The following is a 139347-nucleotide window of genomic DNA, read 5'->3' on the forward strand; positions in this document are numbered from 1 at the left end:
AAGGATTCCAGGATCTCTCTCTTTCCCTCTCTAAGAATCCTAGCATCACTTACTCTCGCTCTCAAAGAGCCTACCACCCCTCCCTCTCTGACAAAGTCGCCTAGCATCTATCTCTCTCTTTCTCTCAAAGGAGATTACCATCTCTCTCTTTCTCAGAGGAGCTAAGCATCTCTCTCTCTATGTCTCTCTCTCTCTGACCTGGGAGCATATATTCTCTCTCTCCCTCTCTCTCTCAAAGAATCCTCTGATCCCTCTCTCACTGTCTCTCTTTCTCTAAAAGGAACCCAGCATCTCTCTGTCTAACTCTCCTCTTTCTCTCAAAGGAGCCAAGCATATATCTTTCTCTCTCAAAGGAGCCTAGCATCTCTCTCTCTCTCTTTCGCTCAAAGGAGATTACATCTCTCTCTTTCTCAAAGGAGCTAAGCATATCACTCTATAGGTCTCTTTCTCACCTAGGAGCATATATTCTCTCTCTCCCTCTCTCTCTCTCAAAGGAGCCTCTGATCCCTCTCTCACTGTCTCTCTTTCTCTAAAAGGAACGCAGCATCTCTCTGCCTCTCTAGCCCTCCTCTTTCTCTCAAAGGTGCCTAGCATATCACTTTATCTCTCAAAGGAGCCTACAGTCTCTCTTTCAGAAAGGAGCCTCAGAGCTCTCTCTCTGTCTCTCTCAAAGGAGACAAGCATCTATCTCTCTCTCTCTCAAAGCAATCGAAGATCTCTCTCTTTCCCTGTCTCTCTCTAAGTAGTTTACAAACACTCTCTCTCTCTAAAAGGACACAAGCATCTCTCTCTCTCCCTCTCACTCTCTCTCTCTCTCTCTTTGTCTCTTTCTATCGCTTTCTCTCTCCCTCTCTCTCTCCAAGGAACATATATTCTCTCCCTCAATCTCTCTCTCTCTCAAAGAGCCTAGGATCCCTCTCTCTCTGTCTTTCTCTCCCTCAAAGGTGCCTAGCTTCTCCCTGTCTCTGTATCTCTCTCTTTCGCTCAAAGGAGCCTTGAATCTCTCTTTTACTGCCTCTCTCTGTCTCAAATGAGTCTAGAATCTCTCTCTATCTCTGTCTCTCTATCTCTTAATCTCTCTCAAAGAATCCTAGAATATCTCTTTCTCTCTCACTCAAAGGACTCTAGCATCTCTCTCTTTCTCTCTCTGAGATACCTAGCATCACTCACTCCCACTCTCAGAGGAGCCTACCATCCCGCTCTCTCTGACAAAGTAGCGTAGCATCTCCCTCTCTCTTTCTCTCAAAGAGATAAGCGTATCTCTCTTCCTCAAAAGAGCCAAGCATCTGTCTATGTCTCTCTCTCTCTCTCCCAGGAGCATATATACTCTCTCTCTCTCTCAAAGGAGCCTCGGATCCCTCTCTCTCTGTCTCTCTTTCTCTCAAAGGAGCCAAGAATCTCTCTGTCTCTCTCGCTCTACTCTTTCTCTTAAACGACCCTAGCATATCTCTTTCTCTCTCAAAGGAGCCTAGTATCTCCCTCTCTCACAAAGGAGCCTCACAGCTATCTCTCTCTCTCTCAAAGGAGACAAGCATTTCTGTCTCCCTCTCTATCTCTCCCTCTCTATCTCCAAGGAGCATATATTCTCTCCCTGACGCTCTCTCTCAAAGAGCCAAGGATCCCTCTCTCTCTCTGTCTGACTCTCTCTACCTCAAAGGAGCCTAGCATCTCCATGTCTCTGTATATCTCTCTTTCGCTCAAAGGAGCCTAGAATCTCTCTCTCTCCCTCCCTATCTCTGTCCTATTGAGCCTAGCATCTCTCTCTATCTCTGTCTCTCTCAGTCTCTTTCTCTCTCTCAAAGAATCCTAGAATATATCTCTCTGTCTCACTCAAAGGATTCTAGCATCTCACTCCCTCTCTCTCTTAAAATCCTAGCATTACTCTCTCTCTCAAAGAGCCTACCATCCCTCCCTCTCTGACAAAGTAGCCTAGCATCTATCTCTCTCTTTCTCTCAAAGGCGATTACCATCTCTCTCTTTCTCAAAGGAGATAAGCATCTGTCTCTCTCTCTCTCTCTCTCTCTCTCTCTCTTTCTCGCCTAGGAGCATATATTCTCTCTCTCCCTCTCTCTCTCTCAAAGGAGCTTCTGATCCCTCTCTCACTGTCTCTCTTTCTCTAAAAGGAACCCAGCATCTCTCTGTCTCTCTAGCTCTCCTCTTTCTCTGAAAGGAGCCTAGCATATCTCTTTCTCTCTCAAAGGAGCCTAGTATCTCTCCCTCTCAGAAAGGAGCAACAGAGTTCTCTCCCTCTGTCTCTCTCAGAGGAGACAAGCATCTATCTATCTCTCTCTCTCTCAAAGGAATCCAGCATCTCTCTCTTTCTCTGTCGCTCTCTAAGAAGCTTAGAAACTCTCTCTCTCACTCAAAGGAGCCCAGCATATCTCTGTCTATCTCTATTTCCCTCATAGGAGCCTAGAATCTTTATCTCTACATCTCTCTCTCTCAAAGGAGCCTCTCAGCTCTCTCTCTCTCCCTCTCTCTCTCTCTCTCTCTCTCTCTCTCCAAGGAGCATATCGTCTATATTTCTCTCTCTCTCTCAATCTAGCCTATGATCCCTCTCTCTCTGTCCTCTCTCTCTTACAGTTGAATAGCATACATCTCTCTTTGTATCTCTCCACTTTCTATCAAAGGATCCCAGTATCTTGCTCTCACTCGCTCTCTCCCTCTCTCTCTCTCTTTCTCTCTCTCAAAGGAGCATAGCATATATATCTCTCTCTCCAAGTATTCTAGCATCTCTCCCTTTTTCTCTCTCTCTGTCTAAGAAGTCTAGCATCTCTCTCTCTCAAAGGGGAATAGCAACTCTCTGTCTCTCTATCTCTGCACTTTCTCTGAAAGGAGCCTAGAATCTCTCTCTCTTTCTCAAAGGAGAATAGAATCCCTCTCGCTCGCTCGCTCTCTCGAAGGAGCCTTGCATGTATCTCTCTCACTGTCTTGTTCACAGGAGCCTAGCATCTCTCTCTCTCTTCTCTCCCTCAGTCTCTCTCAAAGGAGCCCAGCATATGTCTGTCTATGTATCTCTATTTCTCTCATAGGAGCCTAGAATCTTTATCTCTCCATCTCTCTCTCTCAAAAGAGCCTCGCTGCTCTCTCTCTCTCCCTCTCTTTCTCTCTCTCTCACTCTCTCTCCAAGGAGCATATCGTCTATATTTCTCTCTCTCTCTCTCTCTCAAACGAGCCTATGATCCCTCTCTCTCTGTCCTCTCTCTCTTAAAGTAGAATAGCATACATCTCTCTTTGTATCTCTCCACTTTCTATCAAAGGATCCCTGCATCTCTCTCTTACTCGCTCTCTCCCTCTCCCTCTCTCCCTCTCTCTCTCTCTCTCAAAGGAGCATAGCATTTCTCTCTCTCTCCAAATATTCTAGCATCTCTCTCTTTTTCTCTCTCTCTGTCTAAGAAGTCTAGCATCTCTCTCTCTCTCAAAGGGGAATAGCAACTCTCTGTCGCTTCATCTCTCCACTTTCTCACAAAGGAGCCTAGAATCCCACTCTCTTTCTCAAAGGATACTAGAATCACTCTCGCTCTCTCTCTCTCTCACAAAGGAGCCTTGCATGTATCTCTCTCACTCTCTCGTTCACGGGAGCCTAGCCTCTCTCTCTCTCTCTTTTCTCTCCCTCAGTCTCTCTCAAGGAGCCTAGCATATCTCTCTCTGTCTCTTCCTTTCTCTTTCTCTCAAAAAGCTTAGCAGATCTCTCTCTCTCTAAAACGTCCCAAGCATCTCTCTCTTTGTCGCTGTCTCTCTGTCTCTCTCTCTTTCTCTCTTTCTCTCTCTCTCTCCCTCAATCTCTCTCTAGAAGGAGCATATGTTCTCTCCCTCTCTATCTCTCTCTCTCAAAGAGCCTAGGATTGCTCTCTATCTCTGTCTGACTCTCTCTCCCTCAAAGGAGCCTAGCATCTCCATTTATCTGTATATCTCTCTTTCGCTCAAAGGAGCCTAGAATCTCTCTCTCTTCCTCCCTCTCTCTCTCTCTCTCATTTGAGCCTAGCATCTCCCTCTCTCTCGGTCTCTCTCAGACTCTCTCTGTCTCTGAAAGAATCCTAGAATATATCTCTCTGTCTCACTCAAAGGATTCCAGGATCTCTCTCTTTCCCTCTCTAAGAATCCTAGCATCACTTACTCTCGCTCTCAAAGAGCCTACCACCCCTCCCTCTCTGACAAAGTCGCCTAGCATCTATCTCTCTCTTTCTCTCAAAGGAGATTACCATCTCTCTCTTTCTCAGAGGAGCTAAGCATCTCTCTCTCTATGTCTCTCTCTCTCTGACCTGGGAGCATATATTCTCTCTCTCCCTCTCTCTCTCAAAGAATCCTCTGATCCCTCTCTCACTGTCTCTCTTTCTCTAAAAGGAACCCAGCATCTCTCTGTCTAACTCTCCTCTTTCTCTCAAAGGAGCCAAGCATATATCTTTCTCTCTCAAAGGAGCCTAGCATCTCTCTCTCTCTCTTTCGCTCAAAGGAGATTACATCTCTCTCTTTCTCAAAGGAGCTAAGCATATCACTCTATAGGTCTCTTTCTCACCTAGGAGCATATATTCTCTCTCTCCCTCTCTCTCTCTCAAAGGAGCCTCTGATCCCTCTCTCACTGTCTCTCTTTCTCTAAAAGGAACGCAGCATCTCTCTGCCTCTCTAGCCCTCCTCTTTCTCTCAAAGGTGCCTAGCATATCACTTTATCTCTCAAAGGAGCCTACAGTCTCTCTTTCAGAAAGGAGCCTCAGAGCTCTCTCTCTGTCTCTCTCAAAGGAGACAAGCATCTATCTCTCTCTCTCTCAAAGCAATCGAAGATCTCTCTCTTTCCCTGTCTCTCTCTAAGTAGTTTACAAACACTCTCTCTCTCTAAAAGGACACAAGCATCTCTCTCTCTCCCTCTCACTCTCTCTCTCTCTCTCTTTGTCTCTTTCTATCGCTTTCTCTCTCCCTCTCTCTCTCCAAGGAACATATATTCTCTCCCTCAATCTCTCTCTCTCTCAAAGAGCCTAGGATCCCTCTCTCTCTGTCTTTCTCTCCCTCAAAGGTGCCTAGCTTCTCCCTGTCTCTGTATCTCTCTCTTTCGCTCAAAGGAGCCTTGAATCTCTCTTTTACTGCCTCTCTCTGTCTCAAATGAGTCTAGAATCTCTCTCTATCTCTGTCTCTCTATCTCTTAATCTCTCTCAAAGAATCCTAGAATATCTCTTTCTCTCTCACTCAAAGGACTCTAGCATCTCTCTCTTTCTCTCTCTGAGATACCTAGCATCACTCACTCCCACTCTCAGAGGAGCCTACCATCCCGCTCTCTCTGACAAAGTAGCGTAGCATCTCCCTCTCTCTTTCTCTCAAAGAGATAAGCGTCTCTCTCTTCCTCAAAAGAGCCAAGCATCTGTCTATGTCTCTCTCTCTCTCTCCCAGGAGCATATATACTCTCTCTCTCTCTCAAAGGAGCCTCGGATCCCTCTCTCTCTGTCTCTCTTTCTCTCAAAGGAGCCAAGAATCTCTCTGTCTCTCTCGCTCTACTCTTTCTCTTAAACGACCCTAGCATATCTCTTTCTCTCTCAAAGGAGCCTAGTATCTCCCTCTCTCACAAAGGAGCCTCACAGCTATCTCTCTCTCTCTCAAAGGAGACAAGCATTTCTGTCTCCCTCTCTATCTCTCCCTCTCTATCTCCAAGGAGCATATATTCTCTCCCTGACGCTCTCTCTCAAAGAGCCAAGGATCCCTCTCTCTCTCTGTCTGACTCTCTCTACCTCAAAGGAGCCTAGCATCTCCATGTCTCTGTATATCTCTCTTTCGCTCAAAGGAGCCTAGAATCTCTCTCTCTCCCTCCCTATCTCTGTCCTATTGAGCCTAGCATCTCTCTCTATCTCTGTCTCTCTCAGTCTCTTTCTCTCTCTCAAAGAATCCTAGAATATATCTCTCTGTCTCACTCAAAGGATTCTAGCATCTCACACCCTCTCTCTCTTAAAATCCTAGCATTACTCTCTCTCTCAAAGAGCCTACCATCCCTCCCTCTCTGACAAAGTAGCCTAGCATCTATCTCTCTCTTTCTCTCAAAGGCGATTACCATCTCTCTCTTTCTCAAAGGAGATAAGCATCTGTCTCTCTCTCTCTCTCTCTCTCTCTCTCTCTCACCTAGGAGCATATATTCTCTCTCTCCCTCTCTCTCTCTCAAAGGAGCTTCTGATCCCTCTCTCACTGTCTCTCTTTCTCTAAAAGGAACCCAGCATCTCTCTGTCTCTCTAGCTCTCCTCTTTCTCTGAAAGGAGCCTAGCATATCTCTTTCTCTCTCAAAGGAGCCTAGTATCTCTCCCTCTCAGAAAGGAGCAACAGAGTTCTCTCCCTCTGTCTCTCTCAGAGGAGACAAGCATCTACCTATCTCTCTCTCTCTCAAAGGAATCCAGCATCTCTCTCTTTCTCTGTCGCTCTCTAAGAAGCTTAGAAACTCTCTCTCTCACTCAAAGGAGCCCAGCATATCTCTGTCTATCTCTATTTCCCTCATAGGAGCCTAGAATCTTTATCTCTACATCTCTCTCTCTCAAAGGAGCCTCTCAGCTCTCTCTCTCTCCCTCTCTCTCTCTCTCTCTCACTCTCTCTCCAAGGAGCATATCGTCTATATTTCTCTCTCTCTCTCAATCTAGCCTATGATCCCTCTCTCTCTGTCCTCTCGCTCTTACAGTTGAATAGCATACATCTCTCTTTGTATCTCTCCACTTTCTATCAAAGGATCCCAGTATCTTGCTCTCACTCGCTCTCTCCCTCTCTCTCTCTCTTTCTCTCTCTCAAAGGAGCATAGCATATATATCTCTCTCTCCAAGTATTCTAGCATCTCTCCCTTTTTCTCTCTCTCTGTCTAAGAAGTCTAGCATCTCTCTCTCTCAAAGGGGAATAGCAACTCTCTGTCTCTCTATCTCTGCACTTTCTCTGAAAGGAGCCTAGAATCTCTCTCTCTTTCTCAAAGGAGAATAGAATCCCTCTCGCTCGCTCGCTCTCTCGAAGGAGCCTTGCATGTATCTCTCTCACTGTCTTGTTCACAGGAGCCTAGCATCTCTCTCTCTCTTCTCTCCCTCAGTCTCTCTCAAAGGAGCCCAGCATATGTCTGTCTATGTATCTCTATTTCTCTCATAGGAGCCTAGAATCTTTATCTCTCCATCTCTCTCTCTCAAAAGAGCCTCGCTGCTCTCTCTCTCTCCCTCTCTTTCTCTCTCTCTCACTCTCTCTCCAAGGAGCATATCGTCTATATTTCTCTCTCTCTCTCTCTCTCAAACGAGCCTATGATCCCTCTCTCTCTGTCCTCTCTCTCTTAAAGTAGAATAGCATACATCTCTCTTTGTATCTCTCCACTTTCTATCAAAGGATCCCTGCATCTCTCTCTTACTCGCTCTCTCCCTCTCCCTCTCTCCCTCTCTCTCTCTCTCTCAAAGGAGCATAGCATTTCTCTCTCTCTCCAAATATTCTAGCATCTCTCTCTTTTTCTCTCTCTCTGTCTAAGAAGTCTAGCATCTCTCTCTCTCTCAAAGGGGAATAGCAACTCTCTGTCGCTTCATCTCTCCACTTTCTCACAAAGGAGCCTAGAATCCCACTCTCTTTCTCAAAGGATACTAGAATCACTCTCGCTCTCTCTCTCTCTCACAAAGGAGCCTTGCATGTATCTCTCTCACTCTCTCGTTCACGGGAGCCTAGCCTCTCTCTCTCTCTCTTTTCTCTCCCTCAGTCTCTCTCAAGGAGCCTAGCATATCTCTCTCTGTCTCTTCCTTTCTCTTTCTCTCAAAAAGCTTAGCAGATCTCTCTCTCTCTAAAACGTCCCAAGCATCTCTCTCTTTGTCGCTGTCTCTCTGTCTCTCTCTCTTTCTCTCTTTCTCTCTCTCTCTCCCTCAATCTCTCTCTAGAAGGAGCATATGTTCTCTCCCTCTCTATCTCTCTCTCTCAAAGAGCCTAGGATTGCTCTCTATCTCTGTCTGACTCTCTCTCCCTCAAAGGAGCCTAGCATCTCCATTTATCTGTATATCTCTCTTTCGCTCAAAGGAGCCTAGAATCTCTCTCTCTTCCTCCCTCTCTCTCTCTCTCTCATTTGAGCCTAGCATCTCCCTCTCTCTCGGTCTCTCTCAGACTCTCTCTGTCTCTGAAAGAATCCTAGAATATATCTCTCTGTCTCACTCAAAGGATTCCAGGATCTCTCTCTTTCCCTCTCTAAGAATCCTAGCATCACTTACTCTCGCTCTCAAAGAGCCTACCACCCCTCCCTCTCTGACAAAGTCGCCTAGCATCTATCTCTCTCTTTCTCTCAAAGGAGATTACCATCTCTCTCTTTCTCAGAGGAGCTAAGCATCTCTCTCTCTATGTCTCTCTCTCTCTGACCTGGGAGCATATATTCTCTCTCTCCCTCTCTCTCTCAAAGAATCCTCTGATCCCTCTCTCACTGTCTCTCTTTCTCTAAAAGGAACCCAGCATCTCTCTGTCTAACTCTCCTCTTTCTCTCAAAGGAGCCAAGCATATATCTTTCTCTCTCAAAGGAGCCTAGCATCTCTCTCTCTCTCTTTCGCTCAAAGGAGATTACATCTCTCTCTTTCTCAAAGGAGCTAAGCATATCACTCTATAGGTCTCTTTCTCACCTAGGAGCATATATTCTCTCTCTCCCTCTCTCTCTCTCAAAGGAGCCTCTGATCCCTCTCTCACTGTCTCTCTTTCTCTAAAAGGAACGCAGCATCTCTCTGCCTCTCTAGCCCTCCTCTTTCTCTCAAAGGTGCCTAGCATATCACTTTATCTCTCAAAGGAGCCTACAGTCTCTCTTTCAGAAAGGAGCCTCAGAGCTCTCTCTCTGTCTCTCTCAAAGGAGACAAGCATCTATCTCTCTCTCTCTCAAAGCAATCGAAGATCTCTCTCTTTCCCTGTCTCTCTCTAAGTAGTTTACAAACACTCTCTCTCTCTAAAAGGACACAAGCATCTCTCTCTCTCCCTCTCACTCTCTCTCTCTCTCTCTTTGTCTCTTTCTATCGCTTTCTCTCTCCCTCTCTCTCTCCAAGGAACATATATTCTCTCCCTCAATCTCTCTCTCTCTCAAAGAGCCTAGGATCCCTCTCTCTCTGTCTTTCTCTCCCTCAAAGGTGCCTAGCTTCTCCCTGTCTCTGTATCTCTCTCTTTCGCTCAAAGGAGCCTTGAATCTCTCTTTTACTGCCTCTCTCTGTCTCAAATGAGTCTAGAATCTCTCTCTATCTCTGTCTCTCTATCTCTTAATCTCTCTCAAAGAATCCTAGAATATCTCTTTCTCTCTCACTCAAAGGACTCTAGCATCTCTCTCTTTCTCTCTCTGAGATACCTAGCATCACTCACTCCCACTCTCAGAGGAGCCTACCATCCCGCTCTCTCTGACAAAGTAGCGTAGCATCTCCCTCTCTCTTTCTCTCAAAGAGATAAGCGTCTCTCTCTTCCTCAAAAGAGCCAAGCATCTGTCTATGTCTCTCTCTCTCTCTCCCAGGAGCATATATACTCTCTCTCTCTCTCAAAGGAGCCTCGGATCCCTCTCTCTCTGTCTCTCTTTCTCTCAAAGGAGCCAAGAATCTCTCTGTCTCTCTCGCTCTACTCTTTCTCTTAAACGACCCTAGCATATCTCTTTCTCTCTCAAAGGAGCCTAGTATCTCCCTCTCTCACAAAGGAGCCTCACAGCTATCTCTCTCTCTCTCAAAGGAGACAAGCATTTCTGTCTCCCTCTCTATCTCTCCCTCTCTATCTCCAAGGAGCATATATTCTCTCCCTGACGCTCTCTCTCAAAGAGCCAAGGATCCCTCTCTCTCTCTGTCTGACTCTCTCTACCTCAAAGGAGCCTAGCATCTCCATGTCTCTGTATATCTCTCTTTCGCTCAAAGGAGCCTAGAATCTCTCTCTCTCCCTCCCTATCTCTGTCCTATTGAGCCTAGCATCTCTCTCTATCTCTGTCTCTCTCAGTCTATTTCTCTCTCTCAAAGAATCCTAGAATATATCTCTCTGTCTCACTCAAAGGATTCTAGCATCTCACACCCTCTCTCTCTTAAAATCCTAGCATTACTCTCTCTCTCAAAGAGCCTACCATCCCTCCCTCTCTGACAAAGTAGCCTAGCATCTATCTCTCTCTTTCTCTCAAAGGCGATTACCATCTCTCTCTTTCTCAAAGGAGATAAGCATCTGTCTCTCTCTCTCTCTCTCTCTCTCTCTCTCTCTCACCTAGGAGCATATATTCTCTCTCTCCCTCTCTCTCTCTCAAAGGAGCTTCTGATCCCTCTCTCACTGTCTCTCTTTCTCTAAAAGGAACCCAGCATCTCTCTGTCTCTCTAGCTCTCCTCTTTCTCTGAAAGGAGCCTAGCATATCTCTTTCTCTCTCAAAGGAGCCTAGTATCTCTCCCTCTCAGAAAGGAGCAACAGAGTTCTCTCCCTCTGTCTCTCTCAGAGGAGACAAGCATCTACCTATCTCTCTCTCTCTCAAAGGAATCCAGCATCTCTCTCTTTCTCTGTCGCTCTCTAAGAAGCTTAGAAACTCTCTCTCTCACTCAAAGGAGCCCAGCATATCTCTGTCTATCTCTATTTCCCTCATAGGAGCCTAGAATCTTTATCTCTACATCTCTCTCTCTCAAAGGAGCCTCTCAGCTCTCTCTCTCTCCCTCTCTCTCTCTCTCTCTCACTCTCTCTCCAAGGAGCATATCGTCTATATTTCTCTCTCTCTCTCAATCTAGCCTATGATCCCTCTCTCTCTGTCCTCTCGCTCTTACAGTTGAATAGCATACATCTCTCTTTGTATCTCTCCACTTTCTATCAAAGGATCCCAGTATCTTGCTCTCACTCGCTCTCTCCCTCTCTCTCTCTCTTTCTCTCTCTCAAAGGAGCATAGCATATATATCTCTCTCTCCAAGTATTCTAGCATCTCTCCCTTTTTCTCTCTCTCTGTCTAAGAAGTCTAGCATCTCTCTCTCTCAAAGGGGAATAGCAACTCTCTGTCTCTCTATCTCTGCACTTTCTCTGAAAGGAGCCTAGAATCTCTCTCTCTTTCTCAAAGGAGAATAGAATCCCTCTCGCTCGCTCGCTCTCTCGAAGGAGCCTTGCATGTATCTCTCTCACTGTCTTGTTCACAGGAGCCTAGCATCTCTCTCTCTCTTCTCTCCCTCAGTCTCTCTCAAAGGAGCCCAGCATATGTCTGTCTATGTATCTCTATTTCTCTCATAGGAGCCTAGAATCTTTATCTCTCCATCTCTCTCTCTCAAAAGAGCCTCGCTGCTCTCTCTCTCTCCCTCTCTTTCTCTCTCTCTCACTCTCTCTCCAAGGAGCATATCGTCTATATTTCTCTCTCTCTCTCTCTCTCAAACGAGCCTATGATCCCTCTCTCTCTGTCCTCTCTCTCTTAAAGTAGAATAGCATACATCTCTCTTTGTATCTCTCCACTTTCTATCAAAGGATCCCTGCATCTCTCTCTTACTCGCTCTCTCCCTCTCCCTCTCTCCCTCTCTCTCTCTCTCTCAAAGGAGCATAGCATTTCTCTCTCTCTCCAAATATTCTAGCATCTCTCTCTTTTTCTCTCTCTCTGTCTAAGAAGTCTAGCATCTCTCTCTCTCTCAAAGGGGAATAGCAACTCTCTGTCGCTTCATCTCTCCACTTTCTCACAAAGGAGCCTAGAATCCCACTCTCTTTCTCAAAGGATACTAGAATCACTCTCGCTCTCTCTCTCTCTCACAAAGGAGCCTTGCATGTATCTCTCTCACTCTCTCGTTCACGGGAGCCTAGCCTCTCTCTCTCTCTCTTTTCTCTCCCTCAGTCTCTCTCAAGGAGCCTAGCATATCTCTCTCTGTCTCTTCCTTTCTCTTTCTCTCAAAAAGCTTAGCAGATCTCTCTCTCTCTAAAACGTCCCAAGCATCTCTCTCTTTGTCGCTGTCTCTCTGTCTCTCTCTCTTTCTCTCTTTCTCTCTCTCTCTCCCTCAATCTCTCTCTAGAAGGAGCATATGTTCTCTCCCTCTCTATCTCTCTCTCTCAAAGAGCCTAGGATTGCTCTCTATCTCTGTCTGACTCTCTCTCCCTCAAAGGAGCCTAGCATCTCCATTTATCTGTATATCTCTCTTTCGCTCAAAGGAGCCTAGAATCTCTCTCTCTTCCTCCCTCTCTCTCTCTCTCTCATTTGAGCCTAGCATCTCCCTCTCTCTCGGTCTCTCTCAGACTCTCTCTGTCTCTGAAAGAATCCTAGAATATATCTCTCTGTCTCACTCAAAGGATTCCAGGATCTCTCTCTTTCCCTCTCTAAGAATCCTAGCATCACTTACTCTCGCTCTCAAAGAGCCTACCACCCCTCCCTCTCTGACAAAGTCGCCTAGCATCTATCTCTCTCTTTCTCTCAAAGGAGATTACCATCTCTCTCTTTCTCAGAGGAGCTAAGCATCTCTCTCTCTATGTCTCTCTCTCTCTGACCTGGGAGCATATATTCTCTCTCTCCCTCTCTCTCTCAAAGAATCCTCTGATCCCTCTCTCACTGTCTCTCTTTCTCTAAAAGGAACCCAGCATCTCTCTGTCTAACTCTCCTCTTTCTCTCAAAGGAGCCAAGCATATATCTTTCTCTCTCAAAGGAGCCTAGCATCTCTCTCTCTCTCTTTCGCTCAAAGGAGATTACATCTCTCTCTTTCTCAAAGGAGCTAAGCATATCACTCTATAGGTCTCTTTCTCACCTAGGAGCATATATTCTCTCTCTCCCTCTCTCTCTCTCAAAGGAGCCTCTGATCCCTCTCTCACTGTCTCTCTTTCTCTAAAAGGAACGCAGCATCTCTCTGCCTCTCTAGCCCTCCTCTTTCTCTCAAAGGTGCCTAGCATATCACTTTATCTCTCAAAGGAGCCTACAGTCTCTCTTTCAGAAAGGAGCCTCAGAGCTCTCTCTCTGTCTCTCTCAAAGGAGACAAGCATCTATCTCTCTCTCTCTCAAAGCAATCGAAGATCTCTCTCTTTCCCTGTCTCTCTCTAAGTAGTTTACAAACACTCTCTCTCTCTAAAAGGACACAAGCATCTCTCTCTCTCCCTCTCACTCTCTCTCTCTCTCTCTTTGTCTCTTTCTATCGCTTTCTCTCTCCCTCTCTCTCTCCAAGGAACATATATTCTCTCCCTCAATCTCTCTCTCTCTCAAAGAGCCTAGGATCCCTCTCTCTCTGTCTTTCTCTCCCTCAAAGGTGCCTAGCTTCTCCCTGTCTCTGTATCTCTCTCTTTCGCTCAAAGGAGCCTTGAATCTCTCTTTTACTGCCTCTCTCTGTCTCAAATGAGTCTAGAATCTCTCTCTATCTCTGTCTCTCTATCTCTTAATCTCTCTCAAAGAATCCTAGAATATCTCTTTCTCTCTCACTCAAAGGACTCTAGCATCTCTCTCTTTCTCTCTCTGAGATACCTAGCATCACTCACTCCCACTCTCAGAGGAGCCTACCATCCCGCTCTCTCTGACAAAGTAGCGTAGCATCTCCCTCTCTCTTTCTCTCAAAGAGATAAGCGTCTCTCTCTTCCTCAAAAGAGCCAAGCATCTGTCTATGTCTCTCTCTCTCTCTCCCAGGAGCATATATACTCTCTCTCTCTCTCAAAGGAGCCTCGGATCCCTCTCTCTCTGTCTCTCTTTCTCTCAAAGGAGCCAAGAATCTCTCTGTCTCTCTCGCTCTACTCTTTCTCTTAAACGACCCTAGCATATCTCTTTCTCTCTCAAAGGAGCCTAGTATCTCCCTCTCTCACAAAGGAGCCTCACAGCTATCTCTCTCTCTCTCAAAGGAGACAAGCATTTCTGTCTCCCTCTCTATCTCTCCCTCTCTATCTCCAAGGAGCATATATTCTCTCCCTGACGCTCTCTCTCAAAGAGCCAAGGATCCCTCTCTCTCTCTGTCTGACTCTCTCTACCTCAAAGGAGCCTAGCATCTCCATGTCTCTGTATATCTCTCTTTCGCTCAAAGGAGCCTAGAATCTCTCTCTCTCCCTCCCTATCTCTGTCCTATTGAGCCTAGCATCTCTCTCTATCTCTGTCTCTCTCAGTCTCTTTCTCTCTCTCAAAGAATCCTAGAATATATCTCTCTGTCTCACTCAAAGGATTCTAGCATCTCACACCCTCTCTCTCTTAAAATCCTAGCATTACTCTCTCTCTCAAAGAGCCTACCATCCCTCCCTCTCTGACAAAGTAGCCTAGCATCTATCTCTCTCTTTCTCTCAAAGGCGATTACCATCTCTCTCTTTCTCAAAGGAGATAAGCATCTGTCTCTCTCTCTCTCTCTCTCTCTCTCTCTCTCTCACCTAGGAGCATATATTCTCTCTCTCCCTCTCTCTCTCTCAAAGGAGCTTCTGATCCCTCTCTCACTGTCTCTCTTTCTCTAAAAGGAACCCAGCATCTCTCTGTCTCTCTAGCTCTCCTCTTTCTCTGAAAGGAGCCTAGCATATCTCTTTCTCTCTCAAAGGAGCCTAGTATCTCTCCCTCTCAGAAAGGAGCAACAGAGTTCTCTCCCTCTGTCTCTCTCAGAGGAGACAAGCATCTACCTATCTCTCTCTCTCTCAAAGGAATCCAGCATCTCTCTCTTTCTCTGTCGCTCTCTAAGAAGCTTAGAAACTCTCTCTCTCACTCAAAGGAGCCCAGCATATCTCTGTCTATCTCTATTTCCCTCATAGGAGCCTAGAATCTTTATCTCTACATCTCTCTCTCTCAAAGGAGCCTCTCAGCTCTCTCTCTCTCCCTCTCTCTCTCTCTCTCTCACTCTCTCTCCAAGGAGCATATCGTCTATATTTCTCTCTCTCTCTCAATCTAGCCTATGATCCCTCTCTCTCTGTCCTCTCGCTCTTACAGTTGAATAGCATACATCTCTCTTTGTATCTCTCCACTTTCTATCAAAGGATCCCAGTATCTTGCTCTCACTCGCTCTCTCCCTCTCTCTCTCTCTTTCTCTCTCTCAAAGGAGCATAGCATATATATCTCTCTCTCCAAGTATTCTAGCATCTCTCCCTTTTTCTCTCTCTCTGTCTAAGAAGTCTAGCATCTCTCTCTCTCAAAGGGGAATAGCAACTCTCTGTCTCTCTATCTCTGCACTTTCTCTGAAAGGAGCCTAGAATCTCTCTCTCTTTCTCAAAGGAGAATAGAATCCCTCTCGCTCGCTCGCTCTCTCGAAGGAGCCTTGCATGTATCTCTCTCACTGTCTTGTTCACAGGAGCCTAGCATCTCTCTCTCTCTTCTCTCCCTCAGTCTCTCTCAAAGGAGCCCAGCATATGTCTGTCTATGTATCTCTATTTCTCTCATAGGAGCCTAGAATCTTTATCTCTCCATCTCTCTCTCTCAAAAGAGCCTCGCTGCTCTCTCTCTCTCCCTCTCTTTCTCTCTCTCTCACTCTCTCTCCAAGGAGCATATCGTCTATATTTCTCTCTCTCTCTCTCTCTCAAACGAGCCTATGATCCCTCTCTCTCTGTCCTCTCTCTCTTAAAGTAGAATAGCATACATCTCTCTTTGTATCTCTCCACTTTCTATCAAAGGATCCCTGCATCTCTCTCTTACTCGCTCTCTCCCTCTCCCTCTCTCCCTCTCTCTCTCTCTCTCAAAGGAGCATAGCATTTCTCTCTCTCTCCAAATATTCTAGCATCTCTCTCTTTTTCTCTCTCTCTGTCTAAGAAGTCTAGCATCTCTCTCTCTCTCAAAGGGGAATAGCAACTCTCTGTCGCTTCATCTCTCCACTTTCTCACAAAGGAGCCTAGAATCCCACTCTCTTTCTCAAAGGATACTAGAATCACTCTCGCTCTCTCTCTCTCTCACAAAGGAGCCTTGCATGTATCTCTCTCACTCTCTCGTTCACGGGAGCCTAGCCTCTCTCTCTCTCTCTTTTCTCTCCCTCAGTCTCTCTCAAGGAGCCTAGCATATCTCTCTCTGTCTCTTCCTTTCTCTTTCTCTCAAAAAGCTTAGCAGATCTCTCTCTCTCTAAAACGTCCCAAGCATCTCTCTCTTTGTCGCTGTCTCTCTGTCTCTCTCTCTTTCTCTCTTTCTCTCTCTCTCTCCCTCAATCTCTCTCTAGAAGGAGCATATGTTCTCTCCCTCTCTATCTCTCTCTCTCAAAGAGCCTAGGATTGCTCTCTATCTCTGTCTGACTCTCTCTCCCTCAAAGGAGCCTAGCATCTCCATTTATCTGTATATCTCTCTTTCGCTCAAAGGAGCCTAGAATCTCTCTCTCTTCCTCCCTCTCTCTCTCTCTCTCATTTGAGCCTAGCATCTCCCTCTCTCTCGGTCTCTCTCAGACTCTCTCTGTCTCTGAAAGAATCCTAGAATATATCTCTCTGTCTCACTCAAAGGATTCCAGGATCTCTCTCTTTCCCTCTCTAAGAATCCTAGCATCACTTACTCTCGCTCTCAAAGAGCCTACCACCCCTCCCTCTCTGACAAAGTCGCCTAGCATCTATCTCTCTCTTTCTCTCAAAGGAGATTACCATCTCTCTCTTTCTCAGAGGAGCTAAGCATCTCTCTCTCTATGTCTCTCTCTCTCTGACCTGGGAGCATATATTCTCTCTCTCCCTCTCTCTCTCAAAGAATCCTCTGATCCCTCTCTCACTGTCTCTCTTTCTCTAAAAGGAACCCAGCATCTCTCTGTCTAACTCTCCTCTTTCTCTCAAAGGAGCCAAGCATATATCTTTCTCTCTCAAAGGAGCCTAGCATCTCTCTCTCTCTCTTTCGCTCAAAGGAGATTACATCTCTCTCTTTCTCAAAGGAGCTAAGCATATCACTCTATAGGTCTCTTTCTCACCTAGGAGCATATATTCTCTCTCTCCCTCTCTCTCTCTCAAAGGAGCCTCTGATCCCTCTCTCACTGTCTCTCTTTCTCTAAAAGGAATGCAGCATCTCTCTGCCTCTCTAGCCCTCCTCTTTCTCTCAAAGGTGCCTAGCATATCACTTTATCTCTCAAAGGAGCCTACAGTCTCTCTTTCAGAAAGGAGCCTCAGAGCTCTCTCTCTGTCTCTCTCAAAGGAGACAAGCATCTATCTCTCTCTCTCTCAAAGCAATCGAAGATCTCTCTCTTTCCCTGTCTCTCTCTAAGTAGTTTACAAACACTCTCTCTCTCTAAAAGGACACAAGCATCTCTCTCTCTCCCTCTCACTCTCTCTCTCTCTCTCTTTGTCTCTTTCTATCGCTTTCTCTCTCCCTCTCTCTCTCCAAGGAACATATATTCTCTCCCTCAATCTCTCTCTCTCTCAAAGAGCCTAGGATCCCTCTCTCTCTGTCTTTCTCTCCCTCAAAGGTGCCTAGCTTCTCCCTGTCTCTGTATCTCTCTCTTTCGCTCAAAGGAGCCTTGAATCTCTCTTTTACTGCCTCTCTCTGTCTCAAATGAGTCTAGAATCTCTCTCTATCTCTGTCTCTCTATCTCTTAATCTCTCTCAAAGAATCCTAGAATATCTCTTTCTCTCTCACTCAAAGGACTCTAGCATCTCTCTCTTTCTCTCTCTGAGATACCTAGCATCACTCACTCCCACTCTCAGAGGAGCCTACCATCCCGCTCTCTCTGACAAAGTAGCGTAGCATCTCCCTCTCTCTTTCTCTCAAAGAGATAAGCGTATCTCTCTTCCTCAAAAGAGCCAAGCATCTGTCTATGTCTCTCTCTCTCTCTCCCAGGAGCATATATACTCTCTCTCTCTCTCAAAGGAGCCTCGGATCCCTCTCTCTCTGTCTCTCTTTCTCTCAAAGGAGCCAAGAATCTCTCTGTCTCTCTCGCTCTACTCTTTCTCTTAAACGACCCTAGCATATCTCTTTCTCTCTCAAAGGAGCCTAGTATCTCCCTCTCTCACAAAGGAGCCTCACAGCTATCTCTCTCTCTCTCAAAGGAGACAAGCATTTCTGTCTCCCTCTCTATCTCTCCCTCTCTATCTCCAAGGAGCATATATTCTCTCCCTGACGCTCTCTCTCAAAGAGCCAAGGATCCCTCTCTCTCTCTGTCTGACTCTCTCTACCTCAAAGGAGCCTAGCATCTCCATGTCTCTGTATATCTCTCTTTCGCTCAAAGGAGCCTAGAATCTCTCTCTCTCCCTCCCTATCTCTGTCCTATTGAGCCTAGCATCTCTCTCTATCTCTGTCTCTCTCAGTCTCTTTCTCTCTCTCAAAGAATCCTAGAATATATCTCTCTGTCTCACTCAAAGGATTCTAGCATCTCACTCCCTCTCTCTCTTAAAATCCTAGCATTACTCTCTCTCTCAAAGAGCCTACCATCCCTCCCTCTCTGACAAAGTAGCCTAGCATCTATCTCTCTCTTTCTCTCAAAGGCGATTACCATCTCTCTCTTTCTCAAAGGAGATAAGCATCTGTCTCTCTCTCTCTCTCTCTCTCTCTCTCTCTCTCACCTAGGAGCATATATTCTCTCTCTCCCTCTCTCTCTCTCAAAGGAGCTTCTGATCCCTCTCTCACTGTCTCTCTTTCTCTAAAAGGAACCCAGCATCTCTCTGTCTCTCTAGCTCTCCTCTTTCTCTGAAAGGAGCCTAGCATATCTCTTTCTCTCTCAAAGGAGCCTAGTATCTCTCCCTCTCAGAAAGGAGCAACAGAGTTCTCTCCCTCTGTCTCTCTCAGAGGAGACAAGCATCTATCTATCTCTCTCTCTCTCAAAGGAATCCAGCATCTCTCTCTTTCTCTGTCGCTCTCTAAGAAGCTTAGAAACTCTCTCTCTCACTCAAAGGAGCCCAGCATATCTCTGTCTATCTCTATTTCCCTCATAGGAGCCTAGAATCTTTATCTCTACATCTCTCTCTCTCAAAGGAGCCTCTCAGCTCTCTCTCTCTCCCTCTCTCTCTCTCTCTCTCTCTCTCCAAGGAGCATATCGTCTATATTTCTCTCTCTCTCTCAATCTAGCCTATGATCCCTCTCTCTCTGTCCTCTCTCTCTTACAGTTGAATAGCATACATCTCTCTTTGTATCTCTCCACTTTCTATCAAAGGATCCCAGTATCTTGCTCTCACTCGCTCTCTCCCTCTCTCTCTCTCTTTCTCTCTCTCAAAGGAGCATAGCATATATATCTCTCTCTCCAAGTATTCTAGCATCTCTCCCTTTTTCTCTCTCTCTGTCTAAGAAGTCTAGCATCTCTCTCTCTCAAAGGGGAATAGCAACTCTCTGTCTCTCTATCTCTGCACTTTCTCTGAAAGGAGCCTAGAATCTCTCTCTCTTTCTCAAAGGAGAATAGAATCCCTCTCGCTCGCTCGCTCTCTCGAAGGAGCCTTGCATGTATCTCTCTCACTGTCTTGTTCACAGGAGCCTAGCATCTCTCTCTCTCTTCTCTCCCTCAGTCTCTCTCAAAGGAGCCCAGCATATGTCTGTCTATGTATCTCTATTTCTCTCATAGGAGCCTAGAATCTTTATCTCTCCATCTCTCTCTCTCAAAAGAGCCTCGCTGCTCTCTCTCTCTCCCTCTCTTTCTCTCTCTCTCACTCTCTCTCCAAGGAGCATATCGTCTATATTTCTCTCTCTCTCTCTCTCTCAAACGAGCCTATGATCCCTCTCTCTCTGTCCTCTCTCTCTTAAAGTAGAATAGCATACATCTCTCTTTGTATCTCTCCACTTTCTATCAAAGGATCCCTGCATCTCTCTCTTACTCGCTCTCTCCCTCTCCCTCTCTCCCTCTCTCTCTCTCTCTCAAAGGAGCATAGCATTTCTCTCTCTCTCCAAATATTCTAGCATCTCTCTCTTTTTCTCTCTCTCTGTCTAAGAAGTCTAGCATCTCTCTCTCTCTCAAAGGGGAATAGCAACTCTCTGTCGCTTCATCTCTCCACTTTCTCACAAAGGAGCCTAGAATCCCACTCTCTTTCTCAAAGGATACTAGAATCACTCTCGCTCTCTCTCTCTCTCACAAAGGAGCCTTGCATGTATCTCTCTCACTCTCTCGTTCACGGGAGCCTAGCCTCTCTCTCTCTCTCTTTTCTCTCCCTCAGTCTCTCTCAAGGAGCCTAGCATATCTCTCTCTGTCTCTTCCTTTCTCTTTCTCTCAAAAAGCTTAGCAGATCTCTCTCTCTCTAAAACGTCCCAAGCATCTCTCTCTTTGTCGCTGTCTCTCTGTCTCTCTCTCTTTCTCTCTTTCTCTCTCTCTCTCCCTCAATCTCTCTCTAGAAGGAGCATATGTTCTCTCCCTCTCTATCTCTCTCTCTCAAAGAGCCTAGGATTGCTCTCTATCTCTGTCTGACTCTCTCTCCCTCAAAGGAGCCTAGCATCTCCATTTATCTGTATATCTCTCTTTCGCTCAAAGGAGCCTAGAATCTCTCTCTCTTCCTCCCTCTCTCTCTCTCTCTCATTTGAGCCTAGCATCTCCCTCTCTCTCGGTCTCTCTCAGACTCTCTCTGTCTCTGAAAGAATCCTAGAATATATCTCTCTGTCTCACTCAAAGGATTCCAGGATCTCTCTCTTTCCCTCTCTAAGAATCCTAGCATCACTTACTCTCGCTCTCAAAGAGCCTACCACCCCTCCCTCTCTGACAAAGTCGCCTAGCATCTATCTCTCTCTTTCTCTCAAAGGAGATTACCATCTCTCTCTTTCTCAGAGGAGCTAAGCATCTCTCTCTCTATGTCTCTCTCTCTCTGACCTGGGAGCATATATTCTCTCTCTCCCTCTCTCTCTCAAAGAATCCTCTGATCCCTCTCTCACTGTCTCTCTTTCTCTAAAAGGAACCCAGCATCTCTCTGTCTAACTCTCCTCTTTCTCTCAAAGGAGCCAAGCATATATCTTTCTCTCTCAAAGGAGCCTAGCATCTCTCTCTCTCTCTTTCGCTCAAAGGAGATTACATCTCTCTCTTTCTCAAAGGAGCTAAGCATATCACTCTATAGGTCTCTTTCTCACCTAGGAGCATATATTCTCTCTCTCCCTCTCTCTCTCTCAAAGGAGCCTCTGATCCCTCTCTCACTGTCTCTCTTTCTCTAAAAGGAACGCAGCATCTCTCTGCCTCTCTAGCCCTCCTCTTTCTCTCAAAGGTGCCTAGCATATCACTTTATCTCTCAAAGGAGCCTACAGTCTCTCTTTCAGAAAGGAGCCTCAGAGCTCTCTCTCTGTCTCTCTCAAAGGAGACAAGCATCTATCTCTCTCTCTCTCAAAGCAATCGAAGATCTCTCTCTTTCCCTGTCTCTCTCTAAGTAGTTTACAAACACTCTCTCTCTCTAAAAGGACACAAGCATCTCTCTCTCTCCCTCTCACTCTCTCTCTCTCTCTCTTTGTCTCTTTCTATCGCTTTCTCTCTCCCTCTCTCTCTCCAAGGAACATATATTCTCTCCCTCAATCTCTCTCTCTCTCAAAGAGCCTAGGATCCCTCTCTCTCTGTCTTTCTCTCCCTCAAAGGTGCCTAGCTTCTCCCTGTCTCTGTATCTCTCTCTTTCGCTCAAAGGAGCCTTGAATCTCTCTTTTACTGCCTCTCTCTGTCTCAAATGAGTCTAGAATCTCTCTCTATCTCTGTCTCTCTATCTCTTAATCTCTCTCAAAGAATCCTAGAATATCTCTTTCTCTCTCACTCAAAGGACTCTAGCATCTCTCTCTTTCTCTCTCTGAGATACCTAGCATCACTCACTCCCACTCTCAGAGGAGCCTACCATCCCGCTCTCTCTGACAAAGTAGCGTAGCATCTCCCTCTCTCTTTCTCTCAAAGAGATAAGCGTCTCTCTCTTCCTCAAAAGAGCCAAGCATCTGTCTATGTCTCTCTCTCTCTCTCCCAGGAGCATATATACTCTCTCTCTCTCTCAAAGGAGCCTCGGATCCCTCTCTCTGTCTCTCTTTCTCTCAAAGGAGCCAAGAATCTCTCTGTCTCTCTCGCTCTACTCTTTCTCTTAAACGACCCTAGCATATCTCTTTCTCTCTCAAAGGAGCCTAGTATCTCCCTCTCTCACAAAGGAGCCTCACAGCTATCTCTCTCTCTCTCAAAGGAGACAAGCATTTCTGTCTCCCTCTCTATCTCTCCCTCTCTATCTCCAAGGAGCATATATTCTCTCCCTGACGCTCTCTCTCAAAGAGCCAAGGATCCCTCTCTCTCTCTGTCTGACTCTCTCTACCTCAAAGGAGCCTAGCATCTCCATGTCTCTGTATATCTCTCTTTCGCTCAAAGGAGCCTAGAATCTCTCTCTCTCCCTCCCTATCTCTGTCCTATTGAGCCTAGCATCTCTCTCTATCTCTGTCTCTCTCAGTCTCTTTCTCTCTCTCAAAGAATCCTAGAATATATCTCTCTGTCTCACTCAAAGGATTCTAGCATCTCACTCCCTCTCTCTCTTAAAATCCTAGCATTACTCTCTCTCTCAAAGAGCCTACCATCCCTCCCTCTCTGACAAAGTAGCCTAGCATCTATCTCTCTCTTTCTCTCAAAGGCGATTACCATCTCTCTCTTTCTCAAAGGAGATAAGCATCTGTCTCTCTCTCTCTCTCTCTCTCTCTCTCTCTCACCTAGGAGCATATATTCTCTCTCTCCCTCTCTCTCTCTCAAAGGAGCTTCTGATCCCTCTCTCACTGTCTCTCTTTCTCTAAAAGGAACCCAGCATCTCTCTGTCTCTCTAGCTCTCCTCTTTCTCTGAAAGGAGCCTAGCATATCTCTTTCTCTCTCAAAGGAGCCTAGTATCTCTCCCTCTCAGAAAGGAGCAACAGAGTTCTCTCCCTCTGTCTCTCTCAGAGGAGACAAGCATCTATCTATCTCTCTCTCTCTCAAAGGAATCCAGCATCTCTCTCTTTCTCTGTCGCTCTCTAAGAAGCTTAGAAACTCTCTCTCTCACTCAAAGGAGCCCAGCATATCTCTGTCTATCTCTATTTCCCTCATAGGAGCCTAGAATCTTTATCTCTACATCTCTCTCTCTCAAAGGAGCCTCTCAGCTCTCTCTCTCTCCCTCTCTCTCTCTCTCTCTCTCTCTCTCCAAGGAGCATATCGTCTATATTTCTCTCTCTCTCTCAATCTAGCCTATGATCCCTCTCTCTCTGTCCTCTCTCTCTTACAGTTGAATAGCATACATCTCTCTTTGTATCTCTCCACTTTCTATCAAAGGATCCCAGTATCTTGCTCTCACTCGCTCTCTCCCTCTCTCTCTCTCTTTCTCTCTCTCAAAGGAGCATAGCATATATATCTCTCTCTCCAAGTATTCTAGCATCTCTCCCTTTTTCTCTCTCTCTGTCTAAGAAGTCTAGCATCTCTCTCTCTCAAAGGGGAATAGCAACTCTCTGTCTCTCTATCTCTGCACTTTCTCTGAAAGGAGCCTAGAATCTCTCTCTCTTTCTCAAAGGAGAATAGAATCCCTCTCGCTCGCTCGCTCTCTCGAAGGAGCCTTGCATGTATCTCTCTCACTGTCTTGTTCACAGGAGCCTAGCATCTCTCTCTCTCTTCTCTCCCTCAGTCTCTCTCAAAGGAGCCCAGCATATGTCTGTCTATGTATCTCTATTTCTCTCATAGGAGCCTAGAATCTTTATCTCTCCATCTCTCTCTCTCAAAAGAGCCTCGCTGCTCTCTCTCTCTCCCTCTCTTTCTCTCTCTCTCACTCTCTCTCCAAGGAGCATATCGTCTATATTTCTCTCTCTCTCTCTCTCTCAAACGAGCCTATGATCCCTCTCTCTCTGTCCTCTCTCTCTTAAAGTAGAATAGCATACATCTCTCTTTGTATCTCTCCACTTTCTATCAAAGGATCCCTGCATCTCTCTCTTACTCGCTCTCTCCCTCTCCCTCTCTCCCTCTCTCTCTCTCTCTCAAAGGAGCATAGCATTTCTCTCTCTCTCCAAATATTCTAGCATCTCTCTCTTTTTCTCTCTCTCTGTCTAAGAAGTCTAGCATCTCTCTCTCTCTCAAAGGGGAATAGCAACTCTCTGTCGCTTCATCTCTCCACTTTCTCACAAAGGAGCCTAGAATCCCACTCTCTTTCTCAAAGGATACTAGAATCACTCTCGCTCTCTCTCTCTCTCACAAAGGAGCCTTGCATGTATCTCTCTCACTCTCTCGTTCACGGGAGCCTAGCCTCTCTCTCTCTCTCTTTTCTCTCCCTCAGTCTCTCTCAAGGAGCCTAGCATATCTCTCTCTGTCTCTTCCTTTCTCTTTCTCTCAAAAAGCTTAGCAGATCTCTCTCTCTCTAAAACGTCCCAAGCATCTCTCTCTTTGTCGCTGTCTCTCTGTCTCTCTCTCTTTCTCTCTTTCTCTCTCTCTCTCCCTCAATCTCTCTCTAGAAGGAGCATATGTTCTCTCCCTCTCTATCTCTCTCTCTCAAAGAGCCTAGGATTGCTCTCTATCTCTGTCTGACTCTCTCTCCCTCAAAGGAGCCTAGCATCTCCATTTATCTGTATATCTCTCTTTCGCTCAAAGGAGCCTAGAATCTCTCTCTCTTCCTCCCTCTCTCTCTCTCTCTCATTTGAGCCTAGCATCTCCCTCTCTCTCGGTCTCTCTCAGACTCTCTCTGTCTCTGAAAGAATCCTAGAATATATCTCTCTGTCTCACTCAAAGGATTCCAGGATCTCTCTCTTTCCCTCTCTAAGAATCCTAGCATCACTTACTCTCGCTCTCAAAGAGCCTACCACCCCTCCCTCTCTGACAAAGTCGCCTAGCATCTATCTCTCTCTTTCTCTCAAAGGAGATTACCATCTCTCTCTTTCTCAGAGGAGCTAAGCATCTCTCTCTCTATGTCTCTCTCTCTCTGACCTGGGAGCATATATTCTCTCTCTCCCTCTCTCTCTCAAAGAATCCTCTGATCCCTCTCTCACTGTCTCTCTTTCTCTAAAAGGAACCCAGCATCTCTCTGTCTAACTCTCCTCTTTCTCTCAAAGGAGCCAAGCATATATCTTTCTCTCTCAAAGGAGCCTAGCATCTCTCTCTCTCTCTTTCGCTCAAAGGAGATTACATCTCTCTCTTTCTCAAAGGAGCTAAGCATATCACTCTATAGGTCTCTTTCTCACCTAGGAGCATATATTCTCTCTCTCCCTCTCTCTCTCTCAAAGGAGCCTCTGATCCCTCTCTCACTGTCTCTCTTTCTCTAAAAGGAACGCAGCATCTCTCTGCCTCTCTAGCCCTCCTCTTTCTCTCAAAGGTGCCTAGCATATCACTTTATCTCTCAAAGGAGCCTACAGTCTCTCTTTCAGAAAGGAGCCTCAGAGCTCTCTCTCTGTCTCTCTCAAAGGAGACAAGCATCTATCTCTCTCTCTCTCAAAGCAATCGAAGATCTCTCTCTTTCCCTGTCTCTCTCTAAGTAGTTTACAAACACTCTCTCTCTCTAAAAGGACACAAGCATCTCTCTCTCTCCCTCTCACTCTCTCTCTCTCTCTCTTTGTCTCTTTCTATCGCTTTCTCTCTCCCTCTCTCTCTCCAAGGAACATATATTCTCTCCCTCAATCTCTCTCTCTCTCAAAGAGCCTAGGATCCCTCTCTCTCTGTCTTTCTCTCCCTCAAAGGTGCCTAGCTTCTCCCTGTCTCTGTATCTCTCTCTTTCGCTCAAAGGAGCCTTGAATCTCTCTTTTACTGCCTCTCTCTGTCTCAAATGAGTCTAGAATCTCTCTCTATCTCTGTCTCTCTATCTCTTAATCTCTCTCAAAGAATCCTAGAATATCTCTTTCTCTCTCACTCAAAGGACTCTAGCATCTCTCTCTTTCTCTCTCTGAGATACCTAGCATCACTCACTCCCACTCTCAGAGGAGCCTACCATCCCGCTCTCTCTGACAAAGTAGCGTAGCATCTCCCTCTCTCTTTCTCTCAAAGAGATAAGCGTCTCTCTCTTCCTCAAAAGAGCCAAGCATCTGTCTATGTCTCTCTCTCTCTCTCCCAGGAGCATATATACTCTCTCTCTCTCTCAAAGGAGCCTCGGATCCCTCTCTCTCTGTCTCTCTTTCTCTCAAAGGAGCCAAGAATCTCTCTGTCTCTCTCGCTCTACTCTTTCTCTTAAACGACCCTAGCATATCTCTTTCTCTCTCAAAGGAGCCTAGTATCTCCCTCTCTCACAAAGGAGCCTCACAGCTATCTCTCTCTCTCTCAAAGGAGACAAGCATTTCTGTCTCCCTCTCTATCTCTCCCTCTCTATCTCCAAGGAGCATATATTCTCTCCCTGACGCTCTCTCTCAAAGAGCCAAGGATCCCTCTCTCTCTCTGTCTGACTCTCTCTACCTCAAAGGAGCCTAGCATCTCCATGTCTCTGTATATCTCTCTTTCGCTCAAAGGAGCCTAGAATCTCTCTCTCTCCCTCCCTATCTCTGTCCTATTGAGCCTAGCATCTCTCTCTATCTCTGTCTCTCTCAGTCTCTTTCTCTCTCTCAAAGAATCCTAGAATATATCTCTCTGTCTCACTCAAAGGATTCTAGCATCTCACACCCTCTCTCTCTTAAAATCCTAGCATTACTCTCTCTCTCAAAGAGCCTACCATCCCTCCCTCTCTGACAAAGTAGCCTAGCATCTATCTCTCTCTTTCTCTCAAAGGCGATTACCATCTCTCTCTTTCTCAAAGGAGATAAGCATCTGTCTCTCTCTCTCTCTCTCTCTCTCTCTCTCTCACCTAGGAGCATATATTCTCTCTCTCCCTCTCTCTCTCTCAAAGGAGCTTCTGATCCCTCTCTCACTGTCTCTCTTTCTCTAAAAGGAACCCAGCATCTCTCTGTCTCTCTAGCTCTCCTCTTTCTCTGAAAGGAGCCTAGCATATCTCTTTCTCTCTCAAAGGAGCCTAGTATCTCTCCCTCTCAGAAAGGAGCAACAGAGTTCTCTCCCTCTGTCTCTCTCAGAGGAGACAAGCATCTACCTATCTCTCTCTCTCTCAAAGGAATCCAGCATCTCTCTCTTTCTCTGTCGCTCTCTAAGAAGCTTAGAAACTCTCTCTCTCACTCAAAGGAGCCCAGCATATCTCTGTCTATCTCTATTTCCCTCATAGGAGCCTAGAATCTTTATCTCTACATCTCTCTCTCTCAAAGGAGCCTCTCAGCTCTCTCTCTCTCCCTCTCTCTCTCTCTCTCTCACTCTCTCTCCAAGGAGCATATCGTCTATATTTCTCTCTCTCTCTCAATCTAGCCTATGATCCCTCTCTCTCTGTCCTCTCGCTCTTACAGTTGAATAGCATACATCTCTCTTTGTATCTCTCCACTTTCTATCAAAGGATCCCAGTATCTTGCTCTCACTCGCTCTCTCCCTCTCTCTCTCTCTTTCTCTCTCTCAAAGGAGCATAGCATATATATCTCTCTCTCCAAGTATTCTAGCATCTCTCCCTTTTTCTCTCTCTCTGTCTAAGAAGTCTAGCATCTCTCTCTCTCAAAGGGGAATAGCAACTCTCTGTCTCTCTATCTCTGCACTTTCTCTGAAAGGAGCCTAGAATCTCTCTCTCTTTCTCAAAGGAGAATAGAATCCCTCTCGCTCGCTCGCTCTCTCGAAGGAGCCTTGCATGTATCTCTCTCACTGTCTTGTTCACAGGAGCCTAGCATCTCTCTCTCTCTTCTCTCCCTCAGTCTCTCTCAAAGGAGCCCAGCATATGTCTGTCTATGTATCTCTATTTCTCTCATAGGAGCCTAGAATCTTTATCTCTCCATCTCTCTCTCTCAAAAGAGCCTCGCTGCTCTCTCTCTCTCCCTCTCTTTCTCTCTCTCTCACTCTCTCTCCAAGGAGCATATCGTCTATATTTCTCTCTCTCTCTCTCTCTCAAACGAGCCTATGATCCCTCTCTCTCTGTCCTCTCTCTCTTAAAGTAGAATAGCATACATCTCTCTTTGTATCTCTCCACTTTCTATCAAAGGATCCCTGCATCTCTCTCTTACTCGCTCTCTCCCTCTCCCTCTCTCCCTCTCTCTCTCTCTCTCAAAGGAGCATAGCATTTCTCTCTCTCTCCAAATATTCTAGCATCTCTCTCTTTTTCTCTCTCTCTGTCTAAGAAGTCTAGCATCTCTCTCTCTCTCAAAGGGGAATAGCAACTCTCTGTCGCTTCATCTCTCCACTTTCTCACAAAGGAGCCTAGAATCCCACTCTCTTTCTCAAAGGATACTAGAATCACTCTCGCTCTCTCTCTCTCTCACAAAGGAGCCTTGCATGTATCTCTCTCACTCTCTCGTTCACGGGAGCCTAGCCTCTCTCTCTCTCTCTTTTCTCTCCCTCAGTCTCTCTCAAGGAGCCTAGCATATCTCTCTCTGTCTCTTCCTTTCTCTTTCTCTCAAAAAGCTTAGCAGATCTCTCTCTCTCTAAAACGTCCCAAGCATCTCTCTCTTTGTCGCTGTCTCTCTGTCTCTCTCTCTTTCTCTCTTTCTCTCTCTCTCTCCCTCAATCTCTCTCTAGAAGGAGCATATGTTCTCTCCCTCTCTATCTCTCTCTCTCAAAGAGCCTAGGATTGCTCTCTATCTCTGTCTGACTCTCTCTCCCTCAAAGGAGCCTAGCATCTCCATTTATCTGTATATCTCTCTTTCGCTCAAAGGAGCCTAGAATCTCTCTCTCTTCCTCCCTCTCTCTCTCTCTCTCATTTGAGCCTAGCATCTCCCTCTCTCTCGGTCTCTCTCAGACTCTCTCTGTCTCTGAAAGAATCCTAGAATATATCTCTCTGTCTCACTCAAAGGATTCCAGGATCTCTCTCTTTCCCTCTCTAAGAATCCTAGCATCACTTACTCTCGCTCTCAAAGAGCCTACCACCCCTCCCTCTCTGACAAAGTCGCCTAGCATCTATCTCTCTCTTTCTCTCAAAGGAGATTACCATCTCTCTCTTTCTCAGAGGAGCTAAGCATCTCTCTCTCTATGTCTCTCTCTCTCTGACCTGGGAGCATATATTCTCTCTCTCCCTCTCTCTCTCAAAGAATCCTCTGATCCCTCTCTCACTGTCTCTCTTTCTCTAAAAGGAACCCAGCATCTCTCTGTCTAACTCTCCTCTTTCTCTCAAAGGAGCCAAGCATATATCTTTCTCTCTCAAAGGAGCCTAGCATCTCTCTCTCTCTCTTTCGCTCAAAGGAGATTACATCTCTCTCTTTCTCAAAGGAGCTAAGCATATCACTCTATAGGTCTCTTTCTCACCTAGGAGCATATATTCTCTCTCTCCCTCTCTCTCTCTCAAAGGAGCCTCTGATCCCTCTCTCACTGTCTCTCTTTCTCTAAAAGGAACGCAGCATCTCTCTGCCTCTCTAGCCCTCCTCTTTCTCTCAAAGGTGCCTAGCATATCACTTTATCTCTCAAAGGAGCCTACAGTCTCTCTTTCAGAAAGGAGCCTCAGAGCTCTCTCTCTGTCTCTCTCAAAGGAGACAAGCATCTATCTCTCTCTCTCTCAAAGCAATCGAAGATCTCTCTCTTTCCCTGTCTCTCTCTAAGTAGTTTACAAACACTCTCTCTCTCTAAAAGGACACAAGCATCTCTCTCTCTCCCTCTCACTCTCTCTCTCTCTCTCTTTGTCTCTTTCTATCGCTTTCTCTCTCCCTCTCTCTCTCCAAGGAACATATATTCTCTCCCTCAATCTCTCTCTCTCTCAAAGAGCCTAGGATCCCTCTCTCTCTGTCTTTCTCTCCCTCAAAGGTGCCTAGCTTCTCCCTGTCTCTGTATCTCTCTCTTTCGCTCAAAGGAGCCTTGAATCTCTCTTTTACTGCCTCTCTCTGTCTCAAATGAGTCTAGAATCTCTCTCTATCTCTGTCTCTCTATCTCTTAATCTCTCTCAAAGAATCCTAGAATATCTCTTTCTCTCTCACTCAAAGGACTCTAGCATCTCTCTCTTTCTCTCTCTGAGATACCTAGCATCACTCACTCCCACTCTCAGAGGAGCCTACCATCCCGCTCTCTCTGACAAAGTAGCGTAGCATCTCCCTCTCTCTTTCTCTCAAAGAGATAAGCGTATCTCTCTTCCTCAAAAGAGCCAAGCATCTGTCTATGTCTCTCTCTCTCTCTCCCAGGAGCATATATAATCTCTCTCTCTCTCAAAGGAGCCTCGGATCCCTCTCTCTCTGTCTCTCTTTCTCTCAAAGGAGCCAAGAATCTCTCTGTCTCTCTCGCTCTACTCTTTCTCTTAAACGACCCTAGCATATCTCTTTCTCTCTCAAAGGAGCCTAGTATCTCCCTCTCTCACAAAGGAGCCTCACAGCTATCTCTCTCTCTCTCAAAGGAGACAAGCATTTCTGTCTCCCTCTCTATCTCTCCCTCTCTATCTCCAAGGAGCATATATTCTCTCCCTGACGCTCTCTCTCAAAGAGCCAAGGATCCCTCTCTCTCTCTGTCTGACTCTCTCTACCTCAAAGGAGCCTAGCATCTCCATGTCTCTGTATATCTCTCTTTCGCTCAAAGGAGCCTAGAATCTCTCTCTCTCCCTCCCTATCTCTGTCCTATTGAGCCTAGCATCTCTCTCTATCTCTGTCTCTCTCAGTCTCTTTCTCTCTCTCAAAGAATCCTAGAATATATCTCTCTGTCTCACTCAAAGGATTCTAGCATCTCACTCCCTCTCTCTCTTAAAATCCTAGCATTACTCTCTCTCTCAAAGAGCCTACCATCCCTCCCTCTCTGACAAAGTAGCCTAGCATCTATCTCTCTCTTTCTCTCAAAGGCGATTACCATCTCTCTCTTTCTCAAAGGAGATAAGCATCTGTCTCTCTCTCTCTCTCTCTCTCTCTCTCTCACCTAGGAGCATATATTCTCTCTCTCCCTCTCTCTCTCTCAAAGGAGCTTCTGATCCCTCTCTCACTGTCTCTCTTTCTCTAAAAGGAACCCAGCATCTCTCTGTCTCTCTAGCTCTCCTCTTTCTCTGAAAGGAGCCTAGCATATCTCTTTCTTTCTCAAAGGAGCCTAGTATCTCTCCCTCTCAGAAAGGAGCAACAGAGTTCTCTCCCTCTGTCTCTCTCAGAGGAGACAAGCATCTATCTATCTCTCTCTCTCTCAAAGGAATCCAGCATCTCTCTCTTTCTCTGTCGCTCTCTAAGAAGCTTAGAAACTCTCTCTCTCACTCAAAGGAGCCCAGCATATCTCTGTCTATCTCTATTTCCCTCATAGGAGCCTAGAATCTTTATCTCTACATCTCTCTCTCTCAAAGGAGCCTCTCAGCTCTCTCTCTCTCCCTCTCTCTCTCTCTCTCTCTCTCTCCAAGGAGCATATCGTCTATATTTCTCTCTCTCTCTCAATCTAGCCTATGATCCCTCTCTCTCTGTCCTCTCTCTCTTACAGTTGAATAGCATACATCTCTCTTTGTATCTCTCCACTTTCTATCAAAGGATCCCAGTATCTTGCTCTCACTCGCTCTCTCCCTCTCTCTCTCTCTTTCTCTCTCTCAAAGGAGCATAGCATATATATCTCTCTCTCCAAGTATTCTAGCATCTCTCCCTTTTTCTCTCTCTCTGTCTAAGAAGTCTAGCATCTCTCTCTCTCAAAGGGGAATAGCAACTCTCTGTCTCTCTATCTCTGCACTTTCTCTGAAAGGAGCCTAGAATCTCTCTCTCTTTCTCAAAGGAGAATAGAATCCCTCTCGCTCGCTCGCTCTCTCGAAGGAGCCTTGCATGTATCTCTCTCACTGTCTTGTTCACAGGAGCCTAGCATCTCTCTCTCTCTTCTCTCCCTCAGTCTCTCTCAAAGGAGCCCAGCATATGTCTGTCTATGTATCTCTATTTCTCTCATAGGAGCCTAGAATCTTTATCTCTCCATCTCTCTCTCTCAAAAGAGCCTCGCTGCTCTCTCTCTCTCCCTCTCTTTCTCTCTCTCTCACTCTCTCTCCAAGGAGCATATCGTCTATATTTCTCTCTCTCTCTCTCTCTCAAACGAGCCTATGATCCCTCTCTCTCTGTCCTCTCTCTCTTAAAGTAGAATAGCATACATCTCTCTTTGTATCTCTCCACTTTCTATCAAAGGATCCCTGCATCTCTCTCTTACTCGCTCTCTCCCTCTCCCTCTCTCCCTCTCTCTCTCTCTCTCAAAGGAGCATAGCATTTCTCTCTCTCTCCAAATATTCTAGCATCTCTCTCTTTTTCTCTCTCTCTGTCTAAGAAGTCTAGCATCTCTCTCTCTCTCAAAGGGGAATAGCAACTCTCTGTCGCTTCATCTCTCCACTTTCTCACAAAGGAGCCTAGAATCCCACTCTCTTTCTCAAAGGATACTAGAATCACTCTCGCTCTCTCTCTCTCTCACAAAGGAGCCTTGCATGTATCTCTCTCACTCTCTCGTTCACGGGAGCCTAGCCTCTCTCTCTCTCTCTTTTCTCTCCCTCAGTCTCTCTCAAGGAGCCTAGCATATCTCTCTCTGTCTCTTCCTTTCTCTTTCTCTCAAAAAGCTTAGCAGATCTCTCTCTCTCTAAAACGTCCCAAGCATCTCTCTCTTTGTCGCTGTCTCTCTGTCTCTCTCTCTTTCTCTCTTTCTCTCTCTCTCTCCCTCAATCTCTCTCTAGAAGGAGCATATGTTCTCTCCCTCTCTATCTCTCTCTCTCAAAGAGCCTAGGATTGCTCTCTATCTCTGTCTGACTCTCTCTCCCTCAAAGGAGCCTAGCATCTCCATTTATCTGTATATCTCTCTTTCGCTCAAAGGAGCCTAGAATCTCTCTCTCTTCCTCCCTCTCTCTCTCTCTCTCATTTGAGCCTAGCATCTCCCTCTCTCTCGGTCTCTCTCAGACTCTCTCTGTCTCTGAAAGAATCCTAGAATATATCTCTCTGTCTCACTCAAAGGATTCCAGGATCTCTCTCTTTCCCTCTCTAAGAATCCTAGCATCACTTACTCTCGCTCTCAAAGAGCCTACCACCCCTCCCTCTCTGACAAAGTCGCCTAGCATCTATCTCTCTCTTTCTCTCAAAGGAGATTACCATCTCTCTCTTTCTCAGAGGAGCTAAGCATCTCTCTCTCTATGTCTCTCTCTCTCTGACCTGGGAGCATATATTCTCTCTCTCCCTCTCTCTCTCAAAGAATCCTCTGATCCCTCTCTCACTGTCTCTCTTTCTCTAAAAGGAACCCAGCATCTCTCTGTCTAACTCTCCTCTTTCTCTCAAAGGAGCCAAGCATATATCTTTCTCTCTCAAAGGAGCCTAGCATCTCTCTCTCTCTCTTTCGCTCAAAGGAGATTACATCTCTCTCTTTCTCAAAGGAGCTAAGCATATCACTCTATAGGTCTCTTTCTCACCTAGGAGCATATATTCTCTCTCTCCCTCTCTCTCTCTCAAAGGAGCCTCTGATCCCTCTCTCACTGTCTCTCTTTCTCTAAAAGGAACGCAGCATCTCTCTGCCTCTCTAGCCCTCCTCTTTCTCTCAAAGGTGCCTAGCATATCACTTTATCTCTCAAAGGAGCCTACAGTCTCTCTTTCAGAAAGGAGCCTCAGAGCTCTCTCTCTGTCTCTCTCAAAGGAGACAAGCATCTATCTCTCTCTCTCTCAAAGCAATCGAAGATCTCTCTCTTTCCCTGTCTCTCTCTAAGTAGTTTACAAACACTCTCTCTCTCTAAAAGGACACAAGCATCTCTCTCTCTCCCTCTCACTCTCTCTCTCTCTCTCTTTGTCTCTTTCTATCGCTTTCTCTCTCCCTCTCTCTCTCCAAGGAACATATATTCTCTCCCTCAATCTCTCTCTCTCTCAAAGAGCCTAGGATCCCTCTCTCTCTGTCTTTCTCTCCCTCAAAGGTGCCTAGCTTCTCCCTGTCTCTGTATCTCTCTCTTTCGCTCAAAGGAGCCTTGAATCTCTCTTTTACTGCCTCTCTCTGTCTCAAATGAGTCTAGAATCTCTCTCTATCTCTGTCTCTCTATCTCTTAATCTCTCTCAAAGAATCCTAGAATATCTCTTTCTCTCTCACTCAAAGGACTCTAGCATCTCTCTCTTTCTCTCTCTGAGATACCTAGCATCACTCACTCCCACTCTCAGAGGAGCCTACCATCCCGCTCTCTCTGACAAAGTAGCGTAGCATCTCCCTCTCTCTTTCTCTCAAAGAGATAAGCGTCTCTCTCTTCCTCAAAAGAGCCAAGCATCTGTCTATGTCTCTCTCTCTCTCTCCCAGGAGCATATATACTCTCTCTCTCTCTCAAAGGAGCCTCGGATCCCTCTCTCTGTCTCTCTTTCTCTCAAAGGAGCCAAGAATCTCTCTGTCTCTCTCGCTCTACTCTTTCTCTTAAACGACCCTAGCATATCTCTTTCTCTCTCAAAGGAGCCTAGTATCTCCCTCTCTCACAAAGGAGCCTCACAGCTATCTCTCTCTCTCTCAAAGGAGACAAGCATTTCTGTCTCCCTCTCTATCTCTCCCTCTCTATCTCCAAGGAGCATATATTCTCTCCCTGACGCTCTCTCTCAAAGAGCCAAGGATCCCTCTCTCTCTCTGTCTGACTCTCTCTACCTCAAAGGAGCCTAGCATCTCCATGTCTCTGTATATCTCTCTTTCGCTCAAAGGAGCCTAGAATCTCTCTCTCTCCCTCCCTATCTCTGTCCTATTGAGCCTAGCATCTCTCTCTATCTCTGTCTCTCTCAGTCTCTTTCTCTCTCTCAAAGAATCCTAGAATATATCTCTCTGTCTCACTCAAAGGATTCTAGCATCTCACTCCCTCTCTCTCTTAAAATCCTAGCATTACTCTCTCTCTCAAAGAGCCTACCATCCCTCCCTCTCTGACAAAGTAGCCTAGCATCTATCTCTCTCTTTCTCTCAAAGGCGATTACCATCTCTCTCTTTCTCAAAGGAGATAAGCATCTGTCTCTCTCTCTCTCTCTCTCTCTCTCTCTCACCTAGGAGCATATATTCTCTCTCTCCCTCTCTCTCTCTCAAAGGAGCTTCTGATCCCTCTCTCACTGTCTCTCTTTCTCTAAAAGGAACCCAGCATCTCTCTGTCTCTCTAGCTCTCCTCTTTCTCTGAAAGGAGCCTAGCATATCTCTTTCTCTCTCAAAGGAGCCTAGTATCTCTCCCTCTCAGAAAGGAGCAACAGAGTTCTCTCCCTCTGTCTCTCTCAGAGGAGACAAGCATCTATCTATCTCTCTCTCTCTCAAAGGAATCCAGCATCTCTCTCTTTCTCTGTCGCTCTCTAAGAAGCTTAGAAACTCTCTCTCTCACTCAAAGGAGCCCAGCATATCTCTGTCTATCTCTATTTCCCTCATAGGAGCCTAGAATCTTTATCTCTACATCTCTCTCTCTCAAAGGAGCCTCTCAGCTCTCTCTCTCTCCCTCTCTCTCTCTCTCTCTCTCTCTCTCCAAGGAGCATATCGTCTATATTTCTCTCTCTCTCTCAATCTAGCCTATGATCCCTCTCTCTCTGTCCTCTCTCTCTTACAGTTGAATAGCATACATCTCTCTTTGTATCTCTCCACTTTCTATCAAAGGATCCCAGTATCTTGCTCTCACTCGCTCTCTCCCTCTCTCTCTCTCTTTCTCTCTCTCAAAGGAGCATAGCATATATATCTCTCTCTCCAAGTATTCTAGCATCTCTCCCTTTTTCTCTCTCTCTGTCTAAGAAGTCTAGCATCTCTCTCTCTCAAAGGGGAATAGCAACTCTCTGTCTCTCTATCTCTGCACTTTCTCTGAAAGGAGCCTAGAATCTCTCTCTCTTTCTCAAAGGAGAATAGAATCCCTCTCGCTCGCTCGCTCTCTCGAAGGAGCCTTGCATGTATCTCTCTCACTGTCTTGTTCACAGGAGCCTAGCATCTCTCTCTCTCTTCTCTCCCTCAGTCTCTCTCAAAGGAGCCCAGCATATGTCTGTCTATGTATCTCTATTTCTCTCATAGGAGCCTAGAATCTTTATCTCTCCATCTCTCTCTCTCAAAAGAGCCTCGCTGCTCTCTCTCTCTCCCTCTCTTTCTCTCTCTCTCACTCTCTCTCCAAGGAGCATATCGTCTATATTTCTCTCTCTCTCTCTCTCTCAAACGAGCCTATGATCCCTCTCTCTCTGTCCTCTCTCTCTTAAAGTAGAATAGCATACATCTCTCTTTGTATCTCTCCACTTTCTATCAAAGGATCCCTGCATCTCTCTCTTACTCGCTCTCTCCCTCTCCCTCTCTCCCTCTCTCTCTCTCTCTCAAAGGAGCATAGCATTTCTCTCTCTCTCCAAATATTCTAGCATCTCTCTCTTTTTCTCTCTCTCTGTCTAAGAAGTCTAGCATCTCTCTCTCTCTCAAAGGGGAATAGCAACTCTCTGTCGCTTCATCTCTCCACTTTCTCACAAAGGAGCCTAGAATCCCACTCTCTTTCTCAAAGGATACTAGAATCACTCTCGCTCTCTCTCTCTCTCACAAAGGAGCCTTGCATGTATCTCTCTCACTCTCTCGTTCACGGGAGCCTAGCCTCTCTCTCTCTCTCTTTTCTCTCCCTCAGTCTCTCTCAAGGAGCCTAGCATATCTCTCTCTGTCTCTTCCTTTCTCTTTCTCTCAAAAAGCTTAGCAGATCTCTCTCTCTCTAAAACGTCCCAAGCATCTCTCTCTTTGTCGCTGTCTCTCTGTCTCTCTCTCTTTCTCTCTTTCTCTCTCTCTCTCCCTCAATCTCTCTCTAGAAGGAGCATATGTTCTCTCCCTCTCTATCTCTCTCTCTCAAAGAGCCTAGGATTGCTCTCTATCTCTGTCTGACTCTCTCTCCCTCAAAGGAGCCTAGCATCTCCATTTATCTGTATATCTCTCTTTCGCTCAAAGGAGCCTAGAATCTCTCTCTCTTCCTCCCTCTCTCTCTCTCTCTCATTTGAGCCTAGCATCTCCCTCTCTCTCGGTCTCTCTCAGACTCTCTCTGTCTCTGAAAGAATCCTAGAATATATCTCTCTGTCTCACTCAAAGGATTCCAGGATCTCTCTCTTTCCCTCTCTAAGAATCCTAGCATCACTTACTCTCGCTCTCAAAGAGCCTACCACCCCTCCCTCTCTGACAAAGTCGCCTAGCATCTATCTCTCTCTTTCTCTCAAAGGAGATTACCATCTCTCTCTTTCTCAGAGGAGCTAAGCATCTCTCTCTCTATGTCTCTCTCTCTCTGACCTGGGAGCATATATTCTCTCTCTCCCTCTCTCTCTCAAAGAATCCTCTGATCCCTCTCTCACTGTCTCTCTTTCTCTAAAAGGAACCCAGCATCTCTCTGTCTAACTCTCCTCTTTCTCTCAAAGGAGCCAAGCATATATCTTTCTCTCTCAAAGGAGCCTAGCATCTCTCTCTCTCTCTTTCGCTCAAAGGAGATTACATCTCTCTCTTTCTCAAAGGAGCTAAGCATATCACTCTATAGGTCTCTTTCTCACCTAGGAGCATATATTCTCTCTCTCCCTCTCTCTCTCTCAAAGGAGCCTCTGATCCCTCTCTCACTGTCTCTCTTTCTCTAAAAGGAACGCAGCATCTCTCTGCCTCTCTAGCCCTCCTCTTTCTCTCAAAGGTGCCTAGCATATCACTTTATCTCTCAAAGGAGCCTACAGTCTCTCTTTCAGAAAGGAGCCTCAGAGCTCTCTCTCTGTCTCTCTCAAAGGAGACAAGCATCTATCTCTCTCTCTCTCAAAGCAATCGAAGATCTCTCTCTTTCCCTGTCTCTCTCTAAGTAGTTTACAAACACTCTCTCTCTCTAAAAGGACACAAGCATCTCTCTCTCTCCCTCTCACTCTCTCTCTCTCTCTCTTTGTCTCTTTCTATCGCTTTCTCTCTCCCTCTCTCTCTCCAAGGAACATATATTCTCTCCCTCAATCTCTCTCTCTCTCAAAGAGCCTAGGATCCCTCTCTCTCTGTCTTTCTCTCCCTCAAAGGTGCCTAGCTTCTCCCTGTCTCTGTATCTCTCTCTTTCGCTCAAAGGAGCCTTGAATCTCTCTTTTACTGCCTCTCTCTGTCTCAAATGAGTCTAGAATCTCTCTCTATCTCTGTCTCTCTATCTCTTAATCTCTCTCAAAGAATCCTAGAATATCTCTTTCTCTCTCACTCAAAGGACTCTAGCATCTCTCTCTTTCTCTCTCTGAGATACCTAGCATCACTCACTCCCACTCTCAGAGGAGCCTACCATCCCGCTCTCTCTGACAAAGTAGCGTAGCATCTCCCTCTCTCTTTCTCTCAAAGAGATAAGCGTCTCTCTCTTCCTCAAAAGAGCCAAGCATCTGTCTATGTCTCTCTCTCTCTCTCCCAGGAGCATATATACTCTCTCTCTCTCTCAAAGGAGCCTCGGATCCCTCTCTCTCTGTCTCTCTTTCTCTCAAAGGAGCCAAGAATCTCTCTGTCTCTCTCGCTCTACTCTTTCTCTTAAACGACCCTAGCATATCTCTTTCTCTCTCAAAGGAGCCTAGTATCTCCCTCTCTCACAAAGGAGCCTCACAGCTATCTCTCTCTCTCTCAAAGGAGACAAGCATTTCTGTCTCCCTCTCTATCTCTCCCTCTCTATCTCCAAGGAGCATATATTCTCTCCCTGACGCTCTCTCTCAAAGAGCCAAGGATCCCTCTCTCTCTCTGTCTGACTCTCTCTACCTCAAAGGAGCCTAGCATCTCCATGTCTCTGTATATCTCTCTTTCGCTCAAAGGAGCCTAGAATCTCTCTCTCTCCCTCCCTATCTCTGTCCTATTGAGCCTAGCATCTCTCTCTATCTCTGTCTCTCTCAGTCTCTTTCTCTCTCTCAAAGAATCCTAGAATATATCTCTCTGTCTCACTCAAAGGATTCTAGCATCTCACACCCTCTCTCTCTTAAAATCCTAGCATTACTCTCTCTCTCAAAGAGCCTACCATCCCTCCCTCTCTGACAAAGTAGCCTAGCATCTATCTCTCTCTTTCTCTCAAAGGCGATTACCATCTCTCTCTTTCTCAAAGGAGATAAGCATCTGTCTCTCTCTCTCTCTCTCTCTCTCTCTCTCTCACCTAGGAGCATATATTCTCTCTCTCCCTCTCTCTCTCTCAAAGGAGCTTCTGATCCCTCTCTCACTGTCTCTCTTTCTCTAAAAGGAACCCAGCATCTCTCTGTCTCTCTAGCTCTCCTCTTTCTCTGAAAGGAGCCTAGCATATCTCTTTCTCTCTCAAAGGAGCCTAGTATCTCTCCCTCTCAGAAAGGAGCAACAGAGTTCTCTCCCTCTGTCTCTCTCAGAGGAGACAAGCATCTACCTATCTCTCTCTCTCTCAAAGGAATCCAGCATCTCTCTCTTTCTCTGTCGCTCTCTAAGAAGCTTAGAAACTCTCTCTCTCACTCAAAGGAGCCCAGCATATCTCTGTCTATCTCTATTTCCCTCATAGGAGCCTAGAATCTTTATCTCTACATCTCTCTCTCTCAAAGGAGCCTCTCAGCTCTCTCTCTCTCCCTCTCTCTCTCTCTCTCTCACTCTCTCTCCAAGGAGCATATCGTCTATATTTCTCTCTCTCTCTCAATCTAGCCTATGATCCCTCTCTCTCTGTCCTCTCGCTCTTACAGTTGAATAGCATACATCTCTCTTTGTATCTCTCCACTTTCTATCAAAGGATCCCAGTATCTTGCTCTCACTCGCTCTCTCCCTCTCTCTCTCTCTTTCTCTCTCTCAAAGGAGCATAGCATATATATCTCTCTCTCCAAGTATTCTAGCATCTCTCCCTTTTTCTCTCTCTCTGTCTAAGAAGTCTAGCATCTCTCTCTCTCAAAGGGGAATAGCAACTCTCTGTCTCTCTATCTCTGCACTTTCTCTGAAAGGAGCCTAGAATCTCTCTCTCTTTCTCAAAGGAGAATAGAATCCCTCTCGCTCGCTCGCTCTCTCGAAGGAGCCTTGCATGTATCTCTCTCACTGTCTTGTTCACAGGAGCCTAGCATCTCTCTCTCTCTTCTCTCCCTCAGTCTCTCTCAAAGGAGCCCAGCATATGTCTGTCTATGTATCTCTATTTCTCTCATAGGAGCCTAGAATCATTATCTCTCCATCTCTCTCTCTCAAAAGAGCCTCGCTGCTCTCTCTCTCTCCCTCTCTTTCTCTCTCTCTCACTCTCTCTCCAAGGAGCATATCGTCTATATTTCTCTCTCTCTCTCTCTCTCAAACGAGCCTATGATCCCTCTCTCTCTGTCCTCTCTCTCTTAAAGTAGAATAGCATACATCTCTCTTTGTATCTCTCCACTTTCTATCAAAGGATCCCTGCATCTCTCTCTTACTCGCTCTCTCCCTCTCCCTCTCTCCCTCTCTCTCTCTCTCTCAAAGGAGCATAGCATTTCTCTCTCTCTCCAAATATTCTAGCATCTCTCTCTTTTTCTCTCTCTCTGTCTAAGAAGTCTAGCATCTCTCTCTCTCTCAAAGGGGAATAGCAACTCTCTGTCGCTTCATCTCTCCACTTTCTCACAAAGGAGCCTAGAATCCCACTCTCTTTCTCAAAGGATACTAGAATCACTCTCGCTCTCTCTCTCTCTCACAAAGGAGCCTTGCATGTATCTCTCTCACTCTCTCGTTCACGGGAGCCTAGCCTCTCTCTCTCTCTCTTTTCTCTCCCTCAGTCTCTCTCAAGGAGCCTAGCATATCTCTCTCTGTCTCTTCCTTTCTCTTTCTCTCAAAAAGCTTAGCAGATCTCTCTCTCTCTAAAACGTCCCAAGCATCTCTCTCTTTGTCGCTGTCTCTCTGTCTCTCTCTCTTTCTCTCTTTCTCTCTCTCTCTCCCTCAATCTCTCTCTAGAAGGAGCATATGTTCTCTCCCTCTCTATCTCTCTCTCTCAAAGAGCCTAGGATTGCTCTCTATCTCTGTCTGACTCTCTCTCCCTCAAAGGAGCCTAGCATCTCCATTTATCTGTATATCTCTCTTTCGCTCAAAGGAGCCTAGAATCTCTCTCTCTTCCTCCCTCTCTCTCTTTCTCATTTGAGCCTAGCATCTCCCTCTCTCTCGGTCTCTCTCAGACTCTCTCTGTCTCTGAAAGAATCCTAGAATATATCTCTCTGTCTCACTCAAAGGATTCCAGGATCTCTCTCTTTCCCTCTCTAAGAATCCTAGCATCACTTACTCTCGCTCTCAAAGAGCCTACCACCCCTCCCTCTCTGACAAAGTCGCCTAGCATCTATCTCTCTCTTTCTCTCAAAGGAGATTACCATCTCTCTCTTTCTCAGAGGAGCTAAGCATCTCTCTCTCTATGTCTCTCTCTCTCTGACCTGGGAGCATATATTCTCTCTCTCCCTCTCTCTCTCAAAGAATCCTCTGATCCCTCTCTCACTGTCTCTCTTTCTCTAAAAGGAACCCAGCATCTCTCTGTCTAACTCTCCTCTTTCTCTCAAAGGAGCCAAGCATATATCTTTCTCTCTCAAAGGAGCCTAGCATCTCTCTCTCTCTCTTTCGCTCAAAGGAGATTACATCTCTCTCTTTCTCAAAGGAGCTAAGCATATCACTCTATAGGTCTCTTTCTCACCTAGGAGCATATATTCTCTCTCTCCCTCTCTCTCTCTCAAAGGAGCCTCTGATCCCTCTCTCACTGTCTCTCTTTCTCTAAAAGGAACGCAGCATCTCTCTGCCTCTCTAGCTCTCCTCTTTCCCTCAAAGGTGCCTAGCATATCACTTTATCTCTCAAAGGAGCCTACAGTCTCTCTTTCAGAAAGGAGCCTCAGAGCTCTCTCTCTGTCTCTCTCAAAGGAGACAAGCATCTATTTCTCTCTCTCTCAAAGCAATCGAAGATCTCTCTCTTTCCCTGTCTCTCTCTAAGTAGTTTACAAACACTCTCTCTCTCTAAAAGGACACAAGCATCTCTCTCTCTCCCTCTCACTCTCTCTCTCTCTCTCTTTGTCTCTTTCTATCGCTTTCTCTCTCCCTCCCTCTCTCCAAGGAACATATATTCTCTCGCTCAATCTCTCTCTCTCTCAAAGAGCCTAGGATCCCTCTCTCTCTGTCTTTCTCTCCCTCAAAGGTGCCTAGCTTCTCCCTGTCTCTGTATCTCTCTCTTTCGCTCAAAGGAGCCTTGAATCTCTCTTTTACTGCCTCTCTCTGTCTCAAATGAGTCTAGAATCTCTCTCTATCTCTGTCTCTCTATCTCTTAATCTCTCTCAAAGAATCCTAGAATATCTCTTTCTCTCTCACTCAAAGGACTCTAGCATCTCTCTCTTTCTCTCTCTGAGATACCTAGCATCACTCACTCCCACTCTCAGAGGAGCCTACCATCCCGCTCTCTCTGACAAAGTAGCGTAGCATCTCCCTCTCTCTTTCTCTCAAAGAGATAAGCGTCTCTCTCTTCCTCAAAAGAGCCAAGCATCTGTCTATGTCTCTCTCTCTCTCTCCCAGGAGCATATATACTCTCTCTCTCTCTCAAAGGAGCCTCGGATCCCTCTCTCTCTGTCTCTCTTTCTCTCAAAGGAGCCAAGAATCTCTCTGTCTCTCTCGCTCTACTCTTTCTCTTAAACGACCCTAGCATATCTCTTTCTCTCTCAAAGGAGCCTAGTATCTCCCTCTCTCACAAAGGAGCCTCACAGCTATCTCTCTCTCTCTCAAAGGAGACAAGCATTTCTGTCTCCCTCTCTATCTCTCCCTCTCTATCTCCAAGGAGCATATATTCTCTCCCTGACGCTCTCTCTCAAAGAGCCAAGGATCCCTCTCTCTCTCTGTCTGACTCTCTCTACCTCAAAGGAGCCTAGCATCTCCATGTCTCTGTATATCTCTCTTTCGCTCAAAGGAGCCTAGAATCTCTCTCCCTCCCTCCCTATCTCTGTCCTATTGAGCCTAGCATCTCTCTCTATCTCTGTCTCTCTCAGTCTCTTTCTCTCTCTCAAAGAATCCTAGAATATATCTCTCTGTCTCACTCAAAGGATTCTAGCATCTCACTCCCTCTCTCTCTTAAAATCCTAGCATTACTCTCTCTCTCAAAGAGCCTACCATCCCTCCCTCTCTGACAAAGTAGCCTAGCATCTATCTCTCTCTTTCTCTCAAAGGCGATTACCATCTCTCTCTTTCTCAAAGGAGATAAGCATCTGTCTCTCTCTCTCTCTCTCTCTCTCTCTCACCTAGGAGCATATATTCTCTCTCTCCCTCTCTCTCTCTCAAAGGAGCTTCTGATCCCTCTCTCACTGTCTCTCTTTCTCTAAAAGGAACCCAGCATCTCTCTGTCTCTCTAGCTCTCCTCTTTCTCTGAAAGGAGCCTAGCATATCTCTTTCTCTCTCAAAGGAGCCTAGTATCTCTCCCTCTCAGAAAGGAGCAACAGAGTTCTCTCCCTCTGTCTCTCTCAGAGGAGACAAGCATCTACCTATCTCTCTCTCTCTCAAAGGAATCCAGCATCTCTCTCTTTCTCTGTCGCTCTCTAAGAAGCTTAGAAACTCTCTCTCTCACTCAAAGGAGCCCAGCATATCTCTGTCTATCTCTATTTCCCTCATAGGAGCCTAGAATCTTTATCTCTACATCTCTCTCTCTCAAAGGAGCCTCTCAGCTCTCTCTCTCTCCCTCTCTCTCTCTCTCTCTCTCTCTCTCCAAGGAGCATATCGTCTATATTTCTCTCTCTCTCTCAATCTAGCCTATGATCCCTCTCTCTCTGTCCTCTCTCTCTTACAGTTGAATAGCATACATCTCTCTTTGTATCTCTCCACTTTCTATCAAAGGATCCCAGTATCTTGCTCTCACTCGCTCTCTCCCTCTCTCTCTCTCTTTCTCTCTCTCAAAGGAGCATAGCATATATATCTCTCTCTCCAAGTATTCTAGCATCTCTCCCTTTTTCTCTCTCTCTGTCTAAGAAGTCTAGCATCTCTCTCTCTCAAAGGGGAATAGCAACTCTCTGTCTCTCTATATCTGCACTTTCTCTGAAAGGAGCCTAGAATCTCTCTCTCTTTCTCAAAGGAGAATAGAATCCCTCTCGCTCGCTCGCTCTCTCGAAGGAGCCTTGCATGTATCTCTCTCACTGTCTTGTTCACAGGAGCCTAGCATCTCTCTCTCTCTTCTCTCCCTCAGTCTCTCTCAAAGGAGCCCAGCATATGTCTGTCTATGTATCTCTATTTCTCTCATAGGAGCCTAGAATCTTTATCTCTCCATCTCTCTCTCTCAAAAGAGCCTCGCTGCTCTCTCTCTCTCCCTCTCTTTCTCTCTCTCTCACTCTCTCTCCAAGGAGCATATCGTCTATATTTCTCTCTCTCTCTCTCTCTCAAACGAGCCTATGATCCCTCTCTCTCTGTCCTCTCTCTCTTAAAGTAGAATAGCATACATCTCTCTTTGTATCTCTCCACTTTCTATCAAAGGATCCCTGCATCTCTCTCTTACTCGCTCTCTCCCTCTCCCTCTCTCCCTCTCTCTCTCTCTCTCAAAGGAGCATAGCATTTCTCTCTCTCTCCAAATATTCTAGCATCTCTCTCTTTTTCTCTCTCTCTGTCTAAGAAGTCTAGCATCTCTCTCTCTCTCAAAGGGGAATAGCAACTCTCTGTCGCTTCATCTCTCCACTTTCTCACAAAGGAGCCTAGAATCCCACTCTCTTTCTCAAAGGATACTAGAATCACTCTCGCTCTCTCTCTCTCTCACAAAGGAGCCTTGCATGTATCTCTCTCACTCTCTCGTTCACGGGAGCCTAGCCTCTCTCTCTCTCTCTTTTCTCTCCCTCAGTCTCTCTCAAGGAGCCTAGCATATCTCTCTCTGTCTCTTCCTTTCTCTTTCTCTCAAAAAGCTTAGCAGATCTCTCTCTCTCTAAAACGTCCCAAGCATCTCTCTCTTTGTCGCTGTCTCTCTGTCTCTCTCTCTTTCTCTCTTTCTCTCTCTCTCTCCCTCAATCTCTCTCTAGAAGGAGCATATGTTCTCTCCCTCTCTATCTCTCTCTCTCAAAGAGCCTAGGATTGCTCTCTATCTCTGTCTGACTCTCTCTCCCTCAAAGGAGCCTAGCATCTCCATTTATCTGTATATCTCTCTTTCGCTCAAAGGAGCCTAGAATCTCTCTCTCTTCCTCCCTCTCTCTCTTTCTCATTTGAGCCTAGCATCTCCCTCTCTCTCGGTCTCTCTCAGACTCTCTCTGTCTCTGAAAGAATCCTAGAATATATCTCTCTGTCTCACTCAAAGGATTCCAGGATCTCTCTCTTTCCCTCTCTAAGAATCCTAGCATCACTTACTCTCGCTCTCAAAGAGCCTACCACCCCTCCCTCTCTGACAAAGTCGCCTAGCATCTATCTCTCTCTTTCTCTCAAAGGAGATTACCATCTCTCTCTTTCTCAGAGGAGCTAAGCATCTCTCTCTCTATGTCTCTCTCTCTCTGACCTGGGAGCATATATTCTCTCTCTCCCTCTCTCTCTCAAAGAATCCTCTGATCCCTCTCTCACTGTCTCTCTTTCTCTAAAAGGAACCCAGCATCTCTCTGTCTAACTCTCCTCTTTCTCTCAAAGGAGCCAAGCATATATCTTTCTCTCTCAAAGGAGCCTAGCATCTCTCTCTCTCTCTTTCGCTCAAAGGAGATTACATCTCTCTCTTTCTCAAAGGAGCTAAGCATATCACTCTATAGGTCTCTTTCTCACCTAGGAGCATATATTCTCTCTCTCCCTCTCTCTCTCTCAAAGGAGCCTCTGATCCCTCTCTCACTGTCTCTCTTTCTCTAAAAGGAACGCAGCATCTCTCTGCCTCTCTAGCTCTCCTCTTTCTCTCAAAGGTGCCTAGCATATCACTTTATCTCTCAAAGGAGCCTACAGTCTCTCTTTCAGAAAGGAGCCTCAGAGCTCTCTCTCTGTCTCTCTCAAAGGAGACAAGCATCTATCTCTCTCTCTCTCAAAGCAATCGAAGATCTCTCTCTTTCCCTGTCTCTCTCTAAGTAGTTTACAAACACTCTCTCTCTCTAAAAGGACACAAGCATCTCTCTCTCTCCCTCTCACTCTCTCTCTCTCTCTCTTTGTCTCTTTCTATCGCTTTCTCTCTCCCTCTCTCTCTCCAAGGAACATATATTCTCTCCCTCAATCTCTCTCTCTCTCAAAGAGCCTAGGATCCCTCTCTCTCTGTCTTTCTCTCCCTCAAAGGTGCCTAGCTTCTCCCTGTCTCTGTATCTCTCTCTTTCGCTCAAAGGAGCCTTGAATCTCTCTTTTACTGCCTCTCTCTGTCTCAAATGAGTCTAGAATCTCTCTCTATCTCTGTCTCTCTATCTCTTAATCTCTCTCAAAGAATCCTAGAATATCTCTTTCTCTCTCACTCAAAGGACTCTAGCATCTCTCTCTTTCTCTCTCTGAGATACCTAGCATCACTCACTCCCACTCTCAGAGGAGCCTACCATCCCGCTCTCTCTGACAAAGTAGCGTAGCATCTCCCTCTCTCTTTCTCTCAAAGAGATAAGCGTCTCTCTCTTCCTCAAAAGAGCCAAGCATCTGTCTATGTCTCCCTCTCTCTCTCCCAGGAGCATATATACTCTCTCTCTCTCTCAAAGGAGCCTCGGATCCCTCTCTCTCTGTCTCTCTTTCTCTCAAAGGAGCCAAGAATCTCTCTGTCTCTCTCGCTCTACTCTTTCTCTTAAACGACCCTAGCATATCTCTTTCTCTCTCAAAGGAGCCTAGTATCTCCCTCTCTCACAAAGGAGCCTCACAGCTATCTCTCTCTCTCTCAAAGGAGACAAGCATTTCTGTCTCCCTCTCTATCTCTCCCTCTCTATCTCCAAGGAGCATATATTCTCTCCCTGACGCTCTCTCTCAAAGAGCCAAGGATCCCTCTCTCTCTCTGTCTGACTCTCTCTACCTCAAAGGAGCCTAGCATCTCCATGTCTCTGTATATCTCTCTTTCGCTCAAAGGAGCCTAGAATCTCTCTCTCTCCCTCCCTATCTCTGTCCTATTGAGCCTAGCATCTCTCTCTATCTCTGTCTCTCTCAGTCTCTTTCTCTCTCTCAAAGAATCCTAGAATATATCTCTCTGTCTCACTCAAAGGATTCTAGCATCTCACTCCCTCTCTCTCTTAAAATCCTAGCATTACTCTCTCTCTCAAAGAGCCTACCATCCCTCCCTCTCTGACAAAGTAGCCTAGCATCTATCTCTCTCTTTCTCTCAAAGGCGATTACCATCTCTCTCTTTCTCAAAGGAGATAAGCATCTGTCTCTCTCTCTCTCTCTCTCTCTCTCTCTCTCACCTAGGAGCATATATTCTCTCTCTCCCTCTCTCTCTCTCAAAGGAGCTTCTGATCCCTCTCTCACTGTCTCTCTTTCTCTAAAAGGAACCCAGCATCTCTCTGTCTCTCTAGCTCTCCTCTTTCTCTGAAAGGAGCCTAGCATATCTCTTTCTCTCTCAAAGGAGCCTAGTATCTCTCCCTCTCAGAAAGGAGCAACAGAGTTCTCTCCCTCTGTCTCTCTCAGAGGAGACAAGCATCTATCTATCTCTCTCTCTCTCAAAGGAATCTAGCATCTCTCTCTTTCTCTGTCGCTCTCTAAGAAGCTTAGAAACTCTCTCTCTCACTCAAAGGAGCCCAGCATATCTCTGTCTATCTCTATTTCCCTCATAGGAGCCTAGAATCTTTATCTCTACATCTCTCTCTCTCAAAGGAGCCTCTCAGCTCTCTCTCTCTCCCTCTCTCTCTCTCTCACTCTCTCTCCAAGGAGCATATCGTCTATATTTCTCTCTCTCTCTCAATCTAGCCTATGATCCCTCTCTCTCTGTCCTCTCTCTCTTACAGTTGAATAGCATACATCTCTCTTTGTATCTCTCCACTTTCTATCAAAGGATCCCAGTATCTTGCTCTCACTCGCTCTCTCCCTCTCTCTCTCTCTCTTTCTCTCTCTCAAAGGAGCATAGCATATATATCTCTCTCTCCAAGTATTCTAGCATCTCTCCCTTTTTCTCTCTCTCTGTCTAAGAAGTCTAGCATCTCTCTCTCTCAAAGGGGAATAGCAACTCTCTGTCTCTCTATCTCTGCACTTTCTCTGAAAGGAGCCTAGAATCTCTCTCTCTTTCTCAAAGGAGAATAGAATCCCTCTCGCTCGCTCGCTCTCTCGAAGGAGCCTTGCATGTATCTCTCTCACTGTCTTGTTCACAGGAGCCTAGCATCTCTCTCTCTCTTCTCTCCCTCAGTCTCTCTCAAAGGAGCCCAGCATATGTCTGTCTATGTATCTCTATTTCTCTCATAGGAGCCTAGAATCTTTATCTCTCCATCTCTCTCTCTCAAAAGAGCCTCGCTGCTCTCTCTCTCTCCCTCTCTTTCTCTCTCTCTCACTCTCTCTCCAAGGAGCATATCGTCTATATTTCTCTCTCTCTCTCTCTCTCAAACGAGCCTATGATCCCTCTCTCTCTGTCCTCTCTCTCTTAAAGTAGAATAGCATACATCTCTCTTTGTATCTCTCCACTTTCTATCAAAGGATCCCAGCATCTCTCTCTTACTCGCTCTCTCCCTCTCCCTCTCTCCCTCTCTCTCTCTCTCTCAATGGAGCATAGCATTTCTCTCTCTCTCCAAATATTCTAGCATCTCTCTCTTTTTCTCTCTCTCTGTCTAAGAAGTCTAGCATCTCTCTCTCTCTCAAAGGGGAATAGCAACTCTCTGTCGCTTCATCTCTCCACTTTCTCACAAAGGAGCCTAGAATCCCACTCTCTTTCTCAAAGGATACTAGAATCACTCTCGCTCTCTCTCTCTCTCACAAAGGAGCCTTGCATGTATCTCTCTCACTCTCTCGTTCACGGGAGCCTAGCCTCTCTCTCTCTCTCTTTTCTCTCCCTCAGTCTCTCTCAAGGAGCCTAGCATATCTCTCTCTGTCTCTTCCTTTCTCTTTCTCTCAAAAAGCTTAGCAGATCTCTCTCTCTCTAAAACGTCCCAAGCATCTCTCTCTTTGTCGCTGTCTCTCTGTCTCTCTCTCTTTCTCTCTTTCTCTCTCTCTCTCCCTCAATCTCTCTCTAGAAGGATCATATGTTCTCTCCCTCTCTATCTCTCTCTCTCAAAGAGCCTAGGATTGCTCTCTATCTCTGTCTGACTCTCTCTCCCTCAAAGGAGCCTAGCATCTCCATTTATCTGTATATCTCTCTTTCGCTCAAAGGAGCCTAGAATCTCTCTCTCTTCCTCCCTCTCTCTCTCTCTCATTTGAGCCTAGCATCTCCCTCTCTCTCGGTCTCTCTCAGACTCTCTCTGTCTCTGAAAGAATCCTAGAATATATCTCTCTGTCTCACTCAAAGGATTCCAGGATCTCTCTCTTTCCCTCTCTAAGAATCCTAGCATCACTTACTCTCGCTCTCAAAGAGCCTACCACCCCTCCCTCTCTGACAAAGTCGCCTAGCATCTATCTCTCTCTTTCTCTCAAAGGAGATTACCATCTCTCTCTTTCTCAGAGGAGCTAAGCATCTCTCTCTCTATGTCTCTCTCTCTCTGACCTGGGAGCATATATTCTCTCTCTCCCTCTCTCTCTCAAAGAATCCTCTGATCCCTCTCTCACTGTCTCTCTTTCTCTAAAAGGAACCCAGCATCTCTCTGTCTAACTCTCCTCTTTCTCTCAAAGGAGCCAAGCATATATCTTTCTCTCTCAAAGGAGCCTAGCATCTCTCTCTCTCTCTTTCGCTCAAAGGAGATTACATCTCTCTCTTTCTCAAAGGAGCTAAGCATATCACTCTATAGGTCTCTTTCTCACCTAGGAGCATATATTCTCTCTCTCCCTCTCTCTCTCTCAAAGGAGCCTCTGATCCCTCTCTCACTGTCTCTCTTTCTCTAAAAGGAACGCAGCATCTCTCTGCCTCTCTAGCTCTCCTCTTTCTCTCAAAGGTGCCTAGCATATCACTTTATCTCTCAAAGGAGCCTACAGTCTCTCTTTCAGAAAGGAGCCTCAGAGCTCTCTCTCTGTCTCTCTCAAAGGAGACAAGCATCTATCTCTCTCTCTCTCAAAGCAATCGAAGATCTCTCTCTTTCCCTGTCTCTCTCTAAGTAGTTTACAAACACTCTCTCTCTCTAAAAGGACACAAGCATCTCTCTCTCTCCCTCTCACTCTCTCTCTCTCTCTCTTTGTCTCTTTCTATCGCTTTCTCTCTCCCTCTCTCTCTCCAAGGAACATATATTCTCTCCCTCAATCTCTCTCTCTCTCAAAGAGCCTAGGATCCCTCTCTCTCTGTCTTTCTCTCCCTCAAAGGTGCCTAGCTTCTCCCTGTCTCTGTATCTCTCTCTTTCGCTCAAAGGAGCCTTGAATCTCTCTTTTACTGCCTCTCTCTGTCTCAAATGAGTCTAGAATCTCTCTCTATCTCTGTCTCTCTATCTCTTAATCTCTCTCAAAGAATCCTAGAATATCTCTTTCTCTCTCACTCAAAGGACTCTAGCATCTCTCTCTTTCTCTCTCTGAGATACCTAGCATCACTCACTCCCACTCTCAGAGGAGCCTACCATCCCGCTCTCTCTGACAAAGCAGCGTAGCATCTCCCTCTCTCTTTCTCTCAAAGAGATAAGCGTCTCTCTCTTCCTCAAAAGAGCCAAGCATCTGTCTATGTCTCTCTCTCTCTCTCCCAGGAGCATATATACTCTCTCTCTCTCTCAAAGGAGCCTCGGATCCCTCTCTCTCTGTCTCTCTTTCTCTCAAAGGAGCCAAGAATCTCTCTGTCTCTCTCGCTCTACTCTTTCTCTTAAACGACCCTAGCATATCTCTTTCTCTCTCAAAGGAGCCTAGTATCTCCCTCTCTCACAAAGGAGCCTCACAGCTATCTCTCTCTCTCTCAAAGGAGACAAGCATTTCTGTCTCCCTCTCTATCTCTCCCTCTCTATCTCCAAGGAGCATATATTCTCTCCCTGACGCTCTCTCTCAAAGAGCCAAGGATCCCTCTCTCTCTCTGTCTGACTCTCTCTACCTCAAAGGAGCCTAGCATCTCCATGTCTCTGTATATCTCTCTTTCGCTCAAAGGAGCCTAGAATCTCTCTCCCTCCCTCCCTATCTCTGTCCTATTGAGCCTAGCATCTCTCTCTATCTCTGTCTCTCTCAGTCTCTTTCTCTCTCTCAAAGAATCCTAGAATATATCTCTCTGTCTCACTCAAAGGATTCTAGCATCTCACTCCCTCTCTCTCTTAAAATCCTAGCATTACTCTCTCTCTCAAAGAGCCTACCATCCCTCCCTCTCTGACAAAGTAGCCTAGCATCTATCTCTCTCTTTCTCAAAGGAGATAAGCATCTGTCTCTCTCTCTCTCTCTCTCTCTCTCTCTCACCTAGGAGCATATATTCTCTCTCTCCCTCTCTCTCTCTCAAAGGAGCTTCTGATCCCTCTCTCACTGTCTCTCTTTCTCTAAAAGGAACCCAGCATCTCTCTGTCTCTCTAGCTCTCCTCTTTCTCTGAAAGGAGCCTAGCATATCTCTTTCTCTCTCAAAGGAGCCTAGTATCTCTCCCTCTCAGAAAGGAGCAACAGAGTTCTCTCCCTCTGTCTCTCTCAGAGGATACAAGCATCTACCTATCTCTCTCTCTCTCAAAGGAATCCAGCATCTCTCTCTTTCTCTGTCGCTCTCTAAGAAGCTTAGAAACTCTCTCTCTCACTCAAAGGAGCCCAGCATATCTCTGTCTATCTCTATTTCCCTCATAGGAGCCTAGAATCTTTATCTCTACATCTCTCTCTCTCAAAGGAGCCTCTCAGCTCTCTCTCTCTCCCTCTCTCTCTCTCTCTCTCTCTCTCTCTCTCTCCAAGGAGCATATCGTCTATATTTCTCTCTCTCTCTCAATCTAGCCTATGATCCCTCTCTCTCTGTCCTCTCTCTCTTACAGTTGAATAGCATACATCTCTCTTTGTATCTCTCCACTTTCTATCAAAGGATCCCAGTATCTTGCTCTCACTCGCTCTCTCCCTCTCTCTCTCTCTTTCTCTCTCTCAAAGGAGCATAGCATATATATCTCTCTCTCCAAGTATTCTAGCATCTCTCCCTTTTTCTCTCTCTCTGTCTAAGAAGTCTAGCATCTCTCTCTCTCAAAGGGGAATAGCAACTCTCTGTCTCTCTATCTCTGCACTTTCTCTGAAAGGAGCCTAGAATCTCTCTCTCTTTCTCAAAGGAGAATAGAATCCCTCTCGCTCGCTCGCTCTCTCGAAGGAGCCTTGCATGTATCTCTCTCACTGTCTTGTTCACAGGAGCCTAGCATCTCTCTCTCTCTTCTCTCCCTCAGTCTCTCTCAAAGGAGCCCAGCATATGTCTGTCTATGTATCTCTATTTCTCTCATAGGAGCCTAGAATCTTTATCTCTCCATCTCTCTCTCTCAAAAGAGCCTCGCTGCTCTCTCTCTCTCCCTCTCTTTCTCTCTCTCTCACTCTCTCTCCAAGGAGCATATCGTCTATATTTCTCTCTCTCTCTCTCTCTCTCAAACGAGCCTATGATCCCTCTCTCTCTGTCCTCTCTCTCTTAAAGTAGAATAGCATACATCTCTCTTTGTATCTCTCCACTTTCTATCAAAGGATCCCTGCATCTCTCTCTTACTCGCTCTCTCCCTCTCCCTCTCTCCCTCTCTCTCTCTCTCTCAAAGGAGCATAGCATTTCTCTCTCTCTCCAAATATTCTAGCATCTCTCTCTTTTTCTCTCTCTCTGTCTAAGAAGTCTAGCATCTCTCTCTCTCTCAAAGGGGAATAGCAACTCTCTGTCGCTTCATCTCTCCACTTTCTCACAAAGGAGCCTAGAATCCCACTCTCTTTCTCAAAGGATACTAGAATCACTCTCGCTCTCTCTCTCTCTCACAAAGGAGCCTTGCATGTATCTCTCTCACTCTCTCGTTCACGGGAGCCTAGCCTCTCTCTCTCTCTCTTTTCTCTCCCTCAGTCTCTCTCAAGGAGCCTAGCATATCTCTCTCTGTCTCTTCCTTTCTCTTTCTCTCAAAAAGCTTAGCAGATCTCTCTCTCTCTCTAAAACGTCCCAAGCATCTCTCTCTTTGTCGCTGTCTCTCTGTCTCTCTCTCTTTCTCTCTTTCTCTCTCTCTCTCCCTCAATCTCTCTCTAGAAGGAGCATATGTTCTCTCCCTCTCTATCTCTCTCTCTCAAAGAGCCTAGGATTGCTCTCTATCTCTGTCTGACTCTCTCTCCCTCAAAGGAGCCTAGCATCTCCATTTATCTGTATATCTCTCTTTCGCTCAAAGGAGCCTAGAATCTCTCTCTCTTCCTCCCTCTCTCTCTCTCTCATTTGAGCCTAGCATCTCCCTCTCTCTCGGTCTCTCTCAGACTCTCTCTGTCTCTGAAAGAATCCTAGAATATATCTCTCTGTCTCACTCAAAGGATTCCAGGATCTCTCTCTTTCCCTCTCTAAGAATCCTAGCATCACTTACTCTCGCTCTCAAAGAGCCTACCACCCCTCCCTCTCTGACAAAGTCGCCTAGCATCTATCTCTCTCTTTCTCTCAAAGGAGATTACCATCTCTCTCTTTCTCAGAGGAGCTAAGCATCTCTCTCTCTATGTCTCTCTCTCTCTGACCTGGGAGCATATATTCTCTCTCTCCCTCTCTCTCTCAAAGAATCCTCTGATCCCTCTCTCACTGTCTCTCTTTCTCTAAAAGGAACCCAGCATCTCTCTGTCTAACTCTCCTCTTTCTCTCAAAGGAGCCAAGCATATATCTTTCTCTCTCAAAGGAGCCTAGCATCTCTCTCTCTCTCTTTCGCTCAAAGGAGATTACATCTCTCTCTTTCTCAAAGGAGCTAAGCATATCACTCTATAGGTCTCTTTCTCACCTAGGAGCATATATTCTCTCTCTCCCTCTCTCTCTCTCAAAGGAGCCTCTGATCCCTCTCTCACTGTCTCTCTTTCTCTAAAAGGAACGCAGCATCTCTCTGCCTCTCTAGCTCTCCTCTTTCTCTCAAAGGTGCCTAGCATATCACTTTATCTCTCAAAGGAGCCTACAGTCTCTCTTTCAGAAAGGAGCCTCAGAGCTCTCTCTCTGTCTCTCTCAAAGGAGACAAGCATCTATCTCTCTCTCTCTCAAAGCAATCGAAGATCTCTCTCTTTCCCTGTCTCTCTCTAAGTAGTTTACAAACACTCTCTCTCTCTAAAAGGACACAAGCATCTCTCTCTCTCCCTCTCACTCTCTCTCTCTCTCTCTTTGTCTCTTTCTATCGCTTTCTCTCTCCCTCTCTCTCTCCAAGGAACATATATTCTCTCCCTCAATCTCTCTCTCTCTCAAAGAGCCTAGGATCCCTCTCTCTCTGTCTTTCTCTCCCTCAAAGGTGCCTAGCTTCTCCCTGTCTCTGTATCTCTCTCTTTCGCTCAAAGGAGCCTTGAATCTCTCTTTTACTGCCTCTCTCTGTCTCAAATGAGTCTAGAATCTCTCTCTATCTCTGTCTCTCTATCTCTTAATCTCTCTCAAAGAATCCTAGAATATCTCTTTCTCTCTCACTCAAAGGACTCTAGCATCTCTCTCTTTCTCTCTCTGAGATACCTAGCATCACTCACTCCCACTCTCAGAGGAGCCTACCATCCCGCTCTCTCTGGCAAAGTAGCGTAGCATCTCCCTCTCTCTTTCTCTCAAAGAGATAAGCGTCTCTCTCTTCCTCAAAAGAGCCAAGCATCTGTCTATGTCTCTCTCTCTCTCTCCCAGGAGCATATATACTCTCTCTCTCTCTCAAAGGAGCCTCGGATCCCTCTCTCACTGTCTCTCTTTCTCTAAAAGGAACCCAGCATCTCTCTGTCTCTCTAGCTCTCCTCTTTCTCTGAAAGGAGCCTAGCATATCTCTTTCTCTCTCAAAGGAGCCTAGTATCTCTCCCTCTCAGAATGGAGCAACAGAGTTCTCTCCCTCTGTCTCTCTCAGAGGAGACAAGCATCTATCTATCTCTCTCTCTCTCAAAGGAATCTAGCATCTCTCTCTTTCTCTGTCGCTCTCTAAGAAGCTTAGAAACTCTCTCTCTCACTCAAAGGAGCCCAGCATATCTCTGTCTATCTCTATTTCCCTCATAGGAGCCTAGAATCTTTATCTCTACATCTCTCTCTCTCAAAGGAGCCTCTCAGCTCTCTCTCTCTCCCTCTCTCTCTCTCTCACTCTCTCTCCAAGGAGCATATCGTCTATATTTCTCTCTCTCTCTCAATCTAGCCTATGATCCCTCTCTCTCTGTCCTCTCTCTCTTACAGTTGAATAGCATACATCTCTCTTTGTATCTCTCCACTTTCTATCAAAGGATCCCAGTATCTTGCTCTCACTCGCTCTCTCCCTCTCTCTCTCTCTCTTTCTCTCTCTCAAAGGAGCATAGCATATATATCTCTCTCTCCAAGTATTCTAGCATCTCTCCCTTTTTCTCTCTCTCTGTCTAAGAAGTCTAGCATCTCTCTCTCTCAAAGGGGAATAGCAACTCTCTGTCTCTCTATCTCTGCACTTTCTCTGAAAGGAGCCTAGAATCTCTCTCTCTTTCTCAAAGGAGAATAGAATCCCTCTCGCTCGCTCGCTCTCTCGAAGGAGCCTTGCATGTATCTCTCTCACTGTCTTGTTCACAGGAGCCTAGCATCTCTCTCTCTCTTCTCTCCCTCAGTCTCTCTCAAAGGAGCCCAGCATATGTCTGTCTATGTATCTCTATTTCTCTCATAGGAGCCTAGAATCTTTATCTCTCCATCTCTCTCTCTCAAAAGAGCCTCGCTGCTCTCTCTCTCTCCCTCTCTTTCTCTCTCTCTCACTCTCTCTCCAAGGAGCATATCGTCTATATTTCTCTCTCTCTCTCTCTCTCAAACGAGCCTATGATCCCTCTCTCTCTGTCCTCTCTCTCTTAAAGTAGAATAGCATACATCTCTCTTTGTATCTCTCCACTTTCTATCAAAGGATCCCAGCATCTCTCTCTTACTCGCTCTCTCCCTCTCCCTCTCTCCCTCTCTCTCTCTCTCTCAAAGGAGCATAGCATTTCTCTCTCTCTCCAAATATTCTAGCATCTCTCTCTTTTTCTCTCTCTCTGTCTAAGAAGTCTAGCATCTCTCTCTCTCTCAAAGGGGAATAGCAACTCTCTGTCGCTTCATCTCTCCACTTTCTCACAAAGGAGCCTAGAATCCCACTCTCTTTCTCAAAGGATACTAGAATCACTCTCGCTCTCTCTCTCTCTCACAAAGGAGCCTTGCATGTATCTCTCTCACTCTCTCGTTCACGGGAGCCTAGCCTCTCTCTCTCTCTCTTTTCTCTCCCTCAGTCTCTCTCAAGGAGCCTAGCATATCTCTCTCTGTCTCTTCCTTTCTCTTTCTCTCAAAAAGCTTAGCAGATCTCTCTCTCTCTAAAACGTCCCAAGCATCTCTCTCTTTGTCGCTGTCTCTCTGTCTCTCTCTCTTTCTCTCTTTCTCTCTCTCTCTCCCTCAATCTCTCTCTAGAAGGATCATATGTTCTCTCCCTCTCTATCTCTCTCTCTCAAAGAGCCTAGGATTGCTCTCTATCTCTGTCTGACTCTCTCTCCCTCAAAGGAGCCTAGCATCTCCATTTATCTGTATATCTCTCTTTCGCTCAAAGGAGCCTAGAATCTCTCTCTCTTCCTCCCTCTCTCTCTCTCTCATTTGAGCCTAGCATCTCCCTCTCTCTCGGTCTCTCTCAGACTCTCTCTGTCTCTGAAAGAATCCTAGAATATATCTCTCTGTCTCACTCAAAGGATTCCAGGATCTCTCTCTTTCCCTCTCTAAGAATCCTAGCATCACTTACTCTCGCTCTCAAAGAGCCTACCACCCCTCCCTCTCTGACAAAGTCGCCTAGCATCTATCTCTCTCTTTCTCTCAAAGGAGATTACCATCTCTCTCTTTCTCAGAGGAGCTAAGCATCTCTCTCTCTATGTCTCTCTCTCTCTGACCTGGGAGCATATATTCTCTCTCTCCCTCTCTCTCTCAAAGAATCCTCTGATCCCTCTCTCACTGTCTCTCTTTCTCTAAAAGGAACCCAGCATCTCTCTGTCTAACTCTCCTCTTTCTCTCAAAGGAGCCAAGCATATATCTTTCTCTCTCAAAGGAGCCTAGCATCTCTCTCTCTCTCTTTCGCTCAAAGGAGATTACATCTCTCTCTTTCTCAAAGGAGCTAAGCATATCACTCTATAGGTCTCTTTCTCACCTAGGAGCATATATTCTCTCTCTCCCTCTCTCTCTCTCAAAGGAGCCTCTGATCCCTCTCTCACTGTCTCTCTTTCTCTAAAAGGAACGCAGCATCTCTCTGCCTCTCTAGCTCTCCTCTTTCTCTCAAAGGTGCCTAGCATATCACTTTATCTCTCAAAGGAGCCTACAGTCTCTCTTTCAGAAAGGAGCCTCAGAGCTCTCTCTCTGTCTCTCTCAAAGGAGACAAGCATCTATCTCTCTCTCTCTCAAAGCAATCGAAGATCTCTCTCTTTCCCTGTCTCTCTCTAAGTAGTTTACAAACACTCTCTCTCTCTAAAAGGACACAAGCATCTCTCTCTCTCCCTCTCACTCTCTCTCTCTCTCTCTTTGTCTCTTTCTATCGCTTTCTCTCTCCCTCTCTCTCTCCAAGGAACATATATTCTCTCCCTCAATCTCTCTCTCTCTCAAAGAGCCTAGGATCCCTCTCTCTCTGTCTTTCTCTCCCTCAAAGGTGCCTAGCTTCTCCCTGTCTCTGTATCTCTCTCTTTCGCTCAAAGGAGCCTTGAATCTCTCTTTTACTGCCTCTCTCTGTCTCAAATGAGTCTAGAATCTCTCTCTATCTCTGTCTCTCTATCTCTTAATCTCTCTCAAAGAATCCTAGAATATCTCTTTCTCTCTCACTCAAAGGACTCTAGCATCTCTCTCTTTCTCTCTCTGAGATACCTAGCATCACTCACTCCCACTCTCAGAGGAGCCTACCATCCCGCTCTCTCTGACAAAGCAGCGTAGCATCTCCCTCTCTCTTTCTCTCAAAGAGATAAGCGTCTCTCTCTTCCTCAAAAGAGCCAAGCATCTGTCTATGTCTCTCTCTCTCTCTCCCAGGAGCATATATACTCTCTCTCTCTCTCAAAGGAGCCTCGGATCCCTCTCTCTCTGTCTCTCTTTCTCTCAAAGGAGCCAAGAATCTCTCTGTCTCTCTCGCTCTACTCTTTCTCTTAAACGACCCTAGCATATCTCTTTCTCTCTCAAAGGAGCCTAGTATCTCCCTCTCTCACAAAGGAGCCTCACAGCTATCTCTCTCTCTCTCAAAGGAGACAAGCATTTCTGTCTCCCTCTCTATCTCTCCCTCTCTATCTCCAAGGAGCATATATTCTCTCCCTGACGCTCTCTCTCAAAGAGCCAAGGATCCCTCTCTCTCTCTGTCTGACTCTCTCTACCTCAAAGGAGCCTAGCATCTCCATGTCTCTGTATATCTCTCTTTCGCTCAAAGGAGCCTAGAATCTCTCTCCCTCCCTCCCTATCTCTGTCCTATTGAGCCTAGCATCTCTCTCTATCTCTGTCTCTCTCAGTCTCTTTCTCTCTCTCAAAGAATCCTAGAATATATCTCTCTGTCTCACTCAAAGGATTCTAGCATCTCACTCCCTCTCTCTCTTAAAATCCTAGCATTACTCTCTCTCTCAAAGAGCCTACCATCCCTCCCTCTCTGACAAAGTAGCCTAGCATCTATCTCTCTCTTTCTCAAAGGAGATAAGCATCTGTCTCTCTCTCTCTCTCTCTCTCTCTCTCACCTAGGAGCATATATTCTCTCTCTCCCTCTCTCTCTCTCAAAGGAGCTTCTGATCCCTCTCTCACTGTCTCTCTTTCTCTAAAAGGAACCCAGCATCTCTCTGTCTCTCTAGCTCTCCTCTTTCTCTGAAAGGAGCCTAGCATATCTCTTTCTCTCTCAAAGGAGCCTAGTATCTCTCCCTCTCAGAAAGGAGCAACAGAGTTCTCTCCCTCTGTCTCTCTCAGAGGAGACAAGCATCTACCTATCTCTCTCTCTCTCAAAGGAATCCAGCATCTCTCTCTTTCTCTGTCGCTCTCTAAGAAGCTTAGAAACTCTCTCTCTCACTCAAAGGAGCCCAGCATATCTCTGTCTATCTCTATTTCCCTCATAGGAGCCTAGAATCTTTATCTCTACATCTCTCTCTCTCAAAGGAGCCTCTCAGCTCTCTCTCTCTCCCTCTCTCTCTCTCTCTCTCTCTCTCTCTCTCTCTCTCCAAGGAGCATATCGTCTATATTTCTCTCTCTCTCTCAATCTAGCCTATGATCCCTCTCTCTCTGTCCTCTCTCTCTTACAGTTGAATAGCATACATCTCTCTTTGTATCTCTCCACTTTCTATCAAAGGATCCCAGTATCTTGCTCTCACTCGCTCTCTCCCTCTCTCTCTCTCTTTCTCTCTCTCAAAGGAGCATAGCATATATATCTCTCTCTCCAAGTATTCTAGCATCTCTCCCTTTTTCTCTCTCTCTGTCTAAGAAGTCTAGCATCTCTCTCTCTCAAAGGGGAATAGCAACTCTCTGTCTCTCTATCTCTGCACTTTCTCTGAAAGGAGCCTAGAATCTCTCTCTCTTTCTCAAAGGAGAATAGAATCCCTCTCGCTCGCTCGCTCTCTCGAAGGAGCCTTGCATGTATCTCTCTCACTGTCTTGTTCACAGGAGCCTAGCATCTCTCTCTCTCTTCTCTCCCTCAGTCTCTCTCAAAGGAGCCCAGCATATGTCTGTCTATGTATCTCTATTTCTCTCATAGGAGCCTAGAATCTTTATCTCTCCATCTCTCTCTCTCAAAAGAGCCTCGCTGCTCTCTCTCTCTCCCTCTCTTTCTCTCTCTCTCACTCTCTCTCCAAGGAGCATATCGTCTATATTTCTCTCTCTCTCTCTCTCTCTCAAACGAGCCTATGATCCCTCTCTCTCTGTCCTCTCTCTCTTAAAGTAGAATAGCATACATCTCTCTTTGTATCTCTCCACTTTCTATCAAAGGATCCCTGCATCTCTCTCTTACTCGCTCTCTCCCTCTCCCTCTCTCCCTCTCTCTCTCTCTCTCAAAGGAGCATAGCATTTCTCTCTCTCTCCAAATATTCTAGCATCTCTCTCTTTTTCTCTCTCTCTGTCTAAGAAGTCTAGCATCTCTCTCTCTCTCAAAGGGGAATAGCAACTCTCTGTCGCTTCATCTCTCCACTTTCTCACAAAGGAGCCTAGAATCCCACTCTCTTTCTCAAAGGATACTAGAATCACTCTCGCTCTCTCTCTCTCTCACAAAGGAGCCTTGCATGTATCTCTCTCACTCTCTCGTTCACGGGAGCCTAGCCTCTCTCTCTCTCTCTTTTCTCTCCCTCAGTCTCTCTCAAGGAGCCTAGCATATCTCTCTCTGTCTCTTCCTTTCTCTTTCTCTCAAAAAGCTTAGCAGATCTCTCTCTCTCTAAAACGTCCCAAGCATCTCTCTCTTTGTCGCTGTCTCTCTGTCTCTCTCTCTTTCTCTCTTTCTCTCTCTCTCTCCCTCAATCTCTCCCTAGAAGGAGCATATGTTCTCTCCCTCTCTATCTCTCTCTCTCAAAGAGCCTAGGATTGCTCTCTATCTCTGTCTGACTCTCTCTCCCTCAAAGGAGCCTAGCATCTCCATTTATCTGTATATCTCTCTTTCGCTCAAAGGAGCCTAGAATCTCTCTCTCTTCCTCCCTCTCTCTCTCTCTCATTTGAGCCTAGCATCTCCCTCTCTCTCGGTCTCTCTCAGACTCTCTCTGTCTCTGAAAGAATCCTAGAATATATCTCTCTGTCTCACTCAAAGGATTCCAGGATCTCTCTCTTTCCCTCTCTAAGAATCCTAGCATCACTTACTCTCGCTCTCAAAGAGCCTACCACCCCTCCCTCTCTGACAAAGTCGCCTAGCATCTATCTCTCTCTTTCTCTCAAAGGAGATTACCATCTCTCTCTTTCTCAGAGGAGCTAAGCATCTCTCTCTCTATGTCTCTCTCTCTCTGACCTGGGAGCATATATTCTCTCTCTCCCTCTCTCTCTCAAAGAATCCTCTGATCCCTCTCTCACTGTCTCTCTTTCTCTAAAAGGAACCCAGCATCTCTCTGTCTAACTCTCCTCTTTCTCTCAAAGGAGCCAAGCATATATCTTTCTCTCTCAAAGGAGCCTAGCATCTCTCTCTCTCTCTTTCGCTCAAAGGAGATTACATCTCTCTCTTTCTCAAAGGAGCTAAGCATATCACTCTATAGGTCTCTTTCTCACCTAGGAGCATATATTCTCTCTCTCCCTCTCTCTCTCTCAAAGGAGCCTCTGATCCCTCTCTCACTGTCTCTCTTTCTCTAAAAGGAACGCAGCATCTCTCTGCCTCTCTAGCTCTCCTCTTTCTCTCAAAGGTGCCTAGCATATCACTTTATCTCTCAAAGGAGCCTACAGTCTCTCTTTCAGAAAGGAGCCTCAGAGCTCTCTCTCTGTCTCTCTCAAAGGAGACAAGCATCTATCTCTCTCTCTCTCAAAGCAATCGAAGATCTCTCTCTTTCCCTGTCTCTCTCTAAGTAGTTTACAAACACTCTCTCTCTCTAAAAGGACACAAGCATCTCTCTCTCTCCCTCTCACTCTCTCTCTCTCTCTCTTTGTCTCTTTCTATCGCTTTCTCTCTCCCTCTCTCTCTCCAAGGAACATATATTCTCTCCCTCAATCTCTCTCTCTCTCAAAGAGCCTAGGATCCCTCTCTCTCTGTCTTTCTCTCCCTCAAAGGTGCCTAGCTTCTCCCTGTCTCTGTATCTCTCTCTTTCGCTCAAAGGAGCCTTGAATCTCTCTTTTACTGCCTCTCTCTGTCTCAAATGAGTCTAGAATCTCTCTCTATCTCTGTCTCTCTATCTCTTAATCTCTCTCAAAGAATCCTAGAATATCTCTTTCTCTCTCACTCAAAGGACTCTAGCATCTCTCTCTTTCTCTCTCTGAGATACCTAGCATCACTCACTCCCACTCTCAGAGGAGCCTACCATCCCGCTCTCTCTGACAAAGCAGCGTAGCATCTCCCTCTCTCTTTCTCTCAAAGAGATAAGCGTCTCTCTCTTCCTCAAAAGAGCCAAGCATCTGTCTATGTCTCTCTCTCTCTCTCCCAGGAGCATATATACTCTCTCTCTCTCTCAAAGGAGCCTCGGATCCCTCTCTCTCTGTCTCTCTTTCTCTCAAAGGAGCGAAGAATCTCTCTGTCTCTCTCGCTCTACTCTTTCTCTTAAACGACCCTAGCATATCTCTTTCTCTCTCAAAGGAGCCTAGTATCTCCCTCTCTCACAAAGGAGCCTCACAGCTATCTCTCTCTCTCTCAAAGGAGACAAGCATTTCTGTCTCCCTCTCTATCTCTCCCTCTCTATCTCCAAGGAGCATATATTCTCTCCCTGACGCTCTCTCTCAAAGAGCCAAGGATCCCTCTCTCTCTCTGTCTGACTCTCTCTACCTCAAAGGAGCCTAGCATCTCCATGTCTCTGTATATCTCTCTTTCGCTCAAAGGAGCCTAGAATCTCTCTCCCTCCCTCCCTATCTCTGTCCTATTGAGCCTAGCATCTCTCTCTATCTCTGTCTCTCTCAGTCTCTTTCTCTCTCTCAAAGAATCCTAGAATATATCTCTCTGTCTCACTCAAAGGATTCTAGCATCTCACTCCCTCTCTCTCTTAAAATCCTAGCATTACTCTCTCTCTCAAAGAGCCTACCATCCCTCCCTCTCTGACAAAGTAGCCTAGCATCTATCTCTCTCTTTCTCAAAGGAGATAAGCATCTGTCTCTCTCTCTCTCTCTCTCTCTCTCACCTAGGAGCATATATTCTCTCTCTCCCTCTCTCTCTCTCAAAGGAGCTTCTGATCCCTCTCTCACTGTCTCTCTTTCTCTAAAAGGAACCCAGCATCTCTCTGTCTCTCTAGCTCTCCTCTTTCTCTGAAAGGAGCCTAGCATATCTCTTTCTCTCTCAAAGGAGCCTAGTATCTCTCCCTCTCAGAAAGGAGCAACAGAGTTCTCTCCCTCTGTCTCTCTCAGAGGAGACAAGCATCTACCTATCTCTCTCTCTCTCAAAGGAATCCAGCATCTCTCTCTTTCTCTGTCGCTCTCTAAGAAGCTTAGAAACTCTCTCTCTCACTCAAAGGAGCCCAGCATATCTCTGTCTATCTCTATTTCCCTCATAGGAGCCTAGAATCTTTATCTCTACATCTCTCTCTCTCAAAGGAGCCTCTCAGCTCTCTCTCTCTCCCTCTCTCTCTCTCTCTCTCTCTCTCTCTCTCTCTCTCCAAGGAGCATATCGTCTATATTTCTCTCTCTCTCTCAATCTAGCCTATGATCCCTCTCTCTCTGTCCTCTCTCTCTTACAGTTGAATAGCATACATCTCTCTTTGTATCTCTCCACTTTCTATCAAAGGATCCCAGTATCTTGCTCTCACTCGCTCTCTCCCTCTCTCTCTCTCTTTCTCTCTCTCAAAGGAGCATAGCATATATATCTCTCTCTCCAAGTATTCTAGCATCTCTCCCTTTTTCTCTCTCTCTGTCTAAGAAGTCTAGCATCTCTCTCTCTCAAAGGGGAATAGCAACTCTCTGTCTCTCTATCTCTGCACTTTCTCTGAAAGGAGCCTAGAATCTCTCTCTCTTTCTCAAAGGAGAATAGAATCCCTCTCGCTCGCTCGCTCTCTCGAAGGAGCCTTGCATGTATCTCTCTCACTGTCTTGTTCACAGGAGCCTAGCATCTCTCTCTCTCTTCTCTCCCTCAGTCTCTCTCAAAGGAGCCCAGCATATGTCTGTCTATGTATCTCTATTTCTCTCATAGGAGCCTAGAATCTTTATCTCTCCATCTCTCTCTCTCAAAAGAGCCTCGCTGCTCTCTCTCTCTCCCTCTCTTTCTCTCTCTCTCACTCTCTCTCCAAGGAGCATATCGTCTATATTTCTCTCTCTCTCTCTCTCTCTCAAACGAGCCTATGATCCCTCTCTCTCTGTCCTCTCTCTCTTAAAGTAGAATAGCATACATCTCTCTTTGTATCTCTCCACTTTCTATCAAAGGATCCCTGCATCTCTCTCTTACTCGCTCTCTCCCTCTCCCTCTCTCCCTCTCTCTCTCTCTCTCAAAGGAGCATAGCATTTCTCTCTCTCTCCAAATATTCTAGCATCTCTCTCTTTTTCTCTCTCTCTGTCTAAGAAGTCTAGCATCTCTCTCTCTCTCAAAGGGGAATAGCAACTCTCTGTCGCTTCATCTCTCCACTTTCTCACAAAGGAGCCTAGAATCCCACTCTCTTTCTCAAAGGATACTAGAATCACTCTCGCTCTCTCTCTCTCTCACAAAGGAGCCTTGCATGTATCTCTCTCACTCTCTCGTTCACGGGAGCCTAGCCTCTCTCTCTCTCTCTTTTCTCTCCCTCAGTCTCTCTCAAGGAGCCTAGCATATCTCTCTCTGTCTCTTCCTTTCTCTTTCTCTCAAAAAGCTTAGCAGATCTCTCTCTCTCTCTAAAACGTCCCAAGCATCTCTCTCTTTGTCGCTGTCTCTCTGTCTCTCTCTCTTTCTCTCTTTCTCTCTCTCTCTCCCTCAATCTCTCTCTAGAAGGAGCATATGTTCTCTCCCTCTCTATCTCTCTCTCTCAAAGAGCCTAGGATTGCTCTCTATCTCTGTCTGACTCTCTCTCCCTCAAAGGAGCCTAGCATCTCCATTTATCTGTATATCTCTCTTTCGCTCAAAGGAGCCTAGAATCTCTCTCTCTTCCTCCCTCTCTCTCTCTCTCATTTGAGCCTAGCATCTCCCTCTCTCTCGGTCTCTCTCAGACTCTCTCTGTCTCTGAAAGAATCCTAGAATATATCTCTCTGTCTCACTCAAAGGATTCCAGGATCTCTCTCTTTCCCTCTCTAAGAATCCTAGCATCACTTACTCTCGCTCTCAAAGAGCCTACCACCCCTCCCTCTCTGACAAAGTCGCCTAGCATCTATCTCTCTCTTTCTCTCAAAGGAGATTACCATCTCTCTCTTTCTCAGAGGAGCTAAGCATCTCTCTCTCTATGTCTCTCTCTCTCTGACCTGGGAGCATATATTCTCTCTCTCCCTCTCTCTCTCAAAGAATCCTCTGATCCCTCTCTCACTGTCTCTCTTTCTCTAAAAGGAACCCAGCATCTCTCTGTCTAACTCTCCTCTTTCTCTCAAAGGAGCCAAGCATATATCTTTCTCTCTCAAAGGAGCCTAGCATCTCTCTCTCTCTCTTTCGCTCAAAGGAGATTACATCTCTCTCTTTCTCAAAGGAGCTAAGCATATCACTCTATAGGTCTCTTTCTCACCTAGGAGCATATATTCTCTCTCTCCCTCTCTCTCTCTCAAAGGAGCCTCTGATCCCTCTCTCACTGTCTCTCTTTCTCTAAAAGGAACGCAGCATCTCTCTGCCTCTCTAGCTCTCCTCTTTCTCTCAAAGGTGCCTAGCATATCACTTTATCTCTCAAAGGAGCCTACAGTCTCTCTTTCAGAAAGGAGCCTCAGAGCTCTCTCTCTGTCTCTCTCAAAGGAGACAAGCATCTATCTCTCTCTCTCTCAAAGCAATCGAAGATCTCTCTCTTTCCCTGTCTCTCTCTAAGTAGTTTACAAACACTCTCTCTCTCTAAAAGGACACAAGCATCTCTCTCTCTCCCTCTCACTCTCTCTCTCTCTCTCTTTGTCTCTTTCTATCGCTTTCTCTCTCCCTCTCTCTCTCCAAGGAACATATATTCTCTCCCTCAATCTCTCTCTCTCTCAAAGAGCCTAGGATCCCTCTCTCTCTGTCTTTCTCTCCCTCAAAGGTGCCTAGCTTCTCCCTGTCTCTGTATCTCTCTCTTTCGCTCAAAGGAGCCTTGAATCTCTCTTTTACTGCCTCTCTCTGTCTCAAATGAGTCTAGAATCTCTCTCTATCTCTGTCTCTCTATCTCTTAATCTCTCTCAAAGAATCCTAGAATATCTCTTTCTCTCTCACTCAAAGGACTCTAGCATCTCTCTCTTTCTCTCTCTGAGATACCTAGCATCACTCACTCCCACTCTCAGAGGAGCCTACCATCCCGCTCTCTCTGGCAAAGTAGCGTAGCATCTCCCTCTCTCTTTCTCTCAAAGAGATAAGCGTCTCTCTCTTCCTCAAAAGAGCCAAGCATCTGTCTATGTCTCTCTCTCTCTCTCCCAGGAGCATATATACTCTCTCTCTCTCTCAAAGGAGCCTCGGATCCCTCTCTCTCTGTCTCTCTTTCTCTCAAAGGAGCCAAGAATCTCTCTGTCTCTCTCGCTCTACTCTTTCTCTTAAACGACCCTAGCATATCTCTTTCTCTCTCAAAGGAGCCTAGTATCTCCCTCTCTCACAAAGGAGCCTCACAGCTATCTCTCTCTCTCTCAAAGGAGACAAGCATTTCTGTCTCCCTCTCTATCTCTCCCTCTCTATCTCCAAGGAGCATATATTCTCTCCCTGACGCTCTCTCTCAAAGAGCCAAGGATCCCTCTCTCTCTCTGTCTGACTCTCTCTACCTCAAAGGAGCCTAGCATCTCCATGTCTCTGTATATCTCTCTTTCGCTCAAAGGAGCCTAGAATCTCTCTCTCTCCCTCCCTATCTCTGTCCTATTGAGCCTAGCATCTCTCTCTATCTCTGTCTCTCTCAGTCTCTTTCTCTCTCTCAAAGAATCCTAGAATATATCTCTCTGTCTCACTCAAAGGATTCTAGCATCTCACTCCCTCTCTCTCTTAAAATCCTAGCATTACTCTCTCTCTCAAAGAGCCTACCATCCCTCCCTCTCTGACAAAGTAGCCTAGCATCTATCTCTCTCTTTCTCTCAAAGGCGATTACCATCTCTCTCTTTCTCAAAGGAGATAAGCATCTGTCTCTCTCTCTCTCTCTCTCTCTCTCTCTCTCACCTAGGAGCATATATTCTCTCTCTCCCTCTCTCTCTCTCAAAGGAGCTTCTGATCCCTCTCTCACTGTCTCTCTTTCTCTAAAAGGAACCCAGCATCTCTCTGTCTCTCTAGCTCTCCTCTTTCTCTGAAAGGAGCCTAGCATATCTCTTTCTCTCTCAAAGGAGCCTAGTATCTCTCCCTCTCAGAAAGGAGCAACAGAGTTCTCTCCCTCTGTCTCTCTCAGAGGAGACAAGCATCTATCTATCTCTCTCTCTCTCAAAGGAATCTAGCATCTCTCTCTTTCTCTGTCGCTCTCTAAGAAGCTTAGAAACTCTCTCTCTCACTCAAAGGAGCCCAGCATATCTCTGTCTATCTCTATTTCCCTCATAGGAGCCTAGAATCTTTATCTCTACATCTCTCTCTCTCAAAGGAGCCTCTCAGCTCTCTCTCTCTCCCTCTCTCTCTCTCTCACTCTCTCTCCAAGGAGCATATCGTCTATATTTCTCTCTCTCTCTCAATCTAGCCTATGATCCCTCTCTCTCTGTCCTCTCTCTCTTACAGTTGAATAGCATACATCTCTCTTTGTATCTCTCCACTTTCTATCAAAGGATCCCAGTATCTTGCTCTCACTCGCTCTCTCCCTCTCTCTCTCTCTCTTTCTCTCTCTCAAAGGAGCATAGCATATATATCTCTCTCTCCAAGTATTCTAGCATCTCTCCCTTTTTCTCTCTCTCTGTCTAAGAAGTCTAGCATCTCTCTCTCTCAAAGGGGAATAGCAACTCTCTGTCTCTCTATCTCTGCACTTTCTCTGAAAGGAGCCTAGAATCTCTCTCTCTTTCTCAAAGGAGAATAGAATCCCTCTCGCTCGCTCGCTCTCTCGAAGGAGCCTTGCATGTATCTCTCTCACTGTCTTGTTCACAGGAGCCTAGCATCTCTCTCTCTCTTCTCTCCCTCAGTCTCTCTCAAAGGAGCCCAGCATATGTCTGTCTATGTATCTCTATTTCTCTCATAGGAGCCTAGAATCTTTATCTCTCCATCTCTCTCTCTCAAAAGAGCCTCGCTGCTCTCTCTCTCTCCCTCTCTTTCTCTCTCTCTCACTCTCTCTCCAAGGAGCATATCGTCTATATTTCTCTCTCTCTCTCTCTCTCAAACGAGCCTATGATCCCTCTCTCTCTGTCCTCTCTCTCTTAAAGTAGAATAGCATACATCTCTCTTTGTATCTCTCCACTTTCTATCAAAGGATCCCTGCATCTCTCTCTTACTCGCTCTCTCCCTCTCCCTCTCTCCCTCTCTCTCTCTCTCTCAAAGGAGCATAGCATTTCTCTCTCTCTCCAAATATTCTAGCATCTCTCTCTTTTTCTCTCTCTCTGTCTAAGAAGTCTAGCATCTCTCTCTCTCTCAAAGGGGAATAGCAACTCTCTGTCGCTTCATCTCTCCACTTTCTCACAAAGGAGCCTAGAATCCCACTCTCTTTCTCAAAGGATACTAGAATCACTCTCGCTCTCTCTCTCTCTCACAAAGGAGCCTTGCATGTATCTCTCTCACTCTCTCGTTCACGGGAGCCTAGCCTCTCTCTCTCTCTCTTTTCTCTCCCTCAGTCTCTCTCAAGGAGCCTAGCATATCTCTCTCTGTCTCTTCCTTTCTCTTTCTCTCAAAAAGCTTAGCAGATCTCTCTCTCTCTAAAACGTCCCAAGCATCTCTCTCTTTGTCGCTGTCTCTCTGTCTCTCTCTCTTTCTCTCTTTCTCTCTCTCTCTCCCTCAATCTCTCTCTAGAAGGAGCATATGTTCTCTCCCTCTCTATCTCTCTCTCTCAAAGAGCCTAGGATTGCTCTCTATCTCTGTCTGACTCTCTCTCCCTCAAAGGAGCCTAGCATCTCCATTTATCTGTATATCTCTCTTTCGCTCAAAGGAGCCTAGAATCTCTCTCTCTTCCTCCCTCTCTCTCTCTCTCATTTGAGCCTAGCATCTCCCTCTCTCTCGGTCTCTCTCAGACTCTCTCTGTCTCTGAAAGAATCCTAGAATATATCTCTCTGTCTCACTCAAAGGATTCCAGGATCTCTCTCTTTCCCTCTCTAAGAATCCTAGCATCACTTACTCTCGCTCTCAAAGAGCCTACCACCCCTCCCTCTCTGACAAAGTCGCCTAGCATCTATCTCTCTCTTTCTCTCAAAGGAGATTACCATCTCTCTCTTTCTCAGAGGAGCTAAGCATCTCTCTCTCTATGTCTCTCTCTCTCTGACCTGGGAGCATATATTCTCTCTCTCCCTCTCTCTCTCAAAGAATCCTCTGATCCCTCTCTCACTGTCTCTCTTTCTCTAAAAGGAACCCAGCATCTCTCTGTCTAACTCTCCTCTTTCTCTCAAAGGAGCCAAGCATATATCTTTCTCTCTCAAAGGAGCCTAGCATCTCTCTCTCTCTCTTTCGCTCAAAGGAGATTACATCTCTCTCTTTCTCAAAGGAGCTAAGCATATCACTCTATAGGTCTCTTTCTCACCTAGGAGCATATATTCTCTCTCTCCCTCTCTCTCTCTCAAAGGAGCCTCTGATCCCTCTCTCACTGTCTCTCTTTCTCTAAAAGGAACGCAGCATCTCTCTGCCTCTCTAGCTCTCCTCTTTCTCTCAAAGGTGCCTAGCATATCACTTTATCTCTCAAAGGAGCCTACAGTCTCTCTTTCAGAAAGGAGCCTCAGAGCTCTCTCTCTGTCTCTCTCAAAGGAGACAAGCATCTATCTCTCTCTCTCTCAAAGCAATCGAAGATCTCTCTCTTTCCCTGTCTCTCTCTAAGTAGTTTACAAACACTCTCTCTCTCTAAAAGGACACAAGCATCTCTCTCTCTCCCTCTCACTCTCTCTCTCTCTCTCTTTGTCTCTTTCTATCGCTTTCTCTCTCCCTCTCTCTCTCCAAGGAACATATATTCTCTCCCTCAATCTCTCTCTCTCTCAAAGAGCCTAGGATCCCTCTCTCTCTGTCTTTCTCTCCCTCAAAGGTGCCTAGCTTCTCCCTGTCTCTGTATCTCTCTCTTTCGCTCAAAGGAGCCTTGAATCTCTCTTTTACTGCCTCTCTCTGTCTCAAATGAGTCTAGAATCTCTCTCTATCTCTGTCTCTCTATCTCTTAATCTCTCTCAAAGAATCCTAGAATATCTCTTTCTCTCTCACTCAAAGGACTCTAGCATCTCTCTCTTTCTCTCTCTGAGATACCTAGCATCACTCACTCCCACTCTCAGAGGAGCCTACCATCCCGCTCTCTCTGACAAAGCAGCGTAGCATCTCCCTCTCTCTTTCTCTCAAAGAGATAAGCGTCTCTCTCTTCCTCAAAAGAGCCAAGCATCTGTCTATGTCTCTCTCTCTCTCTCCCAGGAGCATATATACTCTCTCTCTCTCTCAAAGGAGCCTCGGATCCCTCTCTCTCTGTCTCTCTTTCTCTCAAAGGAGCCAAGAATCTCTCTGTCTCTCTCGCTCTACTCTTTCTCTTAAACGACCCTAGCATATCTCTTTCTCTCTCAAAGGAGCCTAGTATCTCCCTCTCTCACAAAGGAGCCTCACAGCTATCTCTCTCTCTCTCAAAGGAGACAAGCATTTCTGTCTCCCTCTCTATCTCTCCCTCTCTATCTCCAAGGAGCATATATTCTCTCCCTGACGCTCTCTCTCAAAGAGCCAAGGATCCCTCTCTCTCTCTGTCTGACTCTCTCTACCTCAAAGGAGCCTAGCATCTCCATGTCTCTGTATATCTCTCTTTCGCTCAAAGGAGCCTAGAATCTCTCTCCCTCCCTCCCTATCTCTGTCCTATTGAGCCTAGCATCTCTCTCTATCTCTGTCTCTCTCAGTCTCTTTCTCTCTCTCAAAGAATCCTAGAATATATCTCTCTGTCTCACTCAAAGGATTCTAGCATCTCACTCCCTCTCTCTCTTAAAATCCTAGCATCACTTACTCTCGCTCTCAAAGAGCCTACCACCCCTCCCTCTCTGACAAAGTCGCCTAGCATCTATCTCTCTCTTTCTCTCAAAGGAGATTACCATCTCTCTCTTTCTCAGAGGAGCTAAGCATCTCTCTCTCTATGTCTCTCTCTCTCTGACCTGGGAGCATATATTCTCTCTCTCCCTCTCTCTCTCAAAGAATCCTCTGATCCCTCTCTCACTGTCTCTCTTTCTCTAAAAGGAACCCAGCATCTCTCTGTCTAACTCTCCTCTTTCTCTCAAAGGAGCCAAGCATATATCTTTCTCTCTCAAAGGAGCCTAGCATCTCTCTCTCTCTCTTTCGCTCAAAGGAGATTACATCTCTCTCTTTCTCAAAGGAGCTAAGCATATCACTCTATAGGTCTCTTTCTCACCTAGGAGCATATATTCTCTCTCTCCCTCTCTCTCTCTCAAAGGAGCCTCTGATCCCTCTCTCACTGTCTCTCTTTCTCTAAAAGGAACGCAGCATCTCTCTGCCTCTCTAGCTCTCCTCTTTCTCTCAAAGGTGCCTAGCATATCACTTTATCTCTCAAAGGAGCCTACAGTCTCTCTTTCAGAAAGGAGCCTCAGAGCTCTCTCTCTGTCTCTCTCAAAGGAGACAAGCATCTATCTCTCTCTCTCTCAAAGCAATCGAAGATCTCTCTCTTTCCCTGTCTCTCTCTAAGTAGTTTACAAACACTCTCTCTCTCTAAAAGGACACAAGCATCTCTCTCTCTCCCTCTCACTCTCTCTCTCTCTCTCTTTGTCTCTTTCTATCGCTTTCTCTCTCCCTCTCTCTCTCCAAGGAACATATATTCTCTCCCTCAATCTCTCTCTCTCTCAAAGAGCCTAGGATCCCTCTCTCTCTGTCTTTCTCTCCCTCAAAGGTGCCTAGCTTCTCCCTGTCTCTGTATCTCTCTCTTTCGCTCAAAGGAGCCTTGAATCTCTCTTTTACTGCCTCTCTCTGTCTCAAATGAGTCTAGAATCTCTCTCTATCTCTGTCTCTCTATCTCTTAATCTCTCTCAAAGAATCCTAGAATATCTCTTTCTCTCTCACTCAAAGGACTCTAGCATCTCTCTCTTTCTCTCTCTGAGATACCTAGCATCACTCACTCCCACTCTCAGAGGAGCCTACCATCCCGCTCTCTCTGGCAAAGTAGCGTAGCATCTCCCTCTCTCTTTCTCTCAAAGAGATAAGCGTCTCTCTCTTCCTCAAAAGAGCCAAGCATCTGTCTATGTCTCTCTCTCTCTCTCCCAGGAGCATATATACTCTCTCTCTCTCTCAAAGGAGCCTCGGATCCCTCTCTCTCTGTCTCTCTTTCTCTCAAAGGAGCCAAGAATCTCTCTGTCTCTCTCGCTCTACTCTTTCTCTTAAACGACCCTAGCATATCTCTTTCTCTCTCAAAGGAGCCTAGTATCTCCCTCTCTCACAAAGGAGCCTCACAGCTATCTCTCTCTCTCTCAAAGGAGACAAGCATTTCTGTCTCCCTCTCTATCTCTCCCTCTCTATCTCCAAGGAGCATATATTCTCTCCCTGACGCTCTCTCTCAAAGAGCCAAGGATCCCTCTCTCTCTCTGTCTGACTCTCTCTACCTCAAAGGAGCCTAGCATCTCCATGTCTCTGTATATCTCTCTTTCGCTCAAAGGAGCCTATAATCTCTCTCCCTCCCTCCCTATCTCTGTCCTATTGAGCCTAGCATCTCTCTCTATCTCTGTCTCTCTCAGTCTCTTTCTCTCTCTCAAAGAATCCTAGAATATATCTCTCTGTCTCACTCAAAGGATTCTAGCATCTCACTCCCTCTCTCTCTTAAAATCCTAGCATTACTCTCTCTCTCAAAGAGCCTACCATCCCTCCCTCTCTGACAAAGTAGCCTAGCATCTATCTCTCTCTTTCTCTCAAAGGCGATTACCATCTCTCTCTTTCTCAAAGGAGATAAGTATCTGTCTCTCTCTCTCTCTCTCTCTCTCTCTCTCTCACCTAGGAGCATATATTCTCTCTCTCCCTCTCTCTCTCTCAAAGGAGCTTCTGATCCCTCTCTCACTGTCTCTCTTTCTCTAAAAGGAACCCAGCATCTCTCTGTCTCTCTAGCTCTCCTCTTTCTCTGAAAGGAGCCTAGCATATCTCTTTCTCTCTCAAAGGAGCCTAGTATCTCTCCCTCTCAGAAAGGAGCAACAGAGTTCTCTCCCTCTGTCTCTCTCAGAGGAGACAAGCATCTATCTATCTCTCTCTCTCTCAAAGGAATCTAGCATCTCTCTCTTTCTCTGTCGCTCTCTAAGAAGCTTAGAAACTTTCTCTCTCACTCAAAGGAGCCCAGCATATCTCTGTCTATCTCTATTTCCCTCATAGGAGCCTAGAATCTTTATCTCTACATCTCTCTCTCTCAAAGGAGCCTCTCAGCTCTCTCTCTCTCCCTCTCTCTCTCTCTCTCTCTCTCTCTCTCTCTCCAAGGAGCATATCGTCTATATTTCTCTCTCTCTCTCAATCTAGCCTATGATCCCTCTCTCTCTGTCCTCTCTCTCTTACAGTTGAATAGCATACATCTCTCTTTGTATCTCTCCACTTTCTATCAAAGGATCCCAGTATCTTGCTCTCACTCGCTCTCTCCCTCTCTCTCTCTCTTTCTCTCTCTCAAAGGAGCATAGCATATATATCTCTCTCTCCAAGTATTCTAGCATCTCTCCCTTTTTCTCTCTCTCTGTCTAAGAAGTCTAGCATCTCTCTCTCTCAAAGGGGAATAGCAACTCTCTGTCTCTCTATCTCTGCACTTTCTCTGAAAGGAGCCTAGAATCTCTCTCTCTTTCTCAAAGGAGAATAGAATCCCTCTCGCTCGCTCGCTCTCTCGAAGGATCCTTGCATGTATCTCTCTCACTGTCTTGTTCACAGGAGCCTAGCATCTCTCTCTCTCTTCTCTCCCTCAGTCTCTCTCAAAGGAGCCCAGCATATGTCTGTCTATGTATCTCTATTTCTCTCATAGGAGCCTAGAATCTTTATCTCTCCATCTCTCTCTCTCAAAAGAGCCTCGCTGCTCTCTCTCTCTCCCTCTCTTTCTCTCTCTCTCACTCTCTCTCCAAGGAGCATATCGTCTATATTTCTCTCTCTCTCTCTCTCTCAAACGAGCCTATGATCCCTCTCTCTCTGTCCTCTCTCTCTTAAAGTAGAATAGCATACATCTCTCTTTGTATCTCTCCACTTTCTATCAAAGGATCCCTGCATCTCTCTCTTACTCGCTCTCTCCCTCTCCCTCTCTCCCTCTCTCTCTCTCTCTCAAAGGAGCATAGCATTTCTCTCTCTCTCCAAATATTCTAGCATCTCTCTCTTTTTCTCTCTCTCTGTCTAAGAAGTCTAGCATCTCTCTCTCTCTCAAAGGGGAATAGCAACTCTCTGTCGCTTCATCTCTCCACTTTCTCACAAAGGAGCCTAGAATCCCACTCTCTTTCTCAAAGGATACTAGAATCACTCTCGCTCTCTCTCTCTCTCACAAAGGAGCCTTGCATGTATCTCTCTCACTCTCTCGTTCACGGGAGCCTAGCCTCTCTCTCTCTCTCTTTTCTCTCCCTCAGTCTCTCTCAAGGAGCCTAGCATATCTCTCTCTGTCTCTTCCTTTCTCTTTCTCTCAAAAAGCTTAGCAGATCTCTCTCTCTCTAAAACGTCCCAAGCATCTCTCTCTTTGTCGCTGTCTCTCTGTCTCTCTCTCTTTCTCTCTTTCTCTCTCTCTCTCCCTCAATCTCTCTCTAGAAGGAGCATATGTTCTCTCCCTCTCTATCTCTCTCTCTCAAAGAGCCTAGGATTGCTCTCTATCTCTGTCTGACTCTCTCTCCCTCAAAGGAGCCTAGCATCTCCATTTATCTGTATATCTCTCTTTCGCTCAAAGGAGCCTAGAATCTCTCTCTCTTCCTCCCTCTCTCTCTCTCTCATTTGAGCCTAGCATCTCCCTCTCTCTCGGTCTCTCTCAGACTCTCTCTGTCTCTGAAAGAATCCTAGAATATATCTCTCTGTCTCACTCAAAGGATTCCAGGATCTCTCTCTTTCCCTCTCTAAGAATCCTAGCATCACTTACTCTCGCTCTCAAAGAGCGTACCACCCCTCCCTCTCTGACAAAGTCGCCTAGCATCTATCTCTCTCTTTCTCTCAAAGGAGATTACCATCTCTCTCTTTCTCAAAGGAGCTAAGCATATCACTCTATAGGTCTCTTTCTCACCTAGGAGCATATATTCTCTCTCTCCCTCTCTCTCTCTCAAAGGAGCCTCTGATTCCTCTCTCACTGTCTCTCTTTCTCTAAAAGGAACGCAGCATCTCTCTGCCTCTCTAGCTCTCCTCTTTCTCTCAAATGTGCCTAGCATATCACTTTATCTCTCAAAGGAGCCTACAGTCTCTCTTTCAGAAAGGAGCCTCAGAGCTCTCTCTCTGTCTCTCTCAAAGGAGACAAGCATCTATCTCTCTCTCTCTCAAAGCAATCGAAGATCTCTCTCTTTCCCTGTCTCTCTCTAAGTAGTTTACAAACACTCTCTCTCTCTAAAAGGACACAAGCATCTCTCTCTCTCCCTCTCACTCTCTCTCTCTCTCTCTTTGTCTCTTTCTATCGCTTTCTCTCTCCCTCTCTCTCTCCAAGGAACATATATTCTCTCCCTCAATCTCTCTCTCTCTCAAAGAGCCTAGGATCCCTCTCTCTCTGTCTTTCTCTCCCTCAAAGGTGCCTAGCTTCTCCCTGTCTCTGTATCTCTCTCTTTCGCTCAAAGGAGCCTTGAATCTCTCTTTTACTGCCTCTCTCTGTCTCAAATGAGTCTAGAATCTCTCTCTATCTCTGTCTCTCTATCTCTTAATCTCTCTCAAAGAATCCTAGAATATCTCTTTCTCTCTCACTCAAAGGACTCTAGCATCTCTCTCTTTCTCTCTCTGAGATACCTAGCATCACTCACTCCCACTCTCAGAGGAGCCTACCATCCCGCTCTCTCTGACAAAGTAGCGTAGCATCTCCCTCTCTCTTTCTCTCAAAGAGATAAGCGTCTCTCTCTTCCTCAAAAGAGCCAAGCATCTGTCTATGTCTCTCTCTCTCTCTCCCAGGAGCATATATACTCTCTCTCTCTCTCAAAGGAGCCTCGGATCCCTCTCTCTCTGTCTCTCTTTCTCTCAAAGGAGCCAAGAATCTCTCTGTCTCTCTCGCTCTACTCTTTCTCTTAAACGACCCTAGCATATCTCTTTCTCTCTCAAAGGAGCCTAGTATCTCCCTCTCTCACAAAGGAGCCTCACAGCTATCTCTCTCTCTCTCAAAGGAGACAAGCATTTCTGTCTCCCTCTCTATCTCTCCCTCTCTATCTCCAAGGAGCATATATTCTCTCCCTGACGCTCTCTCTCAAAGAGCCAAGGATCCCTCTCTCTCTCTGTCTGACTCTCTCTACCTCAAAGGAGCCTAGCATCTCCATGTCTCTGTATATCTCTCTTTCGCTCAAAGGAGCCTAGAATCTCTCTCTCTCCCTCCCTATCTCTGTCCTATTGAGCCTAGCATCTCTCTCTATCTCTGTCTCTCTCAGTCTCTTTCTCTCTCTCAAAGAATCCTAGAATATATCTCTCTGTCTCACTCAAAGGATTCTAGCATCTCACTCCCTCTCTCTCTTAAAATCCTAGCATTACTCTCTCTCTCAAAGAGCCTACCATCCCTCCCTCTCTGACAAAGTAGCCTAGCATCTATCTCTCTCTTTCTCTCAAAGGCGATTACCATCTCTCTCTTTCTCAAAGGAGATAAGCATCTGTCTCTCTCTCTCTCTCTCTCTCTCTCTCTCACCTAGGAGCATATATTCTCTCTCTCCCTCTCTCTCTCTCAAAGGAGCTTCTGATCCCTCTCTCACTGTCTCTCTTTCTCTAAAAGGAACCCAGCATCTCTCTGTCTCTCTAGCTCTCCTCTTTCTCTGAAAGGAGCCTAGCATATCTCTTTCTCTCTCAAAGGAGCCTAGTATCTCTCCCTCTCAGAAAGGAGCAACAGAGTTCTCTCCCTCTGTCTCTCTCAGAGGAGACAAGCATCTATCTATCTCTCTCTCTCTCAAAGGAATCTAGCATCTCTCTCTTTCTCTGTCGCTCTCTAAGTAGCTTAGAAACTCTCTCTCTCACTCAAAGGAGCCCAGCATATCTCTGTCTATCTCTATTTCCCTCATAGGAGCCTAGAATCTTTATCTCTACATCTCTCTCTCTCAAAGGAGCCTCTCAGCTCTCTCTCTCTCCCTCTCTCTCTCTCTCACTCTCTCTCCAAGGAGCATATCGTCTATATTTCTCTCTCTCTCTCAATCTAGCCTATGATCCCTCTCTCTCTGTCCTCTCTCTCTTACAGTTGAATAGCATACATCTCTCTTTGTATCTCTCCACTTTCTATCAAAGGATCCCAGTATCTTGCTCTCACTCGCTCTCTCCCTCTCTCTCTCTCTTTCTCTCTCTCAAAGGAGCATAGCATATATATCTCTCTCTCCAAGTATTCTAGCATCTCTCCCTTTTTCTCTCTCTCTGTCTAAGAAGTCTAGCATCTCTCTCTCTCAAAGGGGAATAGCAACTCTCTGTCTCTCTATCTCTGCACTTTCTCTGAAAGGAGCCTAGAATCTCTCTCTCTTTCTCAAAGGAGAATAGAATCCCTCTCGCTCGCTCGCTCTCTCGAAGGATCCTTGCATGTATCTCTCTCATTGTCTTGTTCACAGGAGCCTAGCATCTCTCTCTCTCTTCTCTCCCTCAGTCTCTCTCAAAGGAGCCCAGCATATGTCTGTCTATGTATCTCTATTTCTCTCATAGGAGCCTAGAGTCTTTATCTCTCCATCTCTCTCTCTCAAAAGAGCCTCGCTGCTCTCTCTCTCTCCCTCTCTTTCTCTCTCTCTCACTCTCTCTCCAAGGAGCATATCGTCTATATTTCTCTCTCTCTCTCTCTCTCAAACGAGCCTATGTTCCCTCTCTCTCTGTCCTCTCTCTCTTAAAGTAGAATAGCATACATCTCTCTTTGTATCTCTCCACTTTCTATCAAAGGATCCCTGCATCTCTCTCTTACTCGCTCTCTCCCTCTCCCTCTCTCCCTCTCTCTCTCTCTCTCAAAGGAGCATAGCATTTCTCTCTCTCTCCAAATATTCTAGCATCTCTCTCTTTTTCTCTCTCTCTGTCTAAGAAGTCTAGCATCTCTCTCTCTCTCAAAGGGGAATAGCAACTCTCTGTCGCTTCATCTCTCCACTTTCTCACAAAGGAGCCTAGAATCCCACTCTCTTTCTCAAAGGATACTAGAATCACTCTCGCTCTCTCTCTCTCTCACAAAGGAGCCTTGCATGTATCTCTCTCACTCTCTCGTTCACGGGAGCCTAGCCTCTCTCTCTCTCTCTTTTCTCTCCCTCAGTCTCTCTCAAGGAGCCTAGCATATCTCTCTCTGTCTCTTCCTTTCTCTTTCTCTCAAAAAGCTTAGCAGATCTCTCTCTCTCTAAAACGTCCCAAGCATCTCTCTCTTTGTCGCTGTCTCTCTGTCTCTCTCTCTTTCTCTCTTTCTCTCTCTCTCTCCCTCAATCTCTCTCTAGAAGGAGCATATGTTCTCTCCCTCTCTATCTCTCTCTCTCAAAGAGCCTAGGATTGCTCTCTATCTCTGTCTGACTCTCTCTCCCTCAAAGGAGCCTAGCATCTCCATTTATCTGTATATCTCTCTTTCGCTCAAAGGAGCCTAGAATCTCTCTCTCTTCCTCCCTCTCTCTCTCTCTCATTTGAGCCTAGCATCTCCCTCTCTCTCGGTCTCTCTCAGACTCTCTCTGTCTCTGAAAGAATCCTAGAATATATCTCTCTGTCTCACTCAAAGGATTCCAGGATCTCTCTCTTTCCCTCTCTAAGAATCCTAGCATCACTTACTCTCGCTCTCAAAGAGCCTACCACCCCTCCCTCTCTGACAAAGTCGCCTAGCATCTATCTCTCTCTTTCTCTCAAAGGAGATTACCATCTCTCTCTTTCTCAGAGGAGCTAAGCATCTCTCTCTCTATGTCTCTCTCTCTCTGACCTGGGAGCATATATTCTCTCTCTCCCTCTCTCTCTCAAAGAATCCTCTGATCCCTCTCTCACTGTCTCTCTTTCTCTAAAAGGAACCCAGCATCTCTCTGTCTAACTCTCCTCTTTCTCTCAAAGGAGCCAAGCATATATCTTTCTCTCTCAAAGGAGCCTAGCATCTCTCTCTCTCTCTTTCGCTCAAAGGAGATTACATCTCTCTCTTTCTCAAAGGAGCTAAGCATATCACTCTATAGGTCTCTTTCTCACCTAGGAGCATATATTCTCTCTCTCCCTCTCTCTCTCTCAAAGGAGCCTCTGATCCCTCTCTCACTGTCTCTCTTTCTCTAAAAGGAACGCAGCATCTCTCTGCCTCTCTAGCTCTCCTCTTTCTCTCAAAGGTGACTAGCATATCACTTTATCTCTCAAAGGAGCCTACAGTCTCTCTTTCAGAAAGGAGCCTCAGAGCTCTCTCTCTGTCTCTCTCAAAGGAGACAAGCATCTATCTCTCTCTCAAAGCAATCGAAGATCTCTCTCTTTCCCTGTCTCTCTCTAAGTAGTTTACAAACACTCTCTCTCTCTAAAAGGACACAAGCATCTCTCTCTCTCCCTCTCACTCTCTCTCTCTCTCTCTTTGTCTCTTTCTATCGCTTTCTCTCTCCCTCTCTCTCTCCAAGGAACATATATTCTCTCCCTCAATCTCTCTCTCTCTCAAAGAGCCTAGGATCCCTCTCTCTCTGTCTTTCTCTCCCTCAAAGGTGCCTAGCTTCTCCCTGTCTCTGTATCTCTCTCTTTCGCTCAAAGGAGCCTTGAATCTCTCTTTTACTGCCTCTCTCTGTCTCAAATGAGTCTAGAATCTCTCTCTATCTCTGTCTCTCTATCTCTTAATCTCTCTCAAAGAATCCTAGAATATCTCTTTCTCTCTCACTCAAAGGACTCTAGCATCTCTCTCTTTCTCTCTCTGAGATACCTAGCATCACTCACTCCCACTCTCAGAGGAGCCTACCATCCCGCTCTCTCTGACAAAGTAGCGTAGCATCTCCCTCTCTCTTTCTCTCAAAGAGATAAGCGTCTCTCTCTTCCTCAAAAGAGCCAAGCATCTGTCTATGTCTCTCTCTCTCTCTCCCAGGAGCATATATACTCTCTCTCTCTCTCAAAGGAGCCTCGGATCCCTCTCTCTCTGTCTCTCTTTCTCTCAAAGGAGCCAAGAATCTCTCTGTCTCTCTCGCTCTACTCTTTCTCTTAAACGACCCTAGCATATCTCTTTCTCTCTCAAAGGAGCCTAGTATCTCCCTCTCTCACAAAGGAGCCTCACAGCTATCTCTCTCTCTCTCAAAGGAGACAAGCATTTCTGTCTCCCTCTCTATCTCTCCCTCTCTATCTCCAAGGAGCATATATTCTCTCCCTGACGCTCTCTCTCAAAGAGCCAAGGATCCCTCTCTCTCTCTGTCTGACTCTCTCTACCTCAAAGGAGCCTAGCATCTCCATGTCTCTGTATATCTCTCTTTCGCTCAAAGGAGCCTAGAATCTCTCTCCCTCCCTCCCTATCTCTGTCCTATTGAGCCTAGCATCTCTCTCTATCTCTGTCTCTCTCAGTCTCTTTCTCTCTCTCAAAGAATCCTAGAATATATCTCTCTGTCTCACTCAAAGGATTCTAGCATCTCACTCCCTCTCTCTCTTAAAATCCTAGCATTACTCTCTCTCTCAAAGAGCCTACCATCCCTCCCTCTCTGACAAAGTAGCCTAGCATCTATCTCTCTCTTTCTCTCAAAGGCGATTACCATCTCTCTCTTTCTCAAAGGAGATAAGCATCTGTCTCTCTCTCTCACTCTCTCTCTCTCACCTAGGAGCATATATTCTCTCTCTCCCTCTCTCTCTCTCAAAGGAGCTTCTGATCCCTCTCTCACTGTCTCTCTTTCTCTAAAAGGAACCCAGCATCTCTCTGTCTCTCTAGCTCTCCTCTTTCTCTGAAAGGAGCCTAGCATATCTCTTTCTCTCTCAAAGGAGCCTAGTATCTCTCCCTCTCAGAAAGGAGCAACAGAGTTCTCTCCCTCTGTCTCTCTCAGAGGAGACAAGCATCTACCTATCTCTCTCTCTCTCAAAGGAATCCAGCATCTCTCTCTTTCTCTGTCGCTCTCTAAGAAGCTTAGAAACTCTCTCTCTCACTCAAAGGAGCCCAGCATATCTCTGTCTATCTCTATTTCCCTCATAGGAGATTAGAATCTTTATCTCTACATCTCTCTCTCTCAAAGGAGCCTCTCAGCTCTCTCTCTCTCCCTCTCTCTCTCTCTCTCTCTCTCTCCAAGGAGCATATCGTCTATATTTCTCTCTCTCTCTCAATCTAGCCTATGATCCCTCTCTCTCTGTCCTCTCTCTCTTACAGTTGAATAGCATACATCTCTCTTTGTATCTCTCCACTTTCTATCAAAGGATCCCAGTATCTTGCTCTCACTCGCTCTCTCCCTCTCTCTCTCTCTTTCTCTCTCTCAAAGGAGCATAGCATATATATCTCTCTCTCCAAGTATTCTAGCATCTCTCCCTTTTTCTCTCTCTCTGTCTAAGAAGTCTAGCATCTCTCTCTCTCAAAGGGGAATAGCAACTCTCTGTCTCTCTATCTCTGCACTTTCTCTGAAAGGAGCCTAGAATCTCTCTCTCTTTCTCAAAGGAGAATAGAATCCCTCTCGCTCGCTCGCTCTCTCGAAGGAGCCTTGCATGTATCTCTCTCACTGTCTTGTTCACAGGAGCCTAGCATCTCTCTCTCTCTTCTCTCCCTCAGTCTCTCTCAAAGGAGCCCAGCATATGTCTGTCTATGTATCTCTATTTCTCTCATAGGAGCCTAGAATCTTTATCTCTCCATCTCTCTCTCTCAAAAGAGCCTCGCTGCTCTCTCTCTCTCCCTCTCTTTCTCTCTCTCTCACTCTCTCTCCAAGGAGCATATCGTCTATATTTCTCTCTCTCTCTCTCTCAAACGAGCCTATGATCCCTCTCTCTCTGTCCTCTCTCTCTTAAAGTAGAATAGCATACATCTCTCTTTGTATCTCTCCACTTTCTATCAAAGGATCCCTGCATCTCTCTCTTACTCGCTCTCTCCCTCTCCCTCTCTCCCTCTCTCTCTCTCTCTCAAAGGAGCATAGCATTTCTCTCTCTCTCCAAATATTCTAGCATCTCTCTCTTTTTCTCTCTCTCTGTCTAAGAAGTCTAGCATCTCTCTCTCTCTCAAAGGGGAATAGCAACTCTCTGTCGCTTCATCTCTCCACTTTCTCACAAAGGAGCCTAGAATCCCACTCTCTTTCTCAAAGGATACTAGAATCACTCTCGCTCTCTCTCTCTCTCACAAAGGAGCCTTGCATGTATCTCTCTCACTCTCTCGTTCACGGGAGCCTAGCCTCTCTCTCTCTCTCTTTTCTCTCCCTCAGTCTCTCTCAAGGAGCCTAGCATATCTCTCTCTGTCTCTTCCTTTCTCTTTCTCTCAAAAAGCTTAGCAGATCTCTCTCTCTCTAAAACGTCCCAAGCATCTCTCTCTTTGTCGCTGTCTCTCTGTCTCTCTCTCTTTCTCTCTTTCTCTCTCTCTCTCCCTCAATCTCTCTCTAGAAGGAGCATATGTTCTCTCCCTCTCTATCTCTCTCTCTCAAAGAGCCTAGGATTGCTCTCTATCTCTGTCTGACTCTCTCTCCCTCAAAGGAGCCTAGCATCTCCATTTATCTGTATATCTCTCTTTCGCTCAAAGGAGCCTAGAATCTCTCTCTCTTCCTCCCTCTCTCTCTCTCTCTCATTTGAGCCTAGCATCTCCCTCTCTCTCGGTCTCTCTCAGACTCTCTCTGTCTCTGAAAGAATCCTAGAATATATCTCTCTGTCTCACTCAAAGGATTCCAGGATCTCTCTCTTTCCCTCTCTAAGAATCCTAGCATCACTTACTCTCGCTCTCAAAGAGCCTACCACCCCTCCCTCTCTGACAAAGTCGCCTAGCATCTATCTCTCTCTTTCTCTCAAAGGAGATTACCATCTCTCTCTTTCTCAGAGGAGCTAAGCATCTCTCTCTCTATGTCTCTCTCTCTCTGACCTGGGAGCATATATTCTCTCTCTCCCTCTCTCTCTCAAAGAATCCTCTGATCCCTCTCTCACTGTCTCTCTTTCTCTAAAAGGAACCCAGCATCTCTCTGTCTAACTCTCCTCTTTCTCTCAAAGGAGCCAAGCATATATCTTTCTCTCTCAAAGGAGCCTAGCATCTCTCTCTCTCTCTTTCGCTCAAAGGAGATTACATCTCTCTCTTTCTCAAAGGAGCTAAGCATATCACTCTATAGGTCTCTTTCTCACCTAGGAGCATATATTCTCTCTCTCCCTCTCTCTCTCTCAAAGGAGCCTCTGATCCCTCTCTCACTGTCTCTCTTTCTCTAAAAGGAACGCAGCATCTCTCTGCCTCTCTAGCTCTCCTCTTTCTCTCAAAGGTGACTAGCATATCACTTTATCTCTCAAAGGAGCCTACAGTCTCTCTTTCAGAAAGGAGCCTCAGAGCTCTCTCTCTGTCTCTCTCAAAGGAGACAAGCATCTATCTCTCTCTCAAAGCAATCGAAGATCTCTCTCTTTCCCTGTCTCTCTCTAAGTAGTTTACAAACACTCTCTCTCTCTAAAAGGACACAAGCATCTCTCTCTCTCCCTCTCACTCTCTCTCTCTCTCTCTTTGTCTCTTTCTATCGCTTTCTCTCTCCCTCTCTCTCTCCAAGGAACATATATTCTCTCCCTCAATCTCTCTCTCTCTCAAAGAGCCTAGGATCCCTCTCTCTCTGTCTTTCTCTCCCTCAAAGGTGCCTAGCTTCTCCCTGTCTCTGTATCTCTCTCTTTCGCTCAAAGGAGCCTTGAATCTCTCTTTTACTGCCTCTCTCTGTCTCAAATGAGTCTAGAATCTCTCTCTATCTCTGTCTCTCTATCTCTTAATCTCTCTCAAAGAATCCTAGAATATCTCTTTCTCTCTCACTCAAAGGACTCTAGCATCTCTCTCTTTCTCTCTCTGAGATACCTAGCATCACTCACTCCCACTCTCAGAGGAGCCTACCATCCCGCTCTCTCTGACAAAGTAGCGTAGCATCTCCCTCTCTCTTTCTCTCAAAGAGATAAGCGTCTCTCTCTTCCTCAAAAGAGCCAAGCATCTGTCTATGTCTCTCTCTCTCTCTCCCAGGAGCATATATACTCTCTCTCTCTCTCAAAGGAGCCTCGGATCCCTCTCTCTCTGTCTCTCTTTCTCTCAAAGGAGCCAAGAATCTCTCTGTCTCTCTCGCTCTACTCTTTCTCTTAAACGACCCTAGCATATCTCTTTCTCTCTCAAAGGAGCCTAGTATCTCCCTCTCTCACAAAGGAGCCTCACAGCTATCTCTCTCTCTCTCAAAGGAGACAAGCATTTCTGTCTCCCTCTCTATCTCTCCCTCTCTATCTCCAAGGAGCATATATTCTCTCCCTGACGCTCTCTCTCAAAGAGCCAAGGATCCCTCTCTCTCTCTGTCTGACTCTCTCTACCTCAAAGGAGCCTAGCATCTCCATGTCTCTGTATATCTCTCTTTCGCTCAAAGGAGCCTAGAATCTCTCTCCCTCCCTCCCTATCTCTGTCCTATTGAGCCTAGCATCTCTCTCTATCTCTGTCTCTCTCAGTCTCTTTCTCTCTCTCAAAGAATCCTAGAATATATCTCTCTGTCTCACTCAAAGGATTCTAGCATCTCACTCCCTCTCTCTCTTAAAATCCTAGCATTACTCTCTCTCTCAAAGAGCCTACCATCCCTCCCTCTCTGACAAAGTAGCCTAGCATCTATCTCTCTCTTTCTCTCAAAGGCGATTACCATCTCTCTCTTTCTCAAAGGAGATAAGCATCTGTCTCTCTCTCTCACTCTCTCTCTCTCACCTAGGAGCATATATTCTCTCTCTCCCTCTCTCTCTCTCAAAGGAGCTTCTGATCCCTCTCTCACTGTCTCTCTTTCTCTAAAAGGAACCCAGCATCTCTCTGTCTCTCTAGCTCTCCTCTTTCTCTGAAAGGAGCCTAGCATATCTCTTTCTCTCTCAAAGGAGCCTAGTATCTCTCCCTCTCAGAAAGGAGCAACAGAGTTCTCTCCCTCTGTCTCTCTCAGAGGAGACAAGCATCTACCTATCTCTCTCTCTCTCAAAGGAATCCAGCATCTCTCTCTTTCTCTGTCGCTCTCTAAGAAGCTTAGAAACTCTCTCTCTCACTCAAAGGAGCCCAGCATATCTCTGTCTATCTCTATTTCCCTCATAGGAGATTAGAATCTTTATCTCTACATCTCTCTCTCTCAAAGGAGCCTCTCAGCTCTCTCTCTCTCCCTCTCTCTCTCTCTCTCTCTCTCTCCAAGGAGCATATCGTCTATATTTCTCTCTCTCTCTCAATCTAGCCTATGATCCCTCTCTCTCTGTCCTCTCTCTCTTACAGTTGAATAGCATACATCTCTCTTTGTATCTCTCCACTTTCTATCAAAGGATCCCAGTATCTTGCTCTCACTCGCTCTCTCCCTCTCTCTCTCTCTTTCTCTCTCTCAAAGGAGCATAGCATATATATCTCTCTCTCCAAGTATTCTAGCATCTCTCCCTTTTTCTCTCTCTCTGTCTAAGAAGTCTAGCATCTCTCTCTCTCAAAGGGGAATAGCAACTCTCTGTCTCTCTATCTCTGCACTTTCTCTGAAAGGAGCCTAGAATCTCTCTCTCTTTCTCAAAGGAGAATAGAATCCCTCTCGCTCGCTCGCTCTCTCGAAGGAGCCTTGCATGTATCTCTCTCACTGTCTTGTTCACAGGAGCCTAGCATCTCTCTCTCTCTTCTCTCCCTCAGTCTCTCTCAAAGGAGCCCAGCATATGTCTGTCTATGTATCTCTATTTCTCTCATAGGAGCCTAGAATCTTTATCTCTCCATCTCTCTCTCTCAAAAGAGCCTCGCTGCTCTCTCTCTCTCCCTCTCTTTCTCTCTCTCTCACTCTCTCTCCAAGGAGCATATCGTCTATATTTCTCTCTCTCTCTCTCTCAAACGAGCCTATGATCCCTCTCTCTCTGTCCTCTCTCTCTTAAAGTAGAATAGCATACATCTCTCTTTGTATCTCTCCACTTTCTATCAAAGGATCCCTGCATCTCTCTCTTACTCGCTCTCTCCCTCTCCCTCTCTCCCTCTCTCTCTCTCTCTCAAAGGAGCATAGCATTTCTCTCTCTCTCCAAATATTCTAGCATCTCTCTCTTTTTCTCTCTCTCTGTCTAAGAAGTCTAGCATCTCTCTCTCTCTCAAAGGGGAATAGCAACTCTCTGTCGCTTCATCTCTCCACTTTCTCACAAAGGAGCCTAGAATCCCACTCTCTTTCTCAAAGGATACTAGAATCACTCTCGCTCTCTCTCTCTCTCACAAAGGAGCCTTGCATGTATCTCTCTCACTCTCTCGTTCACGGGAGCCTAGCCTCTCTCTCTCTCTCTTTTCTCTCCCTCAGTCTCTCTCAAGGAGCCTAGCATATCTCTCTCTGTCTCTTCCTTTCTCTTTCTCTCAAAAAGCTTAGCAGATCTCTCTCTCTCTAAAACGTCCCAAGCATCTCTCTCTTTGTCGCTGTCTCTCTGTCTCTCTCTCTTTCTCTCTTTCTCTCTCTCTCTCCCTCAATCTCTCTCTAGAAGGAGCATATGTTCTCTCCCTCTCTATCTCTCTCTCTCAAAGAGCCTAGGATTGCTCTCTATCTCTGTCTGACTCTCTCTCCCTCAAAGGAGCCTAGCATCTCCATTTATCTGTATATCTCTCTTTCGCTCAAAGGAGCCTAGAATCTCTCTCTCTTCCTCCCTCTCTCTCTCTCTCTCATTTGAGCCTAGCATCTCCCTCTCTCTCGGTCTCTCTCAGACTCTCTCTGTCTCTGAAAGAATCCTAGAATATATCTCTCTGTCTCACTCAAAGGATTCCAGGATCTCTCTCTTTCCCTCTCTAAGAATCCTAGCATCACTTACTCTCGCTCTCAAAGAGCCTACCACCCCTCCCTCTCTGACAAAGTCGCCTAGCATCTATCTCTCTCTTTCTCTCAAAGGAGATTACCATCTCTCTCTTTCTCAGAGGAGCTAAGCATCTCTCTCTCTATGTCTCTCTCTCTCTGACCTGGGAGCATATATTCTCTCTCTCCCTCTCTCTCTCAAAGAATCCTCTGATCCCTCTCTCACTGTCTCTCTTTCTCTAAAAGGAACCCAGCATCTCTCTGTCTAACTCTCCTCTTTCTCTCAAAGGAGCCAAGCATATATCTTTCTCTCTCAAAGGAGCCTAGCATCTCTCTCTCTCTCTTTCGCTCAAAGGAGATTACATCTCTCTCTTTCTCAAAGGAGCTAAGCATATCACTCTATAGGTCTCTTTCTCACCTAGGAGCATATATTCTCTCTCTCCCTCTCTCTCTCTCAAAGGAGCCTCTGATCCCTCTCTCACTGTCTCTCTTTCTCTAAAAGGAACGCAGCATCTCTCTGCCTCTCTAGCTCTCCTCTTTCTCTCAAAGGTGCCTAGCATATCACTTTATCTCTCAAAGGAGCCTACAGTCTCTCTTTCAGAAAGGAGCCTCAGAGCTCTCTCTCTGTCTCTCTCAAAGGAGACAAGCATCTATCTCTCTCTCAAAGCAATCGAAGATCTCTCTCTTTCCCTGTCTCTCTCTAAGTAGTTTACAAACACTCTCTCTCTCTAAAAGGACACAAGCATCTCTCTCTCTCCCTCTCACTCTCTCTCTCTCTCTCTTTGTCTCTTTCTATCGCTTTCTCTCTCCCTCTCTCTCTCCAAGGAACATATATTCTCTCCCTCAATCTCTCTCTCTCTCAAAGAGCCTAGGATCCCTCTCTCTCTGTCTTTCTCTCCCTCAAAGGTGCCTAGCTTCTCCCTGTCTCTGTATCTCTCTCTTTCGCTCAAAGGAGCCTTGAATCTCTCTTTTACTGCCTCTCTCTGTCTCAAATGAGTCTAGAATCTCTCTCTATCTCTGTCTCTCTATCTCTTAATCTCTCTCAAAGAATCCTAGAATATCTCTTTCTCTCTCACTCAAAGGACTCTAGCATCTCTCTCTTTCTCTCTCTGAGATACCTAGCATCACTCACTCCCACTCTCAGAGGAGCCTACCATCCCGCTCTCTCTGACAAAGTAGCGTAGCATCTCCCTCTCTCTTTCTCTCAAAGAGATAAGCGTCTCTCTCTTCCTCAAAAGAGCCAAGCATCTGTCTATGTCTCTCTCTCTCTCTCCCAGGAGCATATATACTCTCTCTCTCTCTCAAAGGAGCCTCGGATCCCTCTCTCTCTGTCTCTCTTTCTCTCAAAGGAGCCAAGAATCTCTCTGTCTCTCTCGCTCTACTCTTTCTCTTAAACGACCCTAGCATATCTCTTTCTCTCTCAAAGGAGCCTAGTATCTCCCTCTCTCACAAAGGAGCCTCACAGCTATCTCTCTCTCTCTCAAAGGAGACAAGCATTTCTGTCTCCCTCTCTATCTCTCCCTCTCTATCTCCAAGGAGCATATATTCTCTCCCTGACGCTCTCTCTCAAAGAGCCAAGGATCCCTCTCTCTCTCTGTCTGACTCTCTCTACCTCAAAGGAGCCTAGCATCTCCATGTCTCTGTATATCTCTCTTTCGCTCAAAGGAGCCTAGAATCTCTCTCCCTCCCTCCCTATCTCTGTCCTATTGAGCCTAGCATCTCTCTCTATCTCTGTCTCTCTCAGTCTCTTTCTCTCTCTCAAAGAATCCTAGAATATATCTCTCTGTCTCACTCAAAGGATTCTAGCATCTCACTCCCTCTCTCTCTTAAAATCCTAGCATTACTCTCTCTCTCAAAGAGCCTACCATCCCTCCCTCTCTGACAAAGTAGCCTAGCATCTATCTCTCTCTTTCTCTCAAAGGCGATTACCATCTCTCTCTTTCTCAAAGGAGATAAGCATCTGTCTCTCTCTCTCACTCTCTCTCTCTCACCTAGGAGCATATATTCTCTCTCTCCCTCTCTCTCTCTCAAAGGAGCTTCTGATCCCTCTCTCACTGTCTCTCTTTCTCTAAAAGGAACCCAGCATCTCTCTGTCTCTCTAGCTCTCCTCTTTCTCTGAAAGGAGCCTAGCATATCTCTTTCTCTCTCAAAGGAGCCTAGTATCTCTCCCTCTCAGAAAGGAGCAACAGAGTTCTCTCCCTCTGTCTCTCTCAGAGGAGACAAGCATCTACCTATCTCTCTCTCTCTCAAAGGAATCCAGCATCTCTCTCTTTCTCTGTCGCTCTCTAAGAAGCTTAGAAACTCTCTCTCTCACTCAAAGGAGCCCAGCATATCTCTGTCTATCTCTATTTCCCTCATAGGAGATTAGAATCTTTATCTCTACATCTCTCTCTCTCAAAGGAGCCTCTCAGCTCTCTCTCTCTCCCTCTCTCTCTCTCTCTCTCTCTCTCCAAGGAGCATATCGTCTATATTTCTCTCTCTCTCTCAATCTAGCCTATGATCCCTCTCTCTCTGTCCTCTCTCTCTTACAGTTGAATAGCATACATCTCTCTTTGTATCTCTCCACTTTCTATCAAAGGATCCCAGTATCTTGCTCTCACTCGCTCTCTCCCTCTCTCTCTCTCTTTCTCTCTCTCAAAGGAGCATAGCATATATATCTCTCTCTCCAAGTATTCTAGCATCTCTCCCTTTTTCTCTCTCTCTGTCTAAGAAGTCTAGCATCTCTCTCTCTCAAAGGGGAATAGCAACTCTCTGTCTCTCTATCTCTGCACTTTCTCTGAAAGGAGCCTAGAATCTCTCTCTCTTTCTCAAAGGAGAATAGAATCCCTCTCGCTCGCTCGCTCTCTCGAAGGAGCCTTGCATGTATCTCTCTCACTGTCTTGTTCACAGGAGCCTAGCATCTCTCTCTCTCTTCTCTCCCTCAGTCTCTCTCAAAGGAGCCCAGCATATGTCTGTCTATGTATCTCTATTTCTCTCATAGGAGCCTAGAATCTTTATCTCTCCATCTCTCTCTCTCAAAAGAGCCTCGCTGCTCTCTCTCTCTCCCTCTCTTTCTCTCTCTCTCACTCTCTCTCCAAGGAGCATATCGTCTATATTTCTCTCTCTCTCTCTCTCAAACGAGCCTATGATCCCTCTCTCTCTGTCCTCTCTCTCTTAAAGTAGAATAGCATACATCTCTCTTTGTATCTCTCCACTTTCTATCAAAGGATCCCTGCATCTCTCTCTTACTCGCTCTCTCCCTCTCCCTCTCTCCCTCTCTCTCTCTCTCTCAAAGGAGCATAGCATTTCTCTCTCTCTCCAAATATTCTAGCATCTCTCTCTTTTTCTCTCTCTCTGTCTAAGAAGTCTAGCATCTCTCTCTCTCTCAAAGGGGAATAGCAACTCTCTGTCGCTTCATCTCTCCACTTTCTCACAAAGGAGCCTAGAATCCCACTCTCTTTCTCAAAGGATACTAGAATCACTCTCGCTCTCTCTCTCTCTCACAAAGGAGCCTTGCATGTATCTCTCTCACTCTCTCGTTCACGGGAGCCTAGCCTCTCTCTCTCTCTCTTTTCTCTCCCTCAGTCTCTCTCAAGGAGCCTAGCATATCTCTCTCTGTCTCTTCCTTTCTCTTTCTCTCAAAAAGCTTAGCAGATCTCTCTCTCTCTAAAACGTCCCAAGCATCTCTCTCTTTGTCGCTGTCTCTCTGTCTCTCTCTCTTTCTCTCTTTCTCTCTCTCTCTCCCTCAATCTCTCTCTAGAAGGAGCATATGTTCTCTCCCTCTCTATCTCTCTCTCTCAAAGAGCCTAGGATTGCTCTCTATCTCTGTCTGACTCTCTCTCCCTCAAAGGAGCCTAGCATCTCCATTTATCTGTATATCTCTCTTTCGCTCAAAGGAGCCTAGAATCTCTCTCTCTTCCTCCCTCTCTCTCTCTCTCTCATTTGAGCCTAGCATCTCCCTCTCTCTCGGTCTCTCTCAGACTCTCTCTGTCTCTGAAAGAATCCTAGAATATATCTCTCTGTCTCACTCAAAGGATTCCAGGATCTCTCTCTTTCCCTCTCTAAGAATCCTAGCATCACTTACTCTCGCTCTCAAAGAGCCTACCACCCCTCCCTCTCTGACAAAGTCGCCTAGCATCTATCTCTCTCTTTCTCTCAAAGGAGATTACCATCTCTCTCTTTCTCAGAGGAGCTAAGCATCTCTCTCTCTATGTCTCTCTCTCTCTGACCTGGGAGCATATATTCTCTCTCTCCCTCTCTCTCTCAAAGAATCCTCTGATCCCTCTCTCACTGTCTCTCTTTCTCTAAAAGGAACCCAGCATCTCTCTGTCTAACTCTCCTCTTTCTCTCAAAGGAGCCAAGCATATATCTTTCTCTCTCAAAGGAGCCTAGCATCTCTCTCTCTCTCTTTCGCTCAAAGGAGATTACATCTCTCTCTTTCTCAAAGGAGCTAAGCATATCACTCTATAGGTCTCTTTCTCACCTAGGAGCATATATTCTCTCTCTCCCTCTCTCTCTCTCAAAGGAGCCTCTGATCCCTCTCTCACTGTCTCTCTTTCTCTAAAAGGAACGCAGCATCTCTCTGCCTCTCTAGCTCTCCTCTTTCTCTCAAAGGTGACTAGCATATCACTTTATCTCTCAAAGGAGCCTACAGTCTCTCTTTCAGAAAGGAGCCTCAGAGCTCTCTCTCTGTCTCTCTCAAAGGAGACAAGCATCTATCTCTCTCTCAAAGCAATCGAAGATCTCTCTCTTTCCCTGTCTCTCTCTAAGTAGTTTACAAACACTCTCTCTCTCTAAAAGGACACAAGCATCTCTCTCTCTCCCTCTCACTCTCTCTCTCTCTCTCTTTGTCTCTTTCTATCGCTTTCTCTCTCCCTCTCTCTCTCCAAGGAACATATATTCTCTCCCTCAATCTCTCTCTCTCTCAAAGAGCCTAGGATCCCTCTCTCTCTGTCTTTCTCTCCCTCAAAGGTGCCTAGCTTCTCCCTGTCTCTGTATCTCTCTCTTTCGCTCAAAGGAGCCTTGAATCTCTCTTTTACTGCCTCTCTCTGTCTCAAATGAGTCTAGAATCTCTCTCTATCTCTGTCTCTCTATCTCTTAATCTCTCTCAAAGAATCCTAGAATATCTCTTTCTCTCTCACTCAAAGGACTCTAGCATCTCTCTCTTTCTCTCTCTGAGATACCTAGCATCACTCACTCCCACTCTCAGAGGAGCCTACCATCCCGCTCTCTCTGACAAAGTAGCGTAGCATCTCCCTCTCTCTTTCTCTCAAAGAGATAAGCGTCTCTCTCTTCCTCAAAAGAGCCAAGCATCTGTCTATGTCTCTCTCTCTCTCTCCCAGGAGCATATATACTCTCTCTCTCTCTCAAAGGAGCCTCGGATCCCTCTCTCTCTGTCTCTCTTTCTCTCAAAGGAGCCAAGAATCTCTCTGTCTCTCTCGCTCTACTCTTTCTCTTAAACGACCCTAGCATATCTCTTTCTCTCTCAAAGGAGCCTAGTATCTCCCTCTCTCACAAAGGAGCCTCACAGCTATCTCTCTCTCTCTCAAAGGAGACAAGCATTTCTGTCTCCCTCTCTATCTCTCCCTCTCTATCTCCAAGGAGCATATATTCTCTCCCTGACGCTCTCTCTCAAAGAGCCAAGGATCCCTCTCTCTCTCTGTCTGACTCTCTCTACCTCAAAGGAGCCTAGCATCTCCATGTCTCTGTATATCTCTCTTTCGCTCAAAGGAGCCTAGAATCTCTCTCCCTCCCTCCCTATCTCTGTCCTATTGAGCCTAGCATCTCTCTCTATCTCTGTCTCTCTCAGTCTCTTTCTCTCTCTCAAAGAATCCTAGAATATATCTCTCTGTCTCACTCAAAGGATTCTAGCATCTCACTCCCTCTCTCTCTTAAAATCCTAGCATTACTCTCTCTCTCAAAGAGCCTACCATCCCTCCCTCTCTGACAAAGTAGCCTAGCATCTATCTCTCTCTTTCTCTCAAAGGCGATTACCATCTCTCTCTTTCTCAAAGGAGATAAGCATCTGTCTCTCTCTCTCACTCTCTCTCTCTCACCTAGGAGCATATATTCTCTCTCTCCCTCTCTCTCTCTCAAAGGAGCTTCTGATCCCTCTCTCACTGTCTCTCTTTCTCTAAAAGGAACCCAGCATCTCTCTGTCTCTCTAGCTCTCCTCTTTCTCTGAAAGGAGCCTAGCATATCTCTTTCTCTCTCAAAGGAGCCTAGTATCTCTCCCTCTCAGAAAGGAGCAACAGAGTTCTCTCCCTCTGTCTCTCTCAGAGGAGACAAGCATCTACCTATCTCTCTCTCTCTCAAAGGAATCCAGCATCTCTCTCTTTCTCTGTCGCTCTCTAAGAAGCTTAGAAACTCTCTCTCTCACTCAAAGGAGCCCAGCATATCTCTGTCTATCTCTATTTCCCTCATAGGAGATTAGAATCTTTATCTCTACATCTCTCTCTCTCAAAGGAGCCTCTCAGCTCTCTCTCTCTCCCTCTCTCTCTCTCTCTCTCTCTCTCCAAGGAGCATATCGTCTATATTTCTCTCTCTCTCTCAATCTAGCCTATGATCCCTCTCTCTCTGTCCTCTCTCTCTTACAGTTGAATAGCATACATCTCTCTTTGTATCTCTCCACTTTCTATCAAAGGATCCCAGTATCTTGCTCTCACTCGCTCTCTCCCTCTCTCTCTCTCTTTCTCTCTCTCAAAGGAGCATAGCATATATATCTCTCTCTCCAAGTATTCTAGCATCTCTCCCTTTTTCTCTCTCTCTGTCTAAGAAGTCTAGCATCTCTCTCTCTCAAAGGGGAATAGCAACTCTCTGTCTCTCTATCTCTGCACTTTCTCTGAAAGGAGCCTAGAATCTCTCTCTCTTTCTCAAAGGAGAATAGAATCCCTCTCGCTCGCTCGCTCTCTCGAAGGAGCCTTGCATGTATCTCTCTCACTGTCTTGTTCACAGGAGCCTAGCATCTCTCTCTCTCTTCTCTCCCTCAGTCTCTCTCAAAGGAGCCCAGCATATGTCTGTCTATGTATCTCTATTTCTCTCATAGGAGCCTAGAATCTTTATCTCTCCATCTCTCTCTCTCAAAAGAGCCTCGCTGCTCTCTCTCTCTCCCTCTCTTTCTCTCTCTCTCACTCTCTCTCCAAGGAGCATATCGTCTATATTTCTCTCTCTCTCTCTCTCAAACGAGCCTATGATCCCTCTCTCTCTGTCCTCTCTCTCTTAAAGTAGAATAGCATACATCTCTCTTTGTATCTCTCCACTTTCTATCAAAGGATCCCTGCATCTCTCTCTTACTCGCTCTCTCCCTCTCCCTCTCTCCCTCTCTCTCTCTCTCTCAAAGGAGCATAGCATTTCTCTCTCTCTCCAAATATTCTAGCATCTCTCTCTTTTTCTCTCTCTCTGTCTAAGAAGTCTAGCATCTCTCTCTCTCTCAAAGGGGAATAGCAACTCTCTGTCGCTTCATCTCTCCACTTTCTCACAAAGGAGCCTAGAATCCCACTCTCTTTCTCAAAGGATACTAGAATCACTCTCGCTCTCTCTCTCTCTCACAAAGGAGCCTTGCATGTATCTCTCTCACTCTCTCGTTCACGGGAGCCTAGCCTCTCTCTCTCTCTCTTTTCTCTCCCTCAGTCTCTCTCAAGGAGCCTAGCATATCTCTCTCTGTCTCTTCCTTTCTCTTTCTCTCAAAAAGCTTAGCAGATCTCTCTCTCTCTAAAACGTCCCAAGCATCTCTCTCTTTGTCGCTGTCTCTCTGTCTCTCTCTCTTTCTCTCTTTCTCTCTCTCTCTCCCTCAATCTCTCTCTAGAAGGAGCATATGTTCTCTCCCTCTCTATCTCTCTCTCTCAAAGAGCCTAGGATTGCTCTCTATCTCTGTCTGACTCTCTCTCCCTCAAAGGAGCCTAGCATCTCCATTTATCTGTATATCTCTCTTTCGCTCAAAGGAGCCTAGAATCTCTCTCTCTTCCTCCCTCTCTCTCTCTCTCTCATTTGAGCCTAGCATCTCCCTCTCTCTCGGTCTCTCTCAGACTCTCTCTGTCTCTGAAAGAATCCTAGAATATATCTCTCTGTCTCACTCAAAGGATTCCAGGATCTCTCTCTTTCCCTCTCTAAGAATCCTAGCATCACTTACTCTCGCTCTCAAAGAGCCTACCACCCCTCCCTCTCTGACAAAGTCGCCTAGCATCTATCTCTCTCTTTCTCTCAAAGGAGATTACCATCTCTCTCTTTCTCAGAGGAGCTAAGCATCTCTCTCTCTATGTCTCTCTCTCTCTGACCTGGGAGCATATATTCTCTCTCTCCCTCTCTCTCTCAAAGAATCCTCTGATCCCTCTCTCACTGTCTCTCTTTCTCTAAAAGGAACCCAGCATCTCTCTGTCTAACTCTCCTCTTTCTCTCAAAGGAGCCAAGCATATATCTTTCTCTCTCAAAGGAGCCTAGCATCTCTCTCTCTCTCTTTCGCTCAAAGGAGATTACATCTCTCTCTTTCTCAAAGGAGCTAAGCATATCACTCTATAGGTCTCTTTCTCACCTAGGAGCATATATTCTCTCTCTCCCTCTCTCTCTCTCAAAGGAGCCTCTGATCCCTCTCTCACTGTCTCTCTTTCTCTAAAAGGAACGCAGCATCTCTCTGCCTCTCTAGCTCTCCTCTTTCTCTCAAAGGTGCCTAGCATATCACTTTATCTCTCAAAGGAGCCTACAGTCTCTCTTTCAGAAAGGAGCCTCAGAGCTCTCTCTCTGTCTCTCTCAAAGGAGACAAGCATCTATCTCTCTCTCTCTCAAAGCAATCGAAGATCTCTCTCTTTCCCTGTCTCTCTCTAAGTAGTTTACAAACACTCTCTCTCTCTAAAAGGACACAAGCATCTCTCTCTCTCCCTCTCACTCTCTCTCTCTCTCTCTTTGTCTCTTTCTATCGCTTTCTCTCTCCCTCTCTCTCTCCAAGGAACATATATTCTCTCCCTCAATCTCTCTCTCTCTCAAAGAGCCTAGGATCCCTCTCTCTCTGTCTTTCTCTCCCTCAAAGGTGCCTAGCTTCTCCCTGTCTCTGTATCTCTCTCTTTCGCTCAAAGGAGCCTTGAATCTCTCTTTTACTGCCTCTCTCTGTCTCAAATGAGTCTAGAATCTCTCTCTATCTCTGTCTCTCTATCTCTTAATCTCTCTCAAAGAATCCTAGAATATCTCTTTCGCTCTCACTCAAAGGACTCTAGCATCTCTCTCTTTCTCTCTCTGAGATACCTAGCATCACTCACTCCCACTCTCAGAGGAGCCTACCATCCCGCTCTCTCTGACAAAGTAGCGTAGCATCTCCCTCTCTCTTTCTCTCAAAGAGATAAGCGTCTCTCTCTTCCTCAAAAGAGCCAAGCATCTGTCTATGTCTCTCTCTCTCTCTCCCAGGAGCATATATACTCTCTCTCTCTCTCAAAGGAGCCTCGGATCCCTCTCTCTCTGTCTCTCTTTCTCTCAAAGGAGCCAAGAATCTCTCTGTCTCTCTCGCTCTACTCTTTCTCTTAAACGACCCTAGCATATCTCTTTCTCTCTCAAAGGAGCCTAGTATCTCCCTCTCTCACAAAGGAGCCTCACAGCTATCTCTCTCTCTCTCAAAGGAGACAAGCATTTCTGTCTCCCTCTCTATCTCTCCCTCTCTATCTCCAAGGAGCATATATTCTCTCCCTGACGCTCTCTCTCAAAGAGCCAAGGATCCCTCTCTCTCTCTGTCTGACTCTCTCTACCTCAAAGGAGCCTAGCATCTCCATGTCTCTGTATATCTCTCTTTCGCTCAAAGGAGCCTAGAATCTCTCTCCCTCCCTCCCTATCTCTGTCCTATTGAGCCTAGCATCTCTCTCTATCTCTGTCTCTCTCAGTCTCTTTCTCTCTCTCAAAGAATCCTAGAATATATCTCTCTGTCTCACTCAAAGGATTCTAGCATCTCACTCCCTCTCTCTCTTAAAATCCTAGCATCACTTACTCTCGCTCTCAAAGAGCCTACCACCCCTCCCTCTCTGACAAAGTCGCCTAGCATCTATCTCTCTCTTTCTCTCAAAGGAGATTACCATCTCTCTCTTTCTCAGAGGAGCTAAGCATCTCTCTCTCTATGTCTCTCTCTCTCTGACCTGGGAGCATATATTCTCTCTCTCCCTCTCTCTCTCAAAGAATCCTCTGATCCCTCTCTCACTGTCTCTCTTTCTCTAAAAGGAACCCAGCATCTCTCTGTCTAACTCTCCTCTTTCTCTCAAAGGAGCCAAGCATATATCTTTCTCTCTCAAAGGAGCCTAGCATCTCTCTCTCTCTCTTTCGCTCAAAGGAGATTACATCTCTCTCTTTCTCAAAGGAGCTAAGCATATCACTCTATAGGTCTCTTTCTCACCTAGGAGCATATATTCTCTCTCTCCCTCTCTCTCTCTCAAAGGAGCCTCTGATCCCTCTCTCACTGTCTCTCTTTCTCTAAAAGGAACGCAGCATCTCTCTGCCTCTCTAGCTCTCCTCTTTCTCTCAAAGGTGCCTAGCATATCACTTTATCTCTCAAAGGAGCCTACAGTCTCTCTTTCAGAAAGGAGCCTCAGAGCTCTCTCTCTGTCTCTCTCAAAGGAGACAAGCATCTATCTCTCTCTCTCTCAAAGCAATCGAAGATCTCTCTCTTTCCCTGTCTCTCTCTAAGTAGTTTACAAACACTCTCTCTCTCTAAAAGGACACAAGCATCTCTCTCTCTCCCTCTCACTCTCTCTCTCTCTCTCTTTGTCTCTTTCTATCGCTTTCTCTCTCCCTCTCTCTCTCCAAGGAACATATATTCTCTCCCTCAATCTCTCTCTCTCTCAAAGAGCCTAGGATCCCTCTCTCTCTGTCTTTCTCTCCCTCAAAGGTGCCTAGCTTCTCCCTGTCTCTGTATCTCTCTCTTTCGCTCAAAGGAGCCTTGAATCTCTCTTTTACTGCCTCTCTCTGTCTCAAATGAGTCTAGAATCTCTCTCTATCTCTGTCTCTCTATCTCTTAATCTCTCTCAAAGAATCCTAGAATATCTCTTTCTCTCTCACTCAAAGGACTCTAGCATCTCTCTCTTTCTCTCTCTGAGATACCTAGCATCACTCACTCCCACTCTCAGAGGAGCCTACCATCCCGCTCTCTCTGACAAAGTAGCGTAGCATCTCCCTCTCTCTTTCTCTCAAAGAGATAAGCGTCTCTCTCTTCCTCAAAAGAGCCAAGCATCTGTCTATGTCTCTCTCTCTCTCTCCCAGGAGCATATATACTCTCTCTCTCTCTCAAAGGAGCCTCGGATCCCTCTCTCTCTGTCTCTCTTTCTCTCAAAGGAGCCAAGAATCTCTCTGTCTCTCTCGCTCTACTCTTTCTCTTAAACGACCCTAGCATATCTCTTTCTCTCTCAAAGGAGCCTAGTATCTCCCTCTCTCACAAAGGAGCCTCACAGCTATCTCTCTCTCTCTCAAAGGAGACAAGCATTTCTGTCTCCCTCTCTATCTCTCCCTCTCTATCTCCAAGGAGCATATATTCTCTCCCTGACGCTCTCTCTCAAAGAGCCAAGGATCCCTCTCTCTCTCTGTCTGACTCTCTCAACCTCAAAGGAGCCTAGCATCTCCATGTCTCTGTATATCTCTCTTTCGCTCAAAGGAGCCTATAATCTCTCTCCCTCCCTCCCTATCTCTGTCCTATTGAGCCTAGCATCTCTCTCTATCTCTGTCTCTCTCAGTCTCTTTCTCTCTCTCAAAGAATCCTAGAATATATCTCTCTGTCTCACTCAAAGGATTCTAGCATCTCACTCCCTCTCTCTCTTAAAATCCTAGCATTACTCTCTCTCTCAAAGAGCCTACCATCCCTCCCTCTCTGACAAAGTAGCCTAGCATCTATCTCTCTCTTTCTCTCAAAGGCGATTACCATCTCTCTCTTTCTCAAAGGAGATAAGTATCTGTCTCTCTCTCTCTCTCTCTCTCTCTCTCTCTCTCTCACCTAGGAGCATATATTCTCTCTCTCCCTCTCTCTCTCTCAAAGGAGCTTCTGATCCCTCTCTCACTGTCTCTCTTTCTCTAAAAGGAACCCAGCATCTCTCTGTCTCTCTAGCTCTCCTCTTTCTCTGAAAGGAGCCTAGCATATCTCTTTCTCTCTCAAAGGAGCCTAGTATCTCTCCCTCTCAGAAAGGAGCAACAGAGTTCTCTCCCTCTGTCTCTCTCAGAGGAGACAAGCATCTATCTATCTCTCTCTCTCTCAAAGGAATCTAGCATCTCTCTCTTTCTCTGTCGCTCTCTAAGAAGCTTAGAAACTTTCTCTCTCACTCAAAGGAGCCCAGCATATCTCTGTCTATCTCTATTTCCCTCATAGGAGCCTAGAATCTTTATCTCTACATCTCTCTCTCTCAAAGGAGCCTCTCAGCTCTCTCTCTCTCCCTCTCTCTCTCTCTCACTCTCTCTCCAAGGAGCATATCGTCTATATTTCTCTCTCTCTCTCAATCTAGCCTATGATCCCTCTCTCTCTGTCCTCTCTCTCTTACAGTTGAATAGCATACATCTCTCTTTGTATCTCTCCACTTTCTATCAAAGGATCCCAGTATCTTGCTCTCACTCGCTCTCTCCCTCTCTCTCTCTCTTTCTCTCTCTGAAAGGAGCATAGCATATATATCTCTCTCTCCAAGTATTCTAGCATCTCTCCCTTTTTCTCTCTCTCTGTCTAAGAAGTCTAGCATCTCTCTCTCTCAAAGGGGAATAGCAACTCTCTGTCTCTCTATCTCTGCACTTTCTCTGAAAGGAGCCTAGAATCTCTCTCTCTTTCTCAAAGGAGAATAGAATCCCTCTCGCTCGCTCGCTCTCTCGAAGGAGCCTTGCATGTATCTCTCTCACTGTCTTGTTCACAGGAGCCTAGCATCTCTCTCTCTCTTCTCTCCCTCAGTCTCTCTCAAAGGAGCCCAGCATATGTCTGTCTATGTATCTCTATTTCTCTCATAGGAGCCTAGAATCTTTATCTCTCCATCTCTCTCTCTCAAAAGAGCCTCGCTGCTCTCTCTCTCTCCCTCTCTTTCTCTCTCTCTCACTCTCTCTCCAAGGAGCATATCGTCTATATTTCTCTCTCTCTCTCTCTCTCAAACGAGCCTATGATCCCTCTCTCTCTGTCCTCTCTCTCTTAAAGTAGAATAGCATACATCTCTCTTTGTATCTCTCCACTTTCTATCAAAGGATCCCTGCATCTCTCTCTTACTCGCTCTCTTCCTCTCCCTCTCTCCCTCTCTCTCTCTCTCTCAAAGGAGCATAGCATTTCTCTCTCTCTCCAAATATTCTAGCATCTCTCTCTTTTTCTCTCTCTCTGTCTAAGAAGTCTAGCATCTCTCTCTCTCTCAAAGGGGAATAGCAACTCTCTGTCGCTTCATCTCTCCACTTTCTCACAAAGGAGCCTAGAATCCCACTCTCTTTCTCAAAGGATACTAGAATCACTCTCGCTCTCTCTCTCTCTCACAAAGGAGCCTTGCATGTATCTCTCTCACTCTCTCGTTCACGGGAGCCTAGCCTCTCTCTCTCTCTCTTTTCTCTCCCTCAGTCTCTCTCAAGGAGCCTAGCATATCTCTCTCTGTCTCTTCCTTTCTCTTTCTCTCAAAAAGCTTAGCAGATCTCTCTCTCTCTAAAACGTCCCAAGCATCTCTCTCTTTGTCGCTGTCTCTCTGTCTCTCTCTCTTTCTCTCTTTCTCTCTCTCTCTCCCTCAATCTCTCTCTAGAAGGAGCATATGTTCTCTCCCTCTCTATCTCTCTCTCTCAAAGAGCCTAGGATTGCTCTCTATCTCTGTCTGACTCTCTCTCCCTCAAAGGAGCCTAGCATCTCCATTTATCTGTATATCTCTCTTTCGCTCAAAGGAGCCTAGAATCTCTCTCTCTTCCTCCCTCTCTCTCTCTCTCATTTGAGCCTAGCATCTCCCTCTCTCTCGGTCTCTCTCAGACTCTCTCTGTCTCTGAAAGAATCCTAGAATATATCTCTCTGTCTCACTCAAAGGATTCCAGGATCTCTCTCTTTCCCTCTCTAAGAATCCTAGCATCACTTACTCTCGCTCTCAAAGAGCCTACCACCCCTCCCTCTCTGACAAAGTCGCCTAGCATCTATCTCTCTCTTTCTCTCAAAGGAGATTACCATCTCTCTCTTTCTCAGAGGAGCTAAGCATCTCTCTCTCTATGTCTCTCTCTCTCTGACCTGGGAGCATATATTCTCTCTCTCCCTCTCTCTCTCAAAGAATCCTCTGATCCCTCTCTCACTGTCTCTCTTTCTCTAAAAGGAACCCAGCATCTCTCTGTCTAACTCTCCTCTTTCTCTCAAAGGAGCCAAGCATATATCTTTCTCTCTCAAAGGAGCCTAGCATCTCTCTCTCTCTCTTTCGCTCAAAGGAGATTACATCTCTCTCTTTCTCAAAGGAGCTAAGCATATCACTCTATAGGTCTCTTTCTCACCTAGGAGCATATATTCTCTCTCTCCCTCTCTCTCTCTCAAAGGAGCCTCTGATCCCTCTCTCACTGTCTCTCTTTCTCTAAAAGGAACGCAGCATCTCTCTGCCTCTCTAGCCCTCCTCTTTCTCTCAAAGGTGCCTAGCATATCACTTTATCTCTCAAAGGAGCCTACAGTCTCTCTTTCAGAAAGGAGCCTCAGAGCTCTCTCTCTGTCTCTCTCAAAGGAGACAAGCATCTATCTCTCTCTCTCTCAAAGCAATCGAAGATCTCTCTCTTTCCCTGTCTCTCTCTAAGTAGTTTACAAACACTCTCTCTCTCTAAAAGGACACAAGCATCTCTCTCTCTCCCTCTCACTCTCTCTCTCTCTCTCTTTGTCTCTTTCTATCGCTTTCTCTCTCCCTCTCTCTCTCCAAGGAACATATATTCTCTCCCTCAATCTCTCTCTCTCTCAAAGAGCCTAGGATCCCTCTCTCTCTGTCTTTCTCTCCCTCAAAGGTGCCTAGCTTCTCCCTGTCTCTGTATCTCTCTCTTTCGCTCAAAGGAGCCTTGAATCTCTCTTTTACTGCCTCTCTCTGTCTCAAATGAGTCTAGAATCTCTCTCTATCTCTGTCTCTCTATCTCTTAATCTCTCTCAAAGAATCCTAGAATATCTCTTTCTCTCTCACTCAAAGGACTCTAGCATCTCTCTCTTTCTCTCTCTGAGATACCTAGCATCACTCACTCCCACTCTCAGAGGAGCCTACCATCCCGCTCTCTCTGACAAAGTAGCGTAGCATCTCCCTCTCTCTTTCTCTCAAAGAGATAAGCGTCTCTCTCTTCCTCAAAAGAGCCAAGCATCTGTCTATGTCTCTCTCTCTCTCTCCCAGGAGCATATATACTCTCTCTCTCTCTCAAAGGAGCCTCGGATCCCTCTCTCTCTGTCTCTCTTTCTCTCAAAGGAGCCAAGAATCTCTCTGTCTCTCTCGCTCTACTCTTTCTCTTAAACGACCCTAGCATATCTCTTTCTCTCTCAAAGGAGCCTAGTATCTCCCTCTCTCACAAAGGAGCCTCACAGCTATCTCTCTCTCTCTCAAAGGAGACAAGCATTTCTGTCTCCCTCTCTATCTCTCCCTCTCTATCTCCAAGGAGCATATATTCTCTCCCTGACGCTCTCTCTCAAAGAGCCAAGGATCCCTCTCTCTCTCTGTCTGACTCTCTCTACCTCAAAGGAGCCTAGCATCTCCATGTCTCTGTATATCTCTCTTTCGCTCAAAGGAGCCTAGAATCTCTCTCTCTCCCTCCCTATCTCTGTCCTATTGAGCCTAGCATCTCTCTCTATCTCTGTCTCTCTCAGTCTCTTTCTCTCTCTCAAAGAATCCTAGAATATATCTCTCTGTCTCACTCAAAGGATTCTAGCATCTCACTCCCTCTCTCTCTTAAAATCCTAGCATTACTCTCTCTCTCAAAGAGCCTACCATCCCTCCCTCTCTGACAAAGTAGCCTAGCATCTATCTCTCTCTTTCTCTCAAAGGCGATTACCATCTCTCTCTTTCTCAAAGGAGATAAGCATCTGTCTCTCTCTCTCTCTCTCTCTCTCTCTCTCTCACCTAGGAGCATATATTCTCTCTCTCCCTCTCTCTCTCTCAAAGGAGCTTCTGATCCCTCTCTCACTGTCTCTCTTTCTCTAAAAGGAACCCAGCATCTCTCTGTCTCTCTAGCTCTCCTCTTTCTCTGAAAGGAGCCTAGCATATCTCTTTCTCTCTCAAAGGAGCCTAGTATCTCTCCCTCTCAGAAAGGAGCAACAGAGTTTTCTCCCTCTGTCTCTCTCAGAGGAGACAAGCATCTATCTATCTCTCTCTCTCTCAAAGGAATCTAGCATCTCTCTCTTTCTCTGTCGCTCTCTAAGAAGCTTAGAAACTTTCTCTCTCACTCAAAGGAGCCCAGCATATCTCTGTCTATCTCTATTTCCCTCATAGGAGCCTAGAATCTTTATCTCTACATCTCTCTCTCTCAAAGGAGCCTCTCAGCTCTCTCTCTCTCCCTCTCTCTCTCTCTCACTCTCTCTCCAAGGAGCATATCGTCTATATTTCTCTCTCTCTCTCAATCTAGCCTATGATCCCTCTCTCTCTGTCCTCTCTCTCTTACAGTTGAATAGCATACATCTCTCTTTGTATCTCTCCACTTTCTATCAAAGGATCCCAGTATCTTGCTCTCACTCGCTCTCTCCCTCTCTCTCTCTCTTTCTCTCTCTCAAAGGAGCATAGCATATATATCTCTCTCTCCAAGTATTCTAGCATCTCTCCCTTTTTCTCTCTCTCTGTCTAAGAAGTCTAGCATCTCTCTCTCTCAAAGGGGAATAGCAACTCTCTGTCTCTCTATCTCTGCACTTTCTCTGAAAGGAGCCTAGAATCTCTCTCTCTTTCTCGAAGGAGAATAGAATCCCTCTCGCTCGCTCGCTCTCTCGAAGGAGCCTTGCATGTATCTCTCTCACTGTCTTGTTCACAGGAGCCTAGCATCTCTCTCTCTCTTCTCTCCCTCAGTCTCTCTCAAAGGAGCCCAGCATATGTCTGTCTATGTATCTCTATTTCTCTCATAGGAGCCTAGAGTCTTTATCTCTCCATCTCTCTCTCTCAAAAGAGCCTCGCTGCTCTCTCTCTCTCCCTCTCTTTCTCTCTCTCTCACTCTCTCTCCAAGGAGCATATCGTCTATATTTCTCTCTCTCTCTCTCTCTCAAACGAGCCTATGTTCCCTCTCTCTCTGTCCTCTCTCTCTTAAAGTAGAATAGCATACATCTCTCTTTGTATCTCTCCACTTTCTATCAAAGGATCCCAGTATCTTGCTCTCACTCGCTCTCTCCCTCTCTCTCTCTCTTTCTCTCTCTGAAAGGAGCATAGCATATATATCTCTCTCTCCAAGTATTCTAGCATCTCTCCCTTTTTCTCTCTCTCTGTCTAAGAAGTCTAGCATCTCTCTCTCTCAAAGGGGAATAGCAACTCTCTGTCTCTCTATCTCTGCACTTTCTCTGAAAGGAGCCTAGAATCTCTCTCTCTTTCTCAAAGGAGAATAGAATCCCTCTCGCTCGCTCGCTCTCTCGAAGGAGCCTTGCATGTATCTCTCTCACTGTCTTGTTCACAGGAGCCTAGCATCTCTCTCTCTCTTCTCTCCCTCAGTCTCTCTCAAAGGAGCCCAGCATATGTCTGTCTATGTATCTCTATTTCTCTCATAGGAGCCTAGAATCTTTATCTCTCCATCTCTCTCTCTCAAAAGAGCCTCGCTGCTCTCTCTCTCTCCCTCTCTTTCTCTCTCTCTCACTCTCTCTCCAAGGAGCATATCGTCTATATTTCTCTCTCTCTCTCTCTCTCAAACGAGCCTATGATCCCTCTCTCTCTGTCCTCTCTCTCTTAAAGTAGAATAGCATACATCTCTCTTTGTATCTCTCCACTTTCTATCAAAGGATCCCTGCATCTCTCTCTTACTCGCTCTCTCCCTCTCCCTCTCTCCCTCTCTCTCTCTCTCTCAAAGGAGCATAGCATTTCTCTCTCTCTCCAAATATTCTAGCATCTCTCTCTTTTTCTCTCTCTCTGTCTAAGAAGTCTAGCATCTCTCTCTCTCTCAAAGGGGAATAGCAACTCTCTGTCGCTTCATCTCTCCACTTTCTCACAAAGGAGCCTAGAATCCCACTCTCTTTCTCAAAGGATACTAGAATCACTCTCGCTCTCTCTCTCTCTCACAAAGGAGCCTTGCATGTATCTCTCTCACTCTCTCGTTCACGGGAGCCTAGCCTCTCTCTCTCTCTCTTTTCTCTCCCTCAGTCTCTCTCAAGGAGCCTAGCATATCTCTCTCTGTCTCTTCCTTTCTCTTTCTCTCAAAAAGCTTAGCAGATCTCTCTCTCTCTAAAACGTCCCAAGCATCTCTCTCTTTGTCGCTGTCTCTCTGTCTCTCTCTCTTTCTCTCTTTCTCTCTCTCTCTCCCTCAATCTCTCTCTAGAAGGAGCATATGTTCTCTCCCTCTCTATCTCTCTCTCTCAAAGAGCCTAGGATTGCTCTCTATCTCTGTCTGACTCTCTCTCCCTCAAAGGAGCCTAGCATCTCCATTTATCTGTATATCTCTCTTTCGCTCAAAGGAGCCTAGAATCTCTCTCTCTTCCTCCCTCTCTCTCTCTCTCATTTGAGCCTAGCATCTCCCTCTCTCTCGGTCTCTCTCAGACTCTCTCTGTCTCTGAAAGAATCCTAGAATATATCTCTCTGTCTCACTCAAAGGATTCCAGGATCTCTCTCTTTCCCTCTCTAAGAATCCTAGCATCACTTACTCTCGCTCTCAAAGAGCCTACCACCCCTCCCTCTCTGACAAAGTCGCCTAGCATCTATCTCTCTCTTTCTCTCAAAGGAGATTACCATCTCTCTCTTTCTCAGAGGAGCTAAGCATCTCTCTCTCTATGTCTCTCTCTCTCTGACCTGGGAGCATATATTCTCTCTCTCCCTCTCTCTCTCAAAGAATCCTCTGATCCCTCTCTCACTGTCTCTCTTTCTCTAAAAGGAACCCAGCATCTCTCTGTCTAACTCTCCTCTTTCTCTCAAAGGAGCCAAGCATATATCTTTCTCTCTCAAAGGAGCCTAGCATCTCTCTCTCTCTCTTTCGCTCAAAGGAGATTACATCTCTCTCTTTCTCAAAGGAGCTAAGCATATCACTCTATAGGTCTCTTTCTCACCTAGGAGCATATATTCTCTCTCTCCCTCTCTCTCTCTCAAAGGAGCCTCTGATCCCTCTCTCACTGTCTCTCTTTCTCTAAAAGGAACGCAGCATCTCTCTGCCTCTCTAGCCCTCCTCTTTCTCTCAAAGGTGCCTAGCATATCACTTTATCTCTCAAAGGAGCCTACAGTCTCTCTTTCAGAAAGGAGCCTCAGAGCTCTCTCTCTGTCTCTCTCAAAGGAGACAAGCATCTATCTCTCTCTCTCTCAAAGCAATCGAAGATCTCTCTCTTTCCCTGTCTCTCTCTAAGTAGTTTACAAACACTCTCTCTCTCTAAAAGGACACAAGCATCTCTCTCTCTCCCTCTCACTCTCTCTCTCTCTCTCTTTGTCTCTTTCTATCGCTTTCTCTCTCCCTCTCTCTCTCCAAGGAACATATATTCTCTCCCTCAATCTCTCTCTCTCTCAAAGAGCCTAGGATCCCTCTCTCTCTGTCTTTCTCTCCCTCAAAGGTGCCTAGCTTCTCCCTGTCTCTGTATCTCTCTCTTTCGCTCAAAGGAGCCTTGAATCTCTCTTTTACTGCCTCTCTCTGTCTCAAATGAGTCTAGAATCTCTCTCTATCTCTGTCTCTCTATCTCTTAATCTCTCTCAAAGAATCCTAGAATATCTCTTTCTCTCTCACTCAAAGGACTCTAGCATCTCTCTCTTTCTCTCTCTGAGATACCTAGCATCACTCACTCCCACTCTCAGAGGAGCCTACCATCCCGCTCTCTCTGACAAAGTAGCGTAGCATCTCCCTCTCTCTTTCTCTCAAAGAGATAAGCGTCTCTCTCTTCCTCAAAAGAGCCAAGCATCTGTCTATGTCTCTCTCTCTCTCTCCCAGGAGCATATATACTCTCTGTCTCTCTCAAAGGAGCCTCGGATCCCTCTCTCTCTGTCTCTCTTTCTCTCAAAGGAGCGAAGAATCTCTCTGTCTCTCTCGCTCTACTCTTTCTCTTAAACGACCCTAGCATATCTCTTTCTCTCTCAAAGGAGCCTAGTATCTCCCTCTCTCACAAAGGAGCCTCACAGCTATCTCTCTCTCTCTCAAAGGAGACAAGCATTTCTGTCTCCCTCTCTATCTCTCCCTCTCTATCTCCAAGGAGCATATATTCTCTCCCTGACGCTCTCTCTCAAAGAGACAAGGATCCCTCTCTCTCTCTGTCTGACTCTCTCTACCTCAAAGGAGCCTAGCATCTCCATGTCTCTGTATATCTCTCTTTCGCTCAAAGGAGCCTAGAATCTCTCTCCCTCCCTCCCTATCTCTGTCCTATTGAGCCTAGCATCTCTCTCTATCTCTGTCTCTCTCAGTCTCTTTCTCTCTCTCAAAGAATCCTAGAATATATCTCTCTGTCTCACTCAAAGGATTCTAGCATCTCACTCCCTCTCTCTCTTAAAATCCTAGCATTACTCTCTCTCTCAAAGAGCCTACCATCCCTCCCTCTCTGACAAAGTAGCCTAGCATCTATCTCTCTCTTTCTCTCAAAGGCGATTACCATCTCTCTCTTTCTCAAAGGAGATAAGCATCTGTCTCTCTCTCTCTCTCTCTCTCTCTCTCTCACCTAGGAGCATATATTCTCTCTCTCCCTCTCTCTCTCTCAAAGGAGCTTCTGATCCCTCTCTCACTGTCTCTCTTTCTCTAAAAGGAACCCAGCATCTCTCTGTCTCTCTAGCTCTCCTCTTTCTCTGAAAGGAGCCTAGCATATCTCTTTCTCTCTCAAAGGAGCCTAGTATCTCTCCCTCTCAGAAAGGAGCAACAGAGTTCTCTCCCTCTGTCTCTCTCAGAGGAGACAAGCATCTACCTATCTCTCTCTCTCTCAAAGGAATCCAGCATCTCTCTCTTTCTCTGTCGCTCTCTAAGAAGCTTAGAAACTCTCTCTCTCACTCAAAGGAGCCCAGCATATCTCTGTCTATCTCTATTTCCCTCATAGGAGCCTAGAATCTTTATCTCTACATCTCTCTCTCTCAAAGGAGCCTCTCAGCTCTCTCTCTCTCCCTCTCTCTCTCTCTCTCTCTCTCTCTCTCTCTCCAAGGAGCATATCGTCTATATTTCTCTCTCTCTCTCAATCTAGCCTATGATCCCTCTCTCTCTGTCCTCTCTCTCTTACAGTTGAATAGCATACATCTCTCTTTGTATCTCTCCACTTTCTATCAAAGGATCCCAGTATCTTACTCTCACTCGCTCTCTCCCTCTCTCTCTCTCTCTCTCTCTCTCAAAGGAGCATAGCATATATATCTCTCTCTCCAAGTATTCTAGCATCTCTCCCTTTTTCTCTCTCTCTGTCTAAGAAGTCTAGCATCTCTCTCTCTCAAAGGGGAATAGCAACTCTCTGTCTCTCTATCTCTGCACTTTCTCTGAAAGGAGCCTAGAATCTCTCTCTCTTTCTCAAAGGAGAATAGAATCCCTCTCGCTCGCTCGCTCTCTCGAAGGAGCCTTGCATGTATCTCTCTCACTGTCTTGTTCACAGGAGCCTAGCATCTCTCTCTCTCTCTTCTCTCCCTCAGTCTCTCTCAAAGGAGCCCAGCATATGTCTGTCTATGTATCTCTATTTCTCTCATAGGAGCCTAGAATCTTTATCTCTCCATCTCTCTCTCTCAAAAGAGCCTCGCTGCTCTCTCTCTCTCCCTCTCTTTCTCTCTCTCTCACTCTCTCTCCAAGGAGCATATCGTCTATATTTCTCTCTCTCTCTCTCTCTCAAACGAGCCTATGATCCCTCTCTCTCTGTCCTCTCTCTCTTAAAGTAGAATAGCATACATCTCTCTTTGTATCTCTCCACTTTCTATCAAAGGATCCCTGCATCTCTCTCTTACTCGCTCTCTCCCTCTCCCTCTCTCCCTCTCTCTCTCTCTCTCAAAGGAGCATAGCATTTCTCTCTCTCTCCAAATATTCTAGCATCTCTCTCTTTTTCTCTCTCTCTGTCTAAGAAGTCTAGCATCTCTCTCTCTCTCAAAGGGGAATAGCAACTCTCTGTCGCTTCATCTCTCCACTTTCTCACAAAGGAGCCTAGAATCCCACTCTCTTTCTCAAAGGATACTAGAATCACTCTCGCTCTCTCTCTCTCTCACAAAGGAGCCTTGCATGTATCTCTCTCACTCTCTCGTTCACGGGAGCCTAGCCTCTCTCTCTCTCTCTTTTCTCTCCCTCAGTCTCTCTCAAGGAGCCTAGCATATCTCTCTCTGTCTCTTCCTTTCTCTTTCTCTCAAAAAGCTTAGCAGATCTCTCTCTCTCTAAAACGTCCCAAGCATCTCTCTCTTTGTCGCTGTCTCTCTGTCTCTCTCTCTTTCTCTCTTTCTCTCTCTCTCTCCCTCAATCTCTCTCTAGAAGGAGCATATGTTCTCTCCCTCTCTATCTCTCTCTCTCAAAGAGCCTAGGATTGCTCTCTATCTCTGTCTGACTCTCTCTCCCTCAAAGGAGCCTAGCATCTCCATTTATCTGTATATCTCTCTTTCGCTCAAAGGAGCCTAGAATCTCTCTCTCTTCCTCCCTCTCTCTCTCTCTCATTTGAGCCTAGCATCTCCCTCTCTCTCGGTCTCTCTCAGACTCTCTCTGTCTCTGAAAGAATCCTAGAATATATCTCTCTGTCTCACTCAAAGGATTCCAGGATCTCTCTCTTTCCCTCTCTAAGAATCCTAGCATCACTTACTCTCGCTCTCAAAGAGCGTACCACCCCTCCCTCTCTGACAAAGTCGCCTAGCATCTATCTCTCTCTTTCTCTCAAAGGAGATTACCATCTCTCTCTTTCTCAAAGGAGCTAAGCATATCACTCTATAGGTCTCTTTCTCACCTAGGAGCATATATTCTCTCTCTCCCTCTCTCTCTCTCAAAGGAGCCTCTGATCCCTCTCTCACTGTCTCTCTTTCTCTAAAAGGAACGCAGCATCTCTCTGCCTCTCTAGCTCTCCTCTTTCTCTCAAAGGTGCCTAGCATATCACTTTATCTCTCAAAGGAGCCTACAGTCTCTCTTTCAGAAAGGAGCCTCAGAGCTCTCTCTCTGTCTCTCTCAAAGGAGACAAGCATCTATCTCTCTCTCTCTCAAAGCAATCGAAGATCTCTCTCTTTCCCTGTCTCTCTCTAAGTAGTTTACAAACACTCTCTCTCTCTAAAAGGACACAAGCATCTCTCTCTCTCCCTCTCACTCTCTCTCTCTCTCTCTTTGTCTCTTTCTATCGCTTTCTCTCTCCCTCTCTCTCTCCAAGGAACATATATTCTCTCCCTCAATCTCTCTCTCTCTCAAAGAGCCTAGGATCCCTCTCTCTCTGTCTTTCTCTCCCTCAAAGGTGCCTAGCTTCTCCCTGTCTCTGTATCTCTCTCTTTCGCTCAAAGGAGCCTTGAATCTCTCTTTTACTGCCTCTCTCTGTCTCAAATGAGTCTAGAATCTCTCTCTATCTCTGTCTCTCTATCTCTTAATCTCTCTCAAAGAATCCTAGAATATCTCTTTCTCTCTCACTCAAAGGACTCTAGCATCTCTCTCTTTCTCTCTCTGAGATACCTAGCATCACTCACTCCCACTCTCAGAGGAGCCTACCATCCCGCTCTCTCTGACAAAGTAGCGTAGCATCTCCCTCTCTCTTTCTCTCAAAGAGATAAGCGTCTCTCTCTTCCTCAAAAGAGCCAAGCATCTGTCTATGTCTCTCTCTCTCTCTCCCAGGAGCATATATACTCTCTCTCTCTCTCAAAGGAGCCTCGGATCCCTCTCTCTCTGTCTCTCTTTCTCTCAAAGGAGCCAAGAATCTCTCTGTCTCTCTCGCTCTACTCTTTCTCTTAAACGACCCTAGCATATCTCTTTCTCTCTCAAAGGAGCCTAGTATCTCCCTCTCTCACAAAGGAGCCTCACAGCTATCTCTCTCTCTCTCAAAGGAGACAAGCATTTCTGTCTCCCTCTCTATCTCTCCCTCTCTATCTCCAAGGAGCATATATTCTCTCCCTGACGCTCTCTCTCAAAGAGCCAAGGATCCCTCTCTCTCTCTGTCTGACTCTCTCTACCTCAAAGGAGCCTAGCATCTCCATGTCTCTGTATATCTCTCTTTCGCTCAAAGGAGCCTAGAATCTCTCTCTCTCCCTCCCTATCTCTGTCCTATTGAGCCTAGCATCTCTCTCTATCTCTGCCTCTCTCAGTCTCTTTCTCTCTCTCAAAGAATCCTAGAATATATCTCTCTGTCTCACTCAAAGGATTCTAGCATCTCACTCCCTCTCTCTCTTAAAATCCTAGCATTACTCTCTCTCTCAAAGAGCCTACCATCCCTCCCTCTCTGACAAAGTAGCCTAGCATCTATCTCTCTCTTTCTCTCAAAGGCGATTACCATCTCTCTCTTTCTCAAAGGAGATAAGCATCTGTCTCTCTCTCTCTCTCTCTCTCTCTCTCTCACCTAGGAGCATATATTCTCTCTCTCCCTCTCTCTCTCTCAAAGGAGCTTCTGATCCCTCTCTCACTGTCTCTCTTTCTCTAAAAGGAACCCAGCATCTCTCTGTCTCTCTAGCTCTCCTCTTTCTCTGAAAGGAGCCTAGCATATCTCTTTCTCTCTCAAAGGAGCCTAGTATCTCTCCCTCTCAGAAAGGAGCAACAGAGTTCTCTCCCTCTGTCTCTCTCAGAGGAGACAAGCATCTATCTATCTCTCTCTCTCTCAAAGGAATCTAGCATCTCTCTCTTTCTCTGTCGCTCTCTAAGTAGCTTAGAAACTCTCTCTCTCACTCAAAGGAGCCCAGCATATCTCTGTCTATCTCTATTTCCCTCATAGGAGCCTAGAATCTTTAGCTCTACATCTCTCTCTCTCAAAGGAGCCTCTCAGCTCTCTCTCTCTCCCTCTCTCTCTCTCTCACTCTCTCTCCAAGGAGCATATCGTCTATATTTCTCTCTCTCTCTCAATCTAGCCTATGATCCCTCTCTCTCTGTCCTCTCTCTCTTACAGTTGAATAGCATACATCTCTCTTTGTATCTCTCCACTTTCTATCAAAGGATCCCAGTATCTTGCTCTCACTCGCTCTCTCCCTCTCTCTCTCTCTTTCTCTCTCTCAAAGGAGCATAGCATATACATCTCTCTCTCCAAGTATTCTAGCATCTCTCCCTTTTTCTCTCTCTCTGTCTAAGAAGTCTAGCATCTCTCTCTCTCAAAGGGGAATAGCAACTCTCTGTCTCTCTATCTCTGCACTTTCTCTGAAAGGAGCCTAGAATCTCTCTCTCTTTCTCAAAGGAGAATAGAATCCCTCTCGCTCGCTCGCTCTCTCGAAGGAGCCTTGCATGTATCTCTCTCACTGTCTTGTTCACAGGAGCCTAGCATCTCTCTCTCTCTTCTCTCCCTCAGTCTCTCTCAAAGGAGCCCAGCATATGTCTGTCTATGTATCTCTATTTCTCTCATAGGAGCCTAGAATCTTTATCTCTCCATCTCTCTCTCTCAAAAGAGCCTCGCTGCTCTCTCTCTCTCCCTCTCTTTCTCTCTCTCTCACTCTCTCTCCAAGGAGCATATCGTCTATATTTCTCTCTCTCTCTCTCTCTCAAACGAGCCTATGATCCCTCTCTCTCTGTCCTCTCTCTCTTAAAGTAGAATAGCATACATCTCTCTTTGTATCTCTCCACTTTCTATCAAAGGATCCCTGCATCTCTCTCTTACTCGCTCTCTCCCTCTCCCTCTCTCCCTCTCTCTCTCTCTCTCAAAGGAGCATAGCATTTCTCTCTCTCTCCAAATATTCTAGCATCTCTCTCTTTTTCTCTCTCTCTGTCTAAGAAGTCTAGCATCTCTCTCTCTCTCAAAGGGGAATAGCAACTCTCTGTCGCTTCATCTCTCCACTTTCTCACAAAGGAGCCTAGAATCCCACTCTCTTTCTCAAAGGATACTAGAATCACTCTCGCTCTCTCTCTCTCTCACAAAGGAGCCTTGCATGTATCTCTCTCACTCTCTCGTTCACGGGAGCCTAGCCTCTCTCTCTCTCTCTTTTCTCTCCCTCAGTCTCTCTCAAGGAGCCTAGCATATCTCTCTCTGTCTCTTCCTTTCTCTTTCTCTCAAAAAGCTTAGCAGATCTCTCTCTCTCTAAAACGTCCCAAGCATCTCTCTCTTTGTCGCTGTCTCTCTGTCTCTCTCTCTTTCTCTCTTTCTCTCTCTCTCTCCCTCAATCTCTCTCTAGAAGGAGCATATGTTCTCTCCCTCTCTATCTCTCTCTCTCAAAGAGCCTAGGATTGCTCTCTATCTCTGTCTGACTCTCTCTCCCTCAAAGGAGCCTAGCATCTCCATTTATCTGTATATCTCTCTTTCGCTCAAAGGAGCCTAGAATCTCTCTCTCTTCCTCCCTCTCTCTCTCTCTCATTTGAGCCTAGCATCTCCCTCTCTCTCGGTCTCTCTCAGACTCTCTCTGTCTCTGAAAGAATCCTAGAATATATCTCTCTGTCTCACTCAAAGGATTCCAGGATCTCTCTCTTTCCCTCTCTAAGAATCCTAGCATCACTTACTCTCGCTCTCAAAGAGCCTACCACCCCTCCCTCTCTGACAAAGTCGCCTAGCATCTATCTCTCTCTTTCTCTCAAAGGAGATTACCATCTCTCTCTTTCTCAGAGGAGCTAAGCATCTCTCTCTCTATGTCTCTCTCTCTCTGACCTGGGAGCATATATTCTCTCTCTCCCTCTCTCTCTCAAAGAATCCTCTGATCCCTCTCTCACTGTCTCTCTTTCTCTAAAAGGAACCCAGCATCTCTCTGTCTAACTCTCCTCTTTCTCTCAAAGGAGCCAAGCATATATCTTTCTCTCTCAAAGGAGCCTAGCATCTCTCTCTCTCTCTTTCGCTCAAAGGAGATTACATCTCTCTCTTTCTCAAAGGAGCTAAGCATATCACTCTATAGGTCTCTTTCTCACCTAGGAGCATATATTCTCTCTCTCCCTCTCTCTCTCTCAAAGGAGCCTCTGATCCCTCTCTCACTGTCTCTCTTTCTCTAAAAGGAACGCAGCATCTCTCTGCCTCTCTAGCCCTCCTCTTTCTCTCAAAGGTGCCTAGCATATCACTTTATCTCTCAAAGGAGCCTACAGTCTCTCTTTCAGAAAGGAGCCTCAGAGCTCTCTCTCTGTCTCTCTCAAAGGAGACAAGCATCTATCTCTCTCTCTCTCAAAGCAATCGAAGATCTCTCTCTTTCCCTGTCTCTCTCTAAGTAGTTTACAAACACTCTCTCTCTCTAAAAGGACACAAGCATCTCTCTCTCTCCCTCTCACTCTCTCTCTCTCTCTCTTTGTCTCTTTCTATCGCTTTCTCTCTCCCTCTCTCTCTCCAAGGAACATATATTCTCTCCCTCAATCTCTCTCTCTCTCAAAGAGCCTAGGATCCCTCTCTCTCTGTCTTTCTCTCCCTCAAAGGTGCCTAGCTTCTCCCTGTCTCTGTATCTCTCTCTTTCGCTCAAAGGAGCCTTGAATCTCTCTTTTACTGCCTCTCTCTGTCTCAAATGAGTCTAGAATCTCTCTCTATCTCTGTCTCTCTATCTCTTAATCTCTCTCAAAGAATCCTAGAATATCTCTTTCTCTCTCACTCAAAGGACTCTAGCATCTCTCTCTTTCTCTCTCTGAGATACCTAGCATCACTCACTCCCACTCTCAGAGGAGCCTACCATCCCGCTCTCTCTGACAAAGTAGCGTAGCATCTCCCTCTCTCTTTCTCTCAAAGAGATAAGCGTCTCTCTCTTCCTCAAAAGAGCCAAGCATCTGTCTATGTCTCTCTCTCTCTCTCCCAGGAGCATATATACTCTCTGTCTCTCTCAAAGGAGCCTCGGATCCCTCTCTCTCTGTCTCTCTTTCTCTCAAAGGAGCGAAGAATCTCTCTGTCTCTCTCGCTCTACTCTTTCTCTTAAACGACCCTAGCATATCTCTTTCTCTCTCAAAGGAGCCTAGTATCTCCCTCTCTCACAAAGGAGCCTCACAGCTATCTCTCTCTCTCTCAAAGGAGACAAGCATTTCTGTCTCCCTCTCTATCTCTCCCTCTCTATCTCCAAGGAGCATATATTCTCTCCCTGACGCTCTCTCTCAAAGAGCCAAGGATCCCTCTCTCTCTCTGTCTGACTCTCTCTACCTCAAAGGAGCCTAGCATCTCCATGTCTCTGTATATCTCTCTTTCGCTCAAAGGAGCCTAGAATCTCTCTCCCTCCCTCCCTATCTCTGTCCTATTGAGCCTAGCATCTCTCTCTATCTCTGTCTCTCTCAGTCTCTTTCTCTCTCTCAAAGAATCCTAGAATATATCTCTCTGTCTCACTCAAAGGATTCTAGCATCTCACTCCCTCTCTCTCTTAAAATCCTAGCATTACTCTCTCTCTCAAAGAGCCTACCATCCCTCCCTCTCTGACAAAGTAGCCTAGCATCTATCTCTCTCTTTCTCTCAAAGGCGATTACCATCTCTCTCTTTCTCAAAGGAGATAAGCATCTGTCTCTCTCTCTCTCTCTCTCTCTCTCTCTCACCTAGGAGCATATATTCTCTCTCTCCCTCTCTCTCTCTCAAAGGAGCTTCTGATCCCTCTCTCACTGTCTCTCTTTCTCTAAAAGGAACCCAGCATCTCTCTGTCTCTCTAGCTCTCCTCTTTCTCTGAAAGGAGCCTAGCATATCTCTTTCTCTCTCAAAGGAGCCTAGTATCTCTCCCTCTCAGAAAGGAGCAACAGAGTTCTCTCCCTCTGTCTCTCTCAGAGGAGACAAGCATCTACCTATCTCTCTCTCTCTCAAAGGAATCCAGCATCTCTCTCTTTCTCTGTCGCTCTCTAAGAAGCTTAGAAACTCTCTCTCTCACTCAAAGGAGCCCAGCATATCTCTGTCTATCTCTATTTCCCTCATAGGAGCCTAGAATCTTTATCTCTACATCTCTCTCTCTCAAAGGAGCCTCTCAGCTCTCTCTCTCTCCCTCTCTCTCTCTCTCTCTCTCTCTCTCTCTCCAAGGAGCATATCGTCTATATTTCTCTCTCTCTCTCAGTCTAGCCTATGATCCCTCTCTCTCTGTCCTCTCTCTCTTACAGTTGAATAGCATACATCTCTCTTTGTATCTCTCCACTTTCTATCAAAGGATCCCAGTATCTTACTCTCACTCGCTCTCTCCCTCTCTCTCTCTCTCTCTCTCTCTCAAAGGAGCATAGCATATATATCTCTCTCTCCAAGTATTCTAGCATCTCTCCCTTTTTCTCTCTCTCTGTCTAAGAAGTCTAGCATCTCTCTCTCTCAAAGGGGAATAGCAACTCTCTGTCTCTCTATCTCTGCACTTTCTCTGAAAGGAGCCTAGAATCTCTCTCTCTTTCTCAAAGGAGAATAGAATCCCTCTCGCTCGCTCGCTCTCTCGAAGGAGCCTTGCATGTATCTCTCTCACTGTCTTGTTCACAGGAGCCTAGCATCTCTCTCTCTCTCTTCTCTCCCTCAGTCTCTCTCAAAGGAGCCCAGCATATGTCTGTCTATGTATCTCTATTTCTCTCATAGGAGCCTAGAATCTTTATCTCTCCATCTCTCTCTCTCAAAAGAGCCTCGCTGCTCTCTCTCTCTCCCTCTCTTTCTCTCTCTCTCACTCTCTCTCCAAGGAGCATATCGTCTATATTTCTCTCTCTCTCTCTCTCTCAAACGAGCCTATGATCCCTCTCTCTCTGTCCTCTCTCTCTTAAAGTAGAATAGCATACATCTCTCTTTGTATCTCTCCACTTTCTATCAAAGGATCCCTGCATCTCTCTCTTACTCGCTCTCTCCCTCTCCCTCTCTCCCTCTCTCTCTCTCTCTCAAAGGAGCATAGCATTTCTCTCTCTCTCCAAATATTCTAGCATCTCTCTCTTTTTCTCTCTCTCTGTCTAAGAAGTCTAGCATCTCTCTCTCTCTCAAAGGGGAATAGCAACTCTCTGTCGCTTCATCTCTCCACTTTCTCACAAAGGAGCCTAGAATCCCACTCTCTTTCTCAAAGGATACTAGAATCACTCTCGCTCTCTCTCTCTCTCACAAAGGAGCCTTGCATGTATCTCTCTCACTCTCTCGTTCACGGGAGCCTAGCCTCTCTCTCTCTCTCTTTTCTCTCCCTCAGTCTCTCTCAAGGAGCCTAGCATATCTCTCTCTGTCTCTTCCTTTCTCTTTCTCTCAAAAAGCTTAGCAGATCTCTCTCTCTCTAAAACGTCCCAAGCATCTCTCTCTTTGTCGCTGTCTCTCTGTCTCTCTCTCTTTCTCTCTTTCTCTCTCTCTCTCCCTCAATCTCTCTCTAGAAGGAGCATATGTTCTCTCCCTCTCTATCTCTCTCTCTCAAAGAGCCTAGGATTGCTCTCTATCTCTGTCTGACTCTCTCTCCCTCAAAGGAGCCTAGCATCTCCATTTATCTGTATATCTCTCTTTCGCTCAAAGGAGCCTAGAATCTCTCTCTCTTCCTCCCTCTCTCTCTCTCTCATTTGAGCCTAGCATCTCCCTCTCTCTCGGTCTCTCTCAGACTCTCTCTGTCTCTGAAAGAATCCTAGAATATATCTCTCTGTCTCACTCAAAGGATTCCAGGATCTCTCTCTTTCCCTCTCTAAGAATCCTAGCATCACTTACTCTCGCTCTCAAAGAGCGTACCACCCCTCCCTCTCTGACAAAGTCGCCTAGCATCTATCTCTCTCTTTCTCTCAAAGGAGATTACCATCTCTCTCTTTCTCAAAGGAGCTAAGCATATCACTCTATAGGTCTCTTTCTCACCTAGGAGCATATATTCTCTCTCTCCCTCTCTCTCTCTCAAAGGAGCCTCTGATCCCTCTCTCACTGTCTCTCTTTCTCTAAAAGGAACGCAGCATCTCTCTGCCTCTCTAGCTCTCCTCTTTCTCTCAAAGGTGCCTAGCATATCACTTTATCTCTCAAAGGAGCCTACAGTCTCTCTTTCAGAAAGGAGCCTCAGAGCTCTCTCTCTGTCTCTCTCAAAGGAGACAAGCATCTATCTCTCTCTCTCTCAAAGCAATCGAAGATCTCTCTCTTTCCCTGTCTCTCTCTAAGTAGTTTACAAACACTCTCTCTCTCTAAAAGGACACAAGCATCTCTCTCTCTCCCTCTCACTCTCTCTCTCTCTCTCTTTGTCTCTTTCTATCGCTTTCTCTCTCCCTCTCTCTCTCCAAGGAACATATATTCTCTCCCTCAATCTCTCTCTCTCTCAAAGAGCCTAGGATCCCTCTCTCTCTGTCTTTCTCTCCCTCAAAGGTGCCTAGCTTCTCCCTGTCTCTGTATCTCTCTCTTTCGCTCAAAGGAGCCTTGAATCTCTCTTTTACTGCCTCTCTCTGTCTCAAATGAGTCTAGAATCTCTCTCTATCTCTGTCTCTCTATCTCTTAATCTCTCTCAAAGAATCCTAGAATATCTCTTTCTCTCTCACTCAAAGGACTCTAGCATCTCTCTCTTTCTCTCTCTGAGATACCTAGCATCACTCACTCCCACTCTCAGAGGAGCCTACCATCCCGCTCTCTCTGACAAAGTAGCGTAGCATCTCCCTCTCTCTTTCTCTCAAAGAGATAAGCGTCTCTCTCTTCCTCAAAAGAGCCAAGCATCTGTCTATGTCTCTCTCTCTCTCTCCCAGGAGCATATATACTCTCTCTCTCTCTCAAAGGAGCCTCGGATCCCTCTCTCTCTGTCTCTCTTTCTCTCAAAGGAGCGAAGAATCTCTCTGTCTCTCTCGCTCTACTCTTTCTCTTAAACGACCCTAGCATATCTCTTTCTCTCTCAAAGGAGCCTAGTATCTCCCTCTCTCACAAAGGAGCCTCACAGCTATCTCTCTCTCTCTCAAAGGAGACAAGCATTTCTGTCTCCCTCTCTATCTCTCCCTCTCTATCTCCAAGGAGCATATATTCTCTCCCTGACGCTCTCTCTCAAAGAGCCAAGGATCCCTCTCTCTCTCTGTCTGACTCTCTCTACCTCAAAGGAGCCTAGCATCTCCATGTCTCTGTATATCTCTCTTTCGCTCAAAGGAGCCTAGAATCTCTCTCTCTCCCTCCCTATCTCTGTCCTATTGAGCCTAGCATCTCTCTCTATCTCTGCCTCTCTCAGTCTCTTTCTCTCTCTCAAAGAATCCTAGAATATATCTCTCTGTCTCACTCAAAGGATTCTAGCATCTCACTCCCTCTCTCTCTTAAAATCCTAGCATTACTCTCTCTCTCAAAGAGCCTACCATCCCTCCCTCTCTGACAAAGTAGCCTAGCATCTATCTCTCTCTTTCTCTCAAAGGCGATTACCATCTCTCTCTTTCTCAAAGGAGATAAGCATCTGTCTCTCTCTCTCTCTCTCTCTCTCTCTCTCTCACCTAGGAGCATATATTCTCTCTCTCCCTCTCTCTCTCTCAAAGGAGCTTCTGATCCCTCTCTCACTGTCTCTCTTTCTCTAAAAGGAACCCAGCATCTCTCTGTCTCTCTAGCTCTCCTCTTTCTCTGAAAGGAGCCTAGCATATCTCTTTCTCTCTCAAAGGAGCCTAGTATCTCTCCCTCTCAGAAAGGAGCAACAGAGTTCTCTCCCTCTGTCTCTCTCAGAGGAGACAAGCATCTATCTATCTCTCTCTCTCTCAAAGGAATCTAGCATCTCTCTCTTTCTCTGTCGCTCTCTAAGTAGCTTAGAAACTCTCTCTCTCACTCAAAGGAGCCCAGCATATCTCTGTCTATCTCTATTTCCCTCATAGGAGCCTAGAATCTTTAGCTCTACATCTCTCTCTCTCAAAGGAGCCTCTCAGCTCTCTCTCTCTCCCTCTCTCTCTCTCTCACTCTCTCTCCAAGGAGCATATCGTCTATATTTCTCTCTCTCTCTCAATCTAGCCTATGATCCCTCTCTCTCTGTCCTCTCTCTCTTACAGTTGAATAGCATACATCTCTCTTTGTATCTCTCCACTTTCTATCAAAGGATCCCAGTATCTTGCTCTCACTCGCTCTCTCCCTCTCTCTCTCTCTTTCTCTCTCTCAAAGGAGCATAGCATATACATCTCTCTCTCCAAGTATTCTAGCATCTCTCCCTTTTTCTCTCTCTCTGTCTAAGAAGTCTAGCATCTCTCTCTCTCAAAGGGGAATAGCAACTCTCTGTCTCTCTATCTCTGCACTTTCTCTGAAAGGAGCCTAGAATCTCTCTCTCTTTCTCAAAGGAGAATAGAATCCCTCTCGCTCGCTCGCTCTCTCGAAGGAGCCTTGCATGTATCTCTCTCATTGTCTTGTTCACAGGAGCCTAGCATCTCTCTCTCTCTTCTCTCCCTCAGTCTCTCTCAAAGGAGCCCAGCATATGTCTGTCTATGTATCTCTATTTCTCTCATAGGAGCCTAGAGTCTTTATCTCTCCATCTCTCTCTCTCAAAAGAGCCTCGCTGCTCTCTCTCTCTCCCTCTCTTTCTCTCTCTCTCACTCTCTCTCCAAGGAGCATATCGTCTATATTTCTCTCTCTCTCTCTCTCTCAAACGAGCCTATGTTCCCTCTCTCTCTGTCCTCTCTCTCTTAAAGTAGAATAGCATACATCTCTCTTTGTATCTCTCCACTTTCTATCAAAGGATCCCTGCATCTCTCTCTTACTCGCTCTCTCCCTCTCCCTCTCTCCCTCTCTCTCTCTCTCTCAAAGGAGCATAGCATTTCTCTCTCTCTCCAAATATTCTAGCATCTCTCTCTTTTTCTCTCTCTCTGTCTAAGAAGTCTAGCATCTCTCTCTCTCTCAAAGGGGAATAGCAACTCTCTGTCGCTTCATCTCTCCACTTTCTCACAAAGGAGCCTAGAATCCCACTCTCTTTCTCAAAGGATACTAGAATCACTCTCGCTCTCTCTCTCTCTCACAAAGGAGCCTTGCATGTATCTCTCTCACTCTCTCGTTCACGGGAGCCTAGCCTCTCTCTCTCTCTCTTTTCTCTCCCTCAGTCTCTCTCAAGGAGCCTAGCATATCTCTCTCTGTCTCTTCCTTTCTCTTTCTCTCAAAAAGCTTAGCAGATCTCTCTCTCTCTAAAACGTCCCAAGCATCTCTCTCTTTGTCGCTGTCTCTCTGTCTCTCTCTCTTTCTCTCTTTCTCTCTCTCTCTCCCTCAATCTCTCTCTAGAAGGAGCATATGTTCTCTCCCTCTCTATCTCTCTCTCTCAAAGAGCCTAGGATTGCTCTCTATCTCTGTCTGACTCTCTCTCCCTCAAAGGAGCCTAGCATCTCCATTTATCTGTATATCTCTCTTTCGCTCAAAGGAGCCTAGAATCTCTCTCTCTTCCTCCCTCTCTCTCTCTCTCATTTGAGCCTAGCATCTCCCTCTCTCTCGGTCTCTCTCAGACTCTCTCTGTCTCTGAAAGAATCCTAGAATATATCTCTCTGTCTCACTCAAAGGATTCCAGGATCTCTCTCTTTCCCTCTCTAAGAATCCTAGCATCACTTACTCTCGCTCTCAAAGAGCCTACCACCCCTCCCTCTCTGACAAAGTCGCCTAGCATCTATCTCTCTCTTTCTCTCAAAGGAGATTACCATCTCTCTCTTTCTCAGAGGAGCTAAGCATCTCTCTCTCTATGTCTCTCTCTCTCTGACCTGGGAGCATATATTCTCTCTCTCCCTCTCTCTCTCAAAGAATCCTCTGATCCCTCTCTCACTGTCTCTCTTTCTCTAAAAGGAACCCAGCATCTCTCTGTCTAACTCTCCTCTTTCTCTCAAAGGAGCCAAGCATATATCTTTCTCTCTCAAAGGAGCCTAGCATCTCTCTCTCTCTCTTTCGCTCAAAGGAGATTACATCTCTCTCTTTCTCAAAGGAGCTAAGCATATCACTCTATAGGTCTCTTTCTCACCTAGGAGCATATATTCTCTCTCTCCCTCTCTCTCTCTCAAAGGAGCCTCTGATCCCTCTCTCACTGTCTCTCTTTCTCTAAAAGGAACGCAGCATCTCTCTGCCTCTCTAGCTCTCCTCTTTCTCTCAAAGGTGACTAGCATATCACTTTATCTCTCAAAGGAGCCTACAGTCTCTCTTTCAGAAAGGAGCCTCAGAGCTCTCTCTCTGTCTCTCTCAAAGGAGACAAGCATCTATCTCTCTCTCTCTCAAAGCAATCGAAGATCTCTCTCTTTCCCTGTCTCTCTCTAAGTAGTTTACAAACACTCTCTCTCTCTAAAAGGACACAAGCATCTCTCTCTCTCCCTCTCACTCTCTCTCTCTCTCTCTCTTGTCTCTTTCTATCGCTTTCTCTCTCCCTCTCTCTCTCCAAGGAACATATATTCTCTCCCTCAATCTCTCTCTCTCTCAAAGAGCCTAGGATCCCTCTCTCTCTGTCTTTCTCTCCCTCAAAGGTGCCTAGCTTCTCCCTGTCTCTGTATCTCTCTCTTTCGCTCAAAGGAGCCTTGAATCTCTCTTTTACTGCCTCTCTCTGTCTCAAATGAGTCTAGAATCTCTCTCTATCTCTGTCTCTCTATCTCTTAATCTCTCTCAAAGAATCCTAGAATATCTCTTTCTCTCTCACTCAAAGGACTCTAGCATCTCTCTCTTTCTCTCTCTGAGATACCTAGCATCACTCACTCCCACTCTCAGAGGAGCCTACCATCCCGCTCTCTCTGACAAAGTAGCGTAGCATCTCCCTCTCTCTTTCTCTCAAAGAGATAAGCGTCTCTCTCTTCCTCAAAAGAGCCAAGCATCTGTCTATGTCTCTCTCTCTCTCTCCCAGGAGCATATATACTCTCTCTCTCTCTCAAAGGAGCCTCGGATCCCTCTCTCTCTGTCTCTCTTTCTCTCAAAGGAGCCAAGAATCTCTCTGTCTCTCTCGCTCTACTCTTTCTCTTAAACGACCCTAGCATATCTCTTTCTCTCTCAAAGGAGCCTAGTATCTCCCTCTCTCACAAAGGAGCCTCACAGCTATCTCTCTCTCTCTCAAAGGAGACAAGCATTTCTGTCTCCCTCTCTATCTCTCCCTCTCTATCTCCAAGGAGCATATATTCTCTCCCTGACGCTCTCTCTCAAAGAGCCAAGGATCCCTCTCTCTCTCTGTCTGACTCTCTCTACCTCAAAGGAGCCTAGCATCTCCATGTCTCTGTATATCTCTCTTTCGCTCAAAGGAGCCTAGAATCTCTCTCTCTCCCTCCCTATCTCTGTCCTATTGAGCCTAGCATCTCTCTCTATCTCTGTCTCTCTCAGTCTCTTTCTCTCTCTCAAAGAATCCTAGAATATATCTCTCTGTCTCACTCAAAGGATTCTAGCATCTCACTCCCTCTCTCTCTTAAAATCCTAGCATTACTCTCTCTCTCAAAGAGCCTACCATCCCTCCCTCTCTGACAAAGTAGCCTAGCATCTATCTCTCTCTTTCTCTCAAAGGCGATTACCATCTCTCTCTTTCTCAAAGGAGATAAGCATCTGTCTCTCTCTCTCTCTCTCTCACCTAGGAGCATATATTCTCTCTCTCCCTCTCTCTCTCTCAAAGGAGCTTCTGATCCCTCTCTCACTGTCTCTCTTTCTCTAAAAGGAACCCAGCATCTCTCTGTCTCTCTAGCTCTCCTCTTTCTCTGAAAGGAGCCTAGCATATCTCTTTCTCTCTCAAAGGAGCCTAGTATCTCTCCCTCTCAGAAAGGAGCAACAGAGTTCTCTCCCTCTGTCTCTCTCAGAGGAGACAAGCATCTATCTATCTCTCTCTCTCTCAAAGGAATCTAGCATCTCTCTCTTTCTCTGTCGCTCTCTAAGTAGCTTAGAAACTCTCTCTCTCACTCAAAGGAGCCCAGCATATCTCTGTCTATCTCTATTTCCCTCATAGGAGCCTAGAATCTTTATCTCTACATCTCTCTCTCTCAAAGGAGCCTCTCAGCTCTCTCTCTCTCCCTCTCTCTCTCTCTCACTCTCTCTCCAAGGAGCATATCGTCTATATTTCTCTCTCTCTCTCAATCTAGCCTATGATCCCTCTCTCTCTGTCCTCTCTCTCTTACAGTTGAATAGCATACATCTCTCTTTGTATCTCTCCACTTTCTATCAAAGGATCCCAGTATCTTGCTCTCACTCGCTCTCTCCCTCTCTCTCTCTCTTTCTCTCTCTCAAAGGAGCATAGCATATATATCTCTCTCTCCAAGTATTCTAGCATCTCTCCCTTTTTCTCTCTCTCTGTCTAAGAAGTCTAGCATCTCTCTCTCTCAAAGGGGAATAGCAACTCTCTGTCTCTCTATCTCTGCACTTTCTCTGAAAGGAGCCTAGAATCTCTCTCTCTTTCTCAAAGGAGAATAGAATCCCTCTCGCTCGCTCGCTCTCTCGAAGGAGCCTTGCATGTATCTCTCTCACTGTCTTGTTCACAGGAGCCTAGCATCTCTCTCTCTCTTCTCTCCCTCAGTCTCTCTCAAAGGAGCCCAGCATATGTCTGTCTATGTATCTCTATTTCTCTCATAGGAGCCTAGAGTCTTTATCTCTCCATCTCTCTCTCTCAAAAGAGCCTCGCTGCTCTCTCTCTCTCCCTCTCTTTCTCTCTCTCTCACTCTCTCTCCAAGGAGCATATCGTCTATATTTCTCTCTCTCTCTCTCTCTCAAACGAGCCTATGTTCCCTCTCTCTCTGTCCTCTCTCTCTTAAAGTAGAATAGCATACATCTCTCTTTGTATCTCTCCACTTTCTATCAAAGGATCCCTGCATCTCTCTCTTACTCGCTCTCTCCCTCTCCCTCTCTCCCTCTCTCTCTCTCTCTCAAAGGAGCATAGCATTTCTCTCTCTCTCCAAATATTCTAGCATCTCTCTCTTTTTCTCTCTCTCTGTCTAAGAAGTCTAGCATCTCTCTCTCTCTCAAAGGGGAATAGCAACTCTCTGTCGCTTCATCTCTCCACTTTCTCACAAAGGAGCCTAGAATCCCACTCTCTTTCTCAAAGGATACTAGAATCACTCTCGCTCTCTCTCTCTCTCACAAAGGAGCCTTGCATGTATCTCTCTCACTCTCTCGTTCACGGGAGCCTAGCCTCTCTCTCTCTCTCTTTTCTCTCCCTCAGTCTCTCTCAAGGAGCCTAGCATATCTCTCTCTGTCTCTTCCTTTCTCTTTCTCTCAAAAAGCTTAGCAGATCTCTCTCTCTCTAAAACGTCCCAAGCATCTCTCTCTTTGTCGCTGTCTCTCTGTCTCTCTCTCTTTCTCTCTTTCTCTCTCTCTCTCCCTCAATCTCTCTCTAGAAGGAGCATATGTTCTCTCCCTCTCTATCTCTCTCTCTCAAAGAGCCTAGGATTGCTCTCTATCTCTGTCTGACTCTCTCTCCCTCAAAGGAGCCTAGCATCTCCATTTATCTGTATATCTCTCTTTCGCTCAAAGGAGCCTAGAATCTCTCTCTCTTCCTCCCTCTCTCTCTCTCTCATTTGAGCCTAGCATCTCCCTCTCTCTCGGTCTCTCTCAGACTCTCTCTGTCTCTGAAAGAATCCTAGAATATATCTCTCTGTCTCACTCAAAGGATTCCAGGATCTCTCTCTTTCCCTCTCTAAGAATCCTAGCATCACTTACTCTCGCTCTCAAAGAGCCTACCACCCCTCCCTCTCTGACAAAGTCGCCTAGCATCTATCTCTCTCTTTCTCTCAAAGGAGATTACCATCTCTCTCTTTCTCAGAGGAGCTAAGCATCTCTCTCTCTATGTCTCTCTCTCTCTGACCTGGGAGCATATATTCTCTCTCTCCCTCTCTCTCTCAAAGAATCCTCTGATCCCTCTCTCACTGTCTCTCTTTCTCTAAAAGGAACCCAGCATCTCTCTGTCTAACTCTCCTCTTTCTCTCAAAGGAGCCAAGCATATATCTTTCTCTCTCAAAGGAGCCTAGCATCTCTCTCTCTCTCTTTCGCTCAAAGGAGATTACATCTCTCTCTTTCTCAAAGGAGCTAAGCATATCACTCTATAGGTCTCTTTCTCACCTAGGAGCATATATTCTCTCTCTCCCTCTCTCTCTCTCAAAGGAGCCTCTGATCCCTCTCTCACTGTCTCTCTTTCTCTAAAAGGAACGCAGCATCTCTCTGCCTCTCTAGCCCTCCTCTTTCTCTCAAAGGTGCCTAGCATATCACTTTATCTCTCAAAGGAGCCTACAGTCTCTCTTTCAGAAAGGAGCCTCAGAGCTCTCTCTCTGTCTCTCTCAAAGGAGACAAGCATCTATCTCTCTCTCTCTCAAAGCAATCGAAGATCTCTCTCTTTCCCTGTCTCTCTCTAAGTAGTTTACAAACACTCTCTCTCTCTAAAAGGACACAAGCATCTCTCTCTCTCCCTCTCACTCTCTCTCTCTCTCTCTTTGTCTCTTTCTATCGCTTTCTCTCTCCCTCTCTCTCTCCAAGGAACATATATTCTCTCCCTCAATCTCTCTCTCTCTCAAAGAGCCTAGGATCCCTCTCTCTCTGTCTTTCTCTCCCTCAAAGGTGCCTAGCTTCTCCCTGTCTCTGTATCTCTCTCTTTCGCTCAAAGGAGCCTTGAATCTCTCTTTTACTGCCTCTCTCTGTCTCAAATGAGTCTAGAATCTCTCTCTATCTCTGTCTCTCTATCTCTTAATCTCTCTCAAAGAATCCTAGAATATCTCTTTCTCTCTCACTCAAAGGACTCTAGCATCTCTCTCTTTCTCTCTCTGAGATACCTAGCATCACTCACTCCCACTCTCAGAGGAGCCTACCATCCCGCTCTCTCTGACAAAGTAGCGTAGCATCTCCCTCTCTCTTTCTCTCAAAGAGATAAGCGTCTCTCTCTTCCTCAAAAGAGCCAAGCATCTGTCTATGTCTCTCTCTCTCTCTCCCAGGAGCATATATACTCTCTCTCTCTCTCAAAGGAGCCTCGGATCCCTCTCTCTCTGTCTCTCTTTCTCTCAAAGGAGCCAAGAATCTCTCTGTCTCTCTCGCTCTACTCTTTCTCTTAAACGACCCTAGCATATCTCTTTCTCTCTCAAAGGAGCCTAGTATCTCCCTCTCTCACAAAGGAGCCTCACAGCTATCTCTCTCTCTCTCAAAGGAGACAAGCATTTCTGTCTCCCTCTCTATCTCTCCCTCTCTATCTCCAAGGAGCATATATTCTCTCCCTGACGCTCTCTCTCAAAGAGCCAAGGATCCCTCTCTCTCTCTGTCTGACTCTCTCTACCTCAAAGGAGCCTAGCATCTCCATGTCTCTGTATATCTCTCTTTCGCTCAAAGGAGCCTAGAATCTCTCTCTCTCCCTCCCTATCTCTGTCCTATTGAGCCTAGCATCTCTCTCTATCTCTGTCTCTCTCAGTCTCTTTCTCTCTCTCAAAGAATCCTAGAATATATCTCTCTGTCTCACTCAAAGGATTCTAGCATCTCACTCCCTCTCTCTCTTAAAATCCTAGCATTACTCTCTCTCTCAAAGAGCCTACCATCCCTCCCTCTCTGACAAAGTAGCCTAGCATCTATCTCTCTCTTTCTCTCAAAGGCGATTACCATCTCTCTCTTTCTCAAAGGAGATAAGCATCTGTCTCTCTCTCTCTCTCTCTCTCTCTCTCTCTCACCTAGGAGCATATATTCTCTCTCTCCCTCTCTCTCTCTCAAAGGAGCTTCTGATCCCTCTCTCACTGTCTCTCTTTCTCTAAAAGGAACCCAGCATCTCTCTGTCTCTCTAGCTCTCCTCTTTCTCTGAAAGGAGCCTAGCATATCTCTTTCTCTCTCAAAGGAGCCTAGTATCTCTCCCTCTCAGAAAGGAGCAACAGAGTTTTCTCCCTCTGTCTCTCTCAGAGGAGACAAGCATCTATCTATCTCTCTCTCTCTCAAAGGAATCTAGCATCTCTCTCTTTCTCTGTCGCTCTCTAAGAAGCTTAGAAACTTTCTCTCTCACTCAAAGGAGCCCAGCATATCTCTGTCTATCTCTATTTCCCTCATAGGAGCCTAGAATCTTTATCTCTACATCTCTCTCTCTCAAAGGAGCCTCTCAGCTCTCTCTCTCTCCCTCTCTCTCTCTCTCACTCTCTCTCCAAGGAGCATATCGTCTATATTTCTCTCTCTCTCTCAATCTAGCCTATGATCCCTCTCTCTCTGTCCTCTCTCTCTTACAGTTGAATAGCATACATCTCTCTTTGTATCTCTCCACTTTCTATCAAAGGATCCCAGTATCTTGCTCTCACTCGCTCTCTCCCTCTCTCTCTCTCTTTCTCTCTCTCAAAGGAGCATAGCATATATATCTCTCTCTCCAAGTATTCTAGCATCTCTCCCTTTTTCTCTCTCTCTGTCTAAGAAGTCTAGCATCTCTCTCTCTCAAAGGGGAATAGCAACTCTCTGTCTCTCTATCTCTGCACTTTCTCTGAAAGGAGCCTAGAATCTCTCTCTCTTTCTCGAAGGAGAATAGAATCCCTCTCGCTCGCTCGCTCTCTCGAAGGAGCCTTGCATGTATCTCTCTCACTGTCTTGTTCACAGGAGCCTAGCATCTCTCTCTCTCTTCTCTCCCTCAGTCTCTCTCAAAGGAGCCCAGCATATGTCTGTCTATGTATCTCTATTTCTCTCATAGGAGCCTAGAGTCTTTATCTCTCCATCTCTCTCTCTCAAAAGAGCCTCGCTGCTCTCTCTCTCTCCCTCTCTTTCTCTCTCTCTCACTCTCTCTCCAAGGAGCATATCGTCTATATTTCTCTCTCTCTCTCTCTCTCAAACGAGCCTATGTTCCCTCTCTCTCTGTCCTCTCTCTCTTAAAGTAGAATAGCATACATCTCTCTTTGTATCTCTCCACTTTCTATCAAAGGATCCCAGTATCTTGCTCTCACTCGCTCTCTCCCTCTCTCTCTCTCTTTCTCTCTCTGAAAGGAGCATAGCATATATATCTCTCTCTCCAAGTATTCTAGCATCTCTCCCTTTTTCTCTCTCTCTGTCTAAGAAGTCTAGCATCTCTCTCTCTCAAAGGGGAATAGCAACTCTCTGTCTCTCTATCTCTGCACTTTCTCTGAAAGGAGCCTAGAATCTCTCTCTCTTTCTCAAAGGAGAATAGAATCCCTCTCGCTCGCTCGCTCTCTCGAAGGAGCCTTGCATGTATCTCTCTCACTGTCTTGTTCACAGGAGCCTAGCATCTCTCTCTCTCTTCTCTCCCTCAGTCTCTCTCAAAGGAGCCCAGCATATGTCTGTCTATGTATCTCTATTTCTCTCATAGGAGCCTAGAATCTTTATCTCTCCATCTCTCTCTCTCAAAAGAGCCTCGCTGCTCTCTCTCTCTCCCTCTCTTTCTCTCTCTCTCACTCTCTCTCCAAGGAGCATATCGTCTATATTTCTCTCTCTCTCTCTCTCTCAAACGAGCCTATGATCCCTCTCTCTCTGTCCTCTCTCTCTTAAAGTAGAATAGCATACATCTCTCTTTGTATCTCTCCACTTTCTATCAAAGGATCCCTGCATCTCTCTCTTACTCGCTCTCTCCCTCTCCCTCTCTCCCTCTCTCTCTCTCTCTCAAAGGAGCATAGCATTTCTCTCTCTCTCCAAATATTCTAGCATCTCTCTCTTTTTCTCTCTCTCTGTCTAAGAAGTCTAGCATCTCTCTCTCTCTCAAAGGGGAATAGCAACTCTCTGTCGCTTCATCTCTCCACTTTCTCACAAAGGAGCCTAGAATCCCACTCTCTTTCTCAAAGGATACTAGAATCACTCTCGCTCTCTCTCTCTCTCACAAAGGAGCCTTGCATGTATCTCTCTCACTCTCTCGTTCACGGGAGCCTAGCCTCTCTCTCTCTCTCTTTTCTCTCCCTCAGTCTCTCTCAAGGAGCCTAGCATATCTCTCTCTGTCTCTTCCTTTCTCTTTCTCTCAAAAAGCTTAGCAGATCTCTCTCTCTCTAAAACGTCCCAAGCATCTCTCTCTTTGTCGCTGTCTCTCTGTCTCTCTCTCTTTCTCTCTTTCTCTCTCTCTCTCCCTCAATCTCTCTCTAGAAGGAGCATATGTTCTCTCCCTCTCTATCTCTCTCTCTCAAAGAGCCTAGGATTGCTCTCTATCTCTGTCTGACTCTCTCTCCCTCAAAGGAGCCTAGCATCTCCATTTATCTGTATATCTCTCTTTCGCTCAAAGGAGCCTAGAATCTCTCTCTCTTCCTCCCTCTCTCTCTCTCTCATTTGAGCCTAGCATCTCCCTCTCTCTCGGTCTCTCTCAGACTCTCTCTGTCTCTGAAAGAATCCTAGAATATATCTCTCTGTCTCACTCAAAGGATTCCAGGATCTCTCTCTTTCCCTCTCTAAGAATCCTAGCATCACTTACTCTCGCTCTCAAAGAGCCTACCACCCCTCCCTCTCTGACAAAGTCGCCTAGCATCTATCTCTCTCTTTCTCTCAAAGGAGATTACCATCTCTCTCTTTCTCAGAGGAGCTAAGCATCTCTCTCTCTATGTCTCTCTCTCTCTGACCTGGGAGCATATATTCTCTCTCTCCCTCTCTCTCTCAAAGAATCCTCTGATCCCTCTCTCACTGTCTCTCTTTCTCTAAAAGGAACCCAGCATCTCTCTGTCTAACTCTCCTCTTTCTCTCAAAGGAGCCAAGCATATATCTTTCTCTCTCAAAGGAGCCTAGCATCTCTCTCTCTCTCTTTCGCTCAAAGGAGATTACATCTCTCTCTTTCTCAAAGGAGCTAAGCATATCACTCTATAGGTCTCTTTCTCACCTAGGAGCATATATTCTCTCTCTCCCTCTCTCTCTCTCAAAGGAGCCTCTGATCCCTCTCTCACTGTCTCTCTTTCTCTAAAAGGAACGCAGCATCTCTCTGCCTCTCTAGCCCTCCTCTTTCTCTCAAAGGTGCCTAGCATATCACTTTATCTCTCAAAGGAGCCTACAGTCTCTCTTTCAGAAAGGAGCCTCAGAGCTCTCTCTCTGTCTCTCTCAAAGGAGACAAGCATCTATCTCTCTCTCTCTCAAAGCAATCGAAGATCTCTCTCTTTCCCTGTCTCTCTCTAAGTAGTTTACAAACACTCTCTCTCTCTAAAAGGACACAAGCATCTCTCTCTCTCCCTCTCACTCTCTCTCTCTCTCTCTTTGTCTCTTTCTATCGCTTTCTCTCTCCCTCTCTCTCTCCAAGGAACATATATTCTCTCCCTCAATCTCTCTCTCTCTCAAAGAGCCTAGGATCCCTCTCTCTCTGTCTTTCTCTCCCTCAAAGGTGCCTAGCTTCTCCCTGTCTCTGTATCTCTCTCTTTCGCTCAAAGGAGCCTTGAATCTCTCTTTTACTGCCTCTCTCTGTCTCAAATGAGTCTAGAATCTCTCTCTATCTCTGTCTCTCTATCTCTTAATCTCTCTCAAAGAATCCTAGAATATCTCTTTCTCTCTCACTCAAAGGACTCTAGCATCTCTCTCTTTCTCTCTCTGAGATACCTAGCATCACTCACTCCCACTCTCAGAGGAGCCTACCATCCCGCTCTCTCTGACAAAGTAGCGTAGCATCTCCCTCTCTCTTTCTCTCAAAGAGATAAGCGTCTCTCTCTTCCTCAAAAGAGCCAAGCATCTGTCTATGTCTCTCTCTCTCTCTCCCAGGAGCATATATACTCTCTGTCTCTCTCAAAGGAGCCTCGGATCCCTCTCTCTCTGTCTCTCTTTCTCTCAAAGGAGCGAAGAATCTCTCTGTCTCTCTCGCTCTACTCTTTCTCTTAAACGACCCTAGCATATCTCTTTCTCTCTCAAAGGAGCCTAGTATCTCCCTCTCTCACAAAGGAGCCTCACAGCTATCTCTCTCTCTCTCAAAGGAGACAAGCATTTCTGTCTCCCTCTCTATCTCTCCCTCTCTATCTCCAAGGAGCATATATTCTCTCCCTGACGCTCTCTCTCAAAGAGCCAAGGATCCCTCTCTCTCTCTGTCTGACTCTCTCTACCTCAAAGGAGCCTAGCATCTCCATGTCTCTGTATATCTCTCTTTCGCTCAAAGGAGCCTAGAATCTCTCTCCCTCCCTCCCTATCTCTGTCCTATTGAGCCTAGCATCTCTCTCTATCTCTGTCTCTCTCAGTCTCTTTCTCTCTCTCAAAGAATCCTAGAATATATCTCTCTGTCTCACTCAAAGGATTCTAGCATCTCACTCCCTCTCTCTCTTAAAATCCTAGCATTACTCTCTCTCTCAAAGAGCCTACCATCCCTCCCTCTCTGACAAAGTAGCCTAGCATCTATCTCTCTCTTTCTCTCAAAGGCGATTACCATCTCTCTCTTTCTCAAAGGAGATAAGCATCTGTCTCTCTCTCTCTCTCTCTCTCTCTCTCTCACCTAGGAGCATATATTCTCTCTCTCCCTCTCTCTCTCTCAAAGGAGCTTCTGATCCCTCTCTCACTGTCTCTCTTTCTCTAAAAGGAACCCAGCATCTCTCTGTCTCTCTAGCTCTCCTCTTTCTCTGAAAGGAGCCTAGCATATCTCTTTCTCTCTCAAAGGAGCCTAGTATCTCTCCCTCTCAGAAAGGAGCAACAGAGTTCTCTCCCTCTGTCTCTCTCAGAGGAGACAAGCATCTACCTATCTCTCTCTCTCTCAAAGGAATCCAGCATCTCTCTCTTTCTCTGTCGCTCTCTAAGAAGCTTAGAAACTCTCTCTCTCACTCAAAGGAGCCCAGCATATCTCTGTCTATCTCTATTTCCCTCATAGGAGCCTAGAATCTTTATCTCTACATCTCTCTCTCTCAAAGGAGCCTCTCAGCTCTCTCTCTCTCCCTCTCTCTCTCTCTCTCTCTCTCTCTCTCTCCAAGGAGCATATCGTCTATATTTCTCTCTCTCTCTCAATCTAGCCTATGATCCCTCTCTCTCTGTCCTCTCTCTCTTACAGTTGAATAGCATACATCTCTCTTTGTATCTCTCCACTTTCTATCAAAGGATCCCAGTATCTTACTCTCACTCGCTCTCTCCCTCTCTCTCTCTCTCTCTCTCTCTCAAAGGAGCATAGCATATATATCTCTCTCTCCAAGTATTCTAGCATCTCTCCCTTTTTCTCTCTCTCTGTCTAAGAAGTCTAGCATCTCTCTCTCTCAAAGGGGAATAGCAACTCTCTGTCTCTCTATCTCTGCACTTTCTCTGAAAGGAGCCTAGAATCTCTCTCTCTTTCTCAAAGGAGAATAGAATCCCTCTCGCTCGCTCGCTCTCTCGAAGGAGCCTTGCATGTATCTCTCTCACTGTCTTGTTCACAGGAGCCTAGCATCTCTCTCTCTCTCTTCTCTCCCTCAGTCTCTCTCAAAGGAGCCCAGCATATGTCTGTCTATGTATCTCTATTTCTCTCATAGGAGCCTAGAATCTTTATCTCTCCATCTCTCTCTCTCAAAAGAGCCTCGCTGCTCTCTCTCTCTCCCTCTCTTTCTCTCTCTCTCACTCTCTCTCCAAGGAGCATATCGTCTATATTTCTCTCTCTCTCTCTCTCTCAAACGAGCCTATGATCCCTCTCTCTCTGTCCTCTCTCTCTTAAAGTAGAATAGCATACATCTCTCTTTGTATCTCTCCACTTTCTATCAAAGGATCCCTGCATCTCTCTCTTACTCGCTCTCTCCCTCTCCCTCTCTCCCTCTCTCTCTCTCTCTCAAAGGAGCATAGCATTTCTCTCTCTCTCCAAATATTCTAGCATCTCTCTCTTTTTCTCTCTCTCTGTCTAAGAAGTCTAGCATCTCTCTCTCTCTCAAAGGGGAATAGCAACTCTCTGTCGCTTCATCTCTCCACTTTCTCACAAAGGAGCCTAGAATCCCACTCTCTTTCTCAAAGGATACTAGAATCACTCTCGCTCTCTCTCTCTCTCACAAAGGAGCCTTGCATGTATCTCTCTCACTCTCTCGTTCACGGGAGCCTAGCCTCTCTCTCTCTCTCTTTTCTCTCCCTCAGTCTCTCTCAAGGAGCCTAGCATATCTCTCTCTGTCTCTTCCTTTCTCTTTCTCTCAAAAAGCTTAGCAGATCTCTCTCTCTCTAAAACGTCCCAAGCATCTCTCTCTTTGTCGCTGTCTCTCTGTCTCTCTCTCTTTCTCTCTTTCTCTCTCTCTCTCCCTCAATCTCTCTCTAGAAGGAGCATATGTTCTCTCCCTCTCTATCTCTCTCTCTCAAAGAGCCTAGGATTGCTCTCTATCTCTGTCTGACTCTCTCTCCCTCAAAGGAGCCTAGCATCTCCATTTATCTGTATATCTCTCTTTCGCTCAAAGGAGCCTAGAATCTCTCTCTCTTCCTCCCTCTCTCTCTCTCTCATTTGAGCCTAGCATCTCCCTCTCTCTCGGTCTCTCTCAGACTCTCTCTGTCTCTGAAAGAATCCTAGAATATATCTCTCTGTCTCACTCAAAGGATTCCAGGATCTCTCTCTTTCCCTCTCTAAGAATCCTAGCATCACTTACTCTCGCTCTCAAAGAGCGTACCACCCCTCCCTCTCTGACAAAGTCGCCTAGCATCTATCTCTCTCTTTCTCTCAAAGGAGATTACCATCTCTCTCTTTCTCAAAGGAGCTAAGCATATCACTCTATAGGTCTCTTTCTCACCTAGGAGCATATATTCTCTCTCTCCCTCTCTCTCTCTCAAAGGAGCCTCTGATCCCTCTCTCACTGTCTCTCTTTCTCTAAAAGGAACGCAGCATCTCTCTGCCTCTCTAGCTCTCCTCTTTCTCTCAAAGGTGCCTAGCATATCACTTTATCTCTCAAAGGAGCCTACAGTCTCTCTTTCAGAAAGGAGCCTCAGAGCTCTCTCTCTGTCTCTCTCAAAGGAGACAAGCATCTATCTCTCTCTCTCTCAAAGCAATCGAAGATCTCTCTCTTTCCCTGTCTCTCTCTAAGTAGTTTACAAACACTCTCTCTCTCTAAAAGGACACAAGCATCTCTCTCTCTCCCTCTCACTCTCTCTCTCTCTCTCTTTGTCTCTTTCTATCGCTTTCTCTCTCCCTCTCTCTCTCCAAGGAACATATATTCTCTCCCTCAATCTCTCTCTCTCTCAAAGAGCCTAGGATCCCTCTCTCTCTGTCTTTCTCTCCCTCAAAGGTGCCTAGCTTCTCCCTGTCTCTGTATCTCTCTCTTTCGCTCAAAGGAGCCTTGAATCTCTCTTTTACTGCCTCTCTCTGTCTCAAATGAGTCTAGAATCTCTCTCTATCTCTGTCTCTCTATCTCTTAATCTCTCTCAAAGAATCCTAGAATATCTCTTTCTCTCTCACTCAAAGGACTCTAGCATCTCTCTCTTTCTCTCTCTGAGATACCTAGCATCACTCACTCCCACTCTCAGAGGAGCCTACCATCCCGCTCTCTCTGACAAAGTAGCGTAGCATCTCCCTCTCTCTTTCTCTCAAAGAGATAAGCGTCTCTCTCTTCCTCAAAAGAGCCAAGCATCTGTCTATGTCTCTCTCTCTCTCTCCCAGGAGCATATATACTCTCTCTCTCTCTCAAAGGAGCCTCGGATCCCTCTCTCTCTGTCTCTCTTTCTCTCAAAGGAGCCAAGAATCTCTCTGTCTCTCTCGCTCTACTCTTTCTCTTAAACGACCCTAGCATATCTCTTTCTCTCTCAAAGGAGCCTAGTATCTCCCTCTCTCACAAAGGAGCCTCACAGCTATCTCTCTCTCTCTCAAAGGAGACAAGCATTTCTGTCTCCCTCTCTATCTCTCCCTCTCTATCTCCAAGGAGCATATATTCTCTCCCTGACGCTCTCTCTCAAAGAGCCAAGGATCCCTCTCTCTCTCTGTCTGACTCTCTCTACCTCAAAGGAGCCTAGCATCTCCATGTCTCTGTATATCTCTCTTTCGCTCAAAGGAGCCTAGAATCTCTCTCTCTCCCTCCCTATCTCTGTCCTATTGAGCCTAGCATCTCTCTCTATCTCTGCCTCTCTCAGTCTCTTTCTCTCTCTCAAAGAATCCTAGAATATATCTCTCTGTCTCACTCAAAGGATTCTAGCATCTCACTCCCTCTCTCTCTTAAAATCCTAGCATTACTCTCTCTCTCAAAGAGCCTACCATCCCTCCCTCTCTGACAAAGTAGCCTAGCATCTATCTCTCTCTTTCTCTCAAAGGCGATTACCATCTCTCTCTTTCTCAAAGGAGATAAGCATCTGTCTCTCTCTCTCTCTCTCTCTCTCTCTCTCACCTAGGAGCATATATTCTCTCTCTCCCTCTCTCTCTCTCAAAGGAGCTTCTGATCCCTCTCTCACTGTCTCTCTTTCTCTAAAAGGAACCCAGCATCTCTCTGTCTCTCTAGCTCTCCTCTTTCTCTGAAAGGAGCCTAGCATATCTCTTTCTCTCTCAAAGGAGCCTAGTATCTCTCCCTCTCAGAAAGGAGCAACAGAGTTCTCTCCCTCTGTCTCTCTCAGAGGAGACAAGCATCTATCTATCTCTCTCTCTCTCAAAGGAATCTAGCATCTCTCTCTTTCTCTGTCGCTCTCTAAGTAGCTTAGAAACTCTCTCTCTCACTCAAAGGAGCCCAGCATATCTCTGTCTATCTCTATTTCCCTCATAGGAGCCTAGAATCTTTAGCTCTACATCTCTCTCTCTCAAAGGAGCCTCTCAGCTCTCTCTCTCTCCCTCTCTCTCTCTCTCACTCTCTCTCCAAGGAGCATATCGTCTATATTTCTCTCTCTCTCTCAATCTAGCCTATGATCCCTCTCTCTCTGTCCTCTCTCTCTTACAGTTGAATAGCATACATCTCTCTTTGTATCTCTCCACTTTCTATCAAAGGATCCCAGTATCTTGCTCTCACTCGCTCTCTCCCTCTCTCTCTCTCTTTCTCTCTCTCAAAGGAGCATAGCATATACATCTCTCTCTCCAAGTATTCTAGCATCTCTCCCTTTTTCTCTCTCTCTGTCTAAGAAGTCTAGCATCTCTCTCTCTCAAAGGGGAATAGCAACTCTCTGTCTCTCTATCTCTGCACTTTCTCTGAAAGGAGCCTAGAATCTCTCTCTCTTTCTCAAAGGAGAATAGAATCCCTCTCGCTCGCTCGCTCTCTCGAAGGAGCCTTGCATGTATCTCTCTCATTGTCTTGTTCACAGGAGCCTAGCATCTCTCTCTCTCTTCTCTCCCTCAGTCTCTCTCAAAGGAGCCCAGCATATGTCTGTCTATGTATCTCTATTTCTCTCATAGGAGCCTAGAGTCTTTATCTCTCCATCTCTCTCTCTCAAAAGAGCCTCGCTGCTCTCTCTCTCTCCCTCTCTTTCTCTCTCTCTCACTCTCTCTCCAAGGAGCATATCGTCTATATTTCTCTCTCTCTCTCTCTCTCAAACGAGCCTATGTTCCCTCTCTCTCTGTCCTCTCTCTCTTAAAGTAGAATAGCATACATCTCTCTTTGTATCTCTCCACTTTCTATCAAAGGATCCCTGCATCTCTCTCTTACTCGCTCTCTCCCTCTCCCTCTCTCCCTCTCTCTCTCTCTCTCAAAGGAGCATAGCATTTCTCTCTCTCTCCAAATATTCTAGCATCTCTCTCTTTTTCTCTCTCTCTGTCTAAGAAGTCTAGCATCTCTCTCTCTCTCAAAGGGGAATAGCAACTCTCTGTCGCTTCATCTCTCCACTTTCTCACAAAGGAGCCTAGAATCCCACTCTCTTTCTCAAAGGATACTAGAATCACTCTCGCTCTCTCTCTCTCTCACAAAGGAGCCTTGCATGTATCTCTCTCACTCTCTCGTTCACGGGAGCCTAGCCTCTCTCTCTCTCTCTTTTCTCTCCCTCAGTCTCTCTCAAGGAGCCTAGCATATCTCTCTCTGTCTCTTCCTTTCTCTTTCTCTCAAAAAGCTTAGCAGATCTCTCTCTCTCTAAAACGTCCCAAGCATCTCTCTCTTTGTCGCTGTCTCTCTGTCTCTCTCTCTTTCTCTCTTTCTCTCTCTCTCTCCCTCAATCTCTCTCTAGAAGGAGCATATGTTCTCTCCCTCTCTATCTCTCTCTCTCAAAGAGCCTAGGATTGCTCTCTATCTCTGTCTGACTCTCTCTCCCTCAAAGGAGCCTAGCATCTCCATTTATCTGTATATCTCTCTTTCGCTCAAAGGAGCCTAGAATCTCTCTCTCTTCCTCCCTCTCTCTCTCTCTCATTTGAGCCTAGCATCTCCCTCTCTCTCGGTCTCTCTCAGACTCTCTCTGTCTCTGAAAGAATCCTAGAATATATCTCTCTGTCTCACTCAAAGGATTCCAGGATCTCTCTCTTTCCCTCTCTAAGAATCCTAGCATCACTTACTCTCGCTCTCAAAGAGCCTACCACCCCTCCCTCTCTGACAAAGTCGCCTAGCATCTATCTCTCTCTTTCTCTCAAAGGAGATTACCATCTCTCTCTTTCTCAGAGGAGCTAAGCATCTCTCTCTCTATGTCTCTCTCTCTCTGACCTGGGAGCATATATTCTCTCTCTCCCTCTCTCTCTCAAAGAATCCTCTGATCCCTCTCTCACTGTCTCTCTTTCTCTAAAAGGAACCCAGCATCTCTCTGTCTAACTCTCCTCTTTCTCTCAAAGGAGCCAAGCATATATCTTTCTCTCTCAAAGGAGCCTAGCATCTCTCTCTCTCTCTTTCGCTCAAAGGAGATTACATCTCTCTCTTTCTCAAAGGAGCTAAGCATATCACTCTATAGGTCTCTTTCTCACCTAGGAGCATATATTCTCTCTCTCCCTCTCTCTCTCTCAAAGGAGCCTCTGATCCCTCTCTCACTGTCTCTCTTTCTCTAAAAGGAACGCAGCATCTCTCTGCCTCTCTAGCTCTCCTCTTTCTCTCAAAGGTGACTAGCATATCACTTTATCTCTCAAAGGAGCCTACAGTCTCTCTTTCAGAAAGGAGCCTCAGAGCTCTCTCTCTGTCTCTCTCAAAGGAGACAAGCATCTATCTCTCTCTCTCTCAAAGCAATCGAAGATCTCTCTCTTTCCCTGTCTCTCTCTAAGTAGTTTACAAACACTCTCTCTCTCTAAAAGGACACAAGCATCTCTCTCTCTCCCTCTCACTCTCTCTCTCTCTCTCTTTGTCTCTTTCTATCGCTTTCTCTCTCCCTCTCTCTCTCCAAGGAACATATATTCTCTCCCTCAATCTCTCTCTCTCTCAAAGAGCCTAGGATCCCTCTCTCTCTGTCTTTCTCTCCCTCAAAGGTGCCTAGCTTCTCCCTGTCTCTGTATCTCTCTCTTTCGCTCAAAGGAGCCTTGAATCTCTCTTTTACTGCCTCTCTCTGTCTCAAATGAGTCTAGAATCTCTCTCTATCTCTGTCTCTCTATCTCTTAATCTCTCTCAAAGAATCCTAGAATATCTCTTTCTCTCTCACTCAAAGGACTCTAGCATCTCTCTCTTTCTCTCTCTGAGATACCTAGCATCACTCACTCCCACTCTCAGAGGAGCCTACCATCCCGCTCTCTCTGACAAAGTAGCGTAGCATCTCCCTCTCTCTTTCTCTCAAAGAGATAAGCGTCTCTCTCTTCCTCAAAAGAGCCAAGCATCTGTCTATGTCTCTCTCTCTCTCTCCCAGGAGCATATATACTCTCTCTCTCTCTCAAAGGAGCCTCGGATCCCTCTCTCTCTGTCTCTCTTTCTCTCAAAGGAGCCAAGAATCTCTCTGTCTCTCTCGCTCTACTCTTTCTCTTAAACGACCCTAGCATATCTCTTTCTCTCTCAAAGGAGCCTAGTATCTCCCTCTCTCACAAAGGAGCCTCACAGCTATCTCTCTCTCTCTCAAAGGAGACAAGCATTTCTGTCTCCCTCTCTATCTCTCCCTCTCTATCTCCAAGGAGCATATATTCTCTCCCTGACGCTCTCTCTCAAAGAGCCAAGGATCCCTCTCTCTCTCTGTCTGACTCTCTCTACCTCAAAGGAGCCTAGCATCTCCATGTCTCTGTATATCTCTCTTTCGCTCAAAGGAGCCTAGAATCTCTCTCTCTCCCTCCCTATCTCTGTCCTATTGAGCCTAGCATCTCTCTCTATCTCTGTCTCTCTCAGTCTCTTTCTCTCTCTCAAAGAATCCTAGAATATATCTCTCTGTCTCACTCAAAGGATTCTAGCATCTCACTCCCTCTCTCTCTTAAAATCCTAGCATTACTCTCTCTCTCAAAGAGCCTACCATCCCTCCCTCTCTGACAAAGTAGCCTAGCATCTATCTCTCTCTTTCTCTCAAAGGCGATTACCATCTCTCTCTTTCTCAAAGGAGATAAGCATCTGTCTCTCTCTCTCTCTCTCTCACCTAGGAGCATATATTCTCTCTCTCCCTCTCTCTCTCTCAAAGGAGCTTCTGATCCCTCTCTCACTGTCTCTCTTTCTCTAAAAGGAACCCAGCATCTCTCTGTCTCTCTAGCTCTCCTCTTTCTCTGAAAGGAGCCTAGCATATCTCTTTCTCTCTCAAAGGAGCCTAGTATCTCTCCCTCTCAGAAAGGAGCAACAGAGTTCTCTCCCTCTGTCTCTCTCAGAGGAGACAAGCATCTATCTATCTCTCTCTCTCTCAAAGGAATCTAGCATCTCTCTCTTTCTCTGTCGCTCTCTAAGTAGCTTAGAAACTCTCTCTCTCACTCAAAGGAGCCCAGCATATCTCTGTCTATCTCTATTTCCCTCATAGGAGCCTAGAATCTTTATCTCTACATCTCTCTCTCTCAAAGGAGC

This window comes from Manis pentadactyla, chromosome 15, assembly GCF_030020395.1.
Source record: "Manis pentadactyla isolate mManPen7 chromosome 15, mManPen7.hap1, whole genome shotgun sequence".
Lineage (NCBI taxonomy): Eukaryota > Metazoa > Chordata > Mammalia > Pholidota > Manidae > Manis > Manis pentadactyla.